This window comes from Sebastes umbrosus, chromosome 6 (assembly GCF_015220745.1).
Source record: "Sebastes umbrosus isolate fSebUmb1 chromosome 6, fSebUmb1.pri, whole genome shotgun sequence".
NCBI classification, from domain to species: Eukaryota; Metazoa; Chordata; class Actinopteri; order Perciformes; family Sebastidae; genus Sebastes; species Sebastes umbrosus.
The window spans coordinates 4,617,542-4,751,955 of record NC_051274.1 but is presented as its reverse complement, the minus strand read 5'-3'; the positions used below and the strand labels follow the sequence as shown (position 1 = coordinate 4,751,955).

The 134,414-nt window shown below is 39.1% G+C and overlaps 2 protein-coding genes across 4 annotated transcripts; both read left to right on the top strand.

Moving 5' to 3' along the window:
* The first annotated feature begins 15,441 nt into the window (after positions 1-15,441).
* Positions 15,442-24,210, top strand: LOC119489781 (E3 ubiquitin/ISG15 ligase TRIM25-like). Its single transcript, XM_037772613.1, has 4 exons — positions 15,442-16,328; positions 18,467-18,606; positions 20,059-20,226; positions 22,005-24,210. Exons 1-4 carry the CDS (start codon positions 15,708-15,710, stop codon positions 22,711-22,713), a joined length of 1,638 nt encoding a protein of 545 aa, XP_037628541.1. The 5' UTR covers positions 15,442-15,707; the 3' UTR covers positions 22,714-24,210.
* Positions 24,211-24,525: 315 nt separating this feature from the next.
* Positions 24,526-125,606, top strand: chchd6a (coiled-coil-helix-coiled-coil-helix domain containing 6a). 3 transcript variants are annotated; one of them, XR_005207252.1, is made up of 9 exons: positions 24,526-24,763; positions 27,674-27,767; positions 28,865-28,991; positions 30,211-30,355; positions 59,915-59,938; positions 65,660-65,743; positions 79,724-79,789; positions 97,489-97,624; positions 124,944-125,606. XR_005207252.1 is itself a non-coding variant. In XM_037772614.1 (9 exons), the coding sequence occupies exons 1-9, from the start codon at positions 24,680-24,682 to the stop codon at positions 124,965-124,967; spliced, it is 789 nt and encodes a 262-aa protein (XP_037628542.1). In that variant the 5' UTR covers positions 24,530-24,679; the 3' UTR covers positions 124,968-125,606. The 3 variants fall into 3 exon arrangements, 2 of the variants coding, with proteins under 2 accessions (XP_037628542.1, XP_037628543.1); XM_037772614.1 differs by having other exon boundaries at positions 24,530-24,763; positions 79,724-79,794; XM_037772615.1 differs by lacking the exon at positions 59,915-59,938 and having other exon boundaries at positions 24,533-24,763; positions 79,724-79,794.
* Positions 125,607-134,414: the final 8,808 nt, after the last annotated feature.

Sequence of the window (134,414 nt, the reverse complement as noted above, 5' to 3'; positions counted from 1 at the left end):
TATAATGAAATCATATTTTTTCCAATTTTTTAATAATGTTGGTAGTAGTGGTAGTTAGTGAATGAAATCATTATTTTTCCAATATTTAATAATGTTGAGCAGTGTAGTGGTGGAGTTATTGATCACATCATTATTTTCTAATATGATTTCCATTAGTATGAATATTGTAGGTAGTTATGATCAAATCATTATTTTTCAATATCATTATCATCTAGTATGAACAGTGGTGGTAATTATTAATAAAATCATTATTTTTCAAATATTTTAATAATGTTTTTGCAATGGTGGTAGTTATTTATGAAATCATTATTTTTCTAATATGATTATCATCTAGTATGAACAGTGATGGTAATAATTATTAATTAAATCATTATTTTTCAAATATTTTAATAATGTTTCTGCAGTGGTGGTAGTTATTGATGAAATCATTATTTTTCTAATATGATTATCATCTAGTATGAACAGTGATGGTAATAATTATTAATGAAATCATTATTTTTCAAATGTTTTAATAATGTTTTTGCAATGGTGGTAGTTATTGATGAAATCATTATTTTTCTAATATGATTATCATCTTGTATGAACAGTGTTGCTAATAATTATTAAACAAATCATGTTTTTTCAAATATTTTAATAATGTTTGTGCAGTGGTGGTAGTTATTGATCAAATTATTATTTTCCAATATTTTAATAATGTTTGTGCAGTGGTGGTAGTTATTGATGAAATCATTATTTTTCTAATATGATTATCATCTAGTATGAACAATGGTGGTAATTATTAATAAAATCATTATTTTTCCAAAATTTTAATAATGTTTGTGCAGTGGTGGTAGTTATTTATGAAATCATAATTTTTCTAATATGATTATCATCTAGTATAAACAGTGGTGGTAATAATTATTAATGAAATCATTATTTTTCCAATATTTTAATGATGTTTGTGCAGTAGTGGTAGTTATTGATGAAATCATTATTTTTCTAATATTTTAATAATGTTTGTGCAGTGGTGGTAGTTATTGATGAAATCATTATTTTTCCAATATTTTAATAATGTTTGTGCAGTGGTGGTAGTTATTGATCAAATTATTATTTTCCAATATTTTAATAATGTTTGTGCAGTGGTGGTAGTTATTGATGAAATCATTATTTTTCTAATATGATTATCATCTAGTATGAACAATGGTGGTAATTATTAATAAAATCATTATTTTTCAAATTGTTTAATAATGTTTGTGCAGTGGTGGTAGTTATTGATCAAATCATTATTTTTCTAATATGATTTCCATCTAGTATTAACAGTGGTGGTAGTTATTGATGAAATCATTATTTTTCTAATATGATTATCATCTAGTATGAACAGTGGTGGTAGTTATTGATTAAATCATTATTTTTCTAATATTTTAATAATGTTTCTGCAGTGTTGGTAGTTATTGATGAAATCATTATTTTTCTACTATCATTATCATCTAGTATGAACAGTGGTGGTAATTATTAATAAAATCATTATTTTTCAAATATTTTAATACTGTTTTTGCAATGGTGGTAGTTATTGATGAAATCATTATTTTTCTAATATCATTATCATCTAGTATGAACAGTGGTGGTATTGATTATTAATCAAATCATTATTTTTCAAATATTTTAATAATGTTTGTGCAGTGGTGTTAGTTATTGATGAAATCATTATTTTTCTAATATGATTATTATCTAGTATGAACAGTGGTGGTAATAATTATTAATGAAATCATTATTTTTCAAATGTTTTAATAATGTTTTTGCAATGGTGGTAGTTATTGATGAAATCACTATTTTTCTAATATGATTATCATCTTGTATGAACAGTGGTGCTAATAATTATTAATCAAATCATTATTTTTCTAATATGATTATCATCTCGTATGAACAGTGGTGGTAATAATTATTAATAAAATCATTATTTTTCCAAAATTTTAATAATGTTTGTGCAGTGGTGGTAGTTATTAATAAAATCATTATTTTTCTAATATAATTATCATCTAGTATGAACAATGGTGGTAATTATTAATGAAATCATTATTTTTCCAAAATTTTAATAATGTTTGTGCAGTGGTGGTAGTTATTGATGTAATCATTATTTTCCAATATTTTAATAATGTTTGTGCAGTGGTGGTAGTTATTGATGAAATCATTATTTTTCTAATATGATTATCATCTAGTATGAACAGTGGTGGTAATTATTAATAAAATCATTATTTTTCAAATATTTTAATACTGTTTTTGCAATGGTGGTAGTTATTTATGAAATCATAATTTTTCTAATATGATTATCATCTAGTATGAACAGTGGTGGTAATGATTATTAATCAAATCATTATTTTTCAAATATTTTAATAATGTTTGTGCAGTGGTGGTAGTTATTGATGAAATCATTATTTTTCTAATATCATTATCATCTAGTATGAACAGTGGTGGTAATAATTATTAATCAAATCATTATTTTTCAAATTTTTTAATAATGTTTTTGCAGTGGTGGTAGTTATTGATGAAATCATTATTTTTCTAATATGATTATCATCTAGTATGAACAGTGGTGGTATTGATTATTAATCAAATCATTATTTTTCAAATATTTTAATAATGTTTGTGCAGTGGTGGTAGTTATTGATGAAATCATTATTTTTCTAATATGATTATTATCTAGTATGATCAGTGGTGGTAATAATTATTAATGAAATCATTATTTTTCAAATATTTTAATAATGTTTGTGCAGTGGTGGTAGTTATTGATGAAATCATTATTTTTCTAATATGATTATCATCTAGTATGAACAGTGATGGTAATAATTATTAATGAAATCATTATTTTTCAAATGTTTTAATAATGTTTTTGCAATGGTGGTAGTTATTGATGAAATCATTATTTTTCTAATATGATTATCATCTTGTATGAACAGTGGTGCTAATAATTATTAAACAAATCATTATTTTTCAAATATTTTAATAATGTTTCTGCAGTGGTGGTAGTTATTGATGAAATCATTATTTTTCTAATATAATTATCATCTAGTATGCACAGTGGTGCTAATAATTATTAATCAAATCATTATTTTTCTAATATGATTATCATCTAGTATGAACAGTGGTGGTAATAATTATTAATGAAATCATTATTTTTCAAATGTTTTAATAATGTTTTTGCAATGGTGGTAGTTATTGATGAAATCATTATTTTTCTAATATGATTATCATATTGTATGAACAGTGGTGCTAATAATTATTAAACAAATCATTATTTTTCTAATATGATTATCATCTAGTATGAACAGTGGTGGTAATAATTATTAATAAAATCATTATTTTTCCAAAATTTTAATAATGTTTGTGCAGTGGTGGTAGTTATTGATGAAATCATTATTTTTCTAACATGATTATCATCTAGTATGAACAGTGGTGGTAGTTATTGATGAAATCATTATTTTTCTAATATGACTATCATCTAGTATGAACAATGGTGGTAATAATTATTAATAAAATCATTATTTTTCCAATTTTTTTAATAATGTTTGTGCAGTGGTGGTAGTTATTGATGAAATCATTATTTTTCTAATATGATTATCATCTAGTATGAACAGTGGTGGTAATAATTATTAATGAAATCATTATTTTTCCAATATTTAATAATGTTAGTGCAGTGGTGGTAGTTATTGATTAAATCATTATTTTTCTAATATTTTAATAATGTTTGTGCAGTGGTGGTAGTTATTGATCAAATCATTATTTTTTAATATGATTATCATCTAGTATGAACAGTGGTGGTAGTTATTATTAATGAATTCATGTTTTTTCAAATATTTTAATAATGTTTGTGCAGTGGTGGTAATTATTGATCAAATTATTATTTTCCAATATTTTAATGTTTGTGCAGTGGTGGTAGTTATTGATGAAATCATTATTTTTCTAATATGATTATCATCTAGTATGAACAGTGGTGGTAATAATTATTAATGAAATCATCATTTTTCCAATATTTTAATAATGTTTGTGCAGTGGTGGTAGTTATTGATGAAATCATTATTTTTCTAATATGATTATCATCTAGTATGAACAGTGGTGGTAATAATTATTAAACAAATCATTATTTTCCAATATTTTAATAATGTTTGTGCAGTGGTGGTAGTTATTAATCAAATTTTTATTTTTCTAATATGTTTATCATCTAGTATGAACAGTGGTGGTAATAATTATTAATCAAATCATTATTTTTCTAATATGATTATCATCTAGTATGAACAGTGGTGGTAATAATTATTAAACAAATCATTATTTTTCCAATATTTTAATAATGTTTGTGCAGTGGTGGTAGTTATTGATGAAATCATTATTTTTCTAATATGATTGTCATCTAGTATTAACAGTGGTGGTAGTTATTGATGAAATCATTATTTTTCTAATATTTTAATAATGTTTGTGCAGTGGTGGTAGTTATTGATGAAATCATTATTTTTCTAATATGATTATCATCTAGTATGAACAGTGGTGGTAATAATTATTAATGAAATCATTATTTTTCCAATATTTTAATAATGTTTTTGCAGTGGTGGTAGTTATTGATGAAATCATTATTTTTTAATATGATTATCATCTAGTATGAACAGTGGTGGTAATAATTATTAATGAAATCATTATTTTTCCAATATTTTAATAATGTTTGTGCAGTGGTGGTAGTTATTGATGAAATCATTATTTTTCTAATATTTTAATAATGTTTGTGCAGTGGTGGTAGTTATTGATGAAATCATTATTTTTCTAATATGATTATCATCTAGTATGAACAGTGGTGGAAATTATTAATAAAATCATTATTTTTCCAATATTTTAATAATGTTTGTGCAGTGGTGGTAGTTATTGATTAAATCATTATTTTTCTAATATTTTAATAATGTTTGTGCAGTGGTGGTAGTTATTGATGAAATCATTATTTTTCTAATATGATTATCATCTTGTATGAACAGTGGTGGTAATAATTATTAATCAAATCATTATTTTTCAAATATTTTAATAATGTTTTTACAGTGGTGGTAGTTATTGATGAAATCATTATTTTTCAAATATTTTAATAATGTTTGTGCAGTGGTGGTAGTTATTGATGAAATCATTATTTTTCTAATATGATTATCATCTAGTATGAACAGTGGTGGTAGTTATTGATGCAATCATTATTTTTCTAATATGATTATCATCTAGTATGAACAGTGGTGGTAATAATTATTAATGAAATCATTATTTTTCCAATATTTTAATAATGTTTGTGCAGTGGTGGTAGTTATTGATGAAATCATTATTTTTCCAATGTTTTAATCATGTTTGTGCAGTGGTGGTAGTTATTGATGAAATCATTATTTTTCTAATATTTTAATAATGTTTGTGCAGTGGTGGTAGTTATTGATGAAATCATTATTTTCTAATATCATTATCATCTAGTATGATGAGTGGTGGTAATAATTATTAATCAAATCATTATTTTTCAAATATTTTAATAATGTTTGTGCAGTGGTGGTAGTTATTCATGAAATCATCATTTTTCTAATATGATTATCATCTGGTATGAACAGTGGTGGTAATGATTATTAATCAAATCATTATTTTTCAAATATTTTAATAATGTTTGTGCAGTGGTGGTAGTTATTGATCAAATCATTATTTTTATAATATGATAATCATCTTGTATGGACAGTGGTGGTAATAATTATTAATCAAATCATTATTTTTCAAATATTTTAATAATGTTTTTACAGTGGTGATAGTTATTGATGAAATCATTATTTTTCTAATATGATTATCATCTAGTATGAACAGTGGTGGTAATTATTAATAAAATCATTATTTTTCCAAAATTTTAATAATGTTTGTGCAGTGGTGGTAGTTATTGATGAAATCATTATTTTTCTAATATGATTATCATCTAGTATGAACAGTGGTGGTAATAATTATTAAACAAATCATTATTTTTCCAATATTTTAATAATGTTTGTGCAGTGGTGGTAGTTATTGATGAAATCATTATTTTTCTAATATGATTATCATCTAGTATGAACAGTGGTGGTAATAATTATTAATGAAATCATCATTTTTCCAATATTTTAATAATGTTTGTGCAGTGGTGGTAGTTATTGATGAAATCATTATTTTTCTAATATGATTATCATCTAGTATGAACAGTGGTGGTAATAATTATTAAACAAATCATTATTTTCCAATATTTTAATAATGTTTGTGCAGTGGTGGTAGTTATTAATCAAATTATTATTTTTCTAATATGTTTATCATCTAGTATGAACAGTGGTGGTAATAATTATTAATCAAATCATTATTTTTCTAATATGATTATCATCTAGTATGAACAGTGGTGGTAATAATTATTAAACAAATCATTATTTTTCCAATATTTTAATAATGTTTGTGCAGTGGTGGTAGTTATTGATGAAATCATTATTTTTCTAATATGATTGTCATCTAGTATTAACAGTGGTGGTAGTTATTGATGAAATCATTATTTTTCTAATATTTTAATAATGTTTGTGCAGTGGTGGTAGTTATTGATGAAATCATTATTTTTCTAATATGATTATCATCTAGTATGAACAGTGGTGGTAATAATTATTAATGAAATCATTATTTTTCCAATATTTTAATAATGTTTTTGCAGTGGTGGTAGTTATTGATGAAATCATTATTTTTTAATATGATTATCATCTAGTATGAACAGTGGTGGTAATAATTATTAATGAAATCATTATTTTTCCAATATTTTAATAATGTTTGTGCAGTGGTGGTAGTTATTGATGAAATCATTATTTTTCTAATATTTTAATAATGTTTGTGCAGTGGTGGTAGTTATTGATGAAATCATTATTTTTCTAATATGATTATCATCTAGTATGAACAGTGGTGGAAATTATTAATAAAATCATTATTTTTCCAATATTTTAATAATGTTTGTGCAGTGGTGGTAGTTATTGATGAAATCATTATTTTTTAATATGATTATCATCTAGTATGAATAGTGGTGGTAATTATTAATAAAATCATTATTTTTCAAATATTTTAATAATGTTTGTGCAGTGGTGGTAGTTATTGATGAAATCATTATTTTTCTAATATGATTATCATCTAATATGAACAGTGGTGGTAGTTATTGATGAAATCATTATTTTTCTAATATGATTATCATCTAGTATGAACAGTGGTGGTAATTATTAATAAAATCATTATTTTTCCAATATTTTAATAATGTTTGTGCAGTGGTGGTAGTTATTGATTAAATCATTATTTTTCTAATATTTTAATAATGTTTGTGCAGTGGTGGTAGTTATTGATGAAATCATTATTTTTCTAATATGATTATCATCTTGTATGAACAGTGGTGGTAATAATTATTAATCAAATCATTATTTTTCAAATATTTTAATAATGTTTTACAGTGGTGGTAGTTATTGATGAAATCATTATTTTTCAAATATTTTAATAATGTTTGTGCAGTGGTGGTAGTTATTGATGAAATCATTATTTTTCTAATATGATTATCATCTAGTATGAACAGTGGTGGTAGTTATTGATGCAATCATTATTTTTCTAATATGATTATCATCTAGTATGAACAGTGGTGGTAATAATTATTAATGAAATCATTATTTTTCCAATATTTTAATAATGTTTGTGCAGTGGTGGTAGTTATTGATGAAATCATTATTTTTCCAATGTTTTAATCATGTTTGTGCAGTGGTGGTAGTTATTGATGAAATCATTATTTTTCTAATATTTTAATAATGTTTGTGCAGTGGTGGTAGTTATTGATGAAATCATTATTTTCTAATATCATTATCATCTAGTATGATGAGTGGTGGTAATAATTATTAATCAAATCATTATTTTTCAAATATTTTAATAATGTTTGTGCAGTGGTGGTAGTTATTCATGAAATCATCATTTTTCTAATATGATTATCATCTGGTATGAACAGTGGTGGTAATGATTATTAATCAAATCATTATTTTTCAAATATTTTAATAATGTTTTTACAGTGGTGATAGTTATTGATGAAATCATTATTTTTCTAATATGATTATCATCTAGTATGAACAGTGGTGGTAATTATTAATAAAATCATTATTTTTCCAAAATTTTAATAATGTTTGTGCAGTGGTGGTAGTTATTGATGAAATCATTATTTTTCTAATATGATTATCATCTAGTATGAACAGTGGTGGTAATAATTATTAATGAAATCATTATTTTTCCAATATTTTAATAATGTTAGTGCAGTGGTGGTAGTTATTGATTAAATCATTATTTTTCTAATATTTTAATAATGTTTGTGCAGTGGTGGTAGTTATTGATGAAATCATTATTTTTCTAATATCATTATCATCTAGTATGAACAGTGGTGGTAATAATTATTAATGAAATCATTATTTTTCTAATATTTTAATAATGTTTGTGCAGTGGTGGTAGTTATTGATCAAATCATTATTTTTTAATATGATTATCATCTAGTATGAACAGTGGTGGTAGTTATTAATGAAATCATTATTTTTCAAATATTTGAATAATGTTTGTGCAGTGGTGGTAGTTATTGATGAAATCATTATTTTTCTAATATGATTATCATCTAGTATGAACAGCGGTGGTAATAATTATTAATGAATTCATGTTTTTTCAAATATTTTAATAATGTTTGTGCAGTGGTGGTAGTTATTGATCAAATTATTATTTTCCAATATTTTAATAATGTTTGTGCAGTGGTGGTAGTTATTGATGAAATCATTATTTTTCTAATATGATTATCATCTAGTATGAACCTTTAAACCATGGATTGAAACCTGCTAAAATCTATAATAGCTTAAAAACTTAAAAAAAAAAAAAGGTTTTAAAATGATAAAAAAAAAATGAAATTGTGATAAAAAACTCTTCTAAAATGCACAATAGGTTAAAAACTTTAACAAGTGTTTAAATATGGTGTAAAATACGTAAAGCTTGAAATTGTAGATAGAAAAAAAATTTAAACCATACATTGAAACAACATTGCCTGGTTCAACCATAGTATCTTAAAAATTTAAAAAGGTTTTTAAAACAGTAAGAAATAATACAAATTTGAAACTGTAAATTTAAAAAAACTTTAAACCCTGCATTGAAACATGCCAAAATCCATAATAGGTTAAAAACTTAAACAAGGGTTTTAAAATGGTAAAAAAAATACTAACCATCTTGAAATTGTAAAATATATTTTTTAAATAATTTGGTTTGATTATGATTTATATTTGTATTTTAACTTTTCTTTTCATTCATTGACTATTATTTTGAAAGAATGAAAACAAAGTCAATTTAGTCCTCTGAAGAGGTGGTGGCAGGCCCAAAAAAACAAACAAACAAGAAATTGATAAATTCCAAAAATATCTTAAACTATGCATTGAAACATGCTATTATCCAAAATAGGTTAAAATGTAAACAAGTAAACGTTAAAAAAATACTCAATACTTGAAACTTTAAATTAAAAAAAAACTCTGAACCATGCATTGAAACATGCTGAAATCCATGATAGGTGTGACGACCCCTCCCCACCACTAGGTGTGTGTTGGCTCGCTGGTCTCTTTGTTTCTTGCAGGTTCTGGTTGAGGCGGGGACATGATGACGTGATGAGTTGATGAGCTACACCTGGGCTCGGTGTAGCGCTGACTATAAACCCTCTTCGCCATTCAGATCTCGCTCTCTCTCCATTCAAGCACATCTCTCCATTTGTGTGGACATCGCGGCGCGGCTGTCCTTCTTCTTTTGCTACATGCACCCACACACACGCATCCATGCACTCCTACACCACTGATTACTGATACTGATCTTTCCATTTATTCGTTAATTAGTGTTTTTGTAAATAAACTTTGTTACTTTTTGCATTTACCTCGTCTCCACTCCCATTTTTGTTGCAGCCTAAGAGCCGGTCTGTAACATAGGTTAAAAGGGTAAACAAATGCTAAACAACTTTCAATTGTAAATTCAAAAAAACTCTTAAACCATGTATTAAAACATATAAACGTTTACCATAATAGGTTAACAATTTAAAAAAGGTTTGAAACGGTAAAAAATACTAAAACCTTGACGCTGTAAATTCAAAAAGACTTTAAACCATATTACTGGGTGCATTCCATATTTTAAACACACAAATATTGACAATTTGTTTAATTTGTTAATTTTATTAGTAGTAGTAATAGTACTGTTTTTTTTGTGTGTGGCTGTCTGGCTCAGGAGGGGGGTGCCCTAGCGCCCTCTATTGGCCGGCCGCCACTGTCTATAACAATGTTGGTGTATGAATTTATACTCAATAACATTTTCAATTCTGGTTGTTCTGTGGTTTAGGTGCAACCTGCACGTCATTTCAACCAGTTTCACGGGAGAGGATGTATCATAGACATAGACCGTCAACCCTCAAGTTGATTTGAAATTTTCTTTTTTTCTTTTCTGTATAATGCTACGTAGTTCAACAGCACCACAAACTACATGCTCCAAAATGAATACAGTTGAATCAACACCTTTTTAAAACAGTTGCAACAAAAACTGCACATTATAACCTTCACGTAGGTATGGTTTATTGCAGGAATGTTGTATTAGGGCAAACTGGCAACTGTATATATACTGTATATACTATATATAATTTGAGATAAAACCATGGCTATTACATCATACACCAGCTATTCCCAGCCAATGGGCCGGGGTCCACTGGTGTACGTCAGGCAGAGTGCAATCTACTGGGCAGCGGAGGTTCTGCCAATTGATTAAATTTACAAAGCTAGTTATTTTTATATCTAATTGTGCTCAAGGATTCACATAAATTAAAAAAAGGTCAAATTAAAATGCATAATTTCAATGACCAGATATGTTTGAATATCACTATGCCAATCACACATCATCAGGTAGAGACAAACGTGCTTTGCCACTGTTAACTTGCTAACATTCCCTCGGATGCAGTGACAAAATGGATTTCTTTTTTTTTTAACACAACCCGGCGCCCGTAAAAGATCCAAAAGCTAAAAGCTGTGGCAAGGATATATGACCCTGAATACATTAAATTTGGATTCATAATGGCAGGCAGTGATGGGTGAGTGCAAGCGGAATACTTATTTTGGTCATTACAGCTGAGAGTGGCATAACACATGTTTAGAGGCCAGTTTATTTTTCTCCTTTTTTTGTCAGATTATGTTTGTTTTTTTTCTCATTTATTTCTGAAGATGGACCCTGAATTTTTTTTAACAATCAGAAGTGGGCCTTAAGTTACAACAGTTTGAGAACCCCTGACATACACAATACAGCATTCCTATTAGTTTGAATTACTGCCATCTATCTTTATTCTACCTCAAGTAATCTAATCTGTAGTTGTTTCGATGCTGTGAGCACCACAAATGAGCAATTTCAATTGTGCCTCTCAAAGATGAATATCAGAGAACTTGGTCTTGCTACCAAAACGAGTTACCACTAGAGGAAAGAGATGTTTGTTTGTTTTTTTGTGAACTAACCCTTTAAGTACACAAGGTGGAGCCAGAGATGACTGATACCTCCCAAGTGGACTCATTCCATCTTTTTTGTGATTATATGGTTAACATGACACACAGCTGACATACACGTACGTGCATCTCTTTGTTATGAGTTGCTTTTTCATTTACAATGAATGTGTACGCATACATGTTTTGAGTATTCTCTTCCATCTATGGACTTTGCACATCTGATATATGGTGTGTATTTTAATATAGTTTTATATTACTATGAGAAATTTAGATATATACTTTCTCTCATTGCAAAGTGTATATCTAAATTATATTTTTGCTTACTTTCTAAAATTGCATTTTCAAATAGGTTTTTAAGCTTCACTAATTATTTAGATCTCCATTTTTATTGTTTAATTTCGCTATTAATTGTTTCAGTGAATTGCTAATTAATCAATTTTTTATTCAATATTTTGTATTTAATGATAGATTAATTTGTAAAGTATTGTATTATCCCTCTTTTTGTACAAACATATATCAGTTAGTGAACAGTTTCTTATGTGAGGAAAACGATCTTGACTCAAGGTTCACTTACATACTTGCTTTTTGTGGAGCTGTTGACCAGAACCACAGTAGCAAGCGCTTTACATAGTTAAGCCAACATGGACTCGAAGTGCTGAGAATCATGGAAAGCTGGTACATCCAAAATTTCATGCCAATTAAGCAAACTCAAGCTGCTGATGAGGACCAAGTGAGACAGTCAAAAGCTCCAGAACAAGCAAGTAATTGGAATTAATCTATCAATTGATGTTTCCAAGGTCGAGGATGTATGTTAAGCTCAATTTGTAATTTGAATTTAATTAGTTTTTTGTTGTATACTGTTTCATGCAGGCTTCCTGTTCTTTCCCGGGCTCTGTGCCCACCAGATGTCCTTCCTGATGTCCTCGTGTCAAAGTCTCACACCAATGTTTGTTGTCTAAAACATTACTCACAGACATGCAGACAAACTTGTTGAGGGAAAGTTCAGCATGACATATTACAACTTTGTGTTGACCTGTAATGGAAATGTGGGATGTATATCAGCAATGACACTTAATAAATAATAAATACTGTATGCACATGTTTGACAGTTATTTGTTTTATGTTTTAACAACCTGAGAGCAGCTTAAGCATGTCAGATAATCACATCTCTTCTTGAATTTATGGCCAGTCATTGAGTAAGCATCGTCTTTCTATTTCAGGAAGTCAATTCTATGCTTCAATATGTCAAACAAGGACCTAGGATATGGTACCTGCAGTTATCAGTTATTTTGGAAACAGTTGGAGCCACCATTTTCAAACGGTTGGGTGTCTATTTATAGAAAATCCTCTTCACTTTCAACTTTCTCCTGACTTTTTGTTGATAGGTGACCTTGATACCTAGAAACGATGAGCTTTTTCCCCCTGCGGTGCTTACAGTCAACAGGAGTGTCAGCGCATGTGATTTTACTGTGTGTACGATACCAGGCTCCTCCGTTTAGTGTACATCCGAGCACATGCAGAAACACACACATAGTTTTCATGCACCCAATGAACCAAATAATGTTGCTGTTGGATAAAACCAACAGTCGGTCATGCATTTCTTAATTTCCATAAAGAATTTTATACACCTTATGGGTTGGGTTGTGGGTTTTTTCCAAGTCTACTGAAGAAAACTAAAGGAGGGGGAAACCCATGACAAAAGTTGGCCTCACTGCAACCTCTGGTCTATTCAGAAGTCCGTCACTCTATATTTTTCAAAATATTCAAAATGACTTTGCATCTTTATCTCCACAAGTCTTCACTCATATGTTACGGAAATTGAGACAGACATTATTTGGGTACTAGATATCATGTTTCAAGTGGCGTTCAGATCGGTCAAACAGTGAGTCCGCGGTGGCATCAATGTCTTACTGTAATTTGTACGGTATGCACAACATTTTCTATTTCGCCAAATGTTCGATCAAACTTCACCAAAGTATTTGACAATACACCCGAAACCAGCAGAATGATGGGGTTATTTTTCAGAATTTTAGCACCAACATTTTGACTTTTGTGTTTTAAATTTAAATAGACAAAAATACCCAGTTTTTGCATGTGATGCCATAGCCTCAAGTTGTAGAAGATGTGTGTAAAACCCTATCTCTCTGGTGGTGCTGTCAGTAAATTACCTTCTTTGGGGATTTAAAGGTCCAGGGTTTGAATCCCTGGGTGGTTAAATATCACACATTTCACCAAAATCTATGACAATACACCTGAGAGAAGCAGGTTGATGTGTGACTTTTTTTCAAAATCCCCAACATTTTAATTATTGTGAATCTTTTAAGTTTTGTGACGTCCCTCTCTCTGCCTTCCGGTTGGTTGTTCGGTTTGGCTTCCTGGCCCAGGAGCTGGTGGGTGGGGTTAAAGAGGTCGTCAGGAAACGGCCTGCATCTGGATAGAAGCACTTTCTGCCCATCAGTAAGTTACATTCTCCGGATTACTAAAGTTCAGGGTTTGAATTCCCATGTGGCCAAGTTCTACTTGCTAACAATGTAGCAATCCATACATCATTGATCATTGTCAATCTGCTTGGATCCTGATCATTACCGCTTGCAATTATATTTTAGGCGTTTTTTCCCACAGGGATAGGGATAGGGCTCAACAGGACAAGAAAATGACCAAAACTTGTCTCATGTTAGATTTGTTCTCTGTGGTTTCCAGTAGAGGCTAATCCATAGAGGCATAGATGCTCTTCCTCTATTTTTGGTAGATGAGAGGGAGACCAAAATATAAAAAAAGAGTAATTAGTTGAAATAAATCATTACCAAATCTCAGTATCATTTAAAAAATATTTTTTTCTCTCTTCTTTGGAAAAAATCCATTATTTTAATTCTAATTAAAATGCTTCTACAGCGACACCTGCAGGGCAGGCAAGAAAATGGTGATGGGGGCAAGGGAGGACGGGATAGTGCTGTCCTCCCTTGAAGCGGGACCTCTTCTATCAATTCAATGTATTTCATTTTTTTTCATGTTAATCTGTGCGTGGACAAAACACATAAAAAGACGCTCCAAGGGAGGACATTGGCTTGTTACCAGTCAACAACCAGCAGAATACAAGATTGACATTGCGTTGTTGGTCCAATGATAATGTCCAAATGTCATCTTCAGTCTCCATTGTATTTTATGTGATGAATTGTCAGTAAAGTATCATACATTAGCATATTAGGAAATATATTATAACGTGCAAATTATGAACTACTTTTAAACACATAACAAAACAAATCCTTTGTATTTGGGCCTTTGTATCCAGCTCTACTTGTGTTAGCCAACGTAACAGTTAGCTTGTAGTAAGCAGCCCTGAAGGACCCGGGGCAGCAGTTCGTCGCCCAAACTGGTCAGTCCAGACAGCTGAGCGAGGGTCGAGGCTGCCTGGGGCGTGCAGCAGCGCCAGGGAATGGATGGAGAGAGCTCCGTTTGGGGCTCGCTGCTCGGGCCTAGCCGTCAGCTTTCTGGGCCAGACCCACAGCGGAGCTTTGGTGACATGCAGCGGCCCAACGCGCTGCTGCACTCTGCTCACCCGGGACTGGATCCCGATATGGGCAACGGACTGCTACAGGCTTCTTGTGATATATTACGCACACAAGGTTCATTCCCACCCTGAGGTTGCATGAATGTTTTTAAAAAATCTCGTAAGCCATTGTTTTACTGCTTGATTTTAATAATAACTAGAAGTGCACTTGGAGAGCACAGACCTCCGTCAAGGCAGGTTTCATGTACGTCGCTGCTAATTTCCAAAAATGAGCTCAGAGGCACATGACCACTGTCATGTGTAGCATGTTTTTACCATCAACAGCAACCCGTATGGTGGTGTGAATTTCTGGTAGCACAGACGTCAGGGCCTCTCGGAAAGGAATGCTGTCCTGTACACATTTGTGGATACATGCCATTCTGATGAATTGCCAAGGGCTGCTGACTTCTTTGTTTGCTCTGTTTACTGCCTGTATTACCTGTTGTCATTGTAGACTCACCTGTAGTCTTACCTAGTGGGAAGAAGAGACGGGAGGAGAAACCAGAGAGCGTTTTAGGACAAAAGGTAGAGGCGAGGTAAGACGAGTTGGAGGTTTTGACAACAAGAGTGAGCAGAGAAGAGAAATAATCGACAAGTAGCAAAAGAAGCTACCAACATTTTCGCCTCCCACCATGTCTTTGTCCAAGCCAGAGGAGCAGCTAGCCTATGAGCTCAGCTGCCCCATCTGCCTTCAGCTCTTCTCTGATCCAGTGGTTCTTCCCTGTGGCCACAACTACTGTCAAGCCTGCATCGGCAAGACCACGGACAAGAGCGACAAAACACTTCCACGTTGCCCAGAGTGCCGCGAGGAGTATCAGGGTGTGGATTCCCTGCAGAAAAACTTCAAACTCTGCAGCATCATCGAGGGTTACCGAGCCGCCACACCGCAGCTGGACAGACAGCCTGAGACTGAGCCGCCCGAGAGGATGGAGGTTTACTGCGACCACTGTATAGACGAGCAGACACCGGCTGTGAAGACCTGCCTGAAGTGTGAGGTGTCGCTGTGTTCCCGGCACCTTCAGAGACACCAGGAGAAGGAGTCGTTCAAGGCACACACTGTGGTGGAGGCCCTGGGTGAGCTAGGGGTGAAGGGCTGTGCCACCCACCGGCTTCCCCTCGAGTATTTTTGTTCAAAGGACATGACCTTGATGTGCAGCGAGTGCTTTATAGAGGGCCATCACCAGAACCACGATGTTCTCACCTTCAGTGTTGCCGAAGAGGAGATGAGGCGAGCGCTGGAGAGCCGCAGCAAGGTAGTTCTGTTGTTCCATTTGTATTTGCCAGACATGTTTCCTACGGTGATGTTGTAGCATCAGTTTTGCAAAGATCGAAAATATTGGGAATTGGTGATAAAAGTAAAACACAGGGCAATATTTTATGTTACAGTCAAATTCCTGAATAATGAGAAAAAGGGTGGAAGCACCTCTAGCGAAATTTTCGCCAAGTAAATTAAACGCTGGGTTTAGGGAATGGGCGGAGAAAGGACTTATTACAATAGACCAAATGTTTGAGGGGGGCATTTTAATTAATTCAAACAATTACAGAATAAATTTGGTTTATACTCCAAAGAGTTCTATAGATACTTACTATTGAGAAATTACTTAATGTCACATACCACCCACTCCCGACTCCGAATTTTTAATAAGGCTGTCAATTGATTAAAATATTTATTTGCGATTAATCGCATGATTGTTCATAGTTAATCGTGGTTAATTGCAAATTAATCATTTTCATTTTTTTGTCTGTTCAAAATATACCTTTAAGGGGGGTATTTGTCTAGTATTTAATACTCTTATGAACATGGGAGTGGGCAAATATGCTTACTTTATGCAAATGTATGTATATATTTATTATTGGAAATCAATTAACAAAACCCTCACAAGTACTGCATTTAGCATAAAAAAATATGCTGAAATCATAACATGGCAAATTCCACTCCACAACACTAGGACTTGTCCAAAACTGTATGTGATTATCATAAAGTGGGCGTGTCTGTAAAGGGGAGACTCGTGGGTACCCATAGAACCCATTTTCATTCAAATATCTTGAGGTCAGAGGTCAAGGGACCCCTTTGAAAATGGCCATGCCAGTTTTTCCTTGCCAAAACACGCAAGTTTGGAGCGTTATTTAGCCTCTCTCGTGACAGGCTAGTATGACATGGTTGGTACCAATGGATTCCTTAGGAGCCTGCTATGTTTTATATTATAGGAGTATTTATTTATTGGTGCCAAAAAAATATTTATCTTGGCTGAAACCACCCCCCCCCCCCCCCCCCCCCCCACCCCCACCCCCACACACACACACACTACATCAATGGCAAGACAGGTTAATGAAGTTTACACAATTGAAAAAAAATACAGCAAAATACCATGTAAAGACAGACATATTTTCAAACAGATGGGCTCCTGTAATTACTCATTTTAGATTACCAAAGTGATAAGGTGCTGTACCAATTTAATTATGAATGGCCAAAACTAAAATATATTTTATGGTATTTTTATTTATATTTTTATTTCTTTACCCTCCTTTTTTCAGACTCCTCCTATGTGAATGCTCAAGAGGCCATGATTTATCATTTTAATTTTAATGTTTGTTTGTCGAACTGTGAATAGTTCCTCTTTTTTCCATTTCCTGACAAAGCAGCTGTGTATATTCCAAATGTACAAAATGTACAACTAGAGAGTCTTTCTTACTGCAGAGCAGGTCAGCTGAACATGCAGAAATGTGAAATTTATCAACAGGCAAGCACACAATTTGACAGACATGAACAATAACATTTCTAATAATAAATGAATGTTTATTTGCGTTTAAATCAAACTTTTCTTTCAAGGAAATTCCTATTCTATCTTTAATTGACACTGAATTACTTTGTCCTTTCCCAGGAAATGTATTCAGAAATGACGGACCTGTAAATATATTGCTACCTAACAGAGAACTTTAGAGAGAGCAGTTTGTTGAGCAGTGATGACGGGGATTAACTTTATGCCCATTGCTGAACAACAATGAAAACATGACATTTGAGGTTTGAATAGAGTGGCTGGCAGCTATCTGGCACCCTGCCATTGTGCTTTGGAACTGGTGAATGACAAGAATGCAAAATTGTCTGACTGACGAGAACAGCGTATGACTTTTGACAAGGTAAAAGGGAGTTCTTTGTTCCAGGTGACTGAATCAAACACTTAAATTACATTTGTACTGAGTAGAAGTGCCAAAAGTTATCAGTTATCAAAAAGTGACAGGGACTTTTCGGAAATGACTATAATGTAGGACTCTTCATCTCTTTTCACTAATATGGAAATGAAATAAAAGTCTGTGTTTGCCCCTTGCCTTAACAACCTGTTACAAGAAAAGTGTTCAAAAAACACAAATCTCTAATGCGTTTGTTTTCCAGGTGGTTTCTTGCAGGCTGCAGATAACTGAGAGTCTTCTACAGAAGTCAGCCGAGGAGCAAGGAGCCTCTGAAGATACAGGGGACAAACTGGTCAACAAGGCTGTCACTGTCATGGACAGTATAGCTGCACTAGTGTACAGGTAACACAGTATACTGCATGTGTGCTGGTATTGATACGGCCTTTAAAAGTAACACGTGATGTCCTAAAGCAGATGTATTAAAAGATGCAATTGGTCAAAGGTGTCACACACTTCCATGCACCAATGAGGATTTAGCAACATTTTAATCAGAATCTGATGACTGCTGTGGGTTTGTATGTTTTAGGTTCAATCCAAATGTCCACACTCAAAGACTCACAAATTTTGAGGTGCATTCCCGGAAAGTCTGTGAGGGTTTAGGGCTGTCCCACTGTCAAATTGTAAAGTCCTTGAGGCATGAATGTGTAAAGAGAACTGGATACAGCTTTGGAGGCGGGGCCCTGTTCATTCCTATGAAAGTTGCTCAGTGGCGCATGATGCCAAAATGGCTCGACGTCAGACTGGAAAAGTACCTGGATCTTCCGGCGATCTTCCGCATCCATTGGGCTCATGGAGCGCCGCCCGGTCACATGGCTGGGTCACGGGGTCACGCTGTCATCACGGCTTGCTAACTTCGCCTCCCAGCCCTCGCTCCAGCCATAGCTCCACCCTCGGTCTGGGTCTCATTCACATAAACGGAGGAAGGGAAATATAAGTGGCCGCCTAGGGCGCCACCTCCTCTCTACTGGTCGCCCTCTAAAAAAAAAAATAATAGTAATAATTTTATGTTTGGGTCTGGCTCCAAATCAGAACACGCCAAGGGCACCAAAAGGGCTAGAGCTGGCCTTGGATATGGATAATATCTTCTATCAAATTGTATGGAATATTTATATAGGCTATCTATAGTTATGACATTAAAAATAGATATGATTAGATAAAAGGATGGAAATGTGTTTTTCTGTCATTATTGAATTAAAAATCGACCAATCCTAATGTGCACTTTGTTTTTTAAATGAGTAAGACGATGTACTATGTAAGTTTTAAAAAGCGATGGGTCAACTCTTGTTTACATTTAAATGGTGGTTGAGCAATTTGTTGGTGTACTGTAAATCCCAGGTTATGTGTTAAATCAGTCGCGGTATGATTTACAGAAAGTATGTGCATCAGATTACCAGAAGCAGTTCCTCTCTCAGGCTTGAAGAACAGGACCAGGCAGTGGCTTTTAAAGATTAAAATGCGGGCATGAACTCAACATACCAATCCCTTTATGTTATAAATCCAGTTTGTCAGCATTTTTAGACTGCCAGTCAACTTTTTGACCAAAGTAATGGTGTTCAAATGTCATGGAATGTTTAAAAACAGCTGGACTAGGTGATAGTTTATAGTCATTATTCAGAATTATAAAGTTTGATCTCCTTACATGTAAAAGAAAATATAAACCTTAAAGGAAAAACAAACTGCCATCTATTGTTAATAAAGGTCTCAATACTGGAGGAATGTACAAGCAATTCTAGTTATATAATACAACAGCTCCCAGTTTACCCTTATTTTGATGTACCTTTGTGTTGTGTTCAGGTACAGGGAGCGTCTGCATGTGCTATTGGAGGAGGAGAGACACCTGCGCAGAAAAAGCTGGCAGTTTGGACTGACTGCACTCGAAGAGCAACAGCAGCAGTTAGTGGAGGCTCAGCGAAGTGCCACGCAAGCCCTCAGTGAGACAGACGCATGCATGTTCATACACAGGTACGGCAGAAATCTATACTGCTTTCTCAACTAAAATGAACAAATACAAAAAAAATCTAGTGAAAGAATTAGTCCCTCCACATACTGGAAGTATTTTCACTGATAAATTAACAGCATGCATAATTGTCTATTTGCATCAGGGCCGGCTTAAAACATCAGTCTTTAGAATTGGAGCAAATATGATTAAAAAAGTTTTTTTTGTTAAACAGTCACTATATCCTGACAGTAGTGCATGAGACAGGTAATGTGAAAGAAATCATGTTCCTCTGTGTCCTCTGGTGCTCCTAATGGCATCTGCAAGATTTCACAGACCAGAAGAAAATTACCAATCAGAAAGGAAGTTTGTGACCAAGCCGCCATGTTGAGATCAGTTGAGGAAATACCAAATATAGCAAACTTTCTCTTTTTTTTTAATAGTAATTACAGTAACAGAATATAAATTTATATTTGATCAGCGCTGCCTATAGTTTGACCATCTGATTGGAGTTCGCGAGTGATTCACAGCTGCCTCCGTTGAATTAACAGCCAATAGGAACGCTCTCTCTCTCTGAAATGACCTGTGATTGGCCAAAGTCTCCCGTCACAATCTAGATTTTTTAAAGCCTGCAAACAGAGCAATGAGGAGGTGCAGAAGTCTAGTTTTCTCTCAGAACACTTGAATTACAATATGTAATATGATATAATATGTTATTATGGAATTTTTGCTCAATGATGCCAAAAACATTCTGCCTATTGCAGGTTTAAGATATAGGCTACATAGGCGGTCGCCTAGGGCGCCACCTTCTGGGGGGCGCTGGGCTGTGTATACAGTATATATACTGTATTATTTTTTTTTTAAATACCGGTGGGCGCCCTTCCTCAGTTTCTGCCTTGGGGTAACAAACGAACAAATAAATAAAGAAAGAAAGAAATACACTTTTCACCCCTGCAACTCTCATTCTCTCACTTTTTCATCTGCACGGCTGCACTTATTTGTTAATAAAAGTGTAAATTGTAGTAAAACTGACTAAACACTAAACACTTTTAAGCAACACTATCTGGGACCAATTATTTATTTATATTATAATAAATACAATAATTTATGAAAATGAATGAAAGACTTTATTTCGAACATGAAAATAAATAAAAACAGATACAAAATAATAATAACAAACAAAACAAGAGTAATAGTGTCTGAAAAGGAGTAGGTAGAAGTAAAACTTATATTTCCCTACCCCTTCCTCACTTCTCCTCTAATAACTCATATATCATAGAATGATAATGTAATATAATATATAAACTATCCCAGATTTATTTACATCCCAATACAAATCTTAATTTTTGTTTTAAAACCATTGTGATGTCTGATGTGTGTTGCGGTTTACGGGCGTAGGTTTAGGGTTCTGGGGGGTTGAACCCTAACCCTAGAAGGCTCCAAATCCGAATTTTGCCTATAGGGCACCAAAAGGGCTAGAGCCGGCCCTTATTTACATTATCCCATCTATGGATTGATGAGAACAAAGATAGAGATTAGTTCACACATGTACCATGGAAATATATTTTATTCACATTATCAGCTTTACAAACTGAGGTCGCAGAATACAAAATATAAAAATGTGCCGAATGAACACTATTAGCTTGTAAATATATTGTAAATATAAGCAGATAAGTCGACACACATTTGTATGTCTTTGCATTCATGCAGCCTACATAAGTAAAGACGTGATGCCAAGTACCAAAACAGAGCACATGGTAACATGGTAACAAGCCTCAACTGAGGAAATTCTTCTGCTTTCCAGGTTCATGCTGATTGAACATAAGCTGAGAGAAGTTGTCACGGGAGCCAGTCCTTCCACGCTCCCCTCAAAGGCTCCGCTCAACACCAAGCGTCTACAGACGGGCCTCAAAACCCAAGACTTCCGCTCAGAAATGACCCGCCTCCTGGATTTCCTCCATGTCCTCCTGAACCCCCTGGAACTCACCTTCAACCCATGCAGCGCCCACCCCAGCCTGATAGTCTCCAACGATCTGCGCACAATCAAGTACAGCCCCACCAAGCAGCCATATGCAGAGAACCCGGAGCGTTTTACAAGCGCACCCCAGGTTCTGTGCAGCCAGGCGTTCTCGAGTGGGGAGCACATATGGGTGGTAGAAATTGGGGCCGGTAGCATGTGGTCGCTGGGTGTGTGTTACAAGAGCATCCCTCGCCGTGGTGACCACAGTCGTTTGGGACACAACTCTGTTTCCTGGCGGCTGCAATGGAAAAACGGCAAGCTGACAGTGTGCCAGACGTCCTGCAACGTGGCTCTGGGGGAAATCACCAATCATCCAATGAGGATTGAGATGGCGCTGAACTATGAGGCGGGGACATTAATGTTCCACAACACCAAAGGGCGCAGGGAGCATCTCCACACCTTCAGGGCTGTGTTTAGGGAGCCCGTTTACCCAGCGTTCAGTATACATTCAAACACACCAGAGTCCTGGATCACACTGCACAGTGAGATGTGATTAAACCACAAGTAACATGCAGCCTGGGCATTGTTCTAGATTCAGAGTTACATTTTACTTCACACATAAAGAAGGTGACCAAAACAGCTTTTTAGTACTTAAGAAACATTGCCAAAGTATGATCATTCCTATTTTATAAAGATGCTTATACATTTTTTTTTATTTCAAATAGATTAGATTATTGCAATGCTCTTTTTACTGAGCTTCCCAAATAGTCAATTGAAATATGTCTTACTTATTAATATGTCTATACTTATTCAGAACTGTGCCCCCAGTTTTAGCTACACTACATTGGCTACCACTATCTTTTAAAATAGATTTAAGGTTCTTTTACTTGTTTTTAAAGCTCTCAGTGGTTTGGGAACAGCCTACATTGCAGACTCTCTGTCGTTCTATAATCCTTCACGAGATCTCAAATCTGCCTATGCTTGATTACACACAATTATACACACAAGGAAATAGGCATTTTTTTAACTATTCTCAAAAATGATGGGATACCCTACCAGGAGCTATAGGAGATGCGGGCTTTGTGGACATTTTTAAACGACCGCTTAAAACCTATTTATTTAATTTGGCTTATAATTTTGACCATTCTTCTTCATATTATTATCTGCTTTACTAATCCTCTCTATTATTTTTAATAGTCTAAATGGTCTTTGATTTTTTTTTTTACTTGCACTTATATATTTTATCATCTTTTTATTGTCTTATTTCATTGTCTATTTTTCCTTGTTGAAATGTGTTGCATTATTATTTTTTTTTACCGTAAAGCACATTGAGCAACATCTGTTATATGAAAAGTGCTTTATAAATAAAGATTATTGTTACTAACACAACTTGTAATGTTCAATATTTTCCATATATAGAATTTGTTTGGATGTTCGACCAAGTAAATTGGCCTCCAACAGAGACTTTTTTTTTGTACTTGTGGATTTACTGGTTTCTTTCAAAAGTCTGTATGGAAAACATTCATAAAAGTGCAGATCGGTTAAGAATTCTGCCAAGATGGGTTGCATTTATGTGTAATTGTAGTGGAAAAATGACTTTCCTGTTCAGAAATTAGCTTGTTGTTCTGTATCCCACAATTCAGAACTTTGGCTACCCCAAAAAATACTCACTGGAAAACAATGCTTCTTAATGCCATGCTTTTATACAAAACCATGACTGCATTAAGGAACTGAAGCATTTTAATCACCAGATAATTTGTTTACAAAAACTTTTTTATTCACAATTAGGAAGATTGTTGTGGAGTATAGAGATCAATAAGCATGTTCCATAAATTAATTTGCTTTTTTTTGCCATTTGTTTATCTGAGAGATGCTAACATTTATCATGTTTTTCTGTCTGTTTATTGAAAGTTAACTGAATGTCTACTGAATGGTTGTGTGGTTTCCTTGTAAGTTCTTTATATACAGTAAACATTGACGTGCGTGAACACTGACATTTAGGGGAGACTTGCTTGTGTTTATGCTACAAATAAACTCTGATGGTAATGCACGTGTCTCCATATTTATATGTATGTGTGCTAGTTTGTATGCTTTATGTAGTATATGATTGGCTCTTGACAGTTCATTCATTCAATGGTGCTTTAGTGTATGACAGCAGGGTTGCCAAGTTGGTCTGTAAATAGGTAATTAACAGTGTTTCAACCGTTTTTCATTTTACCTAAATGCACTGGCAAAACACATGCAGATAAATTGTGTTGGGAATAATCCAAGTTACTTGCTCCATCTTATTAATACAAATAGGAAACCATGCTCCGTAAGTTTTACACACATCTGTGAGAGGGGGATGGTTTTAAAGGAATCTGGCAACCCGGATCCCATCTGTCACACATTTTGTCATTGAGCAGCAGAACACTAACAGTTGATCTCTAACAGAGGAGCTAACATCTAACATCAATTCATGACAGTAACATTATTCTACAGAAGATAATTTGCAAAGCTGTCACTTACCACCAGCAAACATGGGCTCGGGAGAGAGTACGACCAGGAAAGTGTCTTTCGGTGTGGATGATGAGGACAGAGTCCGGATTCTTCGGGGAGTGAAGGTAAAGCTAATCTAGCTGGCGTTTGATTAGCCATGCTAACATTACTCTACTAGTATTAGCCGTTAGCCGTTAGCATGTTGCAGCGCAGCAAACCAAACGAACCTAAAGAGTTGAACCAACGCGATGTACATGTACATGTAGATGTAAAGCGACTGCTGCAGTGATGCTGATGTAAAGGGATGCAGGGCTGGGTGCAGGTTGATGGATGACCTGAAACATTACCCGTCTTCGTTATACACCAAACCTCTGTCGTATTAAGCTGCAAGTCAAAGTTGACCTTGCTTATCGGCTAAAAGAACATATCTGGCAAATAAACCAACATCATTTCTCAAACCCTCAGGGTCTTGTGATATATTCGGCATACCAAGTATCCACCCAGCAGTACTACATCAAAAAGAAAACAAACATTTTTACAATTCACGACCTGTTAGCTACGGTCCAGCGCTTGTTATCAGTGTTAAAGATAAAGCGTGCAGCTAGAGGCCAACGAACTGTTAATATTGTGTTGGAACATTTCAGTTGCACGGTGGACGCATAGCTGAATCAGGGAGAGATTAAAATGTTGTAGCTATTGGGATATGTGTTCATAACCAAGGGGGCTTTAAATTGTCAAATTTCGAATGAGGTTTGGTCTCTGCCTCTTGACAGTGCTGCCTTCCAGTGCTGCTGTAAATGTCGGAATTTTGTGAGGTGCCAAGTAATACAGTAAGAAGTAATACAATGCTGCATGTAGCCACATATTAAACGACTCTATGGTTAAATGTATTAATGCTGACTGCACAATTAATTAAATTAAAACGGAGACTTCGATTGATACCTTTATGCAGTCATGTAAGAACATGACAATGATTTTGCTGCATTTGCAGTAAAAAAAAAAAAAAAAGCAGATAAGGTTTGTTGCAAAAAAGCAAGTGCTCCTAATCATAATATATATGCACTCAACAACATGAACACAGAACAAAACGTCATGAGTGTAACACTGAAAGAAAACAATTAGCAGGAACAACAAAAGGGAAACATTTTGAGCAGTGTATGTAAACAGCTACCTTTGCAGAATGTATAAGCCCAGCCTTTGACCCCTTTTCACCTTTGCATCCTCACCTCCATCCTCACCTTCACAACATGGATTAGATAAAGGAATGTAGTGTCAGGGTTTTCCTGGACAGACTGTTAGACTGTGTTCAATATTTTTTTGAGTTATTTTTATAAAACGGTCACTATATCCTGACAGTAGTGCATGAGACCGGTAATCTGAAAAAATCATGTGTCTCTGTGCCCGCCGGTGCTCCTAATGGCATCTGCAAGATTTCACAGAATTGAAGAAAACAACCAATCAGAACCGAGCTGGAGTCTTGCTGTCTCTGAACAGCTGTCAATCACTCGCTAATTCCGATCATACAGTCAAACTAGGCAGCGCTGATCAAATATGAATCAATATTCTGGTACTGTAATGCCTATTTCTCGCCTCAAATGTTTTCAGAATCATCTTGTAGTGTACTGTTTAGCTGTAAAATGAGAAAGTTTGTGACCCGGCAGCCATGTTGACATCAGCAGAGGAAATACCAAGCACCGCCCACCAGCTGCTGAAAACGTTCTCATTTTACAGCTAAACAGTACACTACAAGATGTTTCTGAAAACATTTTACGCGAGAAATAGGCATTACAGTTACAGAATATTGATTCATATTTGATCAGAGCTGCCTAGTTTGACTGTTTGATCGGAGTTCCCGAGTGATTGACATCTGCCTCCGTTGAATGAACAGCCAATAGGAATGCACTCTCTCTGAAATGACTTGCGATTGGCCAAAATCAGAACACTTGAATTAGAGAGATTAGATTAGGAAAATAATAATAGATTTTCTGAAGCCTGAAAACAGAGCCATGAGGAGGTGCAGAAGTCTAGTTTTCACTCAGAACACTTTAATTACAATATGCTGAAAGGTTATTATGGAATTTCTTCCCAATGATGCCAAAAACCTTCTGCAGGTTGAAGCAGTGCTTTTCAGCTTGGTGTTATTTTTAATTATGTACTGCTTTCAAAATGAAAGATTAAAGCCACATGCATGCACACACAAAACAAAATGCTCGAATGCCTGTAGTGTGACAGCAGCCATAGCAAATTCCTACTTTCTGAAAATACAGTATGGGAACTTTTTGGATTTTGGAAGTAATCTCCAAATTTCCCGTAGGATTTGAAGGCACCTTCAGACCTAGCTATACTCAAATTGAAGCTAGTGAAGTTTAACAGCCACTGGAACATAAAAGATAAACCTAAAGTTAAGATGTTATAGGCTAGTCCTGGTGCTGTTCTTCCATGCATCTTAATGATTGTGAAAATGTTTGAAAAACACAAAAACGACGAGCCTGACAGATTATCTGATTTACCAGCCCGGCCTGCACATTCAAATCTTGTGAGTCATAGAAAGAGTGAGTCAGGGGCGGCTGCTGCCTACTGTGGTTTTTTTAATGTAACTATGTTTAACCATTTCCCTGGACACACACACACACACACACACACACACACACACACACACACACACACGCAGACATAAAGTAGAGCTACAGTGACCCACTGTTTTCTGGCACATTTTGAAGGTTTGTGTGTTTTGCCTTTGACCAAAGTTCCTCTGTCCTTTCCGAAGCATTCAGAAAAGATGAAAGGCTGATTTTGGTTTGAATAAAGACAACACCACTTAATTTGCATGATATGCTTTATTCCAGTAAACCATTGTTAAGTTTGTAGAAACTTGCAGAAAGGCTTCTCATTGTTAAATAGAAAACAAAGCGAAGAAGAAAGATAACCTTAGGGCAACCATAGGTGCTCAATTCTGTGTTGATACTGTCTGTGAACTTAGCCCACCCATCTTTGCATTTTTTTTTTTTTTAAATGTGCTCTTTATCCCTCCCTAGCTGTCAGAAGATGTTCTCCAGAGGATGAAAGGAGTAGCCAATATTGCTCCAGAACGCACATCCTCATCAACCTCAAGCCCTCCGAAAGACACAGGTATCATGCACCCTACAGTGTTTCCCTCACAACAAGTTTTGCTGAAAAAACGTAGAAACACCAAACATTGCTGGCTGACCTGGTTAATGGGCTGTTTGCATATTGTCAAGAGCACAAGATACTGTATGTGCGCCCATCGTGTGTGCTGGAAAGGAAATGAAAAATTGTCCTAGTAGTTAAACTTGTAGCCTTATACTGTAATTCCACATTTAGATATGAAAGGGGATCTCCATGTATATAAAGGTTAGTTTACTAGTCATGAAGTGTACTGCCTACTTCTGTCTTCTGTGGCTCTGAAGGAGCTTTTGGTGCCTTCAAATGAAACTCGTGAGCTTGTGTTAACAACATGGGAAGTCCCGATATGCTTGGCGTTCAAGTGGTTAAGTCGTGAGAACATCGCTGCTAAGCAACGGCAATATTAACGTTACTGTCGGCATCTAGAAGCCACATGTTCTAACAATTTAGCAAGCGGGTAACATAATGCAGGAAATGCAAAGGCATAATGACAAAGGTAAAAGAGGAGGCATTTGGGAATATAAACATTTTCCTCAGACACATTATAAAATTACCAAGGAAAAAAATACACGACTAAAATTACAATATATTAACTTTTTATGCACCGAAAAATTAACTTCCATGGCCTCCACCATTTCTGACGTCTAACGTCAACAAACACGTCACAACTCGTGAACTCGGAGCTTTCAGAAACTTTCCACTTACGAAGTTGTGAATACCACAAGAGGCTGGCGTTCATATGGACTCTTCTCGTGAACACGGTAAACACGACCCCTATTTGAAGGCACCATTTGTCAAGTCTGATAAAACAAGCCTGACGATGTCATTAGGATTGTCTCAGCTTGGAGACTACAAATATCTAACAGAAAGCCTGCATCACTAGTCCTTGAATATAATTTGACTCCCCACTTATTTTTCTCAGAAAAATGAACGCATCAGATTAAATAATCGGGTATCATTTAATTAAACCATATAGGGCTTGTTTTAATAGTAATGCTGTAGGTCACCAAGCTGCCACAGTTTATAATAATCTGTTTTCTACAAGAGTTTCTCACTCTGACATCCACTCTGTCTTTGTCCAGGTGCTCCTCGCAGCCCCAGCTCCAGCTCCAGCTCTCGACCCCAGCAGAGCCCACAGCACCGGGCACCACCTAGTACCCAGTCCAGCACCAGCAAACCAGCCTCCTACGCTAAGGACGAGCAGAGAAGGTAGGTTAAAGAACATCTGGGTTTGTAATATAGATGTGTTTGAAAAACATTCAGGCTGATTTATGCCTGGGGATGATAAAAATAACGTAAAATACTGATGTACAAAAATAGCTACGTCGGGTCATATGTGTTGCTCAGAATTAATTTAGATTATAGTGACTAACCGTGCCTTTTTTTGCTCTAAAATCATTACAAGCGACTAGGACTGTACTGAATATAATTTTTTTACATTCAAAGCTTCTATTGAGGTTTTCAAATGAAGCCTGTTGTAAAGTGGGCAATGGTAAATTATAAGGCTATCATGATGCGTTCAAATGCTATCTTGTAAATTGTAGTTTTTGGTGAGAAACTTGAATAAATCCAGTTGTTTGAAGGAGATGTTTTCACAGCAATATAAACTAGATAGAGAGTGAATTATGACTTGTTTAACCTCATAACACTAACTCTAAGTAGCTTATAGTATATAATTAGAACTACTGATGCCGAGATTTGTTTTAATCAAAGCAAATATTTAAATAATCAATCATTTGAATTTTGTGTTTTTATGTAAATAACCACTATAGATGACTATAACAAAGTAAAAGGCTAACATTTAAAAATTGTTTACGGTTGGAGTGTAGCACAATATGGAAGTGAAAGCAGCGCTGTTTTTTTAAATGGGAAATTGCAATAAAAATATTTTATCCCTAAAATCTAGGAATAATCGTGATAAATAATTGTGATTTCAATATTGATCAAAATAATCGTACTTATCATTTTGACCATAATCATGCAGCCCTAGTATCTTGGTTGTGTTTACCTTTCTCGAAAACAACTTATAGGATCAAAAACATTTTATTGCAGTCCTCAACACAAAATATCTTAATATAATTGAAAATGTAGAATACTGATCAAATTGATTGAAAACCAATTCAAGCCGTTTTTAAATTTCCTGTTTTCTCAATCACTCCAAGTATATGTCTAATAGAGGAGAATTAATATTGTCTTTTAAGGACACAACTTAAATACTCCATGTATTTGACTGGTCTGGTCTGATGAAAGCAGGTATATGCTGCCCCCTTGTGGAATATATGGTTAAAGTACTGTAGTTGACTGTAATCAAAGGATTTGGAAAAGCAGAAACTGATGACTTTATGCAACATATGGAAGCATGGTAATGTTTGTGTGTGTTTATGTGTGTGTGTGTGTGTGTGTGTGTGTGTGTGTGTGTGTGTTTCAGGTATGAACGGCAGCAGACAATACTGAAGGAGGAATTGGCCAAAGTGGCACAAAGAGAGAAGGAGGCAGCAAGGGAGGAGATGACAAAAGCCATGACCCGGGAAAGACAACACAAACGCCAGGAAACAGAGAACGCCAAAAAACTGGTACACACACACACACACACACACACACACACGCACACACACAGAAGTCTCATGCCCCTCTAACATGGATCTTGTGACTTCACTTTGCCTTAGGTCAAACTCAGCTCTGTATGACTTTTTTTTTAACCCTGTTTTTTCTTCCATGTTTGTACGATATGAAGTTGATGAATAAATAGAGCATAGTTTTGATCAACAATTGCACTGCTATGGTAAAAGCAGAGAAGCTAGCAATGCTTTCCAAGGATAATCATCTTTTTCCAGCATTATATTAACACAGTCACTTTCAAATGCAGGAGCCGGTCAGCATAAGTAACTAGTAGTGATGGTAATATTTAACGGGACTAGTCGTTTGAATAATTGTTATGATATTCAACATCAAAACACTAACCATTAACTGTACCAGTGGGACCAGGGGTCGGCAACCTTTTTCATATGAAGTGCCATTTTGTGCCATCGGTGTCTGAATCAGTATTTAGATTAGATAGATCTTGATGGGCAGGTTAGCAGCCTCAGTGTATGAATGTGTGTGTGAATGGGTGAATGCTGACACGCGCTTTGAGTGGTTGGAAGGCTAGAAAGGGGCTATATAAATGCAAGTCCATTTACCATTTACCATTTCAACATGTGTGTTAAGTTAAATTAGCTCAAACAGATCTGTAATTTTATTCCGTCCATATAGGCAATGTGCATAGCAATAAAAAAATATATAAAAAATGCCATCCTTATGAAATCATCCACATCTGAGTTGAAACCCTACCAACCTTCCACCAATATTGTTCTTCAGCAATATACTTAAATGGATAGTTGGGGTGTTTTGAAGTGGGGTTGTATGAAGTACTTATCCATAGTAGGTGTATTACTTACAGTAGATGATGGTCGGCACGCCTCCAGCATCGAGAAACAGACAGGAGTACCGGCACCGGAGCAAAGCAATACAGTGCTGTGGACGGGGGGGGGCAGCAAAACATATTTTAGCGACCTAAAAAAAGTATATCTGTTTATGTGTACGCTATATTTAGGAATATCTCTCCGACGGCGAACTGATTGGACGTGAAACGTATCTATATTGTTTTTGTCATCTGAGCCTGCTGGCTTTGAAAAGGTCCAGATACACCAAACTGACATCAAAGAACTAGCGGCAATGAAGGCCGACTGTTGTGTCGCCTCACATCGCAGCCAACGGCCAACTACTGCTTACGTTCTGCACCTGCGTGAGATGAAATAACTCTCCCTACCAGCAGGTGGCAGTAGTCTGTATTAAAAGAGAAACCGGACTACTTAGGACGGCGGATATACAAGCCGTTGTTATGATACGTACATTAAACAAAGCGGCGTTTGCCTACCATTTCAACACAACTCTCGCTCACCACTTGGCTTCATTCCAGATGGCCATGTGGTTGTGAAAATATCTGTGTATTGGAACGATCAGATGACATGAAGATGAAAAATGAGAAGAGCCTTCTGTGTGCCCTCTTGACTTTACTCGTTGGCTTGTTTTCCTCACTTCCTTTTCTCTTCTTGTGCACTGATTTGCTTAAATTGAACAGCCAATCAGAGTGATTTCTCTCAACGACGGCCTCGATTTAAAATGCTGAATCAGCCAAAAAGCCTCCAACAAGGGCAGACTAGAGCAGACGGTGCGGAAAAGACTGCAAAAACGAGTGCGACAGACACTCATCGGCAAAATTGTCCGACAGCCGACGGTGTCAGCGCCTTTAATCAGCAGTCACTTCTGACTGAACACTTTAGATTTACATGCTGTGAGTTCAGTGATGAAGCTTTCTTAAAAGCAGATTCATTTGAGGGTTTCTCAGTAGCAGGAGATAAGTTTGTATTGAGTTGAGTCATGGTTCAGTCCGGTGAGGTTTTTTTCCTGGTTTAAGCACATGTTGGTGCATTTCACACTGACACAAATTGGGCCTCGGGCTTGCATTTGTAATTTCCAAGGTGATACTCCCTCTGCCTCCTCCTCCTTTCACCTATTACATCCCTGTACTCTTTTCTATCTCCCCCTCTCTTTACCATTTTCTCCCTCCTCTCTCTTTCTGTCTTCCCTCCCACCCCCCCACCCTCTATCTCTCTCTGTCTTTCTCTCTTTTCTATCCCAGCCCATTACTCTCTCCTTCCTGCCCTGGAGACAGTATTATCAGTGCAGTGCAAGCGGTAAATTGCACCCTGAGAGTTTCCTGGAGCTGGAGATAGGAGTGGTGCGGGGTTGGAGGTATAGTCGTGGAAAGGGGAGAGCTTGTTTTACACACCAGCCGGCGCCTGTTTCACGTGACTCTGACTCCCCCCTCCCCTCTTCTCGCACCTGCCTTTCCCCTCGCTTTGAGACATGCAGTAGTGCCCGTCTTATCTCCACTCCAACACACTCCCAACGCTAATAGGAAGCCGCTGGAGGGACGTTGTGAACAGAATGACCGGTCGAGCAGGACCGGACCTCCTGATGCTGAGGGCTCCTTGTAATTACTATTTCTTGTGCTATGAATATATATATATATATATATATACGCACATACACATCAAGTGTGGGAGGATTTGCTCACATTCTTCACTCAAATAAGATTTTTTTTTCCCATCATCCACAGCACTTTATCCTATTTAACCCCCTGCAAGTAAAACAGCTGCTTTTCTTAACTGATAATGTGTTGTTTTACAGCTCAGTGACACTAATGCATGGTTCAGACTACATTCTTGACGGTTACGATGACCACTATGTCAGATTAGGTGATTGAGGCCCTGTCTACATGTATACGGATATTTCTTAAAATGGATATTTTCCCCTCCTTAAAAAATAAGATACAAAAGAATCTCTCCACACCGCCTTGGTTTTCACAAAATATCTCTGCTCAAACGCAAATATAATCAGATGCATATTTACATGTCACCACAAGTGAGATCACAAGTTATGGGTCAAGGAATTTTGTTACCACTCTTCTCACTTCCTTTCCTTCAGCTTTTTACAGTCAGTTGGATAACAGTTGTTGTTCGTGGGGGGGCTGATTCCTGGTCAAACTGCATGACTCATCACTCTGCCGTCATCAACTATCTCTTTCCATGCATAAATGGCAAAAGGGAGATCCTTCAGGTTTCTGTCCATAGCTCTTCTGAGTGCTCCAAACCTCTCCTTCAATAGCCCAAATGCACATTCAATCATCAATCATGTAAATATTAGGTAGTAATTAGTCTGAGCAGTGCTAACAAACGTAAAAAAGCTGGTAGTCCGCTATCTTTGTTATTGTATCTGGCGCATGCTCATTACCCAAAGCAACAATGGGCATGAGCGAAATAAGGAGAGGACGTCATCGCTTCCCAAATGCTTCGTTTTACACGTCCACACAGATACAAAGTAACCGGAGTTTTTAAAAATGTGCACCTTAGAAGGCGTTTTCAAAACGAGAGGCCAAAACGTTGAGGAAAATATGTGTGCGTTTTTAAAAAATATCTGAATACGTGTAGCCGGGGTCTAAGAATCAAAAATTCTTGTTGTGACTTGGCCGAGTGACATGACAGACTACACGTCGTCATCGCTGGTCGTCTTTCATGACGTGCATGAAGTCATCAGGAAGGAAGCTTGATGCTAACGGCAGTAGCCGACTCACCGGGTTACTGAAGTGCCTCTGCTATTTCACGCCAGCTTTATCTCTGTCGTGGTACTCCTTCATGGAAACATCAAAAAGGCTGGGATGTTGTTGCCGTAGCTTCACAAACCTTTCCTCCATTTCACAATTCTACCTCACAGCGTCATCGTTTCTCTTTCGCTTCGCCATTGTTGTTACAGTTGCGAGTGCTTTCGCAGCAGATTACTCTGTGCTCGGCCGGTCACAGTCACGGCCGTGATGGAATACGTCTTGGAAGGCCAAAAAAAATCAAACATGCTTTCTAGACTTTCTGTTGGGACATTATGAGGCGTCTCAAACGCGTCGTCCTTTGCCGTCTATTATGACACACTACACGTGATAAAACGATTGATTGTTGCACACAGCGCTAATTATCATTCCCGATCCGAGTCGACACCCTATGACGGCCAGCCCTGGCTAAAAAATACACCCTCTGGGCTCAGCAGGAGTAGGAGAAGTGTTTAGGTATACATTTCTACGTCGTTTTGACCTTAACGGACAGTATGTGTTACCCCTTACTGTTGTTGAGTTAGTCGCCTAAAGGACCAGTGTGTAACAATTAGGGGGATCTATTGGCAGAAATGGAATATATCATTAATAAGTATGTTTTCTTCAGTGTATAATCACCTGATAATAAGAATAGTGTTTTCATTACCTTAGAATGAGCCGTTTATATCTACATAGGGAGTGGTTCCTCTCTACGGAGTCCGCCATGTTGCGCCGCCATGTTTTTACAGTAGCCCAGAACGGACAAACCATACTCTGTTAACATTTCCTGTGTGGGCCGTCATCAATAACGTTACTCGTTCCCGCCGCCTCTCTCTCTCTCTCTCTCTCTCTCTCTCTCTCTCTCTCTCTCTCTCTCTCTCTCTCCCTCGCTTCACCACTCACTTCCCACGTACACACACACTCTACACACTGGCTCGGCTCCAAATGGCTCTAGAGAGGGACATTTGCGTTTTCACGTCGTCCACCGTAGCTCCCCAACTCACTTGGCACACGGGAGATGCTTCAGTTGGTTGTAATCTCCTCACTTCAACGCTAGATACCGCCAGATCCTACACACTGGACATTTAGCACAGTACCTTGCAGATAAAGGTCCATGAAATGTACCTGCCAGTGTGGCTGGTGGTATCTCAACAAAGTTAGTGGGCTGCCATGGTCAGAACCAACCTACATTTGGCTGGTGGTCCATGTTAATTTCACACCCTGTGAGGGGAAAAGTTGAATGCGATGACAGTGGTGCAATATTGCCTGGAGAAAAAGGATGAGAAAAACTGAACACGTGAAAAGATGAGAAGTGAGAGGCGACAGCTGATTAAGCATTTACTAAGTAATTGGGAACGAGAAGGATGTGAGGATGAAAAAGAAGTGACTGAACATTTTGTGAAGGGGGCTAGGATGAAGAATGAAGAGGAGCCAGGGAATGAATGGGAATGAAAGAGAAGATGACACGCATTTTCTGTAGAATTGAGCTGAAGAGGAGCGAATGAACCGGAGGGTGAAAAAGAAGTCTTCACAAGTGATTTAACATTTCCTGGAGGATCATGAGGAGGTGGAAGAGCCGAGCAACAGTGGAAGGATGAGAAGGAAGGAGTGACGGAGGGAAATATGCTTTAAAAGAAGGCCATGAGAGGGCTGAACATTGTGCACCATTAAGAGAACTTGGTGGTGAAAAGGAGCAAGGGAATGAAAGAAAGGAAAGGAGGAGGAGAGAGAAATGATGGCAGATACCCCAGCATTCACCTTGAAATAAGAACAAAAGGATGAGAAGGAGAGTGAGCAACAGATGATGTTTGACAGACGAGTCGACATTTCCTGTGGATTTACTGTAAGGCAAACAGGTGATGCCGAGTTCACACTACACGACTTTAGCCCTGATTTTCCACTCCCCAACAGTTTTTGGAGCTCCCTGACAAAAGCCCCAGATCAGACGCAAATCGCGTTGGCTCGCCGCTCGCACATCAGCGCTCGAACCTCGTGTGTGAACTGTTCAAAGACGCAAGCCGAGAGGCTCACCAACGCTCACCGATGCCTCCCAGACACACATTCCAGATATCTAGCATGCTAAATATCTGGACCCGTCGGGGACTCCGGCCACGAGCTACAGCCAATGAGAGCGTGCGACACGGGTTGAGGGGAAACCTGGGGGAGGAGGACAAAAGGCAGTCCGGAGGAGGCCTGTAAAAATAGGAACTTGCTGTATGTGTTGCATTTGCAACACGGAGCAAAGTTGTTGTTTCACCTTGAGGAATATATGGTAAAAAAAGACACGAGGAAACCGGAGGAAACAAGCTATTTTGTAAACCAGTGATTCTCAAAGTGGGGTCCGTGGCACTCTGTCAGGGGGTCTGTGAAATATTCTGCTGAAAATTATAAAATTGTACTGTATCATTAAAATGAGCAGATCTACATATGGGGTTCTTTTGCACCAATAAAACAAGCATGTTGTGCCCATTACTCCCACCCACGTTAGCTTTGGACCAGTAGAAACTCTGATTATGGTTGTGACACACAGCAAGAAGTTCATTATTTTGAAGTTCAAGCACTGAAAGTCTGCTTTAGACTGGTACGTATTAATATCTGGATTTATTAGGACGATGTCAGTCTTGCTACTTGCTATTTTCTGAAAGCTTTTCAGATCAATTACTTGGAAGTATAAATGCTGTCAAGTTGAGTCCAAATGCTGAATTTGAATAAAATCACCCTGTTTAAAGGTATATAAGTGGTATTAACATTCAATAACATTGCAAATTTCCCAAACTGCGAGACCGATAAAGTGTTTTTTCATCTTATCTTAACATGATTCAAATTGAAATGTGTTTCTGTTTATCACTATGAAACTGGTCTGAAGTATTTAGGTTGAAAAGTTTTAGAATACAAGTACTTCCAATGGCATCTAAGAGTATAAATGGTAGTAAGCATTATGCTTAAACGGTGTTATGATTATGAGGGGGTTCTTGGAAAATGTTCTCCCCCCTGTAAAAGTTTGAGAACCCCTGTTGTAAACTCATGTGCCAACAACAACATCAGCAATGTGTCTCCCGTATGGTATCACGTCATTTACCGTGTATTTCTCATGTGTGTTTTCTTGGCAAAACGTAGTTTGGAGACCTCATCAGGGATTCCTCCTGGTGAGAGATCTTGTAGTGTGTGAAATCTTGTCTCAACTCAGTCATGTAGTGGGAAAACCTCAACGACTTGAGGCTGCAGTGGGTAGAAAATGGAGCAAATATGATTAAAAAAAGTTATTTTTATAAAACTGTCACTATATCCTGACAGTAGAGCATGAAACAGGGAATGTGAAAAAGAAATCATGTGCCTCTGTGTCCTCCGGTGCTCCTTATGGCATTTGCAAAAATTCACAGACCGGAAGAAAAAAAACATTCAGAGCTGATCTGGAGTCTGCCGTCCAGATGCCGTCTATGGGAGCCGCGAGTCAATCACTCGCTAACTCCTACCAAACGGTCAAATCAGGCAGCTCAGAAACATCTTGTAGTGTACTGTTTAGCTGTAAAATTAGAACGTTTGTGACCCGGCAGCCATGTTGAGATCTCTTGAGGAAATTCCAAGCACCGCCCACCAGCCGGAGCACAGCCAATAGGAATGCTTTCTCTCTGAAATGAGCTGTGATTGGTCAAAGTTTTCCGTCACCGGAAAGAGATTTTTTTAAAGCCTGAAAACAGAGCCACGAGGAGGTGCAGAAGTCTAGTTTTCTCTCAGAGCACTTGAATTACAATATGCTGAAAGGTTATTATGGACTTTTTGCCCAATGATGCCAAAAAACTTGTTGCCTACTGAAGCTTTAAAGACTCCCGATTACAAGACGGAAAGTCGTGTAGTGTGAACAGTACTGTGATCTGACGACTTTGAAAGTTGTGTTGTCTGAACTTAGTTTAAAGAGACGAGAGGAACTCAGAAGTAACCATTTCATTTAGAGTTACTGCAGGAAAAAAGGGGTGAGGATGTGAAAGAAAGAGGGTGCAACAGGTGAGGATTACCTGCAGAATTCCGATAAAGAGGAGGTGCAGGAGAGGAGGAGAGTTTACTGTATAAATGTGCTGTAAAGAATGACCGTATGGTGAGGAGGTGACGGGAACAAGTTCGAGGTTTAGCCTTGAGTGTGGAACCAAGATGTGAGGAGAGAGGAGAGAAGGTGCTACAGGTGACTAAGTGCTTCCTGTCCTGTGTGGGTGGAAGCAGCGCTGAGTCACAAGTCAGAGAGAGCCAGACAATGATGCGCAGCATCTACTATTTAGCTGTGTCCTTCTTTTCTCCGCCTTTCACTCCCTCACTCATTTCCTCCTGTCTTTTGTCCTCCTCTCAGTCAAGTGCCTGATCCCGCCATTCCGCTCTCTCGTTCTTCATCTCCCAGCCAAGGCCCTCACCCGCCGTGTCGCGCTCCGTGAATAGTCTTTGTTAATAGCAAATCTTCCGCAGATTAATTTCAGAATGAGAGAGGGGAACGGGAGAATGGAAAGAAAGGGAGCAAGTCGAACTAAAGGGCTAAAAGGGATTTTCTCTTTTTATAATGTGTTAATGGCCTTTTGGTGCCTGTTGAAAGCAAAAAAAGGTTATAAGCCACATTAGCATACGGTAAATTTCTCTCTCTCTCCTTCTGTTCTTGCAGAACAATTAGGAAGCCTATTTTATTAGCTGCCCTTTAACTTCCTCTGATGGAGCTTCAGCTAATGCAAAATGCCAACCACGCTTTTCTCATTCTTTGAAAACGCCTGTAAAGCTCAGGTGAATCCGGTGCATCTTGTGAGGACATAATGCGACAGGGAGAAATGTAAGCTGGCTGAAGTTACTATGTGCACATAATAACATTTTTCAAATTATTTTAATAGTATAAGTTTTTTCGGAAGATTAATGAACCTATTGTTGTCGTCCTTCACCCAACATCCAACTACTGTCCAGTAAAAATCTTTAGGGCCTCACAGATCACTAAAGAGGCAGTCAACCAATGTTACGAATCAAGTGAAATCTGCAATAACTGATTCTTTCAACAAATTCTCACTCCCAACTAGTCAAATGCCGCCTGGCCAGTGCCCCTCGGCATCGGAGAGCGACGCACGGGGTACCCCTCCTGCATTACTTTTTAATTGGACGAGGGTCGACGTGTCAATATACGCTCCTTACATGCATAGTGTCCTTTCAAAATAAACTTCCGTTTTCACAGGAAGTTTGGTTTAGGCAACAAAACCACTTAGTTAGGGTTAGGAAACGGTCGTGGTTGACGTTAACTTCACTGACTAGCGACTCACGTGACTCACGGGGCTGACTATACGAATGAGTCACGTGACTAGAGACTGAATGAATTGACAAAATAAGTCAATGTTATATTTTTAGTTTCACACGGGACACAAACACTGGTCTCCTAGTTGAAAGTCTTCTGTTTGTTTGACCCATCCACCACCCTTCTCGCCCACCCTAAGCCGACTCGCATGCTATTAATAGTACGTGACCAAACGGCGGTATTAGACGAGTATTAGAACCCATTTTCATTCACATATCTGGAGGTCAAAGGTCAAGGGACCCCTTTGAAAATAACCATGACGGTTTTCTCCAAAACTTAGCACAAATTTGGAGTGTTATTTAGGCTTCTTCGCAACAGGTTAGTATGACATGAGTGGTACCAATGGATTCCTTAGGTTTTTTTAGTTTCATATGACACCAGTATCTTCACTCTGGCTTCAAAATTGAGCCCACTACGACCTAAAAATTCCATGTTGCGTTAAAGAAATTAATGGCGTTAAAACGAATTTGCGTTAATGCGTTATTATCGCATTAACTTTGACAGCCCTACATTTGATACATAATTATGATGAAAATTTTGATCATAGTCGCTTCAAGTTTACTTGTCGTGTAGTGTAGTAATCAGCCTGTGAAAACAATTGTATGATGGCGTCTGTAGCTCTGGAGGAGCTTTACAATTTTTTTCATGGACATTGGGACAAATTAGTAGGAAGCTGAGTTAGGATTTTCAATGTTAACTGTAAAACAGTTAATTTGTCCTGTATGTGTAGGGCAGATTGATAGAAAAGCTCTCTCTCTGACAGCTATCCCCTCAGAGGTTAAACTTTTGGAGGTGAAATTGTCAAGGGGTGAATTTGAACTCTACATTCCTCCACAAATGATGCACATTTTGACAGGTTTACAAGCTCTCAGGTACTGAAATTGGACTTGTCGTGTCAACCACAGTGGGATTATAATGTGAGAGGTGATACAATAATTGCTTTCTGTATAAAGCTAAAGACAAAAGGTGAAGTGTTGATTTGCAAGGACAAAAGTTCACATCAGTTTCAGTACAATATGACTTTATATGTCCATTTTTACTCCGTGGCAGATGTGTTGAAAATGCAGGATTAACCAGTTCCTCCAAGTGACACTAGATGGCAACAAAAGCCTATTCTATGTTTCAATGATTTTACAGAAATGTGGAAGCATCTCTCTCTGCCGCTTTTTTATTTTCTCTCTTATTCTGTCTGTTGCTTTGTCTCTGTGCCCATCAGGCTCTATATTGAGTTAAATTTCAAGTGTGAAATGCTCTTATTGGAAAGCCAGTCACAAATGTTATTGCACAGGTTCCCCATGTTAATCTAATCTACCTAATCTCTCCTCGTACAATGACCTTTCGTCTCTCCAATTATTTTCATTACTCCATAATTGGCTGTAGAGTGGCAAAGTGACAGGGAACGTTTTATTGTAATATTCAAATTACTTTTTTTCCTCAAGGAAGTTATCGCATGCCAAGAGCTGCTACCGTTCTTTGTCTCACCTGCTTTTATAGGGAGTGTAAGAATATCAGTCAGTATTGTTCCGAGGCAAGTAATTGGCTGTATTCAAATTTGTAACAATTAACTTACTTTTGTGTTTGCTATTATATATTTGCTGGTTTAATAACACTCTTTCTGTTACTCATAAAAAGTCAAAAGAAAAAAGACATAAGTAGTTGATAACCTGTAATGTTAGCCTTTCTCTTGTCTGATATTTCAAACAGCACTGTTTCATTCATTTGGCTGTAGAGGCCACCACAGCTGGAAAGTTGTCCCCCAAAAGGCCACACAAATGAAATAGATGAAACTTTATCATTCTCTCGTGTTGCTCAGCCCACTGTAAAACTTGTTAGTCAGAATTGCAGTTCCAACATACGTACGGTGAAAGATTTACGCTTTGTCTACACAGGGGGCGTAACCCGAGCAGCAGGTTAGCAGAGCAGCAGCAGCAGCAGCTTCAGTGCTCAGTCTGTGTCTATACACAGGATGCGTTTGGTGAACAGTATTGAGGGTGGGTCGCTTGCCTGAAGCTGCGTGTGTAAAATGGAAGAAATTGAGCATGAAGCGTACAAATATGCTTCTTGTATTTCACAAACTACTGTCTGTTTATCAATAAAATACATATATATTCCAATGATTTTTTAAGAAGTACTCCGGTGATTTAATACTGTATTTCCATAAAGTTGGGGAACTCACAAGGGAGACTTAAAAAAAAAGGTTAAAATCGAAGAAGTAGAGGCAGAGATATCACAACTTTAAGTTCCTAGTGTGGTCAAACTCTAAAAACACTGCATCCTACATTTCCCATAATCCAACTCAATAATATCTTCCATTGGACCCTCCCTCATCTTTCAAACTCCATAACCCCCCGGTTTGTACTGCAGCAGGGGTGGGAATCATACTCAAGTCACGCGACGATCTTATTGCGATTTTAAACATTTTGCGACATGCTGAGTTTTGCTTTAAGATATACTGCAATATATTGCGATTTATGACCTTTTTTTCAACTTTCAATTAGACATTTTGTCAACATCTGTTTTATCCAATAAGAAAGTTTTCACTCTCTGCATCTCAGAGTTTTCATTCACATATCTTGAGGTCAAAGGTCAAGGGACCCCTTTTGAAAATGGTTATGCCGGTTTTTCATCGCCAAAATTTAGCGTAACTTTGAAGCGTTATTTAGCGTTCTTCCCGACAAGCCAACGTGACAACACCAATCGTTTCCTTAGGTTTTTCTAGTTTTATATTATACCTGTATTTCCACTCTAGCTTTGAGAATGAGCCCGCTACAACCTCTCAATGACAAAATAGCATCGTATTGTTAAGAGGTTAATAGTTTTTATAATAAAAGGTCAATACTTGACATCCATGTATCGATACAATATTGCCACACAAAATATCGTGATACTATGCTGTAACAATGTTATACCCCACTCCTATAATGGATTTTTTTTTGTTAAAATGTTGTTCTTAAGCCCAAGCCAAGATAACCCTAATGACAACACTATAACATAATCAGAGTTATTTCATTATTTCATTTTATTATTATTATTTATTATATCTTGGTTTAATAATGAGTTGTAGCTGTGGAGATGTGGTTTTGGTTTAATACAACTTCTGTGGGGTTGAAGAGGTTAAGGATGTATATTCAATAAAAGGTACAGCATTAGTTGTATTAAGTAATAAATTGTACTTCTTCACATAACCTAATAATATCATTGTTAAAAAGGCGTTGTTGGAGTTTTTTTGTATGTACATATCTACTGTATTGATGTAATTGAAGTGCTACATATCAAAAGCACTAGCACAGAATGCCCATCACATCTCAGGAGTACTCCCCTTAACAATACCACCACTACTCTACAGCGGAGACCATAGGGTCAACTGTTATGCTAAATTCCCAGTGTTTCATCCCCAGATTGTATTCTGAGGCAGCAGCACCACTCCAGAGCAACGCGGCGCTGGGATCCCTCTTGTCTGTCTTATCTGTTTGTCGAGCAGCACTGCTGGAATGAGCCAGATGTTGGCTCTGATTGGACAAACCTGCCTCACTTGTTTATAGCTAAACCCATGTAATCAGCTGGAGATTCTCCGCTGATGAAGCGACAGTGTTGTCTCTCTCTCACACACTCAGGAAACTCATTCAGACTTTGGTTACGGGTGTGAGAGAAACAGCTGTGTTCATGCGCAGACTTACACGCACACATAGGAAGAGAAGCAGATGGGGACATGCTTCATTATAGTGGTACATATGAGCCGGTGAAAAGCTTGATGTTTTCTCATGTACCCCTCTGACTGCTTATTTAGTCAGACATATGGCAACACACGGTTATTATGCCGCTTAGATGAGTGAAAAACAGGTTAAATGAGTTACTTTGCTTTGCTCGGGTTTTGTCTTGAATTTCAATGGATTTACATACTTCAAGCAATTTAAAGTTTCATACTGTATGAATACAAAACACACACATGCTTTAATTTTTATGGATAGTAGGATTGTCAATGGATTAGAATATTTAATCGTGATGAATCGCATAATTGTCCATAGTTAAACAGGATTAATCACAAATTTATCACATTTTTTATCTATTCAAAATGTACTTTGAAGGTAGATTTGTGAAGTATTTAATACTCTTATCAATATGGGAGTGGGCAAATATGCTGCTTTATGCAAATGTATGTATATATTTATTATTGAAAATCAATTCTCAACACAAAACAATAACAAATATTGTCCAGAAACGCTCACAGGTACTGCATTTAGCATAAAAAATATGCTCAAATCATAACATGGCAAACTGCAGCCCAACAGGCAACAGCAGCTGTCAATGTGTCAGTGTGCTGACTTCACTATGACTTGCCCCAAACTGCATGTGATTATCATAAAGTGGGCATGTCTGTAAAGGGGAGACTCGTGGGTACCCATAGAACCCATTTACATTCACATATCTTGAGGTCAGAGGTCAAGGGACCCCTTTGAAAATGGCCATGCCAGTTTTTCCTCACCAAAATGTAGCATACATTCGGAGTGTTATTTATCCTCCTTCGCGACAAGCTAGCATGACATGGTTGGTACTAATGGATTCCTTAGGTTTTTCTAGTTTCATATGATGCCAGTATCTTCACTCTGGCTTTAAAACTGAGCCCGCTACAACCTGAGAAACGCATGTTGTCGTTAATGCGTTAAAGAAATTAGCGGCGTTAAAACAAATTTACGTGAACGCGTCATCGCGTTGACTTTGACAGCCCTAATTCATTCACGTAGACCTGTGCTCAGATATATGAACTCATACACAGTTAATAACAGAGAGCTTGTCCTAGTGTTTGGGAGGAAAAAACAAGTAACAAGTAAAGAGTAAGAAAAATAAATGGGAAGTAGGTAAGAGTGAAGGGGGAAAGAGAAGATGTAATGAAATCGAGGGGTGAAAAGGAAAGGAAGACCAGAGAAGAGTCAGAAGCAGGAGAAGGTTGAGAAAATGTGGGTGCGGAGGAGATGGGGAGATGGCAGGAGTGGCACTGAAGGAAATAGAGGGAGAGAGGTGAGTGAAGGAGTTAGTGAGGTACAGATAAGCCCTGCAGTTGTATCAGTAATTGTAATCTGCAGGAACTGACATGCTTCTGCATGTAAAGCTATTAGGTTGACTGTGTGCTCAAAAGCCTGCTTCCCCCACTGCACAGACAAATAGTCAGGTAAGATGAGCCGAGTGAGCGGACACACAAACGGGAAGTCCAGTAAATCTTGGTTTAAAAAAAAAAAAGAAAAAGAAAAACGGGACAGACTGAGAAAAGAATGGACTTTCGAGTAGATTGCTTTTATCTACATGTATTAGCAATGATGTATTGGCCCTGTTGTTGTTGTAGTCTCTGGCACATTTACAGTTGACAAAAAGTCACATTTTCACATTAGAGGTGAGTATACTGTAGCTCACTGAAGCAATTAAAGGGATAGTTTGGGTGTTTTGAAGTGGGGTTGTATGAGGTACTTATCCATAGTTGGTGTATTACTTACAGTAGATGACGGTCGGCACCCCCCCAGCTTGGAGAAACAGACAGGAGTGCCGACACCAGAGCAAAGCAATATAGTGCTGTGGACGGCAGAAAAACGCATTTTAGCCACCTAAAGGAAAGGCTCATATAAAAAATCTATATCAGTTTATGTGTATGCTATGTTTAGAATATTCACCGCTTTATCTCGCCGTCAGACAGACCTTTCCTTCTCCTTTCAAACCTGGAACTAAACTGAAAGTGAAACTTATCTATACCTTAAGATAAGTGCTCTAAGCCAGCCGGAGCATTCTCACTCCCAACTCGTCAAATACCGCCGCTCGGTCAGTGCCCCTCGGCATTGGAGACTGACGCACGGGGTACCCCTCTTGCGTTACTTTTGGACGGACCAGGGACGGTCTGTCAATATATACTCGTTACATGCATAGTGTCCTTTCAAAAATAAACTTCTGTTTTCACATGAAGTTTGGTTTAGGCAACACAACAGCTTAGTTAGGGTTAGGAAACGGTCGTGGTTGACGTTAGCTGACGATATTAACGCCTCACGTGACTGGCGATACCGATGCGTCACGTGACTAAAGACTGACGTGACAAAATAAGTCAACGTTACTTTAAGTTTCACAAGGGACACAAACGCCGGTCTCCTGGTTGAAAATCTTGTTTGCTTGACCCATGTTTGACCCAGGCTCAGATGACAGAAACAGTATTGACACGTCTCACTTTCAGTTCAGTTCGCCATCAGAAAATATTCTATATATAGCGTACACTTAAATGGATATCAATTTTTTTATGCCGCTAAAATCAGTTTTTCTGCCATTCACAACTCTGTATTGCTTTGCTCCGGTACTGGTGCTCCTGTCTGATTCTCGATGCTGGGGCCGTCATCTACTGTTGGTAATACACCTACTATCGATAAGTACCTCGTACAACCCCACTTCAAAACACTCAAACTATACTGTGTCATCCTGCTAGATATAGTTTTTAAACTATAATTATATAATGCAGCTTGGTAAATTGAATGGTGTCACAATGTTCCCCACTAGACTGGGATGCACATTTTATTATTGCAAAAACAATATTCTCAGTACGAATTTCGAGGCTAACTTTAACTGAAAGGACCATGTCATATCTTGATCTGTTCTCGAAGTCTTTAACTCTCACCGACCGTAATGATTATCTGACTGTCCGTTACAACTTTTTTCCCAAACTAACACCGGCTTGTCCTGATCTTGAGCATCAGTCATGACAGCCACGAGCAGATGAGAAGACACTAAAACTGGAATGCAGAAAGGCAAATTTGCAGCTGGGTTTAGCGATATAATTTACCTTTATGTGTCGTTCTTTACCTGCAGTGATATACATGAACACTGTAGATTGCTGCCTCGCCAAAAAAAGAAAACACCTCCAACATCTGTTCAACACAGGGTCTCAGCAGTACATCCGCTGGAACAAGAGCAATGTTGCTACAAATCAGGTTGCATCTTATTTTGGGAGTGAACATCTGAATCATGAACAAGTAACAATATGAAATCCTGTCATAAGCTGATTTGCAGCTGAATGGACCTTTTTCAGAGAACACATTTTGACATGTCGCAGTAGGAAAAGACAGGTGTAAATAATGCAGTGGTGATGGCTGCAGTTTTGGGGTCCTGGTATCGTTAATATTTGCTCACAGTCACACTGTCATGGCTTACGAGGACACCTTTGCTTTTACTGCTATGACAAGTCAAAATGTCTGCTGAGAAAAAGGCTTATCATAATCAAGACTGGCTTTTCTCAAAACACCCCCTACACCCTCTCCCTACCTGCTTCCACTCTGTTTGCACGTTCGCGTGGAGGGTCCACCGTCCGCCATATTAAGTTGCCATCCCAAACCAATTAGTGGGGAGTGGAAGTGGATTATATAACCCGCGTTTTGTGTTAGTCATGGAACACGCTTCGTACAAATGTAAGTTCCGTGCAAGTAGCCGTACAAACGTAAACTGCTCGAACTAAATAGATATTTAACAACTTAAGGTTGCATCGTATTTAGAATAAAATCTACTCTTGTCTGGTCTGGAAAACAGTAAACGTGTTCATTTGATTGTAAAGTGTTGTATAGGGACTCTTGCAAAAACCAAGCAGCTCATTTAAAACTGCAGTGGGTAGAAATGGAGCAAATATGATTAAAAAAGGCATCTGCAGGTTTTCACAGACTGTAGGAAAACAACCAATCAGAGCTGAGCTGGAGCCCTGCCGTTTCTGAGCAGCTGGTATCATATGAAACAAGGAAAAACAGTCATGGCCATTTTTAAAGGAGTCCCTTGATCTCTGACCTCAAGATATGCGAATGAAAATGGGTTCTATGGGTACCCACGAGTCTCCCCTTTACAGACATGCCCACTTTATGATAATCGCATGCAGTTTGGGAGCAAGTCATAGTCAAGTCAGCACACTGACAGCTGTTGTTGCCTGTTGGGCTGCAGTTTGCCATGTTATGATTTGAGCATATTTGTTATGCTAAATGCAGTACCTGTGAGGGTTTCTGGACAATATTTTTCATTGTTTTGTGTTGTTACTTGATTTCCAATGATAAATATATACATACATTTGCATATTTGCCCACTCCCATGTTGATAAGACTATTAAATACTTGACAAATCTCTCTTTTAAGGTACATTTTGAACAGATAAAAAATGTGCAATTAATTTGCGACTAATCAGGATGAAATATTTTAATTGATTGATAAAAAATATGATAAATGATTGATAAATAAACAAATTTTAAATATTTTAATTGATTGACAGCCCTAATTTATACCCTACACTTTAAAGAAGGGTGCTTCATACAGCCGTGAGTGTGACTACAAACGGAGTTCTCTCCATCACGGAGTGGGAGTAGGGAGGGTCCGGTCTTAGAAAGGCCCTGGATTTCTAAACATTTGTATGCCTCTGCACAGCGACAGCCGTAGCTGGAGGCATTATGTTTTTGGGGTTGTCTGTAGGTCCATCCATACGTCAGTACCATTTTCGTGAATGTGATATCTCAGGAACGCCTAAAATAAATTTCTTCACATATGGCACAAAAGTTCACTTGGACTCAAGGACGAACTTAAGTCTCAAAACACGTTTTTGGCCATAACTCAAGAATTCATACGTTAATTATTACAATTTCACACAAATGTCTAACAGGATAAAATGGTGAAGCGATGACATGTTGGACAGACATGGATATAAACTGCAGCTTGACTTGTTGGCAGAGGCATACAACCGTGAGGCGGTAATTCTAGTTTTTTTATGCTATTCAGTGTTTGGTCACAGAGAGCTCTTATTTTGGTTTTGAGCACGCTGACTGTCATTTCAGTCAATCATGGGTTTGGATACGCAATTCAAACTTAACCACACAAAAACGTAAATGGGACAAAATAGTTCTTACACCTGCAGTCCTGATACCAGGCCATTACATCAACACCGGAGACATTAACACGCTTCAAACCAAAAGGAATTGGTCTGATCCCTCTGAGGATCCACATCTCATATCTCTTGCTAATGAGCAATTGTAATTATTAAGATCCTTGTTAAAAAATTGGCTGCGAAAGTTTCTTACAATAAAAACATCACAAATTCCATATTGTGCATGCTTTTGGTAGTACATATACATGCACATTTAAAATACAGTACGTTTCTTGTCAAAATGACCTCCCTCTTGTTAGTATTGCTGATTTGATTGACCCCACTGAACTACATTAAGCCACATCTCATGATTATGTAGAAAATACTGTATAACAACCAATTAAAACATTAAGGAGGGAGTGTCACATGAAAGAGGGAGCAGTCAGAGTTAAAATAATAGATGGAGGAGAGGAGGAGGAGGAGGAGGAGGAGGAGAAGGAGAAGGGCCAGTGGCCCTTATTGTCCTACTCTTTCCTCTGCGTAGCCGCCCGGCTTTAATTATTAGTCAGATTATTATTGAGTGCTAATTTATTGCTTCGCTGGGAGCTATGTGTTAAATAAACGCAGCAGAGTAAATAGAGAGAGGGGGGGAGAAAGAGGGAATGGGAGAACAGACTGCTGCTGCTATCAGATGGCAACACAGCACACACATTGCCCACAGGGGGAAGAGATAGATGTGTGAGTGTCTATTTATACGTGTCTGTCCCAGGCATACTCGCAAGCCCAAACACTAGTGGTCCATGTCCATGTGTTGTGTTGATAATCCATTGGACTGCGCTGCCCTCGGATGCTCTCTTCATGTGCTCCTTCTGTACTGGATCAGGGTGTTGGCCCTCCGTAGTTGATATCGCTGTGGCGTCTACCCGGCAGACACACTGACTAACAGCTCAGCCAGACGCCATCTGTTGTCCCCACAGCTCAGCCTCAAAACCTGCAGTGTACTTTGCACTGTAAAAAAAACAAATATGCTCTTCTTTAACTGAGTAGTGAGGTTTTTTTTTATGTCTGATATTGTAATTTTGGTTGAGACATAAATCGATGCTAATTTTTGCCTCTGTTTATTAGGTCTTGGTATGAAAAGTTTGTCGATACTATATCGCCTGTTTGATACCTGAGCTTCTGTACGGATTCCAAAACATACTTTTCTGTGAGAAATACAGTATAGACGTTTTTCTACGAAACCTTTTTTCATATAAAGCTAGGGTTGGTAATCTTGAGAAACCAGCAAGACTATGCTAGATTTCAAAAAAATGATCCGACCAAAAACACAACCTAGTGTTACCAACTCTTTTCCAACTAAAACAGCTAGCAGCACTAACTCCAAAAGTTGTTAAATCTAGCGAAAAAGTCACCAAGTCGACGACGCTGACAGTCCGTCCCTTCAGGCCTCCCTCCAAAGACACTCCCACAAAATGTACATTATGAATGGGAACATGGCTATTGTTAATACTCACAGCTCTCAAGCTAGCAGTGTGGATGATAATTCTTCTGGGCCGAATGAAATGATTGGACGGGTTTATTACCGCTACCAGATTTGTTTTCTTTTTTTTGTCAGAGCATTTGATTTATTGATTGCTGCTGTAAAGAGAATTTCAACAAATATAACAAAAATGTTTTTGAACATTATTACCAACCGTGGCTTTAACAAAAAGAAGCCCAAATTCTCAAATGTTGTCTTAACATAAGCAGCCGTACAAGAACTTAACCTAAATATAATCGGCAAATTTTCAATTTTAATAAGAAGACTAATTGGACTTACAGGTAATTCAATTCTTGGATGGCTGTTTAAAGAATATTTTTGGACTTTTTTGCCTTTATTTGATAGTGATAGTGATAGTTGTGAAAGGAGAGAGAGAGAGGAGATGACATGCAGCAAAGGGCCGTGGGTCGGATTAAAACGCCAGGCCGTTGCGGTAAGGATTCAGCCTTGGCACCTTCCTGTCGAGCCACATCAATAAAGCTTGTCTCTTCCCAGTAGTACTGAAGACGCGGGATGACATCGTCAAAGCTATCCAACAATGGGACGCCAGCTCTACCAGGTGAGCTACCAGGGCGACCCATTGTTAGATAGCTTTGACGATGTCATCCCGCGTCTTCAGTACTACTGGGAAAAGACAAGGTTTATTGATCTGGCTCGACCGCAGGTTATGCTGCACTTTCTTCTGCTCAAAGGCCCTTTGAAATTGTTTGATATGAAGATTAGAGACGGTCAATATCTGCCCCAGTTTGACCCTATGGTTGGTATGCAATTTTGTTTAAAATGTTTCTAAGCTAGTGTCGATATGATACCAAAACAATACAGTTTTTTTGATACCTTACTTTATCTGTGGATGATGTGTAGAGATTGATCGCGGTGCTGCTCCGGTGACCGGTCGGGGAAAGAGATTCTACTATGGTTTGGGAACATTCCCTGACGTGTTGATGATCTTGTTTCCAGATTATAGACACAGTCTTCCCTGTTTGTACATATCGACTTTATTGTCTGAAATCACAAAAATAATGGAATTTAGTCTTTTGAGGATTTTTTCTTTAATGATATCTTTAATGATTTAGGTCTTTGGAACCACTAAGTAAACTCCTGAAATTACATAGGAGCTCCCTTCTACAGTATGTGGTCCAACACTGACAGAAGGAGGAGTTTTATTAACCACCAATTTTAATGACTATTATCTCCACAGGAGACCCAATTTTTAACAGAATTTACAAATCTTGTTCTAAAACTTGTGAAAATGTTTAAAGGTGAATTTGAAAGGTATTTTCATAGGACTGTCTCTAGCTGGCTTATGGAGACTACATTTGTCTATATTTGAAAACGTTTCTTTGATCTGTCTCAGTCCTCGTCACCCACAGTACCTGCGTGACTGTTTCGGGCTCATTGGCATCAAGTTGATCTTCAAGCGCTTTCATCTTTTCATAAACATAAAACCTGACAATATGGTAGTTTTATTCAACTTCACCCAACTTCTGCTCTGAGTCATGTCAGCAGCCGCGTTAACCGTCTAACATTATTCAGGTTCCTGATCACTTTTACAGGCATGTACTTGACTCCTCAGCATCCCAGACAGTCCCTTTCATTTCTGTAGGTATAGACGTACAGGTTATGACCAGCATCAGCTGAGCCAATATATATTTTTATTTATTTATTATTTTTGTTAAGTGTTGACAAATTACACCTTACAGTAAACACTTAGCCTGCAGTATGTCCAATAAAATGTGTAAATCTTTTAGATATGTTTAACAGCTGCATTAAGACTCTGCGATCCCAACTGACTTTACTTTTCAGAGGCTATACTGTAGGCTCAGTTTAGAGCTAAAGTGAAGATACAGATATCATATGAACCGAGAAAACCTAAGGTACCAACCATGTCAAGAAGGAGGCTAAATAACGCTCCAAAGTTGACAACTGTCCAACTGGCATGCCCATTTTCACAGGGGTCCCTCGGCCTTTCACTTCAGGATGTGTGAATGAAAATGTGTTCTATTGGTACCCACGAGTCTCCCCTTTACAGACATGCCCACTTTATGATAATCACATACAGTTTGGGGCAAAAAACATGTCTTTTTTTTAATGCAGTATAAATGTCTTATTTTTGCCTTTCTAAAAATGATGTATTTGAATATTTCTACACACTGGGGTCCAAAGCTAAGACTCTTGTGGATCCAATGAGCCCAACTGTATTCATGTGTGATGATGTTAGTCCCCATAGTAGCCATTTAACATAGTGAGGCCGTTGAAGTTGAAATTTGACCTCACTGTATAAAGTGACCTGTGGTGACCTCTAGGATAATCACAGCCTCATGAAACTTTACAGCCACAAACTAGAAACCTAGAGCATTCAGAGGATGGATGGCTTTCCTAGATTGATAATAAAGGGGTTTCTGAGCCGTTTACAGAACAGAAGCGTTCGCCATCCGATCGCCGAAAAAATGCAATTCTTGCAGAAATCTCCAAATGTCAAAAGTTTTTGATTCCAAATCACAGTGTGTTGTTTTCTATGGTGTTCCTCAAGGTCTTGGTGTCTTAATGCGGTATTCTGGAGGGATTATTGATCATTTTTATCAAATCGGTGTAACAAATGGTATCAACCCAAAAATTGCTGCAACAAGTTATGATACATAATAGAGCACAGGAATGGAATTTTTTGAAACTTGACGTCACAGTATAAAATGACCTGTGGTGACCTCTAGGATAATCACCGCCTCATGAAACTTTACAGCCACAAACTAGAGACCTAGAGCATTCAGAGGATGGATGGCTTTCTTAGCTAGATTTATTTTAAATCATTCATTCATGTTTATTTCTGATTAATGACTAGAACAACTTGACACACAGTGCTGAGCTGCATCTAATCTCCAGGTCCTCAGCTTTCAGATGATGTACACCACTTCTATGTGACATCTACTGTTGACCTGCTATCTCCCCCTAAACACCCCCCGCCCCCTCCCCTATAAAAGATAAAAGTGGGTCTCTTAGGGTTAAGAAATCATAACCTAAGAGCACAGCTTTACTGATTGGTATTTTGTAATAGTGTCCTTTTTATTGTCATAATTTCACCATGCTCTGTAGCCGGACTGCTTGGACAGGAGTAATAGTGTATATTAAAGTTCAGCCTCATGGCACTGCCACTGGAAGTTTTAGATTGTTAGTCATATAACAAGCAAAACTGCATTGCAAATTATTGCAAAGTTTTGCTGTGAGATGCTTCCACAACAGAGGCTCTCATCTCTTATTCCTGCATGCTCACTCATTCTTGCCGTGGTTTTGTTTTGTTTCACTTTGTCGGTTTCACAGTTGCCTCTCCTTTTCCCCTCATCATTTCCAGCTCGTCTCCTCTCTAACTTACTGCCGCTTGCCTTTTTCCGTCTCACACATTTACACATTTTTTCCTCCGTCTGTAGCTCCTAAATAGATGCTTCACACCTCTAGCTGTGTACTGAATTGATTCATTTGCAGAAGGTGCCTGGGGCAGGAAGACTGTGCGATAATACGTTTGTAAGCTAATCTTCTGTTTAGCTCGTGGCTAGCAGTTGCCGTATTCAATTATGCACCTTCTTAATAACTGAAGATATTTTGCTGCACTTGTTTACATCTGTTACGTATTTGGTCTTCCTCTTGTCTCTCGCATTTTTCTGTCTTTCCTTCTCTTTTCTTCATGTCAACCAGATGATATTTTATCTCTTTTATTGTTTTCATTTTAGTCATTTAGGATATTCTTAATGCAATTTTAAAACCCGCCAGAGGAGAATGAATTTGATATGCCGTATGACATATGGGAATTGTTTAAGCATTATAAAAAGTAAATAGAATAAAATATTATAAGACACTCCGTAAACACAAGCAGCCGATTACGTAGGGCAAAGTATAGATGTGAAGATGCTTTTCTCATGTAGTTTGTCTCTTGTTATTTATGTGGGTTTTTTTGTACATAATATCTATCTTAAATCAAGTTGAGCGTTAAATGAGACACCTTTTTTGGTGACAACAGTGACTATGTTTGATGTATGTCTAAAAGCACAGTGCTCAATATCCCTGTCATTTTCTTCTGCTTTGTGATTGAGCATCCCATCAAATTGAATTTATTTTGTATTCAGGCTCATTTGGCCAATAATCTGATGGTGATAATGGGATAATCCTGAGAGGACTAGGGTGCGTTTGTGAGGCTTGTTCATCATTCTTGAAGCGAAGGGATAAAAACTGTTTCTCCCTCTAACACTACTACTGCTGCTGTACCGTTCATAGATGAACAGGACAAAGACTTCATGTGTTTTCTTTTGATCTTGACAGTACGCTCCTGAATGCAGGATTAAATTAGGCATTGAACATCGGTTCTTTTTTTGTTACCAACCTGACGAGAATATGCCCATCAAGTATCGAAAACGGTCAAGGACCAAAAGCTGGAAATGAGTGCTCGCTGATATTTACAGAAAAAAGAAAAGATATCTGCCGGCTGTGATTGGTTGTTCCTCGTCATGTGACAACGCTGCAGCGTTCCAAAAGTTGTATTGTGTTCATCTCGGGGCGCAGCCGTGGGAAATAAGTGCTCGGGAACGCTTGCACGTCGCAACGGCGTTTGAGCACGTCTACATTGACAACATTGGATTTTTGGGCGCAAAAAACACAGCATATGTACGGCCCCTAAGAATGTTTGCTTGCATGTACTTGGCTGGCCAGTAAAGTACAGTGTGCTGGATGGCCAAATTCAACTTTTTTTGCCGTATGACTCTGCATTTATCTCACTAGAGCCCTCTGCTCCAGCAGTTTTCAGTTTCATTAAAATAAATGAGAGGACTGCGTTTTTTTCTTTTTCTTTTCTCGCAGTGCTAATGGAAAACAGAATTAAAGATGGACTCACTGACACACATTAGTACAGACAAAAAAAGAATGAATAAATGAACGGCCAACGTATCCAACAGAGAGACAGACTAAACAAACATGAGCATGTAAGCCTCAGCCATCCTTTGTGTGTGTGTGTGTGTGTGTGTGTGTGTGTGTGTGTGTGTGTGTGTGTGTGTGTGTGTGTGTGTGTGTGTGTGTGTGTGTGTGTGTGTGTGTGTGTGTGTGTGTGTGTGTGTGTGTGTGTGCGTGCGTGCGTGCGTGCGTGCGTGCGTGCGTGCGTGCGTGCGTGCGTGCGTGCGTGCGTGCGTGCGTGCGTGCGTGCGTGCGTGCGTGCGTGCGTGCGTGCGTGCGTGCGTGCGTGCGTGCGTGCGTGCGTGCGTGCGTGCGTGCGTGCGTGCGTGCGTGCGTGCGTAAAGTCACGCCTGGCTGGCTGTTATCTACCATAGACTCGCAGGTCCCCGGAGGGACACCAGAGGAGTCATCTGATTCACTTGCAGTTTCTTCTCTGACTGCAAATTAAAACAGGATCAACACAGACACAGATAGGAAGGAGAGCTGTGTTTTTTTAAAATTAAAATCCATTCACTTTCCGCTTAATCCCCGCCGAACAGATTCTCGTCTAACATATAAAAATGAACACATGAACAATTTCAGTTCCCTCTCCTTCACCTGCATTAACATGCACCAGCTGCAGCCTTCACCTGACAGTGGAAGTAACTCTCACATCAGAAGCCCTCTCGCTCTTTGTCTCTCCTCAGTTAAGGTCTGTTTATGAAACGCAGACGATCGGCTCTGATTTGATTTGGCGTTCAGCAGCCCTGATAATTATGATGAATCTTCCTCTCCCTCTGTATGCGTGTGCATGTGCGCCCGTAGACTCTCCTCACCCTTCTGCGCCGATGCTGCTTTCCAGTGCCACAGTGCTGTTCGTCAGGGACAATGGTGCTTTAAAAAATACTGACTGGCATTAATTTGCTGGGTGTACCAGATGTGTGAGATTTAGTACATTAGGGTAGTTCAGATAGTGTCAGGCAGACTGTCAATCTCAGAGATACTTTGCAGTTATTCTTATTAAAACTTTCTTCATGTTAACTTTCCCCATGTGACAAACGCACCCATCTGGTGTCAGTTCTATCTGTTGAAAGTTCTATGAAGTGTTCCTAATGTTGATATATTTCAATGCCATGGCACCGTTTAACAAGACTCCTGTCTGACGAAACCTCTCCTGATGTGACCGTGCTAAAATGCTGGTGTTTGCGCTGTCATAGCAACAAGAGGAGCTTTGTTTATGCAGGCTACATGCCATTTTTATAAGTCATAACTGCAGCACTTTCATTTTTACTTAATCCAATTAGCTGTTGAGAGTCTATCAATAGAATAGTCATGTTTGACCAGTGAGGATTGAGTCACAACATCTATTAACTTTAACCTTTATTACATGTGGACAGTGCAGAGCATAAGTTAAGTGTGAGTACGTTCGAAATGAGGTACAGTTGTTTGTGTCACTGGACCCTATCTTTTACACCCGGCGCAAAGCGGCGCAAAGCACAACTGTCATTGCTAGTTTCAGACTGACGCAGTTGGCATTTTCACGCCCAGCGCCCACGTTTTATTGCGCAGTATATTCCTGCTATTTAAAGGCGCATTATTCAGATAGTAAGATGCGTCTACATAGGCAGGCTCACATCACACAGGGCACACCTCCTCAGTTAAATACAGTGTCGGCGCTGCAACAGCATTTTTATTTATATTCAGTAAAACACAAAATTCAGGCGGCAGGTGACAATTCAGAATATAATGGAATATAATGAAGTAAGGCTCTCAGGCATTCTGTATTGCTCAACCTGCAGCGAGCTGTTAGCGCTCCTCCGGCCGTGACCAGAGAGATCACGGTGCACACGCCTCTGTGACGTCTCCTCTCCTCGTCCCTCTGTGTGTGCGAGTGTAGTCGTATACTACTTCAAAGTTTATGTGCCCTCTCCCCATAAACGGCGGTGTTTTGAGGCTGATGGAACCGCGCGTTTCGCACCTCCTCTCTGGCATTGCCCGGCTGCAAGCAAGCCCATGCGTAATGGAGCCTCCGGGGATTCCGCTGCTCGCGCACTTTCACTTCACGCAGGAGATGATCCGTTTCCTCAGCAGAAAACCGCTCGCTTCTCCAATTTGCCAAATCCGCCTTTTAAATAACAATGCGCACAGATACTAAATACAGCCCCTTGCGCCTTACTTTGCGCCGATATTATGGGCCGCTTAACGAGCAAAAGTGGAGTTTGACACACCCTAGATTAGGGATGTCACGATACCAGAAATCCAGTAGTTGATACCAATGCCAGTGAATATCCACGATTCTCGATACCAATTTGATACCACGGTAAAAAAAACAAAACAACAACAATAATAAATCCCCTGTACTGTAATTCAACGCGTACTCTTTTATTAAAAACATTTGAACATTACAAAAAACAGAGGCATGTAGCCTTTAAGTAATAAATAAAAGAAATTGACCCATTTTGTTCATTTTGGCGTATCAGTGGCATGTTATCAATCAATAGTCAGATGACGAACGCTACATACTGACCATGAACGCATCTGGTCCATCAGCTCAGAGTAGTAGGAGCAGGAGGCAGAGTACTTATTGTCGAAGCGAAAAGCAAACGCACCTATCTGGCAATAATTCACGTTTAATCCCCACGCTATAAGGGAACCATAACATTAATGATGTAATCGCTGCGAGGTGGATGGAGCCGTCACAGCCGGTGTGCACGGAGCAGCGGCGCCAGGTAGACCCCCGCAGCGGAGCCCCGCAGCAAAAGCGCTACTGGAGAGGCCAGACACACCGCCACCCGACAGTAAAGATCAGAGTAGGCGCTCTGCACATGTTGACCGTCATCTTTTCTTGTAAAATGTCCGGTGTAATCGGTAACACCGGTGGCGTCACAAATTTGTTAACTGGTGGGAACATTTTCCTCACTGTCACATCCATACCAATGACCATTACAGGCATCGTACGGTACCTTCGGTACTGTAGAAAAAGAGTACTGTCACTTTTTTTTTATTTTGGCATCGACTTGGTACCGAAGTATCGGTTCTCGTGATATCCCTACCCGAGATGCACTAGGCCATTCCTAGATCCTCCTATTTTAACGACCCTAGATTGATAAATAGGGCCCATTGTGTTGTTTTAGCGTAGGCCAAAGTTGAATGCAATTTTTATGCTGCCAAATTCATATTTCACAGAAGTATGTCTTAAGTTTACCACTTCACAGCTAAGATTTTTGCAATAATTCAAATTATTAATAATGAATAGATCTCTCTGAAACTCTGAAAACTGAAAAAAGTAAAAACATGCGGTGGTTGTTGTGGGGATTGTGAAATTCTCAATCTGGGGTTCGGGACCCCATGTGCGGTCATTTGATGTACAGATGAGATTAATAATGTCCAGTCAAAAATATGTTTTGTTTATTGTTACTTAATTAATAAGTTTGACTGCCACTGTGCAGAGTGATGTATGAGCAGAGCTGTTTTCATTTACTGAAGGAGGAAAGTTGTTACATTTCGTTTGGATGGTGACCAGGGTCCAGTATGCAATTTCTACAATTATGACGTGGAAACTTGACACCCCGGGGCACATACACTGAGAGTGGACCTTTCAGTGAAGTAGGAAATATCTCATTCAAAAGTTCAACGTTTGAAATGAAAAATATTTTAATATTCATAGATTCTGAATTTTCCACGAGGGAGAATATATATATTTTTAAGGAAATTAAACTGTTTTTGTGGAAAAAAAACACATCAGATACATATTATTCAAAGCAAAATATTGTCCTGCAATCAATCTTTTACATTCCATACAATGCTGAACAACACTTACTTACACATAATTTATACTATTTAACACTCATAATCATATACACATTTATTATTGGCTCTTTCCAGCACTTTATTGAAGTTATATAATGCTGACACTGAGGGGAAATATCCAAACCAAACATGCAACATTACATGAAAAAGGAAATATTGTAGGTATATTATGCATCACTTTATACACGCTTCCTCAAGATGCTGCATGGCTTATTTGACATCTTTGGAGACGTTTGGATTGCTGCTAGAATTTAAAAATCCTTTCTGCAAGTTTGAAGAACTTGGCCAAACTTGAGCATGTAAATGTGCACTGCCGCTGGGTGATGAAGAAGTTAATAGAAAAATAAATTGAAGAAGTTTGCATTACAATATCATTTCCATGAAATCCATTTGGACATTGGTCCTTCAATGATAAATAAAATGCAAACAAATGTTCTAATTGGATTAATTGCCGAGGTCAGCAGAAACAGGGTCATGCGATTTTGAGAAACCTGTAGGTAGACAATTCTTTCTTTCATACTTCTGATGATAGAATTCCTTGTGATACTAAATACATTTTGCAAGAGATGAACACAATAGCATTGTGTGGAGTCATCTGATCAATAATGTTATTCATTGTAATTAATTACAGTAATTTGTATTTTAACTGCAATTCAAATAACTGGTGCAGTGCCCGTTAGGAGCGTGTTCCCGTCCGGAACGGGCCGATTGGATGAACGGTTCTCGAGATATGCGAAGGACAGTTATACATACACACATGCACAGACAGACAGAGAGAGATTCCTTCCTTTATAGTTTTTATAAATGTGTCATGGTCACTCAGACATCATATCTACACGTCCACCAAATGTGGTCCCAATAGCACAAAGCATTCAGGGGACATGACGTGTTTTTGTAATACAATCCCTGCCCACAGCTTTTGAGCTAACTTTGAGGGCCAGCTATAGCAAAATAGTATGGAACATCAAAAATCCATAAATATAACTTTTTCCGGCTTGGTCAAGAGATGTTCTGTACCAATTTTGGTGAGGATTGCTCAAGATTCTTAGGAGGAGTAGCAAAACAAAATCAGATTTGGACACAATTCAAAATGATGGAAAATCAATCTAGATGCAAAATGAGCGTGGATTATGTGGATCGATTCGTCTGTCTGGACTCTCAGAAAAAATAATTTTGTTTCTGAGAGTTAAAGTTCATAAGTTACAGGCCAAAACGTAAAGTTCATTGTCATAGCGCCACCATCTGGTCAAACTGCTTCACATTCAACACTTGGGTCCACAGCAATACACCCGCCATGTGAAGTAGATCAGATGAGCGGCTCTTGAGAAATGCAAAAGACAGACAGACAGACGGAGATTCATCGCTTTATAGTTAGATCTTCATTTAACAGCCCTGACCCGAGCACTGTGTCCGGTGTTGTCTTACTGTTTGTGCTTCTCTGTCCTTCCTATTTGGTCTTTCTTTTCTTATCCTGCTTTGTTTCTCTGACTTGTTTTTACTATTTCTCTTCTATTTCCCAACCTCTCTAGTCTGCAGATGAGATAAATGTGATGGTAAGCTTCATCATAACCTTTAAACCTCTTTCGTCCATTCCATCCTTCCAGCCTGCTGCTTCTAACACTCACAATGTTTTATTTCCCCACTGTCCTCTTGCTTAGGGCCACTTAAAAAAATGTTGAAGCTACATTTACTGTGCAGATTATTCTCAGTGAACCTACTATTCCTTCCTATTCATATTTATTTTCCTATTTTCTTTTTCTTTCCACTCGTCTCTGTCTTCAGCATGTCTCCTGTTTTCATGGCCCCCTTCTGCCCATCCATCCACATAATTCCATTCCTTCCTCCCCCCCCGCTTGTTTACCCATTCAATATCCCTCAATCAGTTTTTCTCATTCGTCCTTCCATCTCTCTGTATCAAGCATACACATGTTCTTACTTCTATTGATACAGTATTTATAAATCACCAAAATGTTCAGAATTTTTAAGTTGCAGAAGGTTGCCAGAAAAATCTGAGAATACTGCAGCAGTGTTGTAAATCAAACCAAGGACATTATTTAACACATTGACAAACTGTCCCCACATATATTTCAATTGCAAAATATTACTTAAAATATTAACTTTAATGAAAACATTTTTTTATTAATTGTAAGACCTGGTCACACCAGAAAGTGGCACAAATTCATCAGCACATCTTTGCGATATTTTTTGGTTCCAGAAGCTCGATGACAATGGGATTACTCGCAGGACTAGTAGGTGAGCTAACTGCTAACATGCTCGCCAGCCTGGAACATACTAGCATTAGTCAGTCACAATACAGTAGCTCTCCAAGCGTCTTCCTATTTTCTCTGTACTGTGCCGTTGTCTCTCCCCCGGCAGTTTGTTCTAGGGGTTGTACATCATTTCATTCAATAAAGAGCTACTGAATGAATTTGTACCGTAGACTCCTGTCTCACAACTGTCTGCAAACTATTCCACTCCACACTTTGGTGGAGCAGATTGTTCTTCGACAGAGCAGGTTAAATAAAAGTGGATGGTTCAACATTAGATCATATATATATATATATATGTGCCGATACTGACATTGGCATCGACAATAGCTGCATCGTATATCGGTGACAGTGGGGCCGATCTATTCAATTCAATTCTATGTTTATATACTACATACATTATTAACTAAAATTTTAATTCCTGTTTAAGTTTTGACCGATTTGTTGCCGCATTGAAAAGGTTTACACCTGAATTGCAATTCCTGTTAATTTTGGAGATTGTTTTGCCAAGTTGCTGGTGTACAATTTATTATTTTAATAATAAACAATTCAGTAAATTTATATTCATTATTGGTCACATTTTGTTTTACAAAGTTAGGAGAATAATGTTTAAGTCGAGCCTGATGTTGCCTTACACATAAAAGAATGATCCCAGTCACTTGCACACAGTTCGGCATATAGATTATTAATTAAACACTGGTATCTGATCGGTACTTTGCATCAGCTGATACCCAAAGCCCAGGTATCGCTATCGGTGTCGGGACTGAAAAAGTTGGATCGGTGCATCCCTAGCTTAGATAGCTTCCTCCATTTTGGACCTCCTGGCTCTATGTCCCCCCAAAGGCTGTCAGTGGTTCAAAGTTGAACTCAACATGAAGATTTTGTGCGAATTTACTTCGACCCCTTCAAGTAAATCCACCGATCGCACAGAAATCAATTGGTTTTGCAGCTAAATTTAGCTAAATGTTGGTATGACCAGAGCAGCGGCAAAGGGCGGGCTACGGCGAGCTGACATGCAACGTCTATGCCCAGCGAGCACAATGATTCTCGGTTCTAAAGAATTTCTTCCCGACTGAAGCAGATGTACACGTCCCCGGCCACAGAAAAATTGTAATTGTTGTGGCGAGATGCACTTTGCCATTACCTGGTGTGAATTTGGCGTTAGGTTCCTTTTATCCCTCGACATTTTTCAAAGGGTGTAGATATACAGTATTTTTTCAAGAAACCGTGTTGCTCTTGCAATAAAATATATTTTTTTGTTACTATCATGCATATGTGTTGTGTAAAATTCTCTAACACAAGCAATATCCAGTCGTTAATTACATTTAACGAAGAATTGATTACTTCTTTTAAATGAAGTTATTGAATTAAATTGCTCTCTAAAAGAAAACTGACGAATTATAGCTAATGAGAAAGCTTAATTTTTCAATTTCTATTCCACTTTGTCTTTTCTATTCTTTTCTGCACCGTTTAGCTCTCCTCTCCTCTTTTTCATTTCATTCCCAAGTGTAGTTTCCTCACACATGCTGTTTTTATTTTCTCTCCTGTCTTTCAGTCAGTGCGGAGTGTGTTTGCGTGGCATATGAGCCTGTTTGTCAGCATGCTTTTACACACCTGTGCATGTGCCTGCTTTTGTGGACACATGGGTATGTTTGTCACCTTCAGTGCCTCATAATTACTTGAAAATAACATATGATTTGTGGTGAGATGGCGTGTGGCATGGTTTTCTGTGCCAGCGCAAACACGGGCACAATGGATGGAGATAAATGGATAGATGGGTGGGTGAAGAAAGAAAGGCAGGTGTAAAATGGAGATTTTCAAAGAGGTATAATTTGAGGGTTTCTATGTATATATGTATAGGTAGCGTGCGTGCGTGCGTGCGTGCGTGCGTGCGTGCGTGCGTGCGTGCGTGCATGCGTTTTTTGGTGTCTTTTAGTCTCATGGTACACTCTTAGGAATAATGGTTCCAAATGGGTTCTCCCTGAAGGGCTGTGGTTCTACCCAGAAACATTTGCTTTTGAAGAAAGGATTTTTCAAGGGTTCTTAGTAAGACTTAAGGGTTCCATTAAGAACCCTTTTTGGAAGAAACAGTTCTTCAAGGATTGTTGAAAGCATTCCCAGCCCACACCCCTCTAAAAACTGTGATTGTGAACCATGATTGTTGCGGGTTGCATTGCACCACATCATCCCCGGCCCTTTAAGACCTTTCCAGACAGAACCCAACAACGGCAGCACTGCACTCTGAAACATATTATTTCCAATGGTCTTCGCTATACCACAACGGCGTTTTGCTGCATTGAGCAAAACGCTGATTATGTGCGCTGAACCCAGCAGTGATCGCAGCGCAAACCGTGTCCTGTGTGAAAAGCCCTTTAGGGTTCTAGATGAAACCTTTGGAATATAAAAGGGGGTTCTTGTAAGCACCCTGAGAAGGTGGAAAAGGTGAAACCATTTACACCATAGAAGGGTTCTCTGTAGAACCTCTCATAAGGGATTCTGGCTGAAACCTTTCACAGATGGTTCTTGGTATAACCCTTTATGTTGGTTTCTGGGTATAGGACCCTCTGAAAGGGTTTCAGGTGGAACCTTTATAAAAGGTTCTACCAGGAACCAAAAAGGGTTTTCCTATGAGGACAAGCCGAAGAATCCTATATGGTTCTAGTTAGCACTTTTATTTCTAAGAGTGTAGTATGCATATGAATGTGTAGGAATATTCAGGCCCCTATGAAGTCTGATTGTTGATATCTTTAGACTTACTGTATTACTCCTGTTTTAATCCAGCCATTCTAACATTGATCTGTACTATATACATTTACCAGTGGTATGTGTGCATGCACTGTATGTGTATGTATGTATTTTGTGTATTGTGCCAGAAATCCATTGGTTTTTCTCCTAAGCCACACTTCCTTTCATTCATGAATGTGTTCTTTATTGTGTGGAATGTTGATGTCAAGGTAATATATATATGGGAAGGAATTGTACCATAACACATATATGATAGTAATTAGATAGGACTCTGAGGCAGATCAGTCCCTCCATATTTACATGTTATTTCATACATGTGATGTGAAGGTCAAAATCAGCTTATTACATTTGACCTCACGTTGAACAGTGTGTTGTGTGTACGTGCAAACGCACCAAGCACAATGTGTCTCTGATACATGGTGATCTCTCATTTGTTCAGTACCTTCTATCCAAAATAGCCTGTAAAAGGATAAAACCTTAAATCGCAGAGCTCTTCTCTTTAGTTAAATTAAACAATAAGAGACAAAAGGGATATGTTTTGCCATTAGGTCAACCGGTTCCAACAAATGACCCAAAACTATATTTGGTCGTTTCACCAGGGTTGTTTTCAATCTTTTGCTTGAATACATTAAACTAGCAATCCGATTTGGATGGCTTTAGTATTTAGAGCCATCTGCCAGACCAACGAAAAAAACATGATATCTCTGAAATGAAGTTGAAACAACTAAAACTGGTCATAACATCATAATATAACATACAAGTAATGAAATTAGCACCTGCCACCTGTCATGTACAGGGTAAATGCTTTATTTTCCTTGTATTAGTTGTATAATATGCAGTGTCCTAGACGTCCTAAAAAACAATGTATAGACTCTCTATAAATAAAAACAACCCCCCTCAATTTCTTCTTATTTTGCCGTGTTCGTGACGTTTCTGGGCATCAGCAAAGAGCCTTTGGACCCCACGTGGGGGTGTAACCCCCAGCCAATAACAGCGCGTAGGGTGTGCAGTCTGTTCAGGTTGTCAAATACCGCCGCTTTGTCACATACCTCGGCTTCTGATCTGAGGCACAAGTCACTTTTTATATCTGTCAGATTCAAAGTGGCCATATTCGACGGATAACAACGAGTTTGTTACATCGCTGTGTGTTTTTATGTGCTTCAGTTTTTCTCCTGCTCCTCTCTCTCCTCCGCTGTGTGCTGCTATCGGTGTCAGTTTAACCGAGGCACACACATCAAGCTTGGAGGACAGGATGAAGCCTGCACTTCGGCTATGTTGATTCAAAATCCGGCAATGCACCACCTTACGCATTTTTTTTTGCTTTACAACGTAACCACTTAACTTTAATTTCTCTGATTCACTGCTTTGCTCTCACTAACGGCGCTCCCTCTCTTCATTCACTCTATAGCTCACTTGACCGCTGCTCTCTCTCTCTCTCTCTCTCTCTCTCTCTCTCTCTCTCTCTCTCTCTCTCTCTATCTCTGGCTCGTTCAGCCGAGGAGGAAGACAGGCCAACTCTAAATGCGGTGTTTTTACAAACACCAACCGACAAATGTAACATATTATACCTTTAAGAAACATTGTTTATAAAAGCAATTCCTAAATCAAAAATAGTTAAGGATTAAGGATGATATATTCCAAATTTTTATTGTCTGGTACGACTGATTCAGTTATTACAATTTTAAAGAGTTCTACATAAATTTCAGAAGTGGCAGACAAAAAAATTGAGCTGCCGATAGAAATGTTCAGTGAAAAAGCTTCATTTCAGACCCTGATAACATATAATCATAACATAAACCTATAGAGTTATTATATCATTTGGGAGAAGCCTGTATTTTTGTGTTAAGTAACATAGAGTACGACAGGAATGAGTCTTAAAACCTGAAAACGAGTTAGCATTTTAGCACTTTCGGTTATTGTTTAAAGAAAACTTTAAAATGTGAATCAGCTGCTCCTCACACTTTGCAACTCTACATGTTTCTTCTTTCCTCCTCAGACTTATCATGCGACCCCTTGTGGGGGTCTCTATCCCCAGATTGGGAACCACTTTCATCATATTCTTATCATGTTGTAGCGCTATAACAAGATTATCACTAACATTTAAAATAAATCTAATATTTGAAAAACCAACAACAACAAAAACCCTCAGCGTTACTACTGTATACTTCATCAGTCTCCTACTTTATAGTGAGAAAACGTAGCAGTACACAGTGTGTGTTAATCCCCTCCTCTGTGTGTGTGTGTGTGTGTGCCCTCTTGCAGGCTCAGCAGCTACAGAAGAAAGATTCACAGCTGAAAGCGTTGGATGCCTTCTACAAGGAGCAGCTGGAACAGCTGGAGAAGAGGGTACAACATTTACACAAACACACACACATACACACAAACGCTTACAAAGACTTCATTAGAGGCTTTCACATATTCCTAAAGTTGCACATACTGTATACACAAAACTATAGATGCATACACACATATACAATGTCTACAGACTTGGACACACACACGTATATATATATATATGTATGTATATATGTATATATAAACACCCACAAACAAACATACACACAATTGCACAATCACACAAATGCAGGCACAGTGAACACATGATTTGTGCATGTTAACTGAGCCGTCCCACTATGACAGACAGTGGGTGGACAGAAATGGTCTGTGCTGTAACTCTCATTATGGGAATTTTGCAACACGAATGGCATCGGCTGTCTGAGTCTGGTCCAATACACCTGCTCAAAAACACAGCTCTGACACTCAGAAGTACTACTCTGTGACAGTGACAGTCACATTAAAGGGATAGTTTGTTTGTGAGGTTGTTTGAGGTACTTATCCATAGTCAGTGTATTACCTACAGTTGATGACAGAAACAGGAGGAAAGCAATGTACCGCTGCAGACGGGGCCGGCAGCAAGACGTATTTTAGCCACCTTAAAAAAAAGGCCCACCTAAAAAAATTAATAACAGTTTAAGTGTACGCTATATTTAGAATATTTGTGGATTTGGTGAATCCGAACTAACCCTTTAAAACACCAAAGTCGTGCAATAACAACTAACCGATCGAGGCAGCGGTAGACCAGTAAACTCTTGTGTCCTGCGAGGTAAAATGACTGTATTTCTCAATGGAGTCTGGTGGCTTTGAAGAGAGCATAGATAACTGCTTCAGTTCCCCATCGGAAAGGACTGTCAGACGGCATAGTAAAGCGCTGAAAATACTCTAAATATAGCGTACACTTACACTGATATTGAGGTGTCTAAAATAAATTTGCTGCTGCTCCCGTCCACAGCAGTACATCGCTTAGCTCCTGTGCTGGTACTTCTGTCTGTTTCTCCAAACTGGGGGCGTGCTGACTGTCATCTACTGTAGGTAATACACTGACTATGGATAAATAACGTATATTGGTGAGTCTGGTCGATAGCTCAGGGCATTTGCCCTTTTCTATCCATAAGCCGTTATCATTGGAGGCAGGAGAGAGGAGATGGAGGAGGAGCCCACTCAGTAGGGAGGCAGTATGGCCTATGCCCCGCCAGTTGGGAAGGTTTTCTTTGGGGGTGTTGTGGAGGGTGAGGTGGATCGTTGGTTTGAGTTGGTTGTTTCTGGTGAACAGGATAAGCTGAGTTTTGGTGGGGTTTAGTTTGATTCTCCATTTGTTGGACCAGGTTTTAACTTTGTTATGTGTGTGACTATGGATAAATACCTCATCCAATCCCACTTCAAAAAAATCCGAACTATCCCTTTGATATGGTGGGTGGTTCACAGGTAGTTTAGTTAGCTGCCACAGCTGAATAAGATAGCAAGTACGGTGCACACATACATTTGTAGTAAAAGCAATGCACAAGATTTGTCTGTAAATGAGATTCAAAGGGGAACACAGATTTTTGGCCAGCCTGAGCATCTCCCCACAGAGCCCTTCCAAGCCCTTTCATCCTCTTTCATCTGTCCGTCTGTCTGACATTTACCGGGCAGAAAAGGTAGAGAAGCTGTTGGTCGTGAGTTAAGTCTCAGCCTCACCAGGCGCCGCACAAGATGGACCTTTACACGGGCTCTCTGGGGGGAAGCACTCCCCTAGTTCTCAGATGGGGAAGACCTTTTACAGGACGTTATGTGTAAAATCAAAGTATTATGTTCTGCTTACCATGGCTAATCAAAGCCGGTCCTGCTAAGGGAGTGGTGGGAGCAGATGGAGTCACAAGAGGCAACCGTAACATTGCAGTGCCATCGCTGCAGTGTTACATTGTGGTTCATCCGTTTGTAGCTGAGCATAGACTTTATACACAATCACTCACTCAGCCTTTAACCCTCTGAGACCCACAATAGACCAGTTTTTGTCTTTTTTAGGGGGGTACAGGGGGTGTTTAGGGGGAGATAGCAGGTCAACAGTAGATGTCACATAGAAGTGGTGTACATCATCTGATAGCTGGGAACCTGAAGATTAATTTGAGATGCAGCTCAGCACTGTGTGTCAAGTTGTTCTAGTTTAGATAGTTTATCTAGAAATAAACATACATTAAATAATTAATTCATTGAAATATATTGTGAAAGTGTATAATGTTTTAGAACATTATGATAGAAGTATATAATCACCATCCACATGCTCTATTATGCCTCATAAGTTGTTGCAGCAATTTTGGGTTGATACCATTTGTTACACAGATTCGGTGCTAAATTTAACCTTTTTTTACCTATCGAGAATTCGTAAAAAATTATCAATAATCCCTCCCAAATACCACATTACACTACAGAAAAAGGCCATGCTGGGATTTGATATCAAAAACTTTTGATATTTTGATATTTCTGCAAGAGTTACTGTAGCAGCTATGATGCTGCATGTATTGTCCCAGTCAATCTCCACCACATCATTTAGCTGTGAGGGTGGCAGCTGTTTGTCTGCCTGACGTACTCTTGTCAGCGCAGCGTAACGTTAGCGAGTGACCGACAGACCTCGTGTGTGTGGCGGCGGTGAGTGTGGGGTTGTCGATGGCGTTATAGCTGTGAACGTAGCAGTGTGTGTGTACAGTTTATTTGTCGGTGAATAAATGCTACAACTCCTCAAGACCCAAGCCAAGCTCCCGTGTCTCGCCGGCCGCCTGCTGATTAAACTGAAGGCGGTTAGCCGTTGCATTAGCAACAACACCGGTTCTCTTAAGGTGTGCTGTTAAGGTGGACCAGCTTTTCTGCTTTAAGCGACGAGCCGTTCTTCTGAATTTTGCTCAGCTTTTTATTTGATTTTTAATATTTATTTAAACCGTTTAACCGATTGGTTAAAATTCTTAATGTCTGCTAACGGTTAATCGGTTAATTATTAACATCCCTAAATGGGGAGCACCTCTGTCTGGAAACTGCTCAGAAATCCCCTTATTGTCAATCTACCTAGGAAAGCCGTCCATCCTCTGAATGCTCTAGGTCTCTAGTCTGTGGCTGTAAAGTTTCATGAGGCTGTGATTATCCTATGCATTTTATACAGTGAAGTCACGTTTAAAAAAAAAAAAAAAAAATGGTCTCACTACAATGAAATGGCTACTATGGGGACTATCATCACATATTAATACAATTGAGCTCATTGGATCCACAAGAGCCTCAGCCTTCCAGTGATACCCAATTTATGTAATTCCAAGACTGTTTAGGGACCCCAGTATATTCAAACACATCCTTTTTAGAATAGTCGAAAATAACACTTTTGTACTGCATTCAAAAAACTGCATGTGATTATCATAAAGTGGGCATGTCTGTAAAGGGGAGACTCGTGGGTACCCACAGAACCCATTTTCATTCACATATCTTGAGGTCAGAGGTCAAGAGACCTCCAAAATTTTGCCTATCTTTGGAACGTTATTTAGCCTCCTTTCCGATATACTAGCATGACATGGTGCTAGTGGATTCTTTAGGTTTTCTAGTTTCATATGATATGTGTAACTTCACTCTATCTCTAAAACTGAATAAATAAAGTCGGTCGGGATCGATATCTATTAAATCTATTAATTTGCATTTTGTCAATCATTTGTGATTTCTGATTGCTGTTGGAATATTAACAGAAAGAAAAGTTCAAACCAAGTTTGGAATAAATCATTTTTGTGTGTGTGTGTAGTATATGCATGTCAGTGGAGGTTATGTTTAGTGTCTGCCATAAACTACCATAAGAGGATAGAGTTCTTGGTAACCACTGACTCAAGCAATAAGCTTTTTTCTGTTTGGTTAAATCTGAAGTTTTTTGAAACTAGGCATGTCGGTTCTGTCGTGCTAAAGAGAAGATGAGAAAGAGGTCTGTCTTTCTCTCTTTCTTTCCTCTGTCTTTCCTCCCCCACCCCCCATGATTCTGTGGCTGTCTACTTTAAAAGACAGACAGACAAACACATACAAGCTTACATCACCATAACACAAATCTGTATTCTATTATCATGCAGTCAGCCTAAATAAACATTTATTACCTCCGTGCATAGTCTCTACACACACACACACACACACACACACACACACACACACACACACAGGTCTTGGTGTCAGATGCCTGGCTATTTGTGTTAGTCTCATTAGTAACAGGTTGGGTTTGCAGAGGGAGTAGAAGACTGGCAGGCTGACATACGGGTGGCACAAGCTGTGTTTGCTGTTGGGCTTAGGATGTTTGTAGACAGACCTCTCTATGTGGGTAGATGTGTGTGTGCGTGGGGAACAGAGAGACAGACAGAGAGAGAGAGAGATGTGTGTTTTGCGTACGTACTGTATATTCAGGTGCACGTGTACTGTATATGTAAATGGGGAAATTAATGTGTCTATCTGCAGGCTCAGTGTGTTTGCCGACCGCACCAGAAGCCACATAATGCCTCGGGTTTATAGTCTGTTTGACTGCTCCAAGTGTTCTCAGTGCTCCAGGTTTAGTTTTCTCAAACTGAGCTATGCTTATGTTACGTCGCCCTGTGCATTTAACATGCATGCTGGTTTGGGATGTGACAAAAAGTCATGACAAATTTGACAACATGCATTGAGAAGAAGAAAGGTTTGTAATTTTATTTGCAGTCTAGGGGGCTGCATGATATATAGTTTCAGCGTCGACATCGCGTCGTGCGCATGCTCAGTAGTCACATCGCAGGTCGTGCGATGGCAAGTAAAGGCAAATTCACTCAATCACGTCATGCGGTGTTTCCCTATTCTATTTCATAATGAACCGACTTCTTAACGGGCGGGGTCCGCCCAGTCTGCCTGGGGGATTCAACTCGGCGGGTCAGGGACGGCCGCTCGGAGTGGGAGGATCCCCTCATCTCTCCCCGCTGCTGACTGGCCCTCGCCGGGCACATTTCCTCAGTGGCGGTGCACCACGACCGGCTCTAGGTCGGCTTGGAAAGGCCCCGGATGAAGGTGGCTCGCAGCTCTGACCTGGACCTCGCCACTTAACGGGGCCGTGGGCCATGGGCCGTGGGCTGCTTGCTGCGTCCTCTCTCCCCGCGGAGAGGGACAGGGCCCCCGATTAATCGATTAGTTGGTCAACTATTAAATTAATTGCAAAGTATTTTAATAATCGATTAATCGGTTTGAGTAATTTTTTAAGAAAAAAAGTCAAAATTCTCTGATTCCAGCTTCTTAAATTTGAATATTTTCCTCGTTTCTTTACTCCTCTATGACGGTAAACTCAATATCTTTGAGTGTTATTTCATATAAATACAGAATGATGTAGGTATTGTTCAGTCAGACATGTGACTTTAAACATTTACTCTAATGTACTGTGTCTATCCACCCTGTCCTTGGTGGAGGGGAGCATTCGGGTATTACCGAGTCTGTTTTTCTGTTTTTCTATTGAGAAGACATGAATATTGACAGACAAAGAAGACCTGCAACACCATGCCCGTTGCCCAGGAAAAGCAGTGACGTTTATTTGATGTAGGCGTATGCCTTTTGTTAGTTTCACATGCACCATTTACTATCTGCCTAATTCTTCCTTTCTCTTTCCCCTCGCTGTCTGTCTGGTTCTCTTCATAGTAAAGTATAGTCTGAAGCTGGTGGAAATAGAGCGTACAGGAAGAGATAATAATCCTCCTCCAAGTCTGACAGGTTGCTTGACACGCTGTCAGCAGGGGCCTCCACGTAGTGCGCCAGAAATATCTGCACGCTAAACACACACACACACATTGCTTTACTCCAAATAATGCCAGTGGCAGTACCCTTTTCCTGGTCAAACAGAGAGGCAGAGGACTTATTTAAGATGGCATGCACACGCATATAGTAACATATACACACACACACTGACAACATACTCTATGTGTGTTCCTGACACGATTGAGCCAGGTTTGCCTTATGATCTGAACTCAAGTTTGTTTTTTGTTTTTAAATGTATTGAAAACTCCACTTTTCTGCTGTGTTGCATTTTCTCATGGAAATGAATCCACCCTGGACCCCATGTAGACCGAGTCAAAGTTTAACGCTTTCATCCCGTGAACAGCTATCTGCTCAATATGCTGCAGAGAGGGCTTCGAATCTGCTTATTAGTTTAGCTTGTTAGCAATATTTCCACTGAGGCTGCACCCATCTGGAGATGAAGATATGAGTTTCATAATAAGTTAACATTACTAAACATTGCAGAGTTGTGGCTTCCATTCCAGTTGCCTCATTATTGTTGCCTCACCAACAAGAAAGTGTTGTGTACATTCCTCAACAGTGATAAACACACACAGATCATTTAATTGAACTTAATTGAGCGTCTAAAGTAGTGGGGAAGAATGTTGTTGAAACACTTTTAATTTGCCTCTAACACATATTACTTTTTGGCTGCAGAATGTGTGTTTTATTGTGTATTTTATAGGGGTGAGAAAAGAAAATCGATTCACCTATGTATCGCAATTTTTTTTTTTTACGATTTTGTAATTGATTTTTTAATGCCAGAATCGATATATTTGCTTCATTTGAGTCTATGCAGAGGTAGAAGGAAGTTACTGCTTTTATTATACCCCCGCGACAACGTAGTCGTGGGGGTATAAAGCTCTCCGAGTGTCCGTCCTTCCGTCCATTCGCGTGTCACACTTTCGTTTCTGGAGCAGAACTCGGAAACTATTAAACTTAGGAACTTCAGATTTGGTATGATGGTTGACAGTGTGGTGTAGTTGTGCCTTTTGGGGGTTAGAAGTCCAGGGTGCCCAAAATTGTTTATCTTTTTTTAAAGGGCAAAACCTTTGGCCCTACTTTAGTAGGGGTGGAGGAGGGAGCGGGGATATGTGAGCCAGTGTTCTTAAAGTCCCAGTGAAGTTAGAGCGTTTTTAGCTTCTGTACTGTGACATATTTACAGCTGTACAGTTAAAAGAGGGATTTCAATCAAATATTTTGCATTTGATTGGACCGCTAAAAAATGGGCTGGCTTTGAGTTTAGTGCGATACGAAGCTACAGAGGACTGTTGGCTCCACACACACACACACACACACACACACACACCTCCATCACCTGTTGTTGGATCAGGGGGAAAGTTCATCTGCTGTACTAACCGCCCTGAAGTGACACATAGCCGGTTTGGTTCGGAAGTTTTTGCCTACTGGTATCCAAACACACATCTCTTCCTATATATCTCCATATCTATTAAGTACTACGATCCACAAACGGTGAATTGCTGTTTTATACAACCGGTGTGTCTAGCTATTCACCTGAAGTCTCATTTGATTGGATGATTTTTGTAAACCCCCCTTGAGTGCAGGATGCTTCACCAAACATTTGAAACCATTTTACAGAAGAGAAAAGACAGAGATTTTAATGTAAAAATATACTCTGATACTGATTTGTTGACATATATTTGGCATATAACAAGAGATAAATGAACAATTAACACAGGGACACAGATTCAAACTGGGAAAGTGTATTTTTCCTTTCACTAGGACTTAAAGCTAACAAGGTAATAAGATGAACTTGTCAAGTCGGACTGATATTAAAGGTGCACTTTTCCTCTGTAACCTGTTCAACAAGCCAAGGTGCAACACAGCTTGGAAGACGGAGCCATAAACTAGAAAGCTAACCTGCTTTGCAGTTCAAAGTCTGGTGCGTGCGTGCGTGCGTGCGTGCGTGCGTGCGTGCATGCGTGCGTGCGTGCGTGCGTGCGTGCGTCTTTGCTGCTGTCAGATAGAAAGATGACGGTTACTGGTAGCTTCATGCAGATTCAACTTTCTTGTCAAGAGTTAGATGATAAAATAGATACCACTCTCATATCTGGATGCTCAATATGAAGCTACAGCCAGGAGATGGCTAGCTTAGCTTAGCTTAGCACAAAGACTGGAAGAAGGGGGAAATGGCTAGTTTGGCTTTGTCCAAAGGCAAAAACATCTGCAAGTGTAAAACCGTGGCTGAAGTCTTGTTGTCACCATGCAGAGATTCTACTGAGATGCTAAATAACCTCTGGGAAGACTACAAATAGTCATTTTTACATAGTCATATATATGAATGCTGAAGGGTTCCAGCTAATGTTAACAGAGTTGTAAGTCAGAACGATTAGCTGTCTAGGTGTTCCATTAGTGACATCTGTGACCCCCTCAATGGCTACACTACAGGAGAAGAATATACAGTCAGACATACAGACCAAAGAACAATGCTTAGATAAATGAAAGTACATACCTGTACATTTAATAGAATATCACACACAGATCAATCTCTCGAAGCTCACACACGAAAATTCTTTTGTGGTGTTCGGTGAATGCCGCTGCCACTTTCAGGTCACACCAAAAGGTTAGATGAGGTGGGAGTGTGTGTGGGTTAAAAGACTGCTCCTTTTACTGTTGGATCAAAGAGCGCCCTGTGTGTGTGTGTGTGTGTGTGTGTGTGTGTGTGTGTGTGTGTGTCTGAGAGTTTGTTTTGCCACCCACTTGTAGACCAATGTTTCTGCAAAAATTAGGCCTTTAGTTGCTTTAGAAAGTGTCTGTGTATTTGCTTCCATTCATGATGTCTGTGTTTATGTCATGGCTAGGGATGGGTATTGTTAGGATTTAATTGATACTAATACTCTTATCAGTTCTTTTTCATTACTAAATAATTGCTTTTTAATATATTATTTAAAAAAAGAATGAATTCAGAACTATATATATTTTAAATATAACTAAATGTTTCTAGAGCAGCCAAAGCAATCTTTACAACAGCAAATCACCATATAAACTCAATAATATCGTACTGGAAACTAATCTAGAATGCTAATGAAATAAATTATATTCTGAGTTAAGGTTATAATGAATAAATTAGTCAGTATCATTCATTCCTCCTGTCCTCTGTCCTCCTTAGGGATGTGCCGATACCGATGCTGGATCGGATATCGGGCCGATACTGACTCAAATAGTTTGATCGGGAATCGGTGACAATGGGGCCGATCTTTTCAGTTTATATACTATATACATTATTTACTGGAATTTTAATTCCTGTTTAAGTGTTGTCCAATTTGTTGCTGCATTAAAAAGGTTTACACCTGAATTGTAATTCCTGTTAATTTTGAAGATTTTTTACCAAGTTCCTGGTGTACGATTTATTATTTTAATAATAAAAAAAACAATTCAGTAAATTTATAACTATATATTTATTGTCAAGTTTGTTTTACAAAGTTAGGAAATAAATGTTTAAGTCAAGCCTGATGTGGCCTTCCACATAAAAGAATGATCCCAGTCTCTTCCACACAATGAGACACACAGCTTATTAATTAAACACTGGTACCGGATCGGGCTGCTATGTCTCAGCTAGCAGATAAGTTAGTTTACAAGAATTTTAAGATACGTGGCAAACTAAGCTTAACAGTTAGACTACATACAGACAGCTTTAGTTTTAGCTTGTATTAACCGAGCTAGCGCGCTGTGCTTGTGTAAACATAGCAGCGGTGGATGAGAGATAAAAAAATTACACCAAAATGTTAAAAAGTAGCAATAAAAGAACTGATAATGTCAGAACTTATCAATACTCTGCCAATTTAATACCGGGTTTAGGTACCCATCCCTAGTCACAGCACATACTGTCAGTCAGGATTGAACAACTTTATCAATGCTCTACTCTGACCTATTGTAGCCTGTGTGAGAGGCTCTATATATCCTGATCTGTAGCTTGCAAGTTGTGTTTCCAGTTCGGTTATTAGCTTCAACACAATTACATTGTTTTAATGAGCCAACAGCAATAGAAATAAACAGCAAAAATAAATCTCCCTAATTACCTTCGAGCTTGCCATCGACTCCAAGTACCAAATTTAACAAGTGCGATCCCATAGTTGCAGGGTAGTTGTAAACATGTGTAGACAGCTGGGGAGAACGGCTGCAATCATCATCAGTAGGGAAGCAGGAATCTGTTTGGCTATTGATGGCTGATGACTGTTAAGTACAGCTGTTGCTACCTTTTCACAGCTAACAAGCTTGTTGAGTTTCTCCTGGCTCTCTGCAGTTCTGTTAATATTTTTTTAAGTTTCTATAGCCATCTTTAAAAATAATGAACATTGGTTTCTCCAACGTAGAGATTTGCAATGTTATTCATTATTTTTCTTATACCATGCACATGCTGCTCTTAGGCACTGAGAGAGTGAGAAAGGTCTACAGGATGGAGAATGAGTTAACATAATGAGCAAGTAGGAAATAGGGAAGTGGCAGTTAATAGGCTGCAGGTGGCCTAATGGTTGTAGTCAAAGCTCCTACAGCTGAATGACTCAGCTTTAGTTGCACCAAATACTGTCAATCAGTTGATCCATGTTGTGTTAAATGTTGTAGATTTTGTCCTCAAGCCAGATACTTCAACCCTTATCTGCTTACTCATTGTAAACTGGCCTAGATGAGAGCATCCATGCAGCACAGAAAGGAAAGTTGGAAGATGTGAACAGTGGTAGGACCAGAGAAGCAAGATGTTAATAGTGGGGATGGAGGAAGATAAGTAAGCTGAGAAGCTGTGTGTTCCATGACTAGGGGTGTCAAGATTCAGTTTGACTTTCGATTTTGAGGTCACGGTTCGATTAAATTTTCGATTTAAACATGCCATTGTTAGACTATGGAGTCTTGCTCAACAGATCATTGGTTTAGTGCCCTGACAACTGTCTCAACTGTCAACTTTAGCCATGATGTCTAGCTCTTCTTTTCCTGGCAATGTGTGAAACCGGAAGTGTTTCCATACTTAACTGTATGTGTAGTGTTTACCACGTTAGATTGAGAATGTGAGGGAGCAGATCCTATCCACGCAGACCCTCCACCGTTTTCTACTTTTTCATTTTTGGCTCGCGGTGGCCGGCTGCAGTTTGTTTTGGTTGACGGATACGGAACAGATACGACGTCACGTAACTCAGACTACAACAATAAAAGCGGTAACTTCCTTTTTACCTCTGCATAGACTCAAATGAAGCAAATATATCGATTCTGGCATTAAAAAAAAAGATTTCAGAGTGCCGCAGTAGCTCACCTGGTAGAGCAGTGCGGCCCAGGGTTCGAATCCGACCTGTGGCCCTTTGCTGCATGTCATCCCCTCTCTCTTCCCCTTTCTTAACTATCTCTGTCACTGTCAATAAAGGCATTGCTTTGCCCCTGAGAGGAACACTTTGTGAAATTTGAAATGATCTTCCTGCCATCATACGCCATGTATAGCCTTGTGCTGTGTAATCCCATTTTTCCTCAAATACATTCAGATTTAACAGCCACTGTATGATGAATACAGTGTACATATGTCACAGGCAGGACTCCTGTTATACCTTGCATACCTTCTTATATATACACATGCACACACTTTTTACACACAGAGCCCAATCCAACCAGAAGCACTCAAACACAAATCTCTCTCCCCTCTCTATTCTCTTGCCTCTCTTACCTTCATGCTTTCTGCTGCTTCTCTTTCCTCCCTTCTAGCCTTTTCTTTCTTTTCTTCCCCCAGTCATCCTTCCCTCCCCAGCTGGTACAGTTTGCTGGTTAAATATTTGGGAGTGGGGAGGTGGGTATACTGGGTGCTAGAAGGCCTAAGCCAGGGGGATCAGCAGAGGAAAGGCTGCAGTTGTTGTGGATTAGCTGCTTGTTTTATCATAATACCACTGCCTGCTTGCTTGGAGTTTGGGGCTCACCAGGGGAAGCTGCAAAGTCAGAAATCACGATTCCTTAAAAAATGTATGAGTAATGCAACTCGTTACTGCTGAGCTTTAGTTTCGCTAGAGGAGGCTGGAATCGCAAAGCTTTCCTATGGATGAAAATACAACCTCGCAACTTTTTCCTTCATACTGTAAGTTTTGGTGTTAAAAGAATGGTAGTGAATTTTGGCCCGGGGTCTCCTGTGTGCTTCATCTTACAGTAAAAGTAATGTTCAGGTTTTTAATAATGAATTACAGGTGGGATTCTGAGTTGCGGCTTTGAACTCACAAAGGAGTTTATCCTTTAAAGTCCGGAAGGCACAAAATGGAAAATAGCAGGGAGAAAAGGAAGCTGCTACAGAGGAGGGAAAGAGAAAGATGAAGAAATGCAGTGCAGGAAAGAGATGATTTGGTCATTCTAAAAGTAAACCGATGGAATATGAGATTAGGGAAGAAGAATATTTGATAGGAGAAGACAGAAAGGTAGGATTACTTTAAAAAGATGTGATTTAGTGGTAAGTATGTTGTATATGTTTTCACAGTGCAGGATGAAGTCTCCATTAAAGATGTGCTGTTTGAAATTATGAATGAAATGACAGTTTTCCAGGAAGTCAAAGATATAATTTGACATTTTTGGAAATGTGCTTACTCGCTTTCTTGCCGAGAGTTACATCAGATGATCGATTCCACTCTTGTATCTGTGAATGAAGCTACTGCCAGCAGCTGATTAGCTTAGCTTAGCGTAAAGCCTAGATACAGGGGGAAACAGCTAGCCTGGCTCTGTCAAAAAGTAAAACAAAAAAGATGTCCCACCTGCACCTCTGGAGCTCACTTATAAGCATGTTATATTTATTTTGTTTAACCCATACATACATTTAAAAAATGTAAAACATTTTTACAGACATTTCTCACGAGAGACTCATATTTGTTACCAATGTTATTTCAAATATTGGACTCATTGCTCAAATATATGAATATGTTCCTCAATATTATTTATTTCAAAAATGAATATATCTTTTTATATCCAGTTTAAGGCTGTCAAAATTAACGCGACAACACATTAACTTGCGCAACTCCGTTTTAAAGCTGGAGTGAAAATACTGGTATCATGTGAAGCTACACAAACCTGAGGAATCCATTGGTACCAACCATGTCATACTAGCTTGTCACAAAGGTGTCATGGCCGTTTTCAAAGGGGTCCCTTGACCTCTGACCTCCAGATATGTGAATGTAAATGGGTTCTATGGGTACCCACGAGTCTCCCCTTTACAGACATGCCCACTTTATGATAATCACATGCAGTTTGGGGCAAGGCATAGTCAAGTCAGCACACTGACACACTGACAGCTGTTGTTGCATGTTGGGCTGCAGTTTGACATGTTATGATTTGAGCATATTTTTTATGTTAAATGCAGTACCTGTGAGGGTTTCTGGACAATATCTGTCATAGTTTTGTGCTGTTAATTGATTTCCAATAATACATATATACATACATTTGCATAAAGCAGCATATTTGCCAACTCCCATGTTGCTAAAAGTATTAAATACTTGACAGATCTCCCTTTAAGGTAGATTTGGACCAGAAGCAAATGTAAGATTAATTAGCAATTAATCACTATTAGCTTATCGCGATTCAATAGTTGAATCGATTGACAGCCCTAGTTCCTCAATATCCATCCATTCATTATCTGTAACTGCTCATCCTCTTCAGGGGCGCAGGGAGGCTGGAGCCGATCCCAGCTGACATTGGGCGATTGCAGGGTACACCCTGGACAGGTCTCCAGACTATCACAGGACTGACACATAGAGACAGACAACCATTCGCACTCACATTGACACCTACGGGCAATTTAGAGTCAACAATTAACCTAACCTACATGCCTTTTGGATTGTGGGAGGAAGACGGAGAACCCGGAGAAAACCCATTCCTCAATATTGTTTATTTCAAAAGTGATAATATCTTCATATGTCCTGTTATACTTGGCAAACCTCCTTATATTTGAAGAAAAATCTAAATAGGTCTCATGCCTTTCTGAATGATCACAGAGTATCTTGAAAAGCTTTTTTTTCTCATGGTCAACATTTGTGGTCGACAGTAACTTATTATTTATTTTTTACACCTGTTGCACCTCAAGTGTTGTATTTATGGGAACATAACTGGACAAAGAGTTGTACGGCATGAAGCTGCTATTCAAAATCTGATTATTGTGATTATGCTGTGAACATACAAAACTGCCAATAAATGATCCAAAAAAAAGGTCTCAGCTAATGCTCTGCGTTTATTTCTTCCTGTGTTGTCCTTTAGGGTTCGGAAAGATACGAACAGAGCAAGGACGAATTCCACCAAGCCGCCTCCAAGACGGAAGCAAACGTGAGGTGAGACACACACATACACACACACACACACACACACACACACACACACACACATTCACAAACTAATTTGCAGTTCCAAAAGTGAGAAGATATTATTCCCTGGAGCCTCTGACACACACACACCAACTCACACACACACGTTCATGTACGAGCATGCACACAGCAGACTAATAAGCACCGATAGATAGTGATCTGCTCTTTTCCTAATTTTTTAACCAGTTAAACGCGTACATTCTCTAGAGCACACCTGACTAATGTGATAAGTGTTTTAATTGGCTGCTTTAATTAAGCCAAGTTTAACAATGCCCTATTTCCCCATCCTCGCTTCTCACTGTGGACTTATAATGAGCCACAGCCAGGGAAAAGGCTGCTAATTATTGACACCGCAGTCTGTAAAACACCCAGGCCGTTACTTGCTGTTAAATTTTATGTCACACCAGTAACAGGGCCCGCTAATAACTAGAGCAAGTATTTATGGATGAGGACAAAATAACATAAGCAATTGTTTATGTATGTCCCTCAGTGTGTCCTCATTCCCTGACGGCAGGTTTTAGTTTATGGCCAGCTTCTTGTTAGTGAAGTTTATCTTTGCTTTTCTTAAGTTGGCATGAACACATTTCAATTTCAAATTCCATTTCACTACAACTTGAATTATGTTCTCGTAGTTTTTTGCATTATTCCTATAGGGTAATAAGAACATCGTGCATCATACTCAAAACTGCCTCAGTTTGGTTGCCTGACTTAAAATACGCAGTAAATATACACCTGTGAACAGGTACTTTAAGTATTATTGCGCAGACTCAAAATGACCACACATAGGCTAACAAATGTGCGTAATGCTAGCTAGCACATTGCTAACATGTTATATGCTAATACATATCAAATATGCTAGTTAGCTTTCCTGCTGGGAAATAAATGTGGAAGAAATATTTCCTTTTTTTTCATAAATAGTAATAAAATCTTACTTCCCTTGGCATTTTGGGAAATACATGCTCATGCCAAGAGTTAGAGGAGAAGATTGACACCACTCTCATGATTGTGTGTTAAATATGAAGCTACAACCAGGAGACTACCTTGTTAGCTAGGAGGTTAGCTTCTTAGCATAACATAAAGACTGAAAATGGGGAAACAACTAGACTGGCTCTGTCCAAAGGTGCCTGCCAGTACCTTTAACGCTCACAAATTAATATCTATCTCATTTGTATAATCTGTACCAAAACAAGTGCGTACAACAAGTGCGACATAGCAACATTGCTAAAAAGAAGAAGAAACAAGCAGTCAGAAGATCACACATGTTTTAAAGAAACCCACAAACTTATTTGGAAGCAAAAACTAAGGCAAACAGTGAAATTATTCCCAAAACAGTCTGTTGTAAAGGTCCATGGTAGTTTACAGACCGACTTCTTGGTTTAGCTTTGTACTGATCTCATTCGCTCCCCAAAGCTTTAAGTTGAGGGTTAGAACGTAGATCGACCAGCAGTTCGAGAGCCCCAACAGTCTGGTACAATTCCCGCGTACAATTGATAACATTGATAACATTCATCCACTAGATGTTGCATTCTTCCTCCCCCGTTCCATTGCATTCACTTCACAACAAGTAGTTGCCAGTTTGTTGCACAACCTGCATGTTTTATGGTCGAGTGGAGTGAGACTCAGACAGACAGTCATGTCAAGTGATGAATCTTTCATGGTAGAGTAAAAGTCATTTTGCAACATGTTGCTATAGGCCTACATAGTCCTAAAACCCGGAAATGAGTTAGCATTTTTTCACTTCCGGTTCCCTTTTTCTGAAAGTCAGTGAGTTTTTTTAATTGTTTTTTAGTTAGATGCCTGAAATAAGGTCTGTGGTTAACACAAGCTGAAGAGATTTTTTAACGTTTTGTTCTACGATATAAAATGTGTCAGTAAATAATCCCACTCGTGAATTTTGCCTGCTGTTCCGTTTTTTACACACTAACTGGCAACTTGATCGCTGACGACCCAGAGATACCAAGTGATACCAGCGTTGTTATACTATTGGCTCACAAGCCTTTTTAGAAATGGGAATCCAAATTTCAGATATCGTGCACAGAGATAAACAAAACATTCATTTTGGACCCGCCAAAATTTGAAAAATGATTAATTCTTTTAATTCTTTTAATTTTTAAGAAAAGCCTTTTATTTGGCACCTTTCTAAAAGCTCTGTGAATGTATTTAATTTTAATTATTCATCTACATAAAAATGTTAGCAATATGACCTTTAAGCCTGACGATAACAAGAAGATGTTTTGGGCTTGCCCCCCCACACTCACACATACATACACGACTGAACACTGTTATCAGCAGTTTAGAAATATGCGACCCCGCATTACAGTCAGATTAAAAACAATGCAACATGTTTTTGATCTGCGCTGATGCTGAAGACCAGGTGATCTTACCTCTGGGGAATACCGTACAGTCATACCGCTAATCCTCTGCTCATTGAGAGGTTGCACATGTGTTTGAGTGTGTGTGGAGGGGGAAGGAGGGTATTCTAAATCCATGAGCGTTTTATCAGAGAAGATAAAACGATCCGAGCTTCCTGTATGGCACTGCCTTTATGGACAATTATATACTGCTTTTACAGGCTTTGGAGCGTGGATTAGGCTCTCATTCATTCTGTAATCTAGTCTAACCCTAACCTCCGGGGAATTCAGTAGTGTTACTTTAATGGGTGGATTAAGGTGCGAGGATAAGAGTCTGTCCGTGTGTATGATGTCAAATTATACAAAATAAATGGGATTTATTTGATGTGTACTTCAGTGGCTACAACATGGTTCACTTCAGTAGAGTAGAGCAGAGCAAGTCAAAATATCTGCTGAGGAAAAGGCCGATACCATTGCATAAAAACTGTCTGCTATCAGACTTTCTACCAAAAAGGGATATGATGGACGTTGTGCCCTCCTGTTACTGTGCATTTAAGTGTGTTTGATTTGTCACTGTTAAATATGTGATCAAGAAAAGAAGTAACTAATTAGCATCCTATAAAATGAAATCATCATGTGATAATATGTAGTTATGTATGAAGCCAAACTATAATGGTCTTCACTTGCTCTTGAGGCCAATTTACACTTCCTGTTGGTTGCATAGATTATGATTAAAATTAACTAGGGCTGTCAAAGTTAACATGATAATGCACTCACGCTAATTTGTTTTAACGCCACTAATTTCTTAAACGCATTAACGCTATCGATCTGTAGGATCTTTAGGATCTTTAGGATCTTCAGGATCTTTAGGTTAAATAACGTTCCGAACTTAAGCTAAATTTTGGTGAGGAAAAACTGTCACGGCCATTTTTAAAGGGGTCCCCTTGACCTCTGACCTCATGATATGTGAATGAAAGTTGATTCTATGGGTACCCACGAGTCTCCCCTTTACAGACATGCTCACTTTATGATAATCACATGCAGTTTGGGGCAAGTCATAGTCAAGTCAGCACACTGACACACTGACAGCTGTTGTTGCCTGTTGGGCTGCAGTTTGCCGTGTTATGATTTGAAGATATTTTTTATGCTAAATGCAGTACCTGTGAGGGTTTCTGGACAATATTTGTCATTGTAATGTGTTGCTTATTGATTTCCAATAATAAATATAAAAAAAAATATATATGTATATATATATCTCCCTCTCACCCTCGTGGGGTGGTATCGTGGTGTCTTTCTCAAGCTCGGGTCCTCTACCTCTACCAGAGGCCTCGGAGTTTGAGGGTTCCGCGCAGTATCTTAGCTGTTCCTAGGACTGCGCTCTTCTGGACTGAGGCTTCAGATGTTGTTCCTGGAATCTGCTATATATATATAGATCTATATATATCTATATATAGATCTATATGTAGATATAGATCTATATATAGATATATATATATGCATACTTTCGCAAGCATATTTTCCCACTCCCATGTTGATAACAGTATTAAATACAATAAAATGTGAGATTAATTGGCGATTAATCACGATTAAATATTTCATCGAATGCCTATCGATTGACAACCCTAAAATGAACACACGGAACACAGTGTCTCTCTGTACCATCCTGTCCTAGTTGGACTGAATGCATCACTGTCTATACACCTCAGCTGTGTAAACTCTTATTATTGCTAGCTCTCACACTATTCATTTTATTGACAGTTAATAGCTTTTAGCCATCTGTCTTCTTCTGCCCAAAGCTGTGTGAGAAAAGTCCATGTCCAAGTTTATATTCAGTACAGGGTTTCTCCAGGGAAATTTAAGCCCTCCAGATCTTGACGCATCTTGTCTCATGATCAATTTAGCAAGCAGACAGGGTTAGGCATTAACCATGGCCTGTGGCCACAAAAAGTTACTTTGTGGCCACCGAATATCCACTGTAGGTGGCCCCCTGTGGCGACTAGAGGGGGCTTTTGTCATGAAAAAAAAACAAAACACCAAAAACTCATCGATTTGGTTTTCTTAATGTTATGCGATCAGTATGACAATACAGGCATGTGCTGAATAGGTATTTAGAGTAGGAGGGAAACATATCATATGCAATGATGGAATAATTCAAATTTTGGAACCACAACGTTAAATGGCGTGAACTATGGTCCTCGTGCTAACTGTATGATTTGTACGTTTGTAAATTATAATAATTGTTCAAATCCCTGTTGATTTAATTTTCTTTTAATAGGCCTACATGTTTTGAATCTGTTTATATTGTTTTGAGGAATGAAATATCAATATTCTTACTAGAAAATGTAATGTACTGAATTTTTCTAAATAAAAAAAAATACCACAGCCATTTCTTCTGCACACTAGCTAGAACGTTCGTATGTGTGTTGTCGGAATGCTAGGAAGGATTCTTGCCTAGCCTCTGTTAGGACCCGACTTGGAAGGACCCACCTTACCAAGGAAGCGTCCTTGACTTTCAGAAACACCCAGTGTCCCGTGTCCTGCACAAACTCGACATTTTTAAATAGCCAAGCTACCATCAATAGTGGCTGTTTTTTTTTTTTATTCACTTGACTTTGATTTTTAAAAATGGCAGCCTGTAAAACCATGCCGTGGCCAATAGACGAGGTGCAGAGGTTCCTGTGTTTGGTTGCCGATGAAAGGAACCAGCAAGAGCTGTGTTGCATTGAAGATGATTTCACAGAAGTTTCATGTGACGTTGCTATGCCGATCAGCTAAGAATCCCTTATACATTGACGGGGTACTATCTGCAGTGGAAAGCGAAACCTACAAAAGTACCTGGTATCAAATGTGAGTCGAGTAGAGTCGAGTTGAGCTGTACCTTGCAGTGGAAAATGAGACATTATAGTCAGTGAAACAGGCTAAATAGGTGAGTTGTAGCATGTATCTTCATTTTAGTTTGGTGCTGACTTCTAAAAGTTTGCCTTAAAACAAATGAAAACGTGTACAAATTGGGTGAGCTTCTGCTCTAGCGCGCTTTGATATGTGAGAATCGTCTTGAATGAATAAAATTCAGTATGCAGAGAGCCTGATATAGTGTTAGTAATAGAGAGGCAGAGTCTGGATATTGATAGACAACTTTGAATCATTCATGTATTAAACAACAGTCAGTACCATGTTCTAACAATTTCAGATGCCAAAACTATTAAGTAATCTTTGAGAAACTTCAGACAGACTCTGGTTTTATGTTGTAAACTGTTTGAGGGAAGTTTCTCTCAGTGCAGATCTGTAGAACAAAGCTACTGTAAAATTTGATGTGGGTGACTCTGTATGTGTGTATACGTGCCTATATAAGTGTGTATGTGTGTGATGTGTTAATCCACAGTTTAATCCTTGGAGCAAAAAGGGCGCATTGGCTGCCAGCACTCTGGGGTTTGAGGGAACCAGTGCGTGCGTGCGTGCGTGCGTCAGAGAAAGACTGCAACCTGTAGCACTCTGAAATGTCGAAACTCAATGGCCTCAATAACTTCCATATCCTATCCTATGAGTTAAGATGTGGGAATGACTTGCCTATCAGACTGCCGACATTATGCCATATACATGGCAATCACAGGGACCAACAACTTGTGCAAATTTACAATAATTACAGTGAAATATATATTTTTAGAAACACCAAAACACACAAGAGAAAAGGAATACAATTAATATTTAATAAAACATACATTTGTGTTCTATTTTTATATCCTAAAACAACGAGTCAATATCTCCTTTTGGTCAACTACAGTCCACCAATGAAGCATCTTGTCCAATACATAGTGTCCACTTCCAATGTTTGTTCACAGCTTGTGCAGGAAAGAAGCAAGAACACAAATAATACATGCGGACATATGGTGTACATACAATACATGCCAACTGCAAGTGAATGAAATACAAAAATACAGAGCAAAATTCCTTTTAAATGTAAAGAATAAACCAATTATTAACCACATACTTCTAGTTGACCCTGTCCCCCAATCCCCCAATCCTCCACTTTACTCGTTGGCTTGCTTTCCTCGCTTCTGTTTCTCTTCTCGTGCACCGATCCGTTTAAGCTGAACAGCCAATCAGAGTGATTTCTCTCACCGACTGGCTCTGCCACCGATTCAACATGCTGAATCGGTCCAAAAGCCTCTGACACGGGCAGACTGGAGCCGACAGTGTGGGAGACACCGCAAAAACTAGGACGACGGACGCTCGTTGACTGCCCCAAACTGTCACCCCCCAAAGGGCCTTTAGGAACCAGAGGTTCTGCCAGGTTAGTTATTGATTGGACATGTGACTTCAATCAGACTCAGGTTTGCATCAGTAGCTTTAATCTTCATCTCTAAGTCTGACTCTAAGTCTACACCAATAGGTCTCCGATTGATATTGTACATATGAACACCCTAACCCTCCAGTGTACAGTACCTGGGTGAGACTACAGGTACTGGGAGTCAAACTGAGACAGAATCTTGTAGCAAGAGTTAGTCAATAGCTCTGAAACTAACTGAAACAGGTTTCTGTAATAGTTTAGCTCAGCTACTTAGCTTTATAAGTGGTGGGGAGTCACACAAAAAAAAAAGAACGCCTCTTATCAGTGGACTGTGGCAGCAGGCCGTTCTGGACAGTTCTACATTGAGATTGCTACGCATAACTGATGACCACTTAGCAAAGACGTTTTGCATTTGCTAACTTGACAGGCTCTACCTAGTTGTGGAATTACATATAGAGTGAAAGAGACACGAGGTTGGAAACCGTTGTCTTTTTAGTCGAGATGCATTTTGTGTGTGAGAGAGTGAGGGAGACAGCCTCCTCTTCAGAGTTGAAAGTAATGGAATGAGAGCGAGACGGAGACGGACAAGGCAGATACCCACGTCAAACCGCTCCGGTCAGTTTCCAAGGCATTTTAACAAGGCCAGCTGTCTGTTACAGTAGTAGTCCAACTAGCCTTAATAGCCGGCCTTTGCCAGATCCTCCCAGCCTGTGGCAGATGATACCAGCCTACGGAGATCACTCAGCGATAAGGCTGGAAACATTAACAAGCAAAGTCCAGAGTCCAAGTTAAAAGGCAGAATAGTTGGCCACTGTTGTGCTTTATTAGCCAACCAAAAACGTGGTTCAAAAACATTTCAACTGGCTGTTTGAGAAGAGCCGTTACATGTAGCCGCCTGATTTGGATGGAAAGGGGAAAAGTATTAAAGCAGGTATGCCATTGAGGTTATCAAATGGACTCAAGTGGAGGTCATTGAAATTTTTCTTCTTGTAGAAGCTATGCATATTCATTAGAGCTACTTAAAAGACACCTAAAAGAAAATATATTCACTAATACAGCATTGATGATGTTAGAGCTGACAAATAGTAGGGCTGTACCAAATAATTCGAGCCTTGCGTAGGATTGTTTTCGACACATTTGATCCAAACATTTCAAATATCTCCAGAGCATTGTAAAGTCCAAAAGTCAACTTTTATTGAAAAAAGATAGATGCGATCATTTCCAAAATTCGCAAAATGTTTTTATCTAACAAAATATTCTGCTTCAATCCATATTTGTTGGTGTTTAGCCTTTCAAAAACATTTTTAAAAAATGGTTTACTCTCCCTCTTGCAGCCAGCACACAAAGAGAGGCACGCACTGACGAGTTATATTCGTTAAAGAAATTTGATTTCATAAAAAAACAAAAACTCATTTAAAGCAGCAGTTGGCAGAATTGGAGCAAATATGATTTAAAAAAATATATATTTTTTGTAAAACAGTCACTATATCCTGACAGTAGTGCATTAGACAGGTAATCTGAAAAAAAAAATCATGTGCCTCTGTGTCCTCCAGTGTCCTCCAGTGCTCCTAATGGCATCTGCAGGATTTCACGGACCGGAGGAAAACAACCAATCAGAGCCGAGCTTGAGCCTTGCCGTCTCTGAGCAGCTGTCAAATCAATCGCAAACTCAGATCAAATGGTCAAACTAGGTGGCGCTGATCAAATATGAATTAATATTCTACTACTGTAATGCCTACTTTTTAAATAAAGTGTTTTCAGAAACATCTTGTAGTGTACTGTTTAGCTGTAAAATGAGAAAGTTAGCTCCGGCTGGTGGGCGGTGCTTGGTATTTCTTCAACTCAACATGGTGGCCGGGTCATAAACTTTCTCATAACAGTAACAGAATATTGATTCATATTTGATCTGCGCAGCCCTAGTTTGACCGTTTGATCGGAGTTTGCGAGTGATTGACAGCTGTCTCCATTGAATGAACAGCCAATAGGAACGCTCTCTCTCTGAAATGACCTGTGATTGGTCAAAGTCTCTCATTACGGACTAGATTTTTTAAAGCCTGAAAACAGAGCCATGAGGAGGTGCAGAAGTCTATTTTTCTCTCAGAACACTTGAATTACAATATGCTGAAAGGTTATTAAGGAATTTTTGCCCAATGATGCCAAAAATATTCTTCCTACTGCCACTTTAATCTGGTGAATCACTTTATTGAAATGTAGGATTTGATTCTAGGATATATATATATATATATATATATATATATATATATATATATATAGAGAGAGAAGCTTCATTCAACAACCTCAACCTCAATGAATGTGAAAAAATGACATTCGTCACAGCCCTAAAGTGAGAGGCATTGGGAGAAATGAAGTACTCTACCTCTACTTTAATGTTTACGAGAGACAGAGTGAGTACTAGCATATGGAGGACCCTCTCTTCCTGGTTGTGATAGGAATGGAGAGGAGGAGTGAAGGAGTGTGGAGATACAAGATAGGGGAGAATGTGTGCCCTCAGTCAATTGAAAAGCTGTCAGGGTGCAGGTGCATACAAGCTACAAGCAAGAGATAAGTCTGTCTCTCTAGCTGTTTTCCTCTTCACCTCTCCTGCCCTCTTTCTCCCTTGTTATCATCTCTCTTTTTCTCTTTACTCCACCACCGCACCAGTATTAATCAAGTCGGTAATGGTAAAGCGGTCTGTTCAGGAATTCTGACCCTCTGACATGTCAAATGTCATTTCCTGCCTCAGTAGATAAGGATGGACCTGTTTACCTCGCAGTCTCTCGTTCTCCCTTCAGAGCATCAAGGTTCTTTAAGGTTCTTGGGCAAGAGAATCATTGCCCGTGTCTTTCTCTCTACACCAGGGATTAAACATTTTCTCATCATAAGAACTTTGCAATTTTAAGCAAATTGTTTGCATGTTACAAATATATAGTTATTTGACATATCGGTAAAATACACTTTCTTAAGAGAGTTAGATGAGAAGAATGAATCCACTGTAATGTCAACAGCCAATAACAATGTTTCTGGGTGTGCTGCCTGTTCAGGTTGTCAAATACCGCTTCTTTGTCACGCCACTCTGCATCTGATACCGAGGCACGTAATACATCCATGGCCGATCCCCCTCTTCATTCACTCTATAGCTCACTCAACCATCGCTGCTCTTTCTCTCTCTTTCTCTCTCTCTCTGTCCCTCACTCGCTCGTTGAATCATGGAGGAGGGACCCACTTTGAATTCCGTGTTTTTACAAAAAGCAACCGACAAACATTTTAACATACATCAGTACATCATCCAGAGTGGGCTTGCATGACCACGCCCCCTTTTGAGGGAAAACAATCCCGTGTCCGTAACAGAGTAAACAGAAGAAGTTGAAACATGTCTCTAAACTTCTACTTTAAACAACCGCTAATAGTAATAACGCTATGCTATGAAGAGTTGCTGTGTAGTTGGTTGCACCAACAATAAATCCAAAAACGCTGATCTCTAATTTGTTCCTCTGCTATGTCCTAAAAAAGGTATAATAGAGGGGCTTTATGGCTCCAAGCTATAGACCAGACCAGCATCATTGCCGCCGCTGCGCTCAACTTGCTGTCACAGGAGAGAAAATGCTAAAAAGCTGTTGTGCAGCGGGTTAACCGAGGCTTTCACAATGAGATTTGAGGCACATACGATACGTGAGTATTCACTGTCAGTGTGGTAAATGGCTAAATGATGCTGGTGACAGTGACTAGCATGGCTAGCTAACGTTATCTTGAGTGGGAGGCTGCTGCAGTAATTCGTCATACTTTAACGTTATTGCAGCATCAGACTGTCGTCTTCAACTAAATCTCAGCCTATAGATCAAGCAGTTGGCTATTAACAGATTGGATTTGTACAGATGCTTCGCCTAACGTGATTTAATCAAATATGTATAGATGTCTGGATAAGCAATATTCGGCCACTGTGATGGACGGGGGAAGACTGAAGGGACATGACGTAATGATCGACCTTAATTTATTTAGGAAAAGTGAATGCTCAGTTTCAGGCCAGATCACAAAATAATTCTTAGACCTGTGTATAAAACAAACGTTTGTATAACAACTGATGAATGCATATGAAGTTGTCAAAATTGCAATCCAAACATCCGTCAAATTGCATAGAAATCTATGGGATCTTTGGTCCTAGAGGTCCTTTTAGGCAGATTTGTTTTGCTTTGAACAGAACCAGGATAGCAGTTCCCCCAACTTCCAGTCTTTATGCTAAACTAAGCTAATCCCCTGCTGGCTCCAGCTACATATTTACTTTTCAGACAGGAGAGTGGTATCGATCTCCTCATCTGACTCTCGGAAAGAGAAAAAATATTCTCTAATATGTTGAACTATTTGGCTTTCTCCGTTGATCTTGGATGAACAAATGCAGTTGTATTTCATTCCTTCCTCAAAGTTTTTTAACCTGGACATCCAAATAGGAACACAAGTGGAGTATTTCAAATCTTACCAGGTAATGCAGAAATTGCAGGGAGCAGCAGCAGCAACAACAACAGCAACCTCCTTGACAAGAGGGCTTAGACAGAGACTTTACAAGAGTTGTAGGGTGAGAAAGAGAGCAGAGTGTATAACAGAATATCAAACATGATGTTAATCCTGACAGTGTAGGCTCAAGTTGTTGAGGGCTTAGAGAACCGCCAGACTCCAGGAACTTGACAAAGGTAGACAAAATGAAGATGTTTAATGGTTGGTGACATGAGCGTGATGTAAATGCCTGGCCTGAAAAACATATAGCACCTGATATTATGGCATTTTTTGCAGGACTTTTACTTTTTGGAGAAAGCCAGTGGCCATCGAACTCTCAAATGTACGTAGCTTTGGACAAAAGTGTCTGCTAAATGAAATTGTAGAATTGTAGTATGAAGTTAGCAGACAAAATTCGAGATGAAGTGATGGTTCTTACAAACCACTCTCTTTTTCATTGCTCAGATTTTTGATTCACCCATAACCTTGATGTTTTGTCAGATTTTTTTTTTTTTTTTTTTTTAAGTTTTATTACCCTGGTAATGAAAGAAAGAATATTTCATTCAGCTGTATTTTGTGTGATTGGAATGGCAAATTTGAACTTGAACTCAAACCTCACTACTGAAGGATTCTAGGACTTTAAATGATGAAATTAACTGTGAATAAACAGAGCCACCTAAGCTTCATCTTAGGAGAAAAACGTAGTTCAATCGGAGATGAAAGGAAAACTTCACCCACAAAATTACCATTTTTGTATTTCTCACCCTGTGTTACCTTGAATTCTTGAAGTTGTTTCTCACAACTCGTGCGGTATAATCCAAGTCTTATTTATCCAGTCGCATACTCAATGCTTACCAAACACATGCATTTGCACTAAAATCTTATTATATAAAACACTTGCACAGGCGCACTACTCATTCATGCGAGTCCAGACGAGTCCAAAGTGTTTTTAATACTAAGGTTTTAGAGTACTGTGCTATTTGCATTAGAGTTTGTAAAAGGATATTTTGATATAGTTTTTCTGTTGTTAAAAGCGGCCTCCATTTACTTCAATTCAACAAGACTTTTCACTGTTTTTTGATTCTCCATTCACCGTGGAGGCATGCGATAAGGTGACACGGGGTGAGTAATTGATACGCAAATGGTTATTTTTTTGGGTTAAGTATTCCATGGTAACATCTCAATCTTGGGTCACAATAATCTAACTATAAAACAAGGAATCTCTGTATGTGTGCGTGTTAGGGCTGCCTGATATATTGTTCCAGCAGCGACATTGAGATGCGAGCATGCGCATTAGTCACACACGACGGTGAGCTTATAGCTCTCCTCACCGGGCAGACTATACTGAGGTCTGCAGCTAATGTCTGCAACCCTCCCGACCCGTCCTGAATCATGGAGTTTGTTTCATTAACCATGCTTCGCGGGTGTAACTTTTTTTTTTGCCATGTCATCACCATTCATACAATGAAAACAGTTTATGAATAAATCGTTTACCAGAGCACACAGTTGTTTACAATACCACAAAATTGTTTATCTAGCCTCTTCATTTTGCTCTCAAAGTGCAACAGATTGATGTATATAACCTTAAAATGTAGCCTACAAAATTGAGTGTGAATATTCCTGTATTTTTTCATATCGCAATATACGTCACAGAAAAAGTAAATATTGCAATGTCAATTTTTTTTTTTTTTTTTCATTATCGTGCAGGTCTAATGTGCATGCGTATGTCCTTTGCATATCTCAAAAAAGTTCATCCGATCTACTTAACACTTGGCGGGTGTATTGCATTGTCGAAATTGGTGCAATTTGATCATGCGACAGATCCAATATTAATAAACTCTTCAGGGCTCTGGGGACTGAGTCGATCATGTCGTCCGCTTTTGCTTATACAGGCCGCGGCTCATTGCTTCTGGATGCTCGATGCTAACGTTACAACCAAACTTCTTCACTTCCCTGGAGTCAACGAGCGATGAACGCTTCTCGAGAACGCTTCTCGAGAACGCTTCTCGAGAACGCTTCCACCAGCACATCTGGGGGCCAAGCAATCAGCCCTCGCCGAATGGCCATGCGTTCCGAACGGCCACGGGCTCCAAACAGTTACGCCCAACGACAACGCTGCAAGCAACAGTACTGGGAACTGAGAAATCGGTCCGTTCTGAATGGGTTTTGCTTGGATTACCCTCTCTCCCCACAAATATGACTTGACCACTGTATAGCATGGCTGCCAAATGATGCAGGTAGTCAGCTATTTGGTTGACAGTGAGGAAGCGTCTGAATTGCAATTAGGGAGATGGGTGCAACGGTATTTTTGGAAAAAAAAACCAATAGACATTAAACAGACAGTTGTTGACATTGGAATACATAGTCAGAGCCAAGCATTATATAAAAAAAAAGTTGAGGACACATTATATTCATTACATGTCAAAAATAATACAACATATGCCCCGTGTGTCGGCACACAAACAAGATGTCGCAGACTTTCAATGAACTTGTATTGTAGCCCTGAAGTCAGTCACAATATTGGATTCTCTTCGTTTTTCCTCCTCGGGCGCTGATTCCTGTGAGATGTTAACAAGATTTTCTAATTAGTTGCCTGAAACACAGTGCAGATACCAACACTTTGTAGTTGACAGGGTAGAAATAAAATGGCATGTAGGACAAACAATGCTTCATATGTATAGCCAAAGCCATTAAGGAAAACACAAAAAAACATCACTCTCAACTCTGAGAGATGCATGGTGTAGAGGCGATAAAAGCATCTTCCTTATCAGTCTCGTAGCTTTGCCAGAGGCTTTTGTAGTTGGTGGTGTGTTTTGTGTCTTTTTTCCATTTTCCAATTTCTCCCCTTTCATGTCTCTCCCTCTCTTTGTCTCGGTAAGCTGGTCTGCGTGGTCCAGAAGTCTGAGGCCTCTGTGTTGCGTCCGCCTCCGCCTTCGCTGCCGGAGATTAAAAATAATGGGCAGCACCATTAATTAAGCAACTAATCTTACTGTTTATGTTTTGTCATATTTACCGCTCACAGATGCGTGGAGAACTCTCCCCAAAAATGACTGCTCCCACACACATTAAAATGCTTTTTTCGCAGTACATACGCACATTAACAACAACAACAACAACCCCGTACATGGCTGGACGGGCTGTCACAGACGCTGCTTTACCTTGTTCCAACTAAAAAACCAAGGCTTCCTTCTCTATATATATATATTTACTGTATTTTTCTTATTTATTTATTTTGTAAGCGGCTCAGTTAATATTGTTGATTTAAGACCTCACCTTCAATTTTGGTGTAGCATGTGGACAGAGCTTTAGCTTTTTGCTGCGGCTGAGCCAATTTTCTGCTTCAAGCGCCTTTTAATAAACCACGCAGCGCTATCAGGAGGCTTTGGCTTCCCTGATGAAGGCCATTTATTTCAAATTAAAGGAGAGTTCCTTATCTTCGGTGGCCTCAAACGGCGAGAGAGATAAAGATGGCGCGCTTTGGTGTCGTCCTCTCTATGTTGTTAATGTGATGAGAGAAGAGGAGGGGGGGTGAGCGAGGGAGAAGTAAGAAAGGAGACCGAGTTGGAGAGAAGACGGAGACAAAAAAGTGGGAAAAGACTGATTAAACAGGCAAGATAAACTATTGGAGGTGGTGCTGGGGGGGGGTAACGGGGTAATCTGATATGCTGTCATCTTTTTAAAATGGGTCTTGTGAGAGAACACCAAAGAATGCTTCATTCCTCCCCTTTCATCGTTTTATCTTACTTCTTTCCTTTATATGTTTTTCTATCCGTCTCTGTTCATTTTCCTCTTTAACCTCTATCACCCGTGCTCAGATAAACTCAGTCATTGCATCCATGATACTGTTGCTGATGATAAAGTGTGTGTGTGCGCCTGTGTGGATATGGATATGCTGTAATTGAAACGCGGGGGTCAGCTCACCTCTGTGAATCAAAGCCAAAAAGACCCTTTAATTTGTCTTTCAATTAAATGTGGTGTTAAACGCTCCTCACAGAGAAAGTGTGTATGCAGGGTCCACAGCGTAGAGGAGATCGATGTGCCGGCATGTAGGGAGGTGTGTGTGTGCGCAAGTTTGCGGTGCTTTCTCGTTTACGGCGTACTACAAAGTGCGTGTGGGTGTGTACATTTGTGCATGTGCCTTTCTATACCTGTGTGGGCGTACATAACTCGCTTGTCTCTGCTTCAATCAGTCAGAATCCATTACAGCGAGGCGCCCAGGCAGCAAGCCTGTCATAGTTAACAATCACACAGATAGACAGGCAAAGACCAATTATAATACAGCCCACATATCAAATTAAGTACGGCTGATTCAGTCTCTCGAAGCACACTTTTCTGCTGTATTTGATCAGAATGATCCTACCCACTCAATTAAATGTGATTTAGCTCTAATTGCATGATTTGCAATGAAGCACGTACAGTACTATACACACCAGAGGTTGTTAAACAGGTCGCAGTGGGTGAGGTTGTTAATTGTTTTTCATCTTTGTCTTGCCTCATTTGAACAGACTTCTTTTTTTTCCCATGTTTTTTCTTTTAAAAAAAAAAAAATAGTTTTTCTTTTCATCTGTTGTGGCTAAGACACATGAAGTTGAGAAGCATGTAGACGAGAGAAAAAAAACACTTCTATTTCTCAAATATTATTTAATGTTCTGTTGGAAGTAAAGCATACTTATGGAACTTAGAAAGTGTTCCGAAACTTCATTATAATCTGATTTCATTTCTTGACAGTGTAAATTCACAACAGTCAATAAACAATCAAACATACTTCAGTTCTTTATGAGTGGCTTTATGAATTAGTTACGATATAAGATTCTTGTTTTTGTTAGGGCTGTCAAAGTTAACACGATAACGCGTTAACGCAAATGCGTTTTAACGTCACTAATTTCTTCAATATATTAACGCAACTTACTTTTAAGTACTACTTAATTTTTAGGTTGTAGTGGACTCAGTTTTAAAGCTAGAATGGAGATACTGGTATCATATGAAACTAGAAAAACCTAAGGAATCCATTGGTACCAACAATGTCATACTAGCTTCTCATGAAGGAGGTTAAATAACGCTCTAAACTTGCTAAATTTTGGTGAGGAAAAACTGTCATGGCCATTTTCAAAAGGGGTCCCTTGACCTCTGACCTCAAGATATGTGAATGAAAATGGGTTCTATGGGTACCCACGAGTCTCCCCTTTACAGACATGCCCACTTTATGATAATCACATGCAGTGTGGGGCAAGTCATAGTCAAGTCAGCACACTGACACACTGACAGCTATTGTTGCCTGTTGGGCTGCAGTTTGCCATGTTATGATTTGAGCATATATTTTTTATGCTAAATGCAGTACCTGTGAGGGTTTCTGGACAATATTTGTCATTGTTTTGTGTTGCTAATTGATTTCCAATAGTAAATATAAAAATATATATATATATATATATATATATCTCCCTCTCACCCTCGTGGGGTGGTATCGTGGTGTCTTCCTTAAGCTCGGGTCCTCTACCTCTACCAGAGGCCTCCGAGTTGATTGATTTCCAATAATAAATATATACATACATTTTTATAAAACAAGCATGTTTGCCCAATCCGTTGTTGATAAGAGTATTAAATACTTGACAAATCTCCCTTTAAGGTACATTTTGAACAGATAAAAACTGTGCGAATACATTTTTGATTAATCACGATTAACTATGGACAATCGTGATTAATTGTGATTCAATATTTTAATCGATCGACATCCCTACTTATGATTAAAGTAAAGGTGAGTGCAAATCTCAGCAAGCACTCCCATGTTGATGAGAGTACTTGACAAATCTCCTTTTAAGGTACATTTTGAATGGATAAAAAAAAGTGTGATTAATCATACGACAATCATACGATTAATCACGATGAATATTTGAATCGATTGATAGCCCTATTATTTACACATCCAACAGTTATAGTGCAACATTATCGTTCATTTGGAGTTGTGTCTGTGGCCATTTGATGAATATACTATATGTCTAATATTAACTCTCCTTTTAACTCTGTTTTGGTCTCCACCAACTCCTGAGGGAAATGTCTGGCTCTTCAGCTGCTAAAAGCAACAATATGTCCACCAGTTAGTCGTGGTTCTTAGAACTTTTTTGCTGAAAGCAGCTGCCTGCTTCAGCTGAAAACGTATGTGATCCATTGTTCCTTATAAAAACTTAGATTATAGCTACTTTAAATAGATCCTTTTTTCACATTCACATTTTTCCTCTTTCTCTGAGGAGCTGATATATGTGTTGACTTCAAGATGCACTAATTGTTGCCGTTGTTTGTTTTTAGTTTTTGGGGGGTTTTACTTATCTATTTACAGTTTTTCAAGATGTTGATGCTCATCAGTTCTTCAATTTCATTGATGTTTTAACGTGATTTTCGGTCTGCATTATTTTTCTGCAGGCCCATATTTACACTGTCAGTGATAAAAAGGGGACCAAACATTACTGTTTATTCATATATTTATTTATTTTTTTAATTCTTTATTCTATTCTTACTGTATCTCTGTGTTTTTGTCTTTTTCAGGTCTCGCAATACAGACCCGGTGTGTTCTGGCCTGCAGGCTCAGATTTTATCTTGCTACAGGGAGAATAGAGACCAGACCCTGAGGTGTTCAGACCTGGCCAAAGAATACCAGCGGTGTATCAATGCTGCAAAGAAGGTGAGAGCTTTTTCCAAGTGGATAGGATTTGGAATATTAGGGAAGATCCCAAAAGTTAATACAACAAAAGTATTATCACAAATCGTATTTTATTGTGTCAGCGCTCCCATGAAGTTGAAAAACAAAATCCCAGGTCATACTTTAATTATGAATATCACTTTCTAAAGCAATATTAATAGCAAGTCTCTAACAAAAATAATATGTATATTATAATAATAATAACAATGTTAATATCGTATTGTACTTTGCATTGCCCCTCAAACAAGCAGGGATTTGGGGAAGTTTGAGACATAACAATCCTGTCTTCGTGGTGGCTTTTGAAGTTTTCCATGGATAAAGATGATGTTATTTTCAGAGCAGCACTCTGTCTGATGTAAAAGAAAGAAATTCATTTTTTCTCATGTTCTCACGATTATTCTGGGGGGAGTTAAGGACCCAAAAAAATCAGATTGATACAATTTCGAGTGCTGTCACTTTAAGTTTTTACACAGAGTAAAATCTTGTCATTAGAAACAGCTTTTAGAGTGAATGTGTGAGTAAAAGTATGAAATCCAAGTTCTCCAGTGCTACCAAACTTGTTTTCCTACCAATGCTGAAAATGACATCTTTTCAAAGGCAAACACAGTTTGGGTTGCTATGACATAAGTCCTCAGTCGCAGTTCAGCTTGTCACCGCAGCCTTCACTCTTTTGGTTCTAATTTTAGGTAGTTTACAGACACGCGATCATTTAAAGTGAGTGAGAAAGACAGAAAAGCAGGTTGTTATCTGATAACAAGCAGTGAAACTAGACATTTTCCCAGTCAACATTAATTACATTTTAGATATTTATCTGAATATGACAGTGCACTGTCTGAAGCACATTAACATTGCCAGAATTGAAGAAAAATAAGAATTTTCTTTTGAAAGGGAGTTGACTTGACTTCAACTAAACCAGACAGGGTCATCCAGTCAGACGATAATGTCTGCAGTCTCATTATTACAATTCTATGAGAGTATAAGAGCAGAAATCTTATGATTATATAATCTCAAGGCTTCTTTTCCTGTTTATTTGCATTAGACTTTTGTGTTATTTAAGTTTGAAAACTCATCCTTTAAAGGACACATATTCTAAAAAGTGAGATTTTCAGGTCTTTTATATCATAAAGCAGGTTTAAGTGCTATATAAATACTGTTAAACCATCAAAACGCTCTAGAAATACACACAGCCCGTATTCAGAAATTGTGCATTTGAAACAAGCCGTTAGGATTTCTGTCCATTTGTGATGTCACAAATATACAATATTTAGACCATTGCAGGGTTTTAAACGTAAACATTCTAAATGTGTGCCAGTTTATTTCCTGTTGCAATGTATGTAAATAACATCAGCTGACAGGAAGTAAACATGGACACAAACTTTTGCCGAGCAACGCAATTCCGTTGCAATTCCATTGAAATGCACTAAAACGGAGCGTTTCAGACAGAGGATAAATACAGGTATATTCAGGCAGACAGTATGACGAATATAAAATGTTTTTTGAACATTACAGCAAGTAAACATGTTCTAGTAGAAATACAAAATACAAGTATGAACCTGAAAATGAGCATGATATGGGACCTTTAACCCATGTCCCTCATCATAGCAAAGACGACATGCTTTATATGATGCATATCTCTTTGTTACTTTATCTCCGGTGTCGTTTTAGCTGTGAAGTGTCGTTTTGTGGTTTCATCCTGTAAATAGCACAACACAGTGACGTGAAACGGATCATTTCACGGCAGACCTAATTATCAATTACTCTGTGTTTATTAAGCTTTGTGATTTAATGGAGCCTGCTAGTCCGGCTAGCGACAGTGAGTCGCTAGCCGGACTCATGGTGACCGTCACAACTTGCGGTGAAATCCTGTGACGGATTACTTCGTTCCAGTGGATTTCTCCATTTCAAGGGACAGCACTTACATAAACTATAACTACTGGAAAAGCTCAAAAGAAGTCAGAAAGGTATGACACAGTTTCCCTGTCTCATAAGTGTTTATTGTTAACATAAAATAGATTCAGAAAGTGACAGCAAGTTTATTCATATTGTTGTTGAAACTCTATACTCCATTCAAATCGTCAATGACAGGCAGTTGCTGTTTACCGTACATGAGCAAGTTGCAGTATTTTTTCCATCATGTTATATAGCCTCCACAATAATATCAATCCTTTAAAAATGGCAGTCGTTGCCCTTTAAGTTGATTGTGGTGTCATTCCGTTTTCTGACACAATGTTAATTTAGTTGATTTAGTTATGTCTTCGTCTTTCCATCAGAGCTGTCTTTGAAGAGATCTCGCCTTTTTTCTCTTTGTCACTTTTTGTTTTTTTTATCCGCAGTGAAAGTAAGAACCGCTGCTTATGCATGCACTCAGTAAAATCTAGCCTTTGTACTTTCGCTTTCAGCATTTCACATTCCTCAGTTGGATCCACTTGCTGTATTATTCAACAGCAAAGACAAGTTTTCTCTCCTCAAGTATGTGCATCGCTGCAGCAGTTTTAAGTTACAAATTCACAGAAAGATAGAGAGAAAAATGTGAGGAGATGGAAGAGGAAGAGGGGGAAGTTGGAGGACAGAATACTGGAAGCTTGCCCTTCCAAAGTTTGTACAGTAGAGGCATTTGAAGGTGTAGCTGCTCATCATGCACCCGGACAACGTAGTGTTCTGCCTCATGGTGCTCTCTGCTCACATCTCAGCTGCGTTGCTCAGGGGCACTGAGGCTTCCCCTGGCATATAGTAATACAGCATGTGATAATCAGCTCGCTGAAACTTGATTCCTCTGCTCTTGTGCTGGTGTAGTGTGTGTGTGTGCGTGTGTGTGTGTGGCTGCCTGTACGTGTGTGCACTTTCAATAGCATCCGTAGCTTTGCATCTGTCTTGTATGAAACCCATGCAGACTTTTATACACATAGCTAAACCTGTTTGTGTTCTTGTATTTCTACACTTATGAGTGTCAAATGTCCTTACAAGGATCGGCGTAGTGTGTGTGTGTGTGTGTGTGTGTGTGTGTGTGTGTGTGTGTGTGTGTGTGTGTGTGTGTGTGTGTGTGTGTGTGTGTGTGTGTGTGTGTGTGTGTTTGTGTGTGTGCGTGTGTGCGTGTGTGTGTGTGTGTTTGTGTGTGCGCATGTGCGCGAGTTTCTTCATCATATTAGCTGGTGTGAGATAACGAGGAGCGGAGTGAAGACTCTTTGAAGACTGTCTTTAAAAGAGCATGGCGGATCATGCACAATATATGTGTGCGTGTGTGTGTGTGTGTGTGTGTGTGTGTCTGTGTGTGTGTGGGGTGCGTGAATAGCTTGCTACATCGCAGTCTGTTTTAACCTACACATCAAGGTCTTTCCTCCTGATTAGCCCCTGAGGCATCTCCCTGACTTTCACCCAATTTGAAAGTTTATAAAGTTCTTCCTCCATTATGTCTTTAGAAGCTGTCACATTTTGGTTATCACTGATGACTTGTTTTTTCTTGTGGAGTAGACTGTGGACTTAATAAATGTACTGTAGCCTGACACATTGTGGGGTGGGGGAAAAAAACGTTGCGTTGTTGAACCTATCAAGTTTAAAGACAAAATAACCTTTTTACACAGAGCTAGTATTAAGTGATTAATGCTAATTGATACTATAGTACTATGTCTATGTTCTCTGGGCCAATCACCCCATACTTCATTTGACATCAGTGGAATTGCCACAAATGTATGGAGGATTACAATAGTCAGGTAAATAGTAATAGAACATTTAATTGATTAATAACTAATTGTACAATAAAAATAGGCATTAATACGTGTTTACAAATTAATTTATTAATCTATGAATAAATGGAAATTACAAAGTATGTCATTATTTTACATTTTATTGGGCAATAAAAAGAAGAATATGAAAAGAATTTACAAATTAAATATTAATTATTTATATTATTATTGTATTATTATATGATATAATTAATCCATCAATAAGTAGTTCAAATTAAAATAGGATTTACAAAAACACCATAAAACAGTCAATAAGTAAATGTTTTAATGATACATTAATTAATTCATAAATAAATAATGGTCCCTTGACCTCTGACCTCAAGATATGTGAATGTAAATGGGTTCTATGGGTACCCACGAGTCTCCCCTTTACAGACATGCCCACTTTATGATAATCACATTTAGTTTGGGGCAAAGTCATAGTCAAGTCAGCACACTGACACACTGACAGCTGTTGTTGCCTGTTGGGCTGCAGTTTGCCATGTTATGATTTGAGCATATTTTTAATGCTAAATGCAGTACCTGTGAGGGTTTCTGGACAATATTATTAATTGTTTTGTGTTGTTAATTGGGGTTGTTGTTTTTGAGTGAGGCCAGAAGGGACGGACTGTCAGTGTTGCTGACTTGGCGACTTTCTTGCTAGATTTAGCGACTATTGGAGCTAGTGCTGCTGGCTACTTTCATTGGAAAAAAGTTGGCAACACTGGGCTGGATTTATTTCGGTAGGATATGTTCAAACTCCAGCTTACTCTTGCTGGTTTCTCCAATGTTGCCGATCCCAACTTTAATTATCACTAATCATTAACAAGTCAGTAGTTGCTCCCAGCCTTAGAAGTTTGTTACGTAGACTTTTGAAAAATAGTCTTAAAAAACGTCACAACATGCTTCGTCAGCTGTAGTGTGAACAGGCCGAAAGTTGCTAATTTCAGCTCTAACATATGTTTAGGTTGATGACAATTTTTTAGGGTGTTCAGTGAAAAGTACAAATGACACGTGAAAATGCTAAAATGCGTACTCATGACACGCGGAATGTCCGTGTAATGTATTTATACGCCTTCCTGTGAGAGCGGGTTGGACTTTTTAAAGCATCACACCATTTGCGTTTCCTGTCCGTGTTATAACAGAAATGCAGCAAAATATGTTTGATTCATTTTAATCATTTAAACCATAAATGTTTGAGTCCTACAAACTGTGGGGAAATTATTTCACTTCTCTTTCTTTATAATGCATATTAAATGAGAGTATCTTAAGGAAAGTCGGTTCGCTGTGAGCCTGGGGAAAATGTGTTTTCATTTCTGTTTTCATCCTGTTTATAAGCGTAGTTGATGAGTGTTTTCTTCTGTATTGCCAATATAAGTTTTAATCCTTTCAAAAATTTGGAGTGGCCTTGACTAAACAAGAGAAACTACTGCTTATTTAACTAATCAAAATTACGAATTAAATAATATCAGAAAGCCTCTGATAGGAGAAAGCAAACAGATGATGTCTTTTCATTCCTTTGCTTTTAAATGAGTTGAAGATGACTTCATTGGGACTGAATGTGGTCCAGTTTTTTTGTTTTGTCTTTCCAGACTCACAGAAGCAACTGTGATGTGTTTTGATCAGTGTCACAGCGGGTCAGTGGACAGGCCTGCATATCACAAACGTTTTCCTGCTGGGTTACACTACCATCTTTATGTGCGCTTGTGTACATGCGTGTGTGTTTGATGGCAAATGAGGGGAGATTCCCACAGAGCCCGCAGAGACCGAGCAGACGACCTCTAGTCATTATCCTCTGGGAGGCTGGGCCTGACGTGGGCACTGCCACATGTAACACATACACACTGTCCAGACACTCGGTGGGATTCTCTAGTCTTTTATCTGCGCTCTCAGATGCGAATACATACACAGCACACACACGCACGCACTGTCTAAAGGCCTGGTGGGATTGTGAATTCATTTAGCGGCAATCTCAGAGAGAGCCCGGCTCTGATGCTGATCAATGTCAGAGGCTTGCCTCACAATGGAGAGAGTGGAAACTGGAAAAATGAGAGACAGTGACAGAAAGGTACAAAAGAGATTCGGAAAAATGGAGAAAATACCTGAACGGAGAGGTAAAAAAGACCAGATATACAGAGAGTAAAAACCATAAAAGAGATTTGGAAAAACATAGAGAGATGAGTGTTACATCAGCATGTGCGATCACAGATGTATGTGGAGCTACAGCGAGGTCACGATCTGGCCGGCTGCAAGTTAAGACCTCAGAAACTTTAAACGCTGTTATTTTCCCCTTCAGCAAGGCCAACTACTGAGGCACACACACACTCACGTATATATCCGGAGCCCTGCTGTGGAGCACAGACATACCAGGCTTTGGGTCTAATACCCAGGGAGTTACTCCTAAAGTTAAAAGCTGCCTGTCAGACTGGAGAGAGAGTGAAACTGAACCTAACAGAGAGAAAAGAAAGGTAGAATCGGAGAGCAAGAAACTTTATAGAGTGCTGAGGAGCAGTTGCCTGGGTCCAGACCTTTCAATCCACCCACTCCATCAAGTTGACTGATTCGTCTGGCATCGTGACACCAAACAGCGGTTTCTCCGTTAAAAAGCAATTGAGCCAATGAGCGCCACGGGGGACCGACGATTAGCCGATCAGTGCCAAGGGTGGGACCAATGCCGTTGTCAATCTGTTGGTAAGCGTTGTCGAGCTGCACGCCTGAGACGGAATGTCTTCTCAATATCGCCCGACATGGTAGTTTGTTTTTACTTTGCTCCGCTCCACTCTTAAAACCCCAGCAAAACCAGTGGCGTCAGGTCAGTGTTGACTTGAACTGTCGTATCATTCAGGCATATACGTTGGTCTCTTGTGATTGGTTAGGAGCATAGACTATAAGATGTAGTCACCGTGACGTCACTTATTGGTTTGGTTTGAAGCCTTAAGTTTGGCATTTTGATTTTTGGCTGTCGCCATGTTTTTGCAACCAGAAGAGGGTGGAGCTAATGGACGTACAACCGAACGCTGAATAATATGTTTTTAGGCGACCAAAATGTTTCATAAACTGAAAACCCCACTGTGAAAAGGTTAAATTTCTAAGACGAAAACACGGACACCTCAGTGGTAGCGACCTGTCAATCACAAGGTAGCCACGCCTTTACACATCCCCTGCTTTATGATCTATTTGACTCTAAATGGGGCCATAATTTACATAATTTTTAAATGAACATCATGCTGTATTGAAGAAGACTTGAAACTAGCGATTGAACTCATGTTTACAATGTTTACTGAGGTAGGCTCATTTTCTCATAGACTTCTATACAATCAGACTTCTTTTTGCAACCAGAGGAGTCGCCCCCTGCTGGCTGTTAGACAGAATGCAAGTTTAAGGCACTTCCGCATTGGCTTCACTTTTCAGACCCGGCGGTTGCCCACTGGTTAGGAGAACCCCCCCACCCCCCACGGAAATCGGTTAGATTGGAGGGAACATCAGACTGAAGATGGAAACTGAGTAGACAATTCTGTCTGATATCAAGCAAGAGGAGCAGCAGAGTGATTGAAAAGGAGATTTGGGAATGTGTGTTTAAAGAGTTATTTGGTCGCCGTATTGATCTTGTCTGCACTGGGAATGAAGCAGCCACACTGTAAGAAATGAGTCTTTGTTCTGTGGACTGTGATTCCTTGTTGCTGCTGCTGCTTTTGCGGCGGAGGAATTCCTTCTCGCTGTCACATGTAGGTTTGTTGCCCCAAATCATCACTTGAGAAACCCATGGGTCGAATCTCCTTCTGTCAGTCAAATCATTGCAATATTTTTTTTTTTTGCGACTATTTACGCTTGCAAACTTGAGTGTTGGAACTACAAAAGTAACCGTTATGGAAGTAGAGAAGTGTGATGGAAACGGAGGGCAGAGTGACTTGTTTCTGTTAGCCGCTTCACTGCTGAATGCTCGCAAAGTCGGCTAAAGTACTTTTGAACCAGATGTTCGTCTACTGAGTGTGATCAACACTTCGGCTGACAGCTTTCAGCAGCCAGGCAGGAGAGTTTTTATTAAGGATTCTATTACTTGAGAATGACGAGGACGTACACTTTTATTTTTCTGAATGTGTGGAAATCTGATGTTTTCAAATCACAGATGTAATCAAAGACACTAAAACGTGAGATTATGCATGTGGCCTGTCGTAGGAGTTTAGTGTAGTAGTCAGACACAACATTTAACGGTACCATCTGGGTGGGTAAATTCTAGTTGTGATTTTTTTTCATTCCTATACATCCCTAGAATATGTTTTAATATGATAGACCTTGCAGACCGGCAGGTGATTAGTAGATATAACCTCTTAAAGTAATGGATTGCTTTTCATTCAAATCCGGGAAAGTGCCTCCCCTGGAAATGATCTATCTTCATTATCTCTTCTCCCTGGAGTATGTCTGGACTACTGGCCCCCCATGGATACCTGTAATAAGATCCCAAGTAGTGTTTGAAGTCACTATTATCTAATACACGGGGATATTTAAGCAACCTTTGGCAGATTTTCTGGTCGAATTCATTGCGATATATTTTCTAATTACGGATACTTTTTCACAAATTAGAATTTTTTTCCCCAATACCTTATTCAATTTGTGCAGAGCCAAGCTATTGCTGTAAAGTGAGGGAAATACATTTGTGTATAAGTTATATGATAATTTAATTGCTTATTTAATTATTTTAGTACTTAACTCATGTATTGTTTTTTTTACATGCCACCCAAAATTGTTTGGATTGAGATATATGCTTTAGTGCAGTATGTCTACTTCAGTTTTTGGCATATTTCATATAATACATCTATCCATCCATCCATTATCTGTAACTGCTTATCCTATTCAGGGTCGTGGGGGGGCTGGAGCTGATCCCAGGTGACAAAGGCGGGGAACACCCTGGACAGGTTGCCAGGCTATCACAGGACTGACACAAAGAGACAGACAACCATTCACGCTCACATTTCATATGATACAGCATAAGTTAAAAACTGAAAGTAGAATGCAACAGTTTATTTTAAGGTTATGTCTATAATGTAGGGCTGTCGATTGATTGCAGGATTGTCCATAGTTAATCACGCTTGATGGCAAATTAATCGCACATTTTTTTATTTTTTAAAGGACCCCTTTGAAAAATGGCCATGGCAGTTTTTCCTCGCCGAAATTTACCGTAGGTTTGGAGCGATATTTAGCCTCCTTCACGACAAGCTAGTATGACATGGTTGATACCAATGGATTCTTTCGTTTTGTAGTTTTATATGATGCCAGTAGCTTCACTCTAGCTTTAGAACTGAGCCCACTACAACCACCGAAAAATCACGTTAATGCGTTAATATATACAGTATGCTCCTCATTATGCATATACATTTGTTTCATTTGCAATTATTGTCTACCAAATGTATATTACTTTATTCCATTTCCCTCGTAACGTAATTCACATAGCAGTTCCGTTGTATGGAAACATAATTTTTAGGAGACAGGGCTGTAACAGTTGGTTAGGAGACGTAGAAATAAATTAATATCAAGAGAAAATGAGGCTGAATATTACTTTTCATGGACAAGCTATGCCAACGATAAATGACATAGACATGCACAGCCACGTGTGTTTTCTGCTTTATGGATTATGACTAAACTAGACTTGTGTTTGTGTGCTCTGTTGACTGTCTAAGCTGTTGAACTCCCCGGTCCCTGACAGCCATGGCGAGGTAGAGTAGGGAGTAGGACGACTTGCTGATGAGGTGTCACATTTGTCAGCTCTCATACTGTGAGACATTCTCCAAAACGACCCGGTGCATTAAGACTGACTGTCCTTCTCCTGCGTGAGAGGCATTCATTTACACCTTTAATTCCCCTTTCTCCTGCTTAGCTAATGATTTACGGTTGTTGGACTGTTCGGTCGTTGACAGTCGTGCCATCAGGGCTAATTGAAATAACAGAGGAGGTTTGACTGATGACATGTCATGTCTGCTGTCCATCAGCCACTTTAACCATTTATTAAGTGCTTTGTTAAGATGGAGCTTTTTCTCAGAGTGGTATCATTTGCACATAAATCATTTCAAATCTTGCGAAACTTTATTTTTTAGAGCAGTAATGGGCTTTTATATATCTAAAAAAATATCTCTTTTGGAGCTCTTCAGCCCCTCTCCAGTAGCTCCCTGTGGATTTTTAAAAATGGAAATTAATAACTGTTTTTTGTTTACATTTTCATTTTTATTTATCATTGTTGTAGGTCTATGGTACGACGGTACGAAGGAGAATTAGGGCCACATTGAGGAAAAAAAGGAAATCTGAGATTTCGAGAATAAAGTCATAATATTATGAGAATAAAGTCACAGGTTTGCGAGAAAAAGTCGTAATATTATGAGAATAAAGTCATAATACTATAAAGTAGTAATTTTACGTGTTATTTTCTTTTTTTCTCGTAATATAATGACTTTATTCTGGATATCTCTGATTTTTTTTCCCTCTATGTGGCCCTAATACTCTTTTGATAGTAAAGGTTGCTGACCCCTGGTCTAGGTTCAGCTTTATCACCATAATTTTATATATTATATTATATATATATTATAAACCAAAATGTATACGTCATTGTAAAGGCGACACTGGGACAAATGTCGTCATTTCTATGTGCCGTTAGGTAGGCAACTGTAGTTTAGTTTTGGGACAGACAATGATGAAAAATAGCGCTAATATTGATTATCTTTGACACTTCTCTGAGACAGATAATGTCTCAGAGAAGTGTTGATTTGTGATTTTTTGGGGGGTTGGTGGTATTGACGTGCTGCATTGCAATATACTGAGAAGTGTTTGTAATATTCCATCATTTATGTAAATGGGGGGTGGGCAGAGCATTTGAGCGGGGCAGTTTTGTAGTTATTGCAGGGGAGCTTTCCACAGACCCACAGAGAGGGACGCTGTAGAATTTTTTGGAACACTTGTGATTCGAAATGGCCAACCTTTTGTGCAGGAGCCTGTGTGCTATTTCTGAGGCATGCAAGTATGATTCCCTGTGGACAGCACAGCAGAAGATAAGGGGATAGAGAAAATAGTTTCATCAGGTTTTGATAAGTCCATTCTCAGAGGAAAACTCTATTGACAATACTGATAAAAAGAAATCTGTATCTGTTGCCGATCTGTATGCAAACTGACTTTCGCAAAGCCGGTGAATCACAGTGGTGTAAAACCTAGTATTGATTTCTTTTTTTTCTTTTACCTTTAGTTTTATTGTTGATTGAACGGGAGTCATGCCAGTCAGTACAAAGATCACAGCAGCTCAGCGACTCTGCCGGCAGATAACAATGTAGACAAACAAACTACCAAGAAAATACAAAGAGAAGGCTTTGAAGAACAAAAAGCACATGCTGTGTAGACGTAGAGAGATCTAGAAACTCTTAGGTTGGGGTGGTACATGTGAAAGACCAATGAGGAATAAACGGAGAGGCTTTGAGAAACACTGGGCATAGAGAGAGATAAATAGAAAGGAAGAAGAAGAGGGGAGCGCTAAAGCATGACAATGGAGCCCAGCGAAAGAAGAAACAATTAAGCTGCAGATTAAATGTTTACAGGAAGAAGCTGGAGATCAGTTTAAGTGAGACAAATAATGGAGCAGACTTCCTCTATAGGTAGTATGGAAGAGAAAAAGCAAGCAAGTTAAGAAAAAAGGGGGGATGGAGCTCGTGATGAGCACTGATAGGGCGAAGCTGAAGAGACGTTACAAAGAAAATAAAGCAGAGAAATGAATGTGAGGAAGAAAAGAGGAGAAAAATACAGAGAAAATATGACGGGAAGAAAAAAAGAGTTGCGCTTTGTAAACATGATGAGCAATTTTAGAAGCGAAGAGGACAAAATGGGGAGATGTGAGGAGAAAATGATGAAGAGGAGGAGGGTGGACAGTTGAAGAACAGAGGTGGAGGCAGACGAGGGATGATGGGAGCGCCGTTGAGAGAGAGAAAAATGGAGGAGAAAGACTCGGACAGAAGCGCTCAGAGGGGAGAAAACGAGGGAAGGGTGGAGGAGGCACGAGGATCGGGAGGTAAAAGGCGAGAAAGGAAAGATGGGTGGATACCCTGAGGAGATGGTAAGTATGGAGGAAGAGTTAGAGATGGACAGAGGATGAAAAGATGCAGAGAGAGAGGGAGAGATGGCAGGCCCCTCTGCAGTCAACACTAATGAAGAAGAATGAGGAGATTCAGCTGCTTGCTGGACCTGCTACTGACCACACACACACACACACACAGAAAGTTTCACACACACTCTCACTTATGTACTGACACAAAATTTATGAAGCGAACAAGTAGTCAAACTCCATATTCGCCTCATTGATATGCGTGAATAAATATTATAAAGTGTCTTGTAGCTTTCTTTAAACTAGGCCTAATTAAGGAACAGTCTCTCTCAATTTTTATATTTGTTGGGAGAGAAAAAAAAAATTTGAAAACCCAGGCGTGGGGGGGTTTCACACCGCTCTTCTAAATTAGTGTAGGGGTTGCCTTAATTGGGGCTAAAGCCTTGCTGCGTTTTTAAAAATCTTCTTTCAAAGTGCAGAACTTTTCTACAAAGTTGATGCACCACGGAGCAGATAGCACTTTTTATCCTTTGACATTGTATTTGTGACTCTGAGCTTCAACTACCACGACTCCCCCCTGCCCACTGGAGAAAACAGGAATGAAAACTCACAATTGCAAAAATCTTGAATCTTAACAAATTGTTCAGTAGTAGTTTTGCACCTTTCTTTGCAAAGGCGTTGAATCGATTTAAAAAAGGTAGCGTTCGTTTGGAGCACATTTTTGTCAGATTCTTGTTTCTCTTGTGCTCTCAGTTGAAGGTCTGTTTGTGCCTCATTAGCTGTGACTGCCTACAGACAAGAAACGGAAAAAACTCCAAGGAATAACTTTTACTTTTTTTTTCCAACCGCAGCTCACAGTGTTGAACAAAAGTTGACTTGCCAGAACACAGCGGGATAATGCGTAGAGCAGTTCTGAAGGTCTATTGACCAAAAGTTTTATTTCCCGTGTGTTTTGGATACCTGAAGTTGATGCGTACCAATGAAGGATTTTATCATTCGTTAATTTTCTTTTCTGTTTACAACAAACAAGTTGTGTTTGTGTTAACAAAATTAATAGCTGTGCTGAAGAGGGGCATCGCGATTCTCCAATCCACGATTTTTTCGGTTTTGAGGTCACGATTCGATTTCCGATTTAAACATGCAGCGTTAGACGATGGAGTCTTGATTCGTAAAAATCGAGAGATCAGTTTTATGCCCTGACAACTGTCATTTACACTTTCAAATTCTTCTTTAAAAAGAGAACCAAACTCTCTTTTTATTTCGAAAGTGTTTGAAAAATTAGACTACAACAGTCTACAATATAAAAAAGCTGCATCTTTTCAATATCAGTATCTGTGTGACCCACCTCAGTACATAATCTCAAAAAAGAAAATCACACAAGTGAAAAATAAAATGAGAATATAAGACATGAAGTAGTCAAGTTAGAATTTGGATAAAATATATCATTAATAAATATGAAATAAAGTAATATGAATTTGTGGTAGCCAGTAATTGCAAATTAATAAGATTAATGTAGTAAATGTTTGTATAATGAGGAGTATACATTTATGTAGGCTATATACAGAGATGTAAACAGGTTGTAAAACATTAAGTTTATGTATAAAGCAGGGCTGTCAATCGATTAACATATTTAATCGTGATTAATTGCACAATTGTCCATAATTAATTGTGATTAATAGCAAATTAATCACACATTTTTTATCCGTTCAAAATGTACCTAAAAGGGAGATTTGTCAACTATTTAATAGTCTTAGCAACAGGGATATTATGCAAATGTATGTATATATTTATCATTTGAAATCAATTAACAACACAGCATAAACAATATGCTCAAATCATAACATGGCAAACTGCAGCCCAACAGGCAACAACAGCTGTCAGTGTGTCAGTGTGCTGACTTGACTATGACTTGCCCCAAACTGCATGTGATTATCATAAAGTGGGCATGTCTGTAAAGGGGAGACTCATGGGTACCCATAGAACCCATTTCCATTCACATATCCTGAGGTCAGAGGTCAAGGGACCTCTTTGAAAATGGCCATGCCCGTTTTTCCTCGCCAAAATTTAACATACGTTTGGAGCGTTATTTAACCTCTTTCGCGACAAGCTAGTATGACATGGTTGGTACCAATGGATTCGTTTGGTTTTATAGTTTCATATGATACAGGTATCTTCACTCTGAGTCCACTACAACCTAAAATCCGCAAGTTGCGTTATCGCGTTAAAGAAAGTAGTAAACAAATTTGCGTTAAGGCGTTATTATCACGTTAACTTTGACAGCCCTAGTGTAAAGTTAAAGTGACAGTATAATGATAATATGTCAAGTTTTGAGCAGGAGCTCAAGAGTTTAGCAGTCTTCTGGACTGTTGGATGAGGCGGTCCGGCGGACCCTGAGCCTGGTGGTGCAGGAGCAGATGCTGCGGGACCGTCTGCCAGACGGCAGCAGGCAGAACAGTTTGTGGCTGTGCTGGTTGGGGTCTCTAATAAGAAAATGTTTGGATTTGAATACATAAGGAACACCAATACTGAATGATAAAAAAATATATATAAAATAATGGACCTGACCTTTAAGATTGATTGTGCGGCGATTTATCCATCGTGACTCTATTTTCACCATGGAACCATGCTGGCTTTAGTTTGGAGCAGTTTGCCATGGAGGGTCTGCCCAGATGATGCAGTAGTGTGTGGGTGTTCAGGGTTGATAATGTTTTTCTTTCCAATCGAGTCAGAGCCGTGATGATTTATTTCAAGCGTGGATGATTCTTACAAGCTGAATTTGGAGAAGTGTTGACACAAAACATAATGGAGGCTGCCAGTAGACGGAGAGAGTTTAGTGCAAGAGAAAGCAAAAAAGAAACAGAAAGTGGAAAGTACTCAGTATTTAATTGGGTTTGTTACAGTAATGTGAGCATTTGTTTTCATTTGATTGGGGTGTTGTATGGCATATGTTTGACAAGGATGTTTAGTTGTCTATACTGTGAAGTCCTCAGTTATACTGTGTCCATTTTTTCTTTGTCGCTGTATGTTTAATTTATGACTTTGGACGCCATTAATTCATACAAACATATCAAATGGTAGTCACTTCGACCTGTGACTGAACTCTGTATTATGTTTGTGCCACATTACATTTTGGCTGAACGACCTCGAGTGTGTGTTTGTGTGTGTCGGGTCCACTGAGAAGTTTAATGCTGGAGTCATTTCTGGGTTTCTGACTCATTAAAAAATGGCAGACCTTATCATCAGAGGTAGAGGGGTAGAGATCAGGACAGTCATTAATGTCAATGTAAACACACACACACACACACACACACACACACACACACATACACACATAGCAGGCCACAAGAACTAATATGAACCTGTGAGTCCAGTTTTCAGACATGAGGGCAAGAAACATAGCAGTTTTACCTTGAAGCTGAAATACGATAAGAAAGAAAGATTGATTGATTTATTGATTTTTATTTGATCACATGTTAACTTAACAAAGTAATTGTGTGATTTTCAGTACTGGTGTATTTCTTCAGCCCAAAAATGTAATAATCCAATCATTATAATACCTCTAAAACATATCATAATCTAAATTTGATTATATGATATTCATGCATTTTGTTATGATCCTCAAATTTAAAACATGTGTTTCCTTGCTGTGAAAACAACATGTTTTTTTCGTATCTTGGTAAGAGTGCTCTCGACCACTGGTAAAATGTTCTCTTACCTAAGCGAAGAACAAAAAGAACAAAAATAAGAGAAAATGTGTTTGTATATCACTTCCTGCATGAGGCCCAATGATCCCCTGCGTGTCGAAGTGCCCATAATGAAGGAAGTTTATTCTGTGAGGAAGCTGAGAGAATGTGTCAAACACCACCTTGCCTGTGTATGGTTACAGGACCTGAGCATACATACATTCACGCATGCATTAGGGCTGCACAATATTGGGGAAAAAAAACTGATATGCAATATTTTTTTCTGCGATACGCTATGAAAAAATACAGGAGTATTCACCCTAAATATTGTACATTTTAAAGTTAAAATGCATCAATCTGGTGCACTTTGAGAGCACAATTAAATAAACACTTTTGTGCTCTAGTAAACCATTTAACCATAAACACATTGGTTGTATAGATATGAATGGGGATGACACACCATGGTGCACCATCATGGAGGAAATGCACCCAGCGAGAGCCAGCCAGCACCGGGGAGAGGGTCCTGCCACACCGAGTGGCCGTCCCTGACCCGCCGAGTCGAATCCCCCCGGGCAGACAGCACAGACCCCACACGAAGCGTATACAAATATATACGGTTCATTATGAAACTGTGGCGGGTCTACAGTGCCCAGACTGTAGGTAATTAACGGGAAACACTGGATTTGTCGTGGATGATGACAACTGTGCGAGTTTTCCTTTTGCATCGAGCAACGGAAAAGTCGCAGCATGACATGTTTGAGTTCATTTGTCGACATCACAAGTCCTGTCGACGCTGAAACGGTATATCGTGCAGCCCTAACATGCATACAGAACACACATGCTCAAGTGCACTTACATCAGCTCCCAGGGTTTGTAGAGAAGTTTTTGTTAGTTGGTTTATCTGATTTTTCGTCAGTTTGTTTTCGCTGTAGTCTTTTTTATCTATCTTTAATGAATCGTCCTTCATCCGTCAATTTTGTTTTTCTGTCTCTGCTTCCTTTAAAACCAACACCTTTCATCTAGCTTCTACGTCTTGTCTGCAACTCCTTTTTTTCCCTTTCACTATGTCTACTCCGCTCTCTTTGTCTCTTGTGTTTTATTCGGTCTTCTGCTATCTGTTTCTCTCCTCTAAAACCACCTCTCTTCTCTTTCTCCGCCGCTTCCTTCATTTCTCTCTCCCTGCTCCGCAGTTGACTTATTGATTTCATTTTCATACTGTTCCCTCTGTCATAAACCATCAGCGTTGCCTCCTTTCAAGCCGGCATTGATCATTGTAGAGCCGATCACAACCAATCACCGCCGAGCGTCATTATCTGCTCTCGCTCTTTCTCTTTTGTTGTTCGTCTGTCTTGTATTGTGTGCTCTGTGGGTTATATTTTTTAATCTAGCGATTCAGCACTGCGGTGAAATAACAACCCAGTACATTTAGGTATCTTTTTCTCTTCTTCCCTTCAGACTCTTACATTTTGTGAAAAATAGCTCACTCAGATGGAAAGCTGAGGGACTTTAAAAGAAAAGTGCATCACAAACTATTCATGAGAAATTATCACAACCCCTCTGTTCTTATTGCAAAGAAATTAAACTTTCACTGTCCATGCATGTGCCTGTCTTTGACGATGAATGTGCGTATACCTCCACCGCTCTCCGCACTCCAGCCACCGTTGTGCTACACATGGAACTTTCTCTTACTTTTTCTTTGAGAGACATATAACGCCCGCCGAGTCTTTCTGTCCCCCGTCCTTCCTTTCTCTCCTGTATTTCCCTTTTCCCTGTCTTTTGTTGCACTGCAGTGTTCGATCGCACAGCACATCAAGCCAAATCTGGAGCCTCTGTTTCCTCTTTTATCTGCCTCGTGGCCCTCAGACGCCTCAAAGCTTTCAAACGAGGGGGGGAGTCGGGGGTGTGCGGACATGGAGGGAGGGGGTGTAGAGTTGAGGTTACTCACAATTGCCTCCCGAGGGAGGCATTTTCACCAGCTTTTGTACACCTCGCTGACCTTTCCGAGCGCCACCACGCCTGTCGGCTCGCGCCACGAGACCCCCTGCTCTCGCTCCCTCTTTCTGCGTTCTCCGACGGGGGTCCCGATAATAATTCAGCACAGCCCTGCATTGTGTTCCGTTGAAAGCCACCACGACTGCATAAGCAATTGACACACTCGGTTGTTTTTTTTTTTCAGGGCGCATTTCACACCAATATTCTGGTAAGCATTTTATCGCCCCCTCTCTGGTGCGCTTAGCGAGAGGTTTTGTAGAACCAAGACCACCAGCTGGGATAAGAGAGGACAACAGCGGGGCTTTTAGGTGGGTTTTTCACTGGCTTTTTTCAGTGCCTCCAAACAGCCGCAACATTATCGGAACGGTCCACTTTGTACCAGCCTCTCTTTTGTGTCCCGTTGTCACTCAATCCGTCTGTCTCTCCATCCCTTCTTTTCCTTTATGAGTTGAGTCCTGCCTCTCCTTTGTGATTGCCCTCCAATTCACACCCTGTACTCCCAAAGAGATCGATTTTTTTTTTTTTTCTCTGGCCTTTTTGTAAATAAATAAATGTCATTGTGTTATTGTTTGCTCCCAGAGCTGTGTTGACAAGTTCACTTTCATGTGAAACTTTGAAATTGCTTCTTTTTTTTTTTATAGTGGTACTGCAGTTATTTACAATTCTTTGTCTAGCAAATGTACCAAAGGCAGCTGCTTATTTGCATTGTACGAGAACAATGACTCATGAACTTGTCATTTGTGGTGTTCTTATGCCTCTGCGACGGTGACAGCCGTGGCCGGAGACGTTATCTTTTCAGGTTGCCCGTCCGTCCATCCGTCCGTCCGTCCCATTCTCGTGATATCTCAGGAACGCCTGGAGGAAATTTCTTCAAATCTTGCACAAACATCCACTTGGTCTCAAGGATGAACTGATTAGATTTTGGTAGTCAAAGGTTAAGGTCATCGTGCCCTCACAAAACACGTTTTTGGCTCAATAATTCATATACTAATTATGACAATTTCACAATATATTATTATCATGGCGTTCAACGTTAAAGCCATAAAAACACATTAACACAAATTCATTTTAATGCCACACATTCCTTTAAGCATTAACGCAACTTAAGCAGCGAGTGAAGATACGTGACTGGCATCACATGAAACTAGGAAAACTAAGGAATCCATTGGTACCAACTATGTCATACTAGCTTGTTGCAAAGGAGGGTAAATTACTCTCCAAAAGTATGCTACATTTTGGTGAGGAAAAACTGTCATGGCCACTTTAAAGGGGTCCCTTGACCTCTGACCTCAAGATATGATTTAAAATGGGTTTTATGGGTACTCACGAGTCTCCACTTTACAGACATGCCCACTTTATGATAATCACATGCAGTTTGGAGCAAGTCATAGGGTCTTTCCCATTAGTGCTTTTATACGGCTGGACTCCTCGACTCCTCGGCTCCTCGACTCCTCGACTCGCGTCTTAGTCCCGCCCACGGGAGATGCGAGCGGAGGAGGCGAGGAAAAGACTCGAGGAGAGAGGAAACGAGTAAATATGTTTTTAGAGACATGAGACGTCGTTTCCTCTGAAGCGTCACGTGAAGTGACGTCCGTTTCTGATGACAGCAGCAGCTGATCACAGCTGGATCAGCTGTCAGTTGGCTTCAACAGCTGTTTATGTCTGAACTGATCTAATAGTAATAAAGAAACAGAGTTATAAGAGCAGCAGTGTTTCCTCTCTGTAGCCTGTTACCTGTTTAACAAACACCTGCACATGAATAACAGCTGCAGTCTTTATTTCTACTGTGGACTGTGTCCTGCTTAGAGGACCAGGAACCATCTCTACTGGCACAATATCTTTATATTATTTATTCATTATTATCGTCTGTATTAATTTATATTCTGACAGTAGAAGTTATGTATTAGTCTGAATGTTTGAGGGAAAAGTGAAATGATATAACTCATATCAAACCCGACGCTCAGGAATTATCAGCTTCACATGTGACTGAATGGAAATGAGGATAAGTGATGTAAAAGGTATAAAAGACAGACTCCCCTTCTCTCTCTGACTTTAACTGGATACTTAATAAAAGTGAATGAGTGAAATAACAGATCATCAAAAGAAAACTCTTTCTAATAAATGAAGAAAGTTATTTTAAGTCTGTTTGTTGTCAGCTTTTATAAACCCCTCTCAGTGTCAGACTCCTTCAGTGACGGTGTGTGAAGTAGAGATACTGCAGGTCCTTCTGCTGCTGGAACACTTCACCATCAACATGATCCGTTTGCTGTTCACACCTACAGTTAACACAGATTATAACTAGATGGTGAATAAAAAGACAACTAAAATATAAAACTGTTAATCTGTGATCTGTCTTCACTCTGGTATGAAACTCTAGTGATGTTGATGTATCAGATCAGTCTAATCGGCGCAGCGTCCAATCAATAACTGATATCCAGTAAGGGGGCGTGTCGGTCGGTGATAAACTTCCGTGCAGGAAACACTGGAGGATGCACTGGTGTATCCTCGCTCATAGCTCCTCCAGCAAGCCTCCTCGCTCCTCGCTCCTCGATCCTCGCTCCTCGATGCGCATTTTATGAATTGGGACGTCCTTCAAGATGGAGGACTGAGATCGATTTCCGGGTCACAGCCAGAGGATCGAGGAGCGAGGAGTCGAGGAGGCGAAAAATGCTGAAATGAGAAGGACCTATAGTCAAGTCAGCACACTGACACACTGACAGCTGTTGTTGCCTGTTGGGCTGCAGTTTGCCATGTTATGATTTGAGTATATTCTTTATGCTAAATGCAGTACCTGTGAGGGTTTCTGGACAATATTTGTCATTGTTTTGTGTTGTTAATTGATTTCCAATAATAAATATATACATAAAGCAGCATATTTGACCACTCCAATGCTGATAAGTATAAATACTTAACAAATCTCCCTTTAAGGTACATTTTAAACATTTTTATAAAATGTGTGATTAATTTGCGAGTAATCATGATTAATAATTTAAAATTAATCAATTGACAGCCTTAGTTTTATCAATAATAAATTAATAGGATAAAATGATGAAGTGATGACATTTTGAACAGACATGGATGTAAACTCCAAACTGACTGGTTTACGGAGGCATACAACCGCAAGGCAGTAATTCTAGTTTGTCAATATTTCGTGGCAATTTGTCGTCGTATTTTATTTCTTTTTTGCAGTTTTGGACTTATTGATTATTTGAAAAATGAAGGAACGGATTAATTGATAATCAAAATATCCGTTAGATGTTGTATTTTTTTGATAGGAGTGGAGGAAGCGGATTATCTAGGTAGCCTGAAATTAACTTTGTTAGCGGAGACAATCTTTACAGTACATGTTCTCCTCCACATTCCCCTCCGTCTCCATCCCTCCATCCCTCAGCAGTGGAGTGGTCAGGCCTATCAACCACAGAACCTCAGCCTATCGCCTGGGAGCCCCAATTGCCTGCCAGTCATCAGATAAAATGGATTTCCAATTGAGTCAAGGCTCCCAGGCTGGCTCAGGCAGAATGGAGAACAGGTAGACTTCTGCTGCTCTTCTACCTCTCCTGACTTTCTGTTTGTTGTTAGTTAGTTTTTTTCTCTTTCTATCAACCTACTGTGTTCGGCCCCCGTCCCTCTTCTTCTCTCTCCACTCCCTTCACTGTCTCTCTCTGATCTGCCGGCCGGAGCCACGTGAAATGAAAATAGGCTTGTTGTAAAAGCCCAGATACCAACGTGCTATCTGGGAGGCGGTGTGGTGTAACCGCAGCAAGTCTTCTTAGTCCGTGACTACTGTAACTCAGGATGGATCTTCAATTAGAGCAACAGGTGGGAAATCCATTAGTTTGTTAGTGGGTGAGTTGTGAGGTGTTACCGGTTAGTAGAAGTGTGCTGATACCATTTTCAGAACCTGTCGGAGTACTAATTACTTTCGCTGTTCATGCTGTGATCAGTAGGACACCATTACACAATTATATTATTGCTGCATTTAGTCATACAGCAGGCTGTAGACCTGAACATTACACCGAAACTTAATGCATAGCCTATAGAACACAAGCATCTAAAGTATGCTTCAATTCATTTTAGGGCTGTCAATATTTTGTATCTGTTCAAAATGTACCTTAAAGGGAGATTTGTCAAGTATTTAATACTCTTATCGACATGGGAGTGGGCAAATATGCTGCTTTATGCAAATGTATGTATATATTTATTATTGCCAATCAATTAACAACACAAAACAATGACAGATATTGTCCAGAAACCCTCACAGGTACTGCATTTAGCATAAAAAATATGCTCAAATCATAACATGGCAAACTGCAGCCCAACAGGCAACAACAGCTGTCAGTGTGTCAGTGTGCTGACTTGACTATGACTTGCCCCAAACTGCATGTGATTATCATAAAGTGGGCATGTCTGTAAAGGGGAGATTCATGGGTACCCATAGAACCCATTTACATTCACATATCTTGAGGTCAGAGGTCAAGGGACCCCTTTGAAAGTGGCAATGGCAGTTTTTCCCTCGCCAAAATTTAGCACAAGTTTGGAGTGTTATTTAGCCTCCTTCTCGACAAGCTAGTATGACATGGTTGGTACCAGTGGATACCTCAGGTTCTACTTTCAAATGATACCGGTATTTTCACTCTAGCTTTAAAACTGAGCCTGATACAACCTTAAAAATTGCATGTTGTGTTAATGCATAAAAGAAGTTAGTGGTGTTTAACAAATTTGCGTTAACGCGTTATTATCTCGCAATTCTTATATATGTGTATTTGAGTGGGATAAGTTGAAAATGACCGAAATAATCTAAACTAAAGAGTGAAGCGAATTAAACAAACGTTAACAAAAGATAAAAAAGGAGAGAAAATATTTTCAGGTTTTTGTTTAAGTCATTGTACTGTATGTATACACCTACTACTTGTACCCAGTGAACTGCAGAATAGAACAGAAAGAAAAGAAAATGGAGGGATGGATAGATAGATAGATGAGTGGATGAGAGGAGAAGAGGACAGATGACAGAGTTGAGCAGGAGAATTGGAAGAGAGTGGAAGGTGGGGAGAGGAAATCAGAGGGATGAGATGAGAGGACTGAAGTGGGGAGCCATATTGATCACCCTGCTCTATGAGTCTGTCTGTGGTTTTAATGGTTTGAGTTTCACAGCTGGAGCGAACTCTGTGGTGCTTAGAACAGATACCGTGCCCTCTCTACACACACATACATGCACATAATAGTACATACATGCCTCTCCGCCAGCTGGCTTCAGGTCAATGCACCTCGAGCCTTCAGTCAATTTAGCTCATTGCATCGTTCCACATGAAAAACTATTGGACTTCAGTGGGACCAGTAGTCTTTCTGAAACAGCCCCCCCCCCCCCCCCCCCCCCCCCCCCGCTGCTGTCCAGCCTCTGAAGCCAAGCAGGGATGAGCCTGATCGATTTATGATGGGCACACCAAAGCAAATTTACAAGACAGAGTTTATTTTTCCTGTAAAGAATTAAGGATTAATAATAGATGTAACTCTTGTATTGATTACTGGAATGGCTGATGCATTACAGGCTTGTTTTAAATGTTTTCACCATATAAATCCGTATTTGCACAGAAACACAAGTGCATAAGCAAAGTACTCTTTTTGGTTGAAAAACCTTAAAGGTGCTCAATAGGAAATTCAGAGCATATCTGTTATCTCCGCACGGCTCTCAACATGGCGACGGCTGAGCCAGCGGCTCGCGGTAGTGGCTAGAAGGGAGCCCGCAAACTGGGGAAACTCTCACGAGATTGTTATGGTTAGGCATTGACCTCGAATAGTTGAGGTTAGGTTAGTTAGTTGATCTCAGATCAGATTTCACAATTTGTGGGCTCCCTTCTAGACACAATCTTGGTCCAGCCTCAGTCTGGGGCTCATTCACATGAATGGAGGAAGGGAAATAATTCTGGATTCTGCTGATTGTATATTTTACAACAAATTGAGCTGATGATGGTGTCAGTAAAAAGTCAGAGAATCACCAAAGTTATTAGAGCTTTCTGTTCTGTCTGAGGGGGACATGAATCTGTACCAAATGTCATGGTCACCCTTCAAATGGTTGTTAAGACAATTAATTCAAAACCAAAAATGTCAAACTCATAATGATGCTAGAGGAACAGTCAGGGGATCATCAAACTCATGACAATTCATCCTCTGGGAACCATTAAACTCTGTATGCTTTGATGGCAATCCATCTGATATTTGTTGAGATACTTCAGTTTATACCAATGTATTGGTAACCCTGGAGACCGGCTACTATAGCACTTTAGGATCAGTAGTGGGACTTGTCTGACATCACCAAGCTCAGAATAGAAATAACATAGTGATCTTGATTCCAAAACATTTACTTCAGCCACACGTCAGCTCACACTCAGCTATTTGATAAAAAGAACTATTACTGATGAAAAGATAACGTTTAAAAATAAACAAAAAAATGACTCAATGAATAAATTAAATGTCATTAAATCTAGCAAAAATAATATTAAAAATAAATTTAATATTAAAAATAAATTTTGTGATTAAGTAGTTACATACATTGATATTTCTGTTTTACTTTGCTTCTTTATTTATTTATCTATCTATCTTTGTATTAATTCCCTTTTTTATTTACTCTTCTGTTTAATTTTTTAAGTTTTAAAAGAACAGATTTGGATGGTTAAAGCTGCAGCTGGTAACTTGGAGCAAATATGACAAAAAGCTATTTTTATAAAACTGTCACTATATCCTGAGTAGTGGATGAGACAGGTAATCTGAGAAAAATCATGTTACTCGGCCTCCTCCTGTGCTCCTAATGGCATTTTTAAGATTTCACGGCGCCCGACGAAAAAACAACCAATCAGAGCCGAGGAGTCTCTAAGCAGCTGTCAATCGGTGCTCGTGAAACTCGCGAACTCTGATCAAACTGTCAGGCAGCTGCTCGGCAACTAGGCAGCGCTGATCAAATATGAATCGAGGTTCTGTTACTATAATGCCGATTTCTCACCTCAAATATTTGTAGAAACATATTGTACTGTTCAGCTGTAAAATGAGAAATTTGCTTGTGTTTGGCTCGACTGTTTTCATCATGGTGGCCGGGTCTCACACTTTGTCATTTTACAGCTAAATACGTTTCTGAAAACAGACTAAAAGTCAACGCATGTTTCTTTTTCTACCACAACCCCTCTTGTAGCTTGTGTAAATCCCATCTGTGTTATTTCTACGCCTACTTTTCAGAGACAGAAAATTTCAGAGCACATGATTGGAGTGAAGCCCTCTCGCAGTATTCAAGACGAGGTCGTACACTGTAGCTTGGAATCGTGCTGTCAGACCTGTTGTGTTCTCTCAGGGACAATGACACGCTTTCAAGGACAGCATTGATCTTTGGTTGAAAGATGGCGGTTGCACTGCTGGGATCAATTTCTTGTAGCTGTTTTCAAGTAGGTAGGCCTGATAGGCTATAGCTCTCTTGGAGGTCATTGCATCTCCGTTATATGAACAGATTGCTATAGAGACTGTAAACGAGGATCTACCTGAATCTATCTGTAATGGATTCCAGGTAGATGTCACGCATAAGGAGTTCTGAGTATCACCAACAAGATTGGCCCCTGATATAACCCTTGTACTGTACATGCAAAAAAAAACGTTAAAGAGGGTTCCATTACATGTGGGTTGTAAAGAGGATCCCTTTAGTAAAGGTTCTAGTTAGAACCCTCAGTTGTAACCTCTTCCTTTCAGCACTAAAAAGAAGGTTTTCTGTGGGAACAAGCAAATAGTTTCAAATGTTTGTTTGAGATTTTAATGATGGAAATTAATTGATAAAATTACATGAATCGATATTTCTGTTTAAATTTGCTTCTTTTAATAAATGCAAAAATATACAAATAAATACATAAATCAAAAAAAATAATGAATATTAATATATAAATAAATAAAAGGGAAAATTTAACGAAAGAGTAAATAAATAAGCGAATTAATACAAAGATAAATAAATAAAGAAGCAAATTAAAACAGAAATATCAATTTATGTCACGTTTTATCAATTAATTAATGGCAACATTCATATTTAATATTATTTTTGCTACATTTAATGACATTTATTTTTTTATTGAGTCATTTATTTATTCATTTATTTTTGGCATTTTGGCAGTTTTTCATGGTTTTATTGTTCTTTAAAGTAAAGTGTGACTGATAAATCGACTGGTCTGATATTATTGGTTGATATTAGCTGATCAGATATTTATTTTGATACATATTGCATGTCAGCCAATAAGTAATAAGAAATTGCAGTAGCGAGATGCTGCAGATACACCTGTAATAATTTATAAATGTTGTTATCGTTACATAGGTTGTCCACCAGAGGGTACTGACACTGAAATGTTTGTGTGCATTACGTTATGTAAAAAAAAAAAAAATATATATATATATATATATATATATATTTATTTGTTTTATATATATATATATATATATATTATGTCCGATATATTGTTACCTTGATTTTTTATTATCAAATATCTGTGTTGGTCTCAGTAATCCTCTCAGGCTCTACTACAAATGTATCTATAGCTGCACAAAGTTATTGTGTGATTGAAAATAAAACTGGGTGCATCATGATGAATGAGAACTACTGTGATGTTAGGGCCTTCACAGTCTTCAAAATGAATTATATCATACTATTCAGACATATTTAGGGTTGGGTTGAACAGATATTTTTGCACCTTCCAACAGATTGCCTCTCCTCCCTATTATGAGACAGTCTATATGCATGTGTTGGGATTGCACTGATTTGAAATAACATAAGAAGAACTGTATGATTGGCTGTTTGATGCCAGCCATTAACACACCCTCTGCTAAATATATTTCCCCTCATTCTTCCAGATTCCCAACTTTGCTATACCTTAAAAATACCCAACATACAACGAGAAGACAAAATAATGTGACCACCTTGTGGAAGGAGACTAAACTGACTAACATTAGCACAGTGCACCAGCTGTAAAAGAGGTCACAACTTTATTGTGTTAGAGATTTTTGGCCTGACCGCAGAGAGCCACTGAGTGACTGACTTACTGAGTTACACGATTGGTCGGCCGAGTGTTGGAGTTTCCTCATTGGTCCTTTCTCTTTCAAAATGAAGAGGTGGGAACGGTCCTTTATGCAAATGAGCCCGTCCAGCGCGACGCCTACGGCACACGCAACTTGGACCAGGCTGTGAAACTAGGAGATCTAGTTCTAAAATGAAATGAGATTCAGCAGTATTGTAGCCTATTTATCGCTTAAAAACTTTTCAGAAGTAGATTTTGGTTGATTGTTTAGACTGAATAACCAAACATATACAGTATAATCAGTTTTGACCGAGTCTTGTTTGTAAAGTAGCACAAAATGGCTAATAGATTTTTTTCTTTTTTTTAAATTCATGCCCAAACTTCAAGTGCATTGGTCAAATAAACTGCCAAATATTTAGTATGTCAATGGGAACAGTCTTGTAAAATTCTAACAACAAATACCAAACACAGACTGCTTCAACAAAGAGGGACACAGTTACAAGTTGAGGGGTAAATTCAGATCTTATCTACCTCCTGTAGTTGCAATTTGTTGCAACATGAAAAAGCCTTTGGAGTAGCGATGTAGAGCTGAGTAACATCGATCAACAGGTTCACTTCTCTCCATTACTGCGATAATCCCTACTATTAGCAGCTCTGACCTTTCAGGTGTGGTCAGTTAAAGCTGGAAAAGTATGCACGAAACATGACAGTCCTCGCTCCCTAAGAGCATCTCAAAGGTCGGAGGATGTGGCAGAGTGCAGGTGGACTAATTCTCGTTTTTTTTTTCTCTGTTTTTTCTCTTAGAACCTGCTGGTCAATCACGGATGAAGAGAGGGAGGAAAAGGGTAAAACTGTTATTTGAAGTAGGCTTTTACTTTGGCACTAAGAGCGACACTTGTCGCTTTCCTGTTTCGAATTCTGAGAGAGTTGATTTTATTTTAGCATGCGTTGTTTTTAAAACGTTTATATTATGCTATTTATCTGCAGTATCATCCGGTAAAGTCGCTCTATTATTCTGCACTGCTACATTCTACAGGGAAGCTTTTGAGAGAGAAATGAGTGTGTGTATTCATGGTCTGAGTCAGTACACTTTCAATTCAGTCATTCACAAGATCAGCTGAAAGTATTTTTAAGATTTGGGTTGTAAAGATCCATTCAGGGTCAGTCCTCCATCATCTGAATGTGAAATTCAGTTTACATCCAAACTTCTGCTTCCTTTGTTGGGATGAAAAATAAGAAAATCATTTCAGGTGTGAGATGAATGGAGGGCATCGGTACCGTCCTTGTTTTGATCTCTGGCTGAAAAAAAAAAAAAAAAGAGCTAATTGAGTTTTATTGTTTTTGAGTTTTATGGTTTTGTATTTTTTTAATGACACAGGAATAAGCTGAGGTAATCCTGGCCATGATTTCAATTCATCAGACCTGTGATGTATTGTATGATTTTATTAAATGATTCATATCCGGTGACTGTCTTGTGTGTGTCTTTTAGTTTTTTCCTTCTGGACTCCTCAACCTGTTTATATGCATATTTAATTATTTCTTTCTTTTAATTTTAATGCTAAGTACATTTAATTTTAAAAGTGATTTATTTATTCCTCCAGAGAAATGCAACATTTCTTCTCAAATCATCTTTCAAACTAAAGCAATAGCACCTCACAGAACAATAAAATGAAACTGAATGAAATGTATTAGTTATTTAGCCTGACAAGCTACCCCACACTGTTGAATCCTCTAAGGCAGAGGTTCTCAATCTTTTCCCAGCCAAAGTCCCCTTACAAGATAGAGAATATACCGAGGACCCCGTCATGTATGTCCCTTTTAATAATTTGACGTAAACTATTTTTTACACTTCTATAGTCTTAGTTATGTGAAAGAACACATGAGAAATGAATCAAAAATATATGTATTAAACATATTTGCAAGAGTTATAGATTTGTAAGAATAGAACGTAATCTATGAACTATTTTACCAACCCAGTCGCCAGAAAAGATTTTGGCTTTTCTGCAAACCATGGGAATCATCAGCCTCATATCACACTTACAGAAATGTACAATGCCATATGGTTAACAATGAGAAACGATTGCTCAGGTTTACGGTCTGGAAGCACCGCCCGCATGAGCAGCGCCTGGCGGCTGCCTCGCTGAACTGCTGCGTGACTTACGCATCGGTTGTTCACACCAGCAGCGTTTCTGCTGCTTTTGCGAGTCCTTTCTTTCTACATGGAGTTTCCCTTTCATAATGGCCATTTTTATTTCATTATAAATGTCATTTATATTTATTTTAGACAGAAAAAAGGTTAAGAAATGTGTGGTAATTTGTAAATAATAGTAATCATTCACAATTAAAACCCTGTACTTTATTAATTCATGGAGCCGTGCAAGTCACTGCATGTTCTACAACACTGTCCTGCACATCATTTATTTCAAAATAAAAGCCTCATGTTAACAAATGTATTTTCTGTACTGTCCACAGAAAAAAACGCTTGAGGGCTTTCATTTTGAAATGAAAGCAGGAAGTGTTGATTTAAAAATGAATCTTTACTTTACTAAACAACAGGTTCCGCAGCCGCCACGCGCTGCTCATGCGGGCGGTGTGAACACGCCGTTAGGAAACAAAACTACTTGGTTAAGGTTAGAAAAAACATAATGGTTTGTGTTAGAATAATAATTTACCAACATATAATAACAACATTACTACTGTAAATAAACAACAACCGCCCTTAGCCTTTCTAATGTCACGCTACGTAAAACAATGTTGAACAAAACGTTTAGAATCGTCAGATACATACATGAAATGTGACCTCTTGTGACCTTTAACCCATCCCATTAGGATGCTGTGAAGCACCCCGGGAGCAACTTTGGGTTTAGTGTCTCGCTCAAGTACACTTCAACATGCAGACAGAGGGAGCCAGGGATCGAACCGCCAACCTTGTGGTTAAAGGACAACCCGCTCTACCCACTGAGCTACAGCCGCCCAAAATAAAATGACTTTGCGTAAAAAAATGTTGAGTATGTTGCGTAAAACGACGTTGCATGAAACTTTCAATAACGGTAGCTTGCTGTACTATGTCACTTGCCGGATGAAAAAACGTCCACATTCAACATGTTTAGCAGAAACGTACAATGCCAACATTATTTCCTGGCGACTGGGCTGATTATACTGTATATTTAAAATTAAAATGTTATTTGTTGAACTGTGAAGACTTTTGTTAAAAAAAAAAAAATGCTGATGATGACCCCACTTTAAGAATCACTGCTGTAAAGGTACGCCACTAACTGCCATGTGGAAGTTCCCCAGCTACATTGAGCCTTTCAAAGCCAGACTACAGCTCACAAGCTAAGTTTTTACTATGAAATAATGACAATAAAAACCATACGGCAACCGTCAGCTGCAACTTTTTCCAGTAAATCAACTATAATTTCTAGATAACAGTTTGAGTGCTGTGAGGGATCGAGGCCAAATGTCTCGGAGGACTAGATGAGACACAATGTGAAATAGCTAAATAGAAAGGAAGTGTGCCGATGACGGAGGCTTCGCTGCAGATGTGGGATCACCCAGGATTCTGGTTAGTAATGTGGACGACTCCATGTGTGATACAGTGTCAATGAGTTCCTGCATGAAGATACAAGCAGTGACCTGGAGAAACGTGAAAAGATGACACTGATGAAACTTGTCTACAAGTTTTCAGTCTTACATTGATGAAGCACATCAGAAATGAATTATGAAAAAGGGAATTGATGGTATGAAATGAGACCATGTGATTGTGTTCATTAAAGGGACTGTTTGTAACTTTTTAAGCGTATAAATGTACCGGGTCGGGACACATGCGCGCTCACATATGCGCGCTCGCCTGTGGCCGCTGTACTCTCCTCCTCTGCCTGCTCGCCTTCACTCAGACAGAGCGCGTGTTCTCGCGTACTCGCTCCACCTCTAGACGTGAATGCGCGCTCACTCCACACTGCAGAAGAGTTAGTTTAGCTCTGAGAATATCTAGTGAATGTACAGTGGACGTTTGTGCAGAGATAACTGCTGCAGCTCCTCCAGACCAACAGAGGTTTCCCGTGTCTTGTGAAGTGACGGGGCTCCGCAGAGAGAAACATTATGGTCCCGTCTGCTCCTCTCTAGCGGGCCGCGGTCGAAAAGTCCAAAAATTACGTCCTAATGCCTTTTCCTAACCACTTGTCCTTGACCTCGATGGAAAACGTCATGAGGTCAAGGAAAGATGTGAAGGAGAATTCAGAAGGACTTAGGAAAAGACAACTGTGGTGTTAGGAGAATCTGACTGCACTTCACTAGGCTCTGTAATTATGACGTTAGTGACGTGAGTCTGCCATGGTGAAACTACAATGTTCTGAAGACGGACTACAAAAGACGCTGCTCCCTCCATGCGTTCTTAAATAGGTCTTTCAGTGACAGGCTGCTTCACCCGCAGTGTGTGAAAGAGAGATCCTGTAGGTCCTTATGCTGCTCGAACACTTTACATCAACCCATAATAAAGGATTATCTGACTTTATCTTAAAGGAATAACCTATAGATACCACTAATTTTAGTTATTTTTTGAGTTATGGAGGAGTAGAACCATTAAATGTATATTTCTTCCTACTCCTTTTCAGACGAAATATTTATTTATGCTGGTTAATTATTTGCTATATGTTTACTGATTTTATTTGTTATTGTTTTGTTTTTTACTTATTTGTGACTTCGAAATAAATTAATAGAAATAAAGTGAAACAAAATGGTTATCACTGTCCACTCGTTTTTCTCAACATTAATCCCAATTAGTATATGGCTGTATGAAAATAATATGCATGATAAACATATTGTTTGTTTTCATGAACAGACAAATGGTGCGTTGCTTTAAAAGTTGCTGCCGCAAGGAATTGTGGGACGACATTATCTCCTTTCCTTTCATAAAGGATGGTCCATACAGGATAAAAAAAGAAGCACTGAAGCATCTTTCCTTAGCAGTTAGAGAATTCGACCAACTCTTACCATGGCTGCTACTGAGATACTTCCGGGTCATTTTATTCTGTTAGGAACCTTCCTAAACAAAAAATACGTTTTGACCACAGCTGGCAACAATGTGTACTGGCCCTGTCTGCTCCTCTCTCCCGGTCTCTTAACCACCCAGCCCTGATGGGTGATTGGGCGCAGCTGCATACAACCATTCACCTCGGCTGCACGGCGGGGGAGGGCTGCACCTGAAGAGACACAGGACAGGGAGCAGAATCACACAAGACAACACAGCACATAACACTGTTTTATTAAGTAATTTAAAGTAGCAGTAGGCAGTATAATTTTGGCATCATTGGGCAAACATTCAATAATAACCTTTCAGCATATTGTAATTCAAGTGTTCTGAGAGAAAACTAGATTTCTGCACCTCCTCATGGCTCTGTTTTCAGGCTTTAAAAAATCTAGAAGTGGAGACTTTGACCAATCACAGGTCATTTCAGAGAGAGAGCGTTCCTATTGGCTGTGCTCCGGACATGGCTGCCAGGTAACAAATTCTCTAATTTTACAGCTAAACAGTACACTACAAGATGATTCTGAAAACATTTGTGGAGAGAAATAGGCATTAACATAACATAATATTGATTCATATTTGATTAGCGCTGCCTAGTTTGACCGTTTGGTCGGAGTTTGCGAGTGATTGACAGCCGGCTCTCATAGACGGCAAATGGACAGCAGACCTCAGATCAGCTCTTACTGCTTGTTTTCCTCCGGTCTGAAATCTTGCAGATGTCGTTAGGAGCACCGGAGGACACAGAGGCACATGAGTTTTTTCAGGTTACCCGTCTCATGCACTACTGTCACGATATAGCGACCGTTCTATAAAAATAGCTTTTTTTAATCATATTTGCTCCAACCTCGCCTACTTCAGCTTTAATCTCATTGATATCAACTTCACTGTTGACTGTTTCTGCTCCTACAGCAGAGCTATATTAAGTTACTGACAATGCAAACATCCTACTGCTGCTATAGTCACATTAAAAGCTTTCAACTGCTAAAACATAAAGTGGCTTTCATAGTGAAAAAGTAATTCATTGATCCAAAAATGCATTTACAAAACAACATATGGTCATTTTCAACACGTTCTGTCAGCGGCCCAGTTTGAATTATTGCAGGGAGCAATGGGAGCAGCCACAGAGAGCTGTTAGATGAAGAGCTGCGAGGCAACAGGCTGCACACCACCATCTCCTCAGTAAGGTAATCAACTCCTTTTACTGTGTCCTGCTGTTGTGTGGAAAACTACTTATGAAGTGTGTAACATGAAATCAGTTCATGGTTGCTCATGCCACGGTAGAAAAAAAAATATTATTGACCGTATTAAAACAACGTGAGTTTGTTTGGCTGCGCTGTAAACAGACACCAGTAGCTGCTCCAGAAGGGTTTGCTGCCTCCAGAATTGTACCGTATTAAACCGCGCCTGCTGTTAGCACCATACCTACCAGCACTGAAATGTTACGACTTTAAACTGTGATTATACAAACAGAAATGTTTGAATGTGTGAAATGTTCTTTGTTGTTTTACAGCTGTTTCAGCTGCTATGTCAGAATCACTGGTGCTCTTCCTACAGGACTTGGTCCATCCAGGCCCAACTCTGTTGCGTTTCTCTGTCAACAGCGGATGTCACACCCTATCTTAAAAGAAGCAATCAAGTGCAAATAAGCAAATACTGTAGAACATTTGGTTAAATCCTTCAAACGTCCTTTAAAGCTTCAGTAGGCAACAAGTTTTTGGCATCAGAGCTTTCAAAATAACCTATAAATTCCATAATAACTTTTCAGCATATTGTAATTCAAGTGTTCTGAGAGAAAATTAGACGTCTGCACCTCCTCATGGCTCTGTATTCAGGCTTTAAGTCTGTGACAGGAGACTTCACAGGTCATTTCAGAGAGACGGCGTTTCTATCGGCTGTGCTCCGGGTGGCGGGCGGGTAAACTGTACACTACAAGATGTTTATGAAAACATTTTATGGGAGAAATAGGCCTTACAGTAACAGAATATTGATCAGCGCTGCGTAGTCTGACCATTTGATTGACAGCTGCTCATAGACAACAGCTGGATTGGCAGAGTCCAGCTTGGCTCTGATTGGTTGTTTTCCTCCGGTCTGTGAAATCTTGCAGATGCCATTAGGAGCACTGGAGGACACAGAGGAACATGATTTTGTCTCACGCACTACTGTCAGGATATAGTGAACGTTTTACAAAAACAACTTTTATTAATCATATTTGCTCCATTTCTACCCACTGCAGCTTTAACCACACTTGCTGTTACCACCAATCCAACTAGCACTGAACTCTTTACTGTTTAACAGCAGTTTCTTTTGTAATGGTAATGCATGAGAAAAAGTCTCTGGGCCGTAGCACATAGAGTGGCCTGCAGTTTTGACTGTGGCTGCTATTTCAGAATCACCGGTGCTCTTCCTACAGACTTGGTCCATCCAGTCATCTCTACTGCGTATCTTGAATGTCACAGCCTATAATTTATTATTTTTTTAAAATAAAATATGGGTGGCTGTAGCTCAGTGGGCAGATCTTTACAACAGCCCGCTGCTCCTAAATGCTTAGGATGGGTTGAATGCAGATTTTTAAACAGTCTGTGAGGGATAACCGACAGCAACAATACAAGCAGACAGGATGCACATATGCTAGTGTTGAGAGGAAATCCCAATCATCACTAAATAGGCACAAGACAAGCTCAATATTCAGTTATGGTTTAAGTATGAAGTAATATTTCAAAATTCGGAGGCAAAACTGTTGGAGGAATCATTCATATGAATATTTAAAAACACATTGACTCTAAATGGGACCATAATTTACTAAATGAACATCATGCTGTATTGAAGAAGACTTGAAACTAGCGATTGAGACCGTAAACTCATGTTTACAATGTTTACTGAGGTAATAAATCAAGAGAGAAGTAGGCTCATTTTCTCATAGACTTCTATACAATCAGTTGCCCACTGGTATGTACTATATGACAATTATAATAGTGTTTAAATTAAGTTTAGTTTAGCATGCTCATTTCATTAGATATCTCTGCGTCACATAGACATCTTTGACATCATTGATCACATTTTGTTAATAATGTTAATTTTTTGGGGGTTTTAAACTAAAATTCTAGCCAGATCTTACACATTGCACCTTTAACATATTGTAATTCACCTCTTTTCTTTTGACAGGAAAAGAGGAAACATGAGGAAGGATTATGTATGGACGTTTTCATGGCTGTGTGGCTCCTACAGCAGAGATATTCCCCTTTGAGCATCACCGAGGCGTACCCAGGTGTGCAATAATGTACTTGATTGACTTAATGTAACAAGTTTGACTCAAGTGGCTACATTTTCTCTGCTCGGGTTAATTTTTCCTGAGTTGTAGCTTTCAGTTCTGTAGTGAGGCTGTGGTAATTGGCTCGGAGCACGGAGTTAGGCTGGCAACGCTCTGCTGCTATGCACCTCACTGTCAGGCTGCTGCACACACGCACACGCACATTTGGACACTAGCGGCCAATCTTAATAAAAGAAATGACACGGGGGTGGAGGAGGGAGGATGGAGGATGCGGTCACGCAGATGTTGCTACGGTAACAGCGGTGAGCGAGAGGCTGGGAGCTGGAAGGCAGCAGGTTAGAAAAGAGAAGTGAGGAAGACGACATTCGGCGCATTCAAATGCGTCCTCGCTCTCTCCCTGTTGATCCCGTGTCATACCCAATTACCACTGCAGCGAGGGGAAGGAGGGAGCGCAGAGCGAGGGGGTTGCTGGGGGCTGGGGTGGGGGTTGTACAGAGAATACAGAAAGAGAAAGGGGAGCATTCTGGTGTCTGCTTGAACCTTTGGTGTGCCGAGGTAAACACCCACGCCTGTCATTACACGTTCACAGGAGGAAGGTTGTGGCAAAGAAATCTCTCTTATCTGCAGCTTCAGACAGAAAGATTTCAGCGTGACAACTTCTCTGTGGAATAAGAGAACTAGAGATTCAGCTCGGCATACACAGTTGTCCCTGCACTATGATGTTGAGACAATTTTGTGCATTGTACAGTGGTAATATGTAGCCCAGTCGAACAGCAGTTTGTGAAATTGTCACGAGATTTAAAAAAATGCCATAATATCCCGGATACGGGACTTGACTTTTACCTTGCAATGTTTTAAAAAAAAGATGTCCAAAAGAAGATTCTGAAAAACTTTAATTAACCAAAGGGTTTAGCTTAGCTAAGTAGTCGGAAAGTATAAAGAGCGGCAAACAGCACATAGGCAAGAAGTCGGGTGGATGGGTGGGTCAAAAAAAGACAGAACTTTCTCCCAGGAGGCCAGCGTTTGTGTCCCGTGTCAAACCAGAAGTCAAAGTTGATTTATTTGTCATGTAACTTCCAAGTTACAGCACTTCAAGAGTTATTTTAACCCAAACACTGATATTTTCCAAAACCTAAATAGTGTTGTTGCCTAAACCTAACCAAGTCCATCTTTTCCTAAATCTAACTAAGTAGTTTGTTGTCTCAGCCTAACCAAGTCGATCTTTTCCTAAACCTAACTAAGTAGTTTTGTTGCCTAAACCTAACCAAGTCCATCTATTTCAAAACCTAAGTAGTTTTATTTTTAAAAGACTATAGAGGAAATTGACTCGTGCGTCACGTGTTGCTGAACGTTCGTAGGAAAACGCACGAAAAATACGTTATTGAAAGTCGCGCTGAGCGTCACGAAAAACAGGTAAATTCGTGTCAATGTACACAAATCAAATAGATTAAATTTCGTAACTATTTCACCAACTGCTGTGAGACTGTGTTTTAATATGCATGTGTTGAAAGGGGTGTTTGTCTCTCCACTTCATTCACATATCTTTGATTTAATGAAATCCCAGCAAGAAATGGATGTATTGGCTATCATTTCTGTTTTTTTTATGGTCCCTACCATAGTTTTGGCCTTCATTTCTCATCACTTATGATGACATTGTACACACCAAAGTAATTGCTGAGATCCGGGAACATGGAAACATCATTATGGGGAAAGAAACAGGTCAGAAAGGTTGTAAACAAGCCAACACTTTAGCCACATTATCTGCTTTAATTGGAGGAAAAACTGAAAGTGAGTGCAGCTGAAATGTTGGTAATAATCCCTCATTACACAGGAAAAAACAGCTAAAGCAGGTACAGCAGGTCAAAGCTAATGATGGATGTTCAATAATAAGAATAAGAATAATCACAATAATTAATAATTCTTTAAAGGGACTCAATGTAAGAATCAGAAATTGCTTGTTAACAGTGACTCCTTTGGCCGT

What these genes read in the sequence shown, in the direction of transcription:
- LOC119489781 (XM_037772613.1), top strand. Translation starts at nt 15,708, where the DNA reads ATGTCTTTGTCCAAGCCAGAGGAGCAGCTAGCCTATGAGCTCAGCTGC. An exon ending in CGCTGGAGAGCCGCAGCAAG is followed by an intron (nt 16,329 to 18,466) that starts GTAGTTCTGTTG and finishes TTTGTTTTCCAG; the next exon opens with GTGGTTTCTTGCAGGCTGCA. An exon ending in ATAGCTGCACTAGTGTACAG is followed by an intron (nt 18,607 to 20,058) that starts GTAACACAGTAT and finishes TGTTGTGTTCAG; the next exon opens with GTACAGGGAGCGTCTGCATG.
- chchd6a (XM_037772614.1), top strand. Translation starts at nt 24,680, where the DNA reads ATGGGCTCGGGAGAGAGTACGACCAGGAAAGTGTCTTTCGGTGTGGAT. An exon ending in AAGCCCTCCGAAAGACACAG is followed by an intron (nt 27,768 to 28,864) that starts GTATCATGCACC and finishes GTCTTTGTCCAG; the next exon opens with GTGCTCCTCGCAGCCCCAGC. An exon ending in CAGATGAGATAAATGTGATG is followed by an intron (nt 59,939 to 65,659) that starts GTAAGCTTCATC and finishes GCCCTCTTGCAG; the next exon opens with GCTCAGCAGCTACAGAAGAA.